A 144,179-nucleotide genomic window follows, 5' to 3' on the forward strand; every position below is an offset into this window, starting at 1 on the left:
TTGACAAATGGCTGCTGTCAAAATCTGCAACAAAGGCTGTTTATAGAAGTGCTACTGCCAAATGTACTGCCCTATGGAACAAGACTAGTCGATCAGCTTTGGCTTCTGAAACAGTTGATGAGTTGGTGTCAAAAAAGCTGCTTGTACCTTGTACAACACGAATGGAATTCCTTCTATGATGCCCTGGCTCGAATCTGTGAAATATCCATGGTAGACCTTAACACCATTTCCTCCAAATTAGGACTGACAGCGATAACAGAAAGGGAACACCAGTTTTTAAAGGAGTACTGTACTGCGATGAAGCCCCTTACAGTTGCCTTGGATATACTTCAGGGAGAAGACAACTGTTTTCATGGTACACTCCTACCAACGATTGAGACATTAATGCTGAAGACAGAAGCCCTTAAAAGTGACCTGCAAATACTGAGGGACCTTCCTGACACCATAGTCACAGTAAGAACTTGAATTTAATATTTTATTATTTATTAAGTGAACATTGCTGTAGTACTCATAATAATAAATACAACTGCTACTTATTATGATTATAATAATAATAAATAATAATAATAATATCACTGATTTGTGTTGATGCTTACATTTAATGTTATTATTCTTATCATTTCAGGCTATCAAAACCAGATTTGCTGATGTCCTGGGAAATGAAGAGGCTATACTTGCTGCCGTAACTCTTCCAAAATTCAAACTTCGCTGGCTGCGGTCACAGGAGTTAAAGGATAAGGCTAAGGCAAGTTTGCTGGCAGAGTGCCGAAGAATTGTCCTTGAAGAACCACAGCCAGGTACCAGCACATCTTCACATCACACAGATTCAGCCAAAGAGAACGATTTCTTTTCCTTTGAGGAGGATGAGGAGGAAACCTCCTCTTCAGCAGAAAACCAGGTGGCAGACTATATTAGATCTTCAGCACAAAACTTTAACTCTCTGTGTGGATTTTCTCTCATCAAGAAAATTTCACTACGTTACAATGCTGCTACTCCATCTAGTGCACCTGTTGAGAGACTGTTCAGCCTGGGCAAGCTTGTCTTCTCTCCGAAGAGGAACAGACTGTCAGACAAAAGATTCGAAAAGCTTCTCCTCCTACGTTACAACCACTGGTTTAGTTGTTAGATGAGAGGAGTATTTTAGTATAGATTAATGTATTGTTCATTTTCACTGAGAACGAACAACATGTTAATCTACATAGAGAGTTGGATAGTGTTCTGTTTATTGTGCAATAATATACAGGTACAGAGATTTGCACTACTTAATGGCCAGATCTTCCTTTGTTTCTTTTTACACAAGTTTACATTTGTTTGTCTTAGTTTTGCACTTGATTGCAAAGTGTGTGAATAACTGAATATTATTTATTTTCAATATTCAATTTGTATTACTTTACTGAATATTTAAGGGTTGGATAGTGCTTTGTTTATTGTGCAGTATTATACAGATACAGATAATTGCACTAATTAAAGGCCAGATTTTCCTTTGTTTCTTATTACACAAGTTTACAGTTGTGTGTCTTAGTTTTGCACTTGAATGCAAAGTGTGTGAACATTATTTATTTTCAATATTTAATTTTGTTACTGTACTGAATATTTAAGAGTTGGATAGTGTTCTGTTTATTGTACAGTAGGCCTAATATACAGTTACAGAGATATGCACTAATGGCCAGGTTTTCCTTTGTTTCTTTTTACCCAAGTTTACATTTGTGTTACATTTGTCTTAATTTTGCACTTGAATTTTATTTTCAATATTTATTTTTTATATGTTTTTATTTCTATGCATATCATATGGCAGTGTAATGACTGAGGCAAATCAGACACAATTTTTGGTTAGTTAACCAATAGTTTTAAGCTCACTCTGGAGTCTGTCCCCATCCCCGGGAAGTTTTCAGTTACAAGTTTATTGCACTGAGGAATGTGGTTGCCGCATGGAGAACAGAGTAGAGACACAGAAAATCTGCATCTTCCCTGCATTTTCCACACAGAACACAGACTCTATGGCATTAATGTATAGACAGACTGTGCTATAAATGAATCCTTCTCAGGAAATGGTATCCATTATTACTGATGTTGTATTGTACTCATTGTATTTACATGTTTGATGATTGTTAAATGTTATGACCTGCACGGTAACTTCAATCATGCCATGTTTAGTGTCTATACGTTCATAGCGGGAAGATTTAAATGCTTGTGTATGCGGTACATCCATACCTGTGCAACACATCAGTATTAAAAGAATATTTAATAGTTCTGATTCAAGAACTCAGCTTGTTAATCTTTCTGGGTTGTAAAAGCCCTGACAGGAGGGGTGTTGCCACCCAGAATTACAACATCTTCATTGGTCCGGTCAACAACTGAGAGGTGTGACTTTGATCAGAGGTTAAAAACCAGCGAACAGTGCCACTCCCGCTCTTTCTCCTTGCTCCCGAACGACCGAACGGACTGTCCTTGCGGCCGGCCTAGGCGAGGCCTGCAAGGCCTGTAGGCCTCGCCTACAAACGAGCCATGTGCTCCTCATCCAACATGGAAAAGACTGATAAAAACTCTGGACTGAATCCTCAAGACCTCTCCTCAGATGGCAGAGCCGATGCTCCTCAGCCTAAGGACATCTTGCAAGTATCGTACATTTTAACACTAAATAGCGATTTAGTATTAATTTGTAAGACTTACCTTTGCTATTGCTGAAGAAACTGATGATTCCTTTCCAGATTGTCTTTGACATTTCATGTAGCTCTAGTAACAGCATCTCTTCCGGTTTCCGGTGTGTGTGTGTGTGACCCTTTATGTATGTTATGTGTTTGTGAGTTGGTTAATAAAGATTGTGCACAATACACGTTTGGTTTTGACTCCGTCTGCTAATGAATTGCCTCTTAAGTGATAGATCCGGACTACGTGCTCTGAGTAGTACAGTACAATAAGAAATATTATTTTTCCATAACTTGGAAATTGACATTTCTTAGAATTAATAAACAATCAACACTGAGCGTTCACTGGACGAACAGGTTAACTGATTGTAATGTTAATTTTAATGTAGCTACGTCCAGTTAATCTGATTAACGGATTTGCATATTCATAATTAATCATAATTAATAATCATAATGAGTTATGAATAATTATTAATATTTCCCCTTTGAGTTAATTTTCGCTACAGCAGGCTGCAATCTACTGAGTTCAAATAAATACCAAATGTTCTAAAATACTGTATATAGTGTTTTTATTCTTCAATCAGTTAATATAAACATCTTTGATATTAAAGATGTTATAGAACGTAATAGCGTTATAGAACATAAAAAAATAACATCACAGTTACTTTGCTGAGTAACTAATTACTTTTACAATGTGGTAACTGAGTTACTAACTCAATTACTTTTTGGGAGAAGTAATTTGTAACTGTAACTAATTACTTTTTTAAAGTAAGATGACCAACACTGCGCTCAGGTACTGGGGAGCTAAACCATTTAGTGCTTTGTAAGTAATTAGCAAGATTTTTAAATCTATACGATGCAACTGTCCACTACAGCAGGGGTTCCCAACCACATTCCTGGAGGCCCCTCATCACTACATGGGACGGGAGGATGTTCAGCCCCATTCACCAAAAACAGCAGATTATCAGTGAATCTCAGCTGTCTGATGAAAGTTTGTAAAACTATCCGGTGTAGAACGATCACTTTAGAGACTAAATTAATCCACCGTTCTTCATATTATCGTTTTAGGAAATTTAAATAAGGAGACTGAGCTGTATTGTATATCATAACAACCATGTAATATGCATTTGTGTGACGAAGGCTTTACTAACTAAATGTGCAAAGGGCTGTATAATTAATGATAATGACACTCGAGACTGAGCGAGTGAACCGCTGTAGCATTAGGGAGGCGCCATGCTCGGTGCGAAACAGCTTAGTATTCATTTTACAAATGATTTGTTTAATTGACTCAGAGTCGACTCTTACTTTTGAGAGACAATAACTTTATATACGGTGCACTTTCAGATTTAAAACTTTGCAGGATGTTTTCATTCACTTAGAGCTATGTTACACACTACATGAAAGGTAATTTTCAAAAATCCATAATAGGGGCATATATAATTAATAATTATGTGTCTGATTTGTCTCAGTCGTTACATCTGTCAGCTCTCCTCCTGTCATCACCCTGAATTCCATCTCCATTGAAAGTCCTGAGGCCAAGAGCAAAACCAAAATTCCTCCAGAGTACAGCGCATTCCAGGATGTATTCAACAAGCAGTTGCCTACCCAATTACCACCTCATCGGCCATGGGACTGTGCCATCAACCTGCTGCCTGAGGCTACTCTGTCCACGCACTCTGTTACCCACTGTCCATCCCGTAGCAGAAGGCCATGGAGGAGAACATCCAAAAGGCACTACAACAGCAATTCATTCATCCATCTACAGCCCCTGCCGCTTTCAGCTTTTTCTTCATGGCCAAGAAGGACAGAGGCTTGTGGCCGTGCATAGATCACCCCTTCACTTCTTTGCCAGGTCTCGTCCTTTCCACAAGAACACACTATCTACCTACCTGTTTACTCACCTGAGTTACCTTACCTGAGATCACCGAAACCGGTCTTCTGTCTTCTGTCATCCGTCTTCTGTCTTCAGTCACCCTCCATCTTGATACCTTGTTCACCAGCCACCACTTCCCGATCTGCATCTGCAAAGGAAAGATATCTGTTTACAAGTCAGCTAAGGGTAACACTTTACAATAACAGTACATGAATAATCATGAACTAATACCTGAATTAATAGTTACTTCAACATGAACTCAAGATTAGTTAAGATATGAACTAATCATGAACTAATGAAGAGTGATACTTAACTACGACAGGAGTCATAAGGATTCATGCATGAAAACAGAAGCATTAACTACGTGTTAATATATGTTTGATAATTAATGCATTAATTAACATTTAGGGTAAACTAAATCAAACAGTCTCTATAAGAATGAATAATAAATATTTGGACTTTGAAATAAATTTAAACACTTTATTATTGTCAGAATTTAAACTACTGACATCAGCTTCATTATAAACATTACTGAAAGGCACAGGATTAGTTTGTCATTTTCACTGATCCTCCTTATCAAACATATAAAATATTAAATATACTAATAATTTATCTTAAAAGGTCTTAATATGTTTTGTGACATTCTTTCCTACCAAACTACTGTGACTTACAACAGTTCCTGAGGAATCGGTTCCCAAAAAAATAACCAAACAGGAAACATGAACTAAGGTCAGGGAGCGTTTGCTAGGATCAGATTCAGAAGTTCACTCTCCATCCAGACGCAGGCCGTGACCATACTGTACCTCCATTCTCTGACTTTTTGAAAAGTCACATATATAGTAGGTAGTAGGTTAGTAGGTTAATAATAATCATGAGCTGAATTTGGTAAGTAGTTAACAGTGAATTAATTATGATGTGCCCCCTCAAGTAAAGTCATGACATAATTATGCATTAACAAACCATTAGTTGATGTTAGAATATGGTTAGTTAATAATGAGTTAATTATGATTGTGTCCCCTCAAGTCGTCATGACATAATTATGCATTAACAAACCATTAGTTGATGTTAATATATGGTTAGTTAATAATGAGTTAATTATGATTGTGCCCCATCAAGTAAAGTCATGACACAATGCACTTACAAATCATTAACTAATATAAATAAACACTAAGAGTGCCATCCTTAATCCTTTACACCCCGGTACGAAAAAACTAAAATAAAAAGTAATTCTATTTTATTTTTATTTATATAATTAAACATATATGGACTTGGTAGCAATCCATAAACATACCTGTAAAGACACACATAAGTTACATTTAAAATCGCGCGCGTCCACAAGCTAATGCTAATCAAAGCATATACATTTAAACAACAAAAATGCAAATACAGTTAATAACTGCACATAACCTCCTGAAAATCCCAATAAAACATACATGTAAATATGTCTTTAATTATTAATTCGGTTTACCAAAGCAGTCAACATTTATTAGTTTAAAATGCCAACAACACAACAAACGCGCCAAGAGAACACCTAGCGTGTGCCACTAATGAGTGTACCACCAGAAACAAACCCTACATACTTTAGTTCTGGGAATAAACTATGACTATTTAGCTATGACTAAATATAAATTAACTATAAAATTCAGAAATTAAATTTATTAGTGGTAATTAGTCTATTTTCCACATTTGATTAGACAGATCTATGTAATTAATGGCTAAATAATCATGTATCATTCCAATTATTTGTCACAAAGCTGCAGATGGCAGATTATGATATTACAGTGTAAATTATGACAGTATTAAAATCACGTTTAATTCAAATTCAGAGTACGTCTTGTTTACTCTTATGGAGCCTGATTTATTTGGTTTACCCCAAATGTTTGTTACGTTTGGCTGTTGTAGAGATAAGGCGTTCACGGATATCCACAAAAGATAGGTATTTATTAGCAATGAAGGAGATCAACATAACCAAACACATAGCATAAACATAAGAAGGAGTGAAGGGAGTGAGTCCATTATAAAGGGTGTGCTGACGATCAGGAACAGGTGCAGGCAATCCGTGATGAAGAGGAGAAGACGAGGGAAGTGAGTGCAGGTGTGGAGAACAGGAGGATTATGGGAAATGGAGTCCGGGACACACGGGAACTGTGACAGTACCTCCCCCTCCCAGTAGGCGCGTCCTTGCGCCGTAGATGGGGGGGTGGGCGCCCTGGAGACCTCATGCAGGTGCAGGGAGAGGAGCGGACTGGGGTGGAGGTCTCCAGGGTGGATCCATGAGGCATGGCGGGTCGGGAGCGTCGGCAGGCCATGGCAGGTCAGGGGCCGTGGGCGGCCACGGAGGGTCAGAGGCCGTGGGCGGCCACGGAGGGTCAGAGGCCGTGGGCGGCCACGGAGGGTCAGAGGCCGTGGGCGGCCACGGAGGGTCAGAGGCCGTGGGCGGCCACGGAGGGTCAGAGGCCGTGGGCGGCCACGGAGGGTCAGAGGCCGTGGGCGGCCACGGAGGGTCAGAGGCCGTGGGCGGCCACGGAGGGTCAGAGGCCGTGGGCGGCCACAGCGGGTCAGGAGCTGAAGCAGGCCATGGTGGGTCAGGAGCTGCAGCAGGCCATGGTGGGTCAGGAGCTGCAGCAGGCCATGGTGGGTCAATGTCTGAGGGCGGCCATTGCGGGTCAATGTTCGAGGGCGACCATTGCGGGTCAGTGTCCGAGTGCGGCCATTGCGGGTTAATATCCGAGGGCGGCCATTGTGGGTCAATGTCCCCACCCACAGGTACTGGCCCCCCCAAAAAAATACTTGGGGAGTTTTAGGGTAGGTTCAACTGGAGTGGAAGCATGGGCTGGAGTGGGCTCGTGGGCGCCGGCAGTGGGCTCATGACAGGCTGGAGCAGTTGGTTCAGCGGCGGCTGGAGCGGCTGGCTCGGTGGCGGCTGGAGCGGCTGGAGCAGAGGGCTCGGCAGAGACTGGAGATACTGGCTCGGCGGTGGAGACTGGAGATACTGGCTCGGCGGCGGAGACTGGAGATACTGGCTCGGCGGCGGAGACTGGAGATACTGGCTCGGCGGCGGAGACTGGAGATACTGGCTCGGCAGCTGCTGGCTCTGTCCAAAAGTCTATTAACCAGACCGCATCCCTTGGCGGTTCGTGAGAGGCTGAAGCAGAGGGCTCGGCGGGGATTAGAGAAGCTTGCTCGGCGGTGGAGACTGGAGAGGGCTCCGTGGAGACTGGAGAGGGCTCTGAGGTCTTCCTCCTCCTCCGCCTTCTGGACCCAGCGGAGGTGTGTGGGTCCAGCGTGACACAGGAAAACAATTCACTGGAGGGGTATGCGGAGGAAGACGGAGGTTGACAAACTGGCCAGGCCACCCGTGTTTCTGGGGGGACTGGAGGAGATAAACACACATCCTGAACCTCATCAACCATGAAATTTGAGCCGTTTAAATACAAAATTAAATTAATAGTTTAGTTTAAGGAGAAATAATCGCCAGGTTCATCAAAGTGGATAGTGTTCTCGTCCAGTCCATCCAGAAACAGGGTGATCAAACGAGCATCTGACCAGTTAGTCAAAAAAGCAAGCTCTACCAACTCCTCCACATACCACTCCAGTGAACGTCCAACCTGGAACAGTCCAATGAGCCTGTTTGCCGCAGAGGTTGGCGTGAGAGGCTGTGGGGGAGCAGGAGCCACAGGAATGCGAGCCGTTGGGGATACAGGGACCAGGAAGATACCCATCTTGTTGTTGTGGATGTCCAGCGGTTTCGGCCTGTTCTTCTGTTACGTTTGGCTGTTGTAGAGATAAGGCGTTCACGGATAGCCACAAAAGATAGGTATTTATTAGCAACGAAGGAGATCAACATAACCAAACACATAGCATAAACATAAGAACAGACAAGGAGTGAAGGGAGTGAGTCCATTATAAAGGGTGTGCTGACGATCAGGAACAGGTGCAGGCAATCCGTGATGAAGAGGGAAGTGAGTGCAGGTGTGGAGAACAGGAGGATTATGGGAAATGGAGTCCGGGACACACGGGAACTGTGACAATGTTAATTAATGCATTAATTATCAAACATGTATTAACGCGTAGTTAAGGCTGCTGTTTTCATGCTTCGACTCCGGTCGAAGTTAAGGATCACTCTTCATTTGTTCATGATTAGTTAATATCTTAACTAATCATGACTTCATGTTGAGGTAACTATTAATTTAGGTATTAGTCCATGATTATTCATGTACTGTTATTGTAAAGTGTTACCCAGCTATGTCTTCATCTGATATTCCTTCTGCCATTGATTCACTTGTGCTGCATTCCCGTGCCTCTCCGCCCTCTGATACAATAAAGATCTGTTTAACCTTACTTACCTGTCTGTCCTTTTCTGTTGTGTGACATGGAGTGCCAGCATCATTTAAGTTTGGCCTTTTGTACCGCAGATCACATGCCTGAGTTGTCACAGTACAGAAAATGTATCTGCTGTGTTCTAGAGTCAAGCCTGAATTCAAATCTAGCGCAAGCGTTAGTTCAGGCAGGCCACATAGACATAGCTCAGCATTAGCTATCTATCAGCTGTTCAATCTCTCCAATCACAAAGATTCTCCTATCAAGGTACGTGTATATATACATGGCACTATTACGCACTTTCAGCTTAGCCAGCTCGCAAGCAAGTCAGTAGCTCGAAAGGCTCGTAAAGTATGCGATTACGTGTCATATTTTCAGTTTATCTCTTCTTGCATCTAATATCAATGGACAACACAGATATTATCGAAGATCCCCTGATTTCTCGAAGAAACTCCTGATCCGGATGAGCACGATCACTTCCTCCCAGATGCAGCTCCCAGTTAGCAGCAAAGACTCATGTCAGCATCAACGAATTTCCCAAAGAAAAAAATCCTATTCACTCTGTATAGTTTCAATATTCAAGCCCCTCCTGACCTCAGCCATGAACAACTTTTCCAGTTCTTCATCAAGTGTAACCAGGACCCGGATCTCCATTTACCTGACACAGTTCCTCCTCTTCCTTGTACCATGGGTTGTAAAGCCTCGGCAAAGAGAAAAAACATCTCTAGCGAAAATACTCCTTCGCCATTGAAGAAAGCCAAGCCACATCACTCTAACCAAAACCCTGTGCAACAGATGACCAAATTCTGTCAGCTCTGACTTCCATCCAAGGTGTGCTTTCTGACATGGATGAAAGATTCCAAGCATAGGAAGCTCAGTGTTGTTCTTCTACATCTCGTCCCGCTATCCAAGGAGACCCCAGCTGAGCACACAAATCCTGTCAGGTAATGACATTAATTGAATTAAAATTCTGCTATGCGTGGAAACCAATGATAGAAGGATTGTCGACTGTGGGGACATTGCTGTTGTTTTAAAAGACAATGATCCCAGGCTATCCAAGGACCTTAACTTTGCCCAAAGAAAGTGTACCCAGACAGGAGACAAGAATTAGACACTTACTTCGCTATTATCTCTGACCTTGTTAAGTCTTACCGAGGTACCTTATTCTACGAATATCATGTACATCCAATGTTTTAATCGTCAATTGCAAATTATTATTCAATTTGGTGCTTATTAGTAGACATTTCACTGGTCACAGAGCCCTGTCATGTTCCATTTGCAGCTCTTTTTCTCATCCAACAACACAATGCCCAAAGACTGCCTCGTTAAAAAATGACTCTAGCACTTCAGTCTCTGATCAGGTGAAGCCTGAAAGACAAACACCTTTATGTTAAAATTTTAACGAAAATGTCTATACACAACCTAATTGTAAGTTCTTTTATGTTTGCAGTTACTGCAGGAACAGCCACCCAAAATTTGCATGCCAACGTCGCACACACTTCATAAAAAATAAATAAAAACTTCCGTCAATGTCCACAAACATTCCAAAGCTCTCACAAAGCATCCAAATCATTGTTTACCTGTTAATGGGACTAATCTATGGTTTTTCAGCAGGTCTTTCCTGTCTTCCTGCATTCTCATTCAGCTGTCTCAATCTTCAATCCATGAAAAAAGAACCCCAGGTCGTTGATGAACTTCTGGCAAAAGAAGTTAATAAAGTATACATGATCGGGCCTTATGACAAGCCACCATTCAAAAATTTTCGCATAAACACCATATGAATTGCCACAAGAAAATATTCAGGAAAAAAGCGACTAATAATCAGCACCGCATTCCACCTACGGTGTTCAAAGCATTAACAACCTTATTCCCTCAGAACCATTCTCTCTTGCTTATTCAGCAGTTGACCACGCTATTAAACTCAATAAGTTAGCTGGCAGAGGTGCTTGGCTTAGCAAAACAGATATCACGGATGCATTCGAAATATTGCCTTTGCACTTGTCTCAGTGGCATCTCTTTGGAGTTAGTTGGCACAACAAAATCTATTTTTCAGTAAGACTCACCTTCAGTTGCAAGAGCAACCCAAGCATTTTCGACACCTTGTCTGAGGCGCTCTGCTGCATTTTACTCAGTAACTGTCAACTGCCTTTCATTCTGCATTTACTGGACAGTTTTTTGGTCATCGATTACCTCTAAACCATCCCGTTGCATCAACTCGGTAATAGAGACTTTTTCAAAAACCAGCATTCCCCTATCCAAGGAAAAAACAAAAGGGCCTAGTCAGGTTTTGGATTTCTTAGCAATCACACTAGACTCAATCCACATGCAAACATCTTTCCCCTCTGAGAAATTACAGCGCATCAGAGAATTTATTAATTTCTTCTCCAATTCAACCACCCTATCAAAGAGAGATATTCTGTCTGTGCTAGGTCATTTTAATTTTGCCATGAGAATCATTCCTCAAGGTCACTCTTTTATTTCTAGATTACTAGATCTATCAAAATCAGTAGATAAATTGAATGTCTTTGTTGCACTAGGCAAAGAATGCAGATCCGATTTAAGTTTCTGTTCAAAATTGTGCAGTTCTACAGCATTGCTAGAATTATATCCAGTTGTGATATCATGTCTTTCATGGGGAGACCAGTGTTCTAGAAAGAACATTCTGGTGTTTTGTTACTGTGAAGCAACCATTAATATCATTAGCAAAGGTCGCTCCTCAGTGCCTTTCATTAATCATTTCATTAAAAGTTTAAAATGAACCACAGTCATGGGCAATTTTACAATTAAAGAGACCCATCTCCCAGGGCTGGATAACAAAATAGCTGACACTTTGTCTCGATTTAATTTTCAGGAATTCAGACGCCTGTGTCCAGACTCAGCTTGGTCCTATTTTTCTGATTTCTGTGCTGCTCTTTTCATACCTATACTGTCCAGTTAATATTCCAGTAATCTGTGCTTTCATAGTGCACTGCTTCGAATCCACAAAGCTTTGGCTTTCTACTATCAAAACCATAGTATCAGGAATCTAATTTCATTTAAGGTACTTAAATCCATCATCTCAAAACCTGCTTCAAAATCCTTCCTTTTGTCCTTTTTCTGTCATGTGCATCAACTGGTCTAAAAGCTAAGATCAGGTCTATTCAGGTAAATTATTTTTTATTAACAAAGTTCGGGAGGAACACATTCAAATGATCTAACTAATCATCACATCACTCCAACCAGCAATCACCAATCAACATGTCTACCCAATCAGTATGAGTGGAGACCTATATATATATGTATATATATATATATATATATATATATATATACACATACATACATATGTTTCCTCCAAGGAGGCAAGGGAGGCAGTGCCTCCTCAAAAAAACTGGATGAGAAAATAATCGATATTACAAAAATAAAACAACGCTGTAACACAGTTCGTATATACGGGAAGAAGGAGGCGGGAACCGGCGAACATTCAACATAACTTTAATTCAAAATAAACAACATGAAAGTAATGCCGGCAGACATAATAAAACATAAAAAAAGTCCAGGCCAGGTCCTCTCTCGTCCTTCACTGTCGTTGCTCCTATTTTATGCTTCCGGAGCTCCTCCTTGAGAGACTCAAGGCTCACGGCTCTTCCTCACGGTGTCATGCGATGGTACTGGACGCTCGGTGGACGGCTCCATCCTCCTCCGCCCCCTGGCGGCCGGCGATGGCTCCTCCGACTGAGGGCAGCCAGCAGCGTGTCCACCGTTCCCTGCTCCTCCCCTTCATGGTGGACGGCAGCCACCCCTCCTCGTCCCAGGAGCACGGCAGTGAGCTCTCCGTCCCACCTCTTGATAGGCTCCAGCACCACTGCCTCGGGCAGCCACTCACGGACTTCACACTCCCGCGCTGCCCGAACTCTGCAGCACCGCGATCCCCGTCAGCAGGGAGGGCTCTCCGACAGCATGTCCCTCCTTCCTCACGGGTTTCGGCACCAATGTAACACAGTTCGTATATACGGGAAGAAGGAGGCGGGAACCGGCGAACATTCAACATAACTTTAATTCAAAATAAACAAAACGAAAGTAGCCACACAAACATAATAAAACATAAAATAAAGTCCAGGCCTGGTCCTCTCTCGTCCTTCACTGTCATCGCTCCTCCTTTTATGCTTTCAGAGCTCTTCTGTGAGACACTCGCGTCACCGGCCTCACGCCGTTCCCTCACGGCTCTCACCCGCCCCGCTCGTCACAAACGCACATGTTACAAAATTTGACATTAAAAAGTGTAAAAACTGGACACTTTGTAGTCAAAAAGCAAAAGACTTTGGACTGTGGAGTGGCTACAGAAATTGTTATCTACAGGTAACGCTAATATACACTAAATACACAGTCACGCAATGCTGTTGTTAACATTAACGATTTGAGAAATATAACAGTAATAATAATTTGCACGGTTTGGCATGATCCGAGCTAAGCGATCATTAGATTTAATCATCATTGGCAGTGCAATTTATTGTAGGCTTAATGCTTTTTTCCTGAGTTGGTCAGAACAAAAGTGTCAGACATGTTACTTGTTCAGATGATATTTTCCAATGAAAATTCTTATACTAGTCACACTTTCAAAACGTAGAATCTGTGATTCTGAAGTGCAGTATCCACACCGGTGCGGTGACTGACAGAAACATTAGATTCATCCGCGCTGACAAGCTGTGTCGAGGCACAACGCACGTACATATAACTGTTCCGCATATGACTGCAATTGCAGGTTTCAAACAAGAGATGTCGACAAAGAGGAAAAATCGCGGACTGCAGCTTTAACTAATAACATTAATTAATGAGCGTATGAAGCCCACATTTAATGTTACTGAAAAAAGTTCAGTGATCTGTCAGATCCTGTAGGTCAGTTAGGACAGTTTACTGCTGAACAACTAATTTTGTCAGTGTGAAATAACACAGAAATCGAAAATGAATAGTAAGTTATATATCTTCAATCTCCCCTCGAAGCTCCGACAGTCCTCAGAGAAGCTGTCAGTCACGACGGTCAATCATGATGACATGCTCCATTTCTATAGCATCAAATTGCTAGCTAAAATCAAACTTATCACAAAAACAAACAATTTAATATATATCAGAGTGATAACAACTACCTTAATTGACCAAAACCATCTTTCGGAAAATCTTATTTGAAGCATAATTTATTTTTTTGTTTTGACTCATTCCCATTCATTTGCATGAAGAGGGTGAGGTTTATGACCTCTACTGCATCCAGCCACCAGGGGGCGATCAAAGAGCCCGCAGCTTCACTTTTCAGGACGTATGGGGCAAACCCGGTTCAGGCCAAATACCAAGCTCGGAGCCCTTTCTTCGGACAGCATGCCAAATACGCATACTATTTACACTTATCTGTAAGTGTGAACTCATGAAACAGTATTTCTGACAGCTTTCAATGGGTTCCTCAGGTGCGGACCACGGACAATAAGATTTTTGATCCCCTCAACAATCTCACACTCCACATCTAATCGATGCATCTTAATCATTTTTCTATCCATCTAAAACACTCAAAATCCAATAGAGACAGTAAAGGCACTACCATCTACGTACCAATTCAGAATTTTGCTCCATTGCAGCCATGTCCCGTTTTCTGAGCCTTTGCAATAAAGTGCACCCTCTCCAGCCACTTTTTACCACAGGAAAAGAAGATGCCATGACAAAACCATAGTTCTCTTCTCGGCTGCACATCTTTTGCCACCTTTGTGGTTTAAACCCTGCCCTTTACACTGGTAACTCATTTCGCATCAGAGTAGTTTCGAAAGTTCCAACATCCATCCTTAAAGCTATGGGGCACTGGTCTTCATCAGCATGCAGCATTACATTAGACCTGAAATTAAAGATATTATTCTCGCCCAAAAAGCTATGAGATTATTTTTTTTTTTAAACAAACAAAAAAACACACTTTTGCTGTTGCAGAAAGTTACGAGGGGCTTGCTACTCTTTCCCTAATAAGGGAAGATCCCCCCTCCGCTGTTAAAGCATAGTTGCCACTAAACTATACCATTGCACTGCTCGAGAAGCTAGTTGTGAACTTAAGAGGGGCTTGCTGATCTTCCCAGCTGCACTAAAAAGGGATGATCACCCCTCTGCTGTTAAAGCAGTTGCGCTAAACTATACCTTACACCACTCGAGAAGCTGCTGAACTCTTACGATGGGCATGCTGATCTTCCCAGCTGCGATATAGAAGAGAAGATCACCCCTCCATTGTAGGGGCATGGTGCTCTTCTTTGCTGCTTGTAACAGATGAGCACCCCTTCACAGCTTGCATGGGCATGCTTGCCCCTAATCGCTGTTCATTTCAGAGGGACATGCTGCTCGTCCCGATATGTCCTACGCTTGCCTGTTTACTTTCCAGTATCAAAAGGACCCGAATAAGACCACTTGTTTCATAGAACCAGGCAAGTTTCCATCTCTGTCTCCCTCTCTCTACGAGTTAATACATTAAGAATTAAACTTGATATTTTATTTTATAAACCATTAAGATATTGAAAATTGAAATTGTATGGAGTTTAAAGAAATACTAAGCTGTCAAGCTGTTTTTTTTTTTTTTTTTTTTTTTTAGAACAGTTATTAATCCTCTCTCCCCCTCTACCTCCCTCCCCTTAAATATTACAAAAAATAATCATTATGATTGGGAGGTTCATATTAATGGTTTTATTTTATATTACTCTTTTGGGGTGTTATTACAGGCCCAGCTAATCTTTATTATTGTAAAGCTGAACACCATACGGAACCATACTGCCAAACCAAATTTTTTATATTAATAACAATAAATATGTTCTATTGCCAAAGTGGTCCTGACTGAAATGCTCCATGACAAGACCAAGTCCATGAAAATATGGTCACTCGATATACCGCATACTTTCATATTTGAGTACTACAACACTGCTATAATGCTTATTTCTCAGTAGATATTGAGTCAATAATATTGACAGTGTTAAGGATACTATGCTTTCATGAAAAACGAACTACAAACATCTGAGTAAACAGGATGTTACACAATTATTAGAATTCTGACTGACATGTTTCAGACATCGTCCCAAGCATCTCTAATATAATGTCAATATTAATATCAAATTGGTGGTACTAAGCTTACAGTTGGGAATTCATCTCAGTAAGTCTATTTTTCACCTTTTCCCAGCACGAGATATACTGATGGCAGCCAATTTTCAGTTAAAGTTCCTGTTCTCTTTATTTATGGAATCAGTTATGGAAATCAATTGAGTTTTGAAGGCCTCAATGTTATCAGTAAACTCATTCAATAGAGGAAGATCTCTATATCAATCTGCAGTGTATGTAAATTAACTTGTTTTATAGACTCACAGCTGCCCCTGGTAAATCTGTTTACTTGTGTCATATTTGCAAAATGGGGATCCTTTAGGATTTAATCGAAGTGCTGACAACTGAAAAAACTCTGACAAGAGTTTTGCATGTGAATGGCAGAACACAGCTGACCGTTTTTAACCCCACCACAACTAGCATATATCATACAACACCTCAACACTCATAATAGTTTGTGTCATAACAGTACTATTAGTTAAAGTCAACATGAAATCAAAATGTACTTTCTTAATACATATTCCTGGTCTTAAATGATTCAATGTTGCATACTATTCTAAAGAAAAAAATGACTTCATTGAAATTTTCATAAAAATGTTTGTTTTCATTTAACTTTAAGCTGACAGAAGAAGAAGAAGTGATGAAGAAAAAAAATTGTTTTCTTATCATAAGCACCTCTGTTTAAAAAAGTAAAAAACTTGTGTTATTATACTTGTAACTTGTGTTATATATACTTGTGTTAAAAAAGTGCTCTTGTAAATTTAATTTAAATGAGTTGCAAACAGGAATTCATGTTGACATTAATCGAGCAGATTAGTCATAATATTTTGGGGCTATATTACAGAAATTTCCTGTTTTAGTAATGTTCTATTTCAAATTGAAATTACCATGGTTACAGAACAGATAAGATAGTATTATGAGTTGTTTCTGTATTGAGTATGTTTCTGTAATACAGCCCCTGGTCCCTTGTTTCTTTAACTGACCTTTTACTGTAGTTTGTGTGGTCAGTAGTATAAAAACGGAAAATACAGTAGCCTTCAATGATTTCAAAGCATTGTCATTTTATGATGAGTGTGTGGGTAAGGGCTTTGAAATGGTTTGTAGACTGGCCACATGGAAGCACTAATGGTTGACCTCTTAACACCCACATCATGTCTGGGTATATATCGGTGAAGAATTCCACACAACCTCACCACAGGTCGGGCAGCCGATCCACGCGTCACTGATGGCGTTGAGAGCTACGTCTGTCTTAGACTGCCTACATGCTGTGGTGTGTCTTCTCCCACAACCTTACGAGGTGTGGTCTGTATTGCTCCAACTGTTGAAGTAATGAACCACCCAGTACGTCAGTAAAAAAAAAAAAAAGTTATTTTGTGAGCATAAAACAATGTCTGTCGAAAGCACAATGATAAGTGTTTTCTGGAAATGGTCTTCAGATACACTATGATATATAATACGAATTCAGAATGATTTTTTAATCATATAATTAATTCATAGAATAATTCTCTTGAGGAAGACATTGTGGATCTCAAAACAGTTTCAAATATTTTGAGACTGATAAAAAAAAAAAAATAAAAAAAAACAGTAAACAATTGACTTTGATTGAAAACATTTTAGGAAACAACTGAACATTTAATTATCTAAAAAAATGAACTTACATGTAAATTATCAGAGTAAAATTCAAAAGCCAAGTTCGGTTGAAGGCGTAACAAGGGATGTTCCAGTGAAGACATCATGGGTGTGCTATCTTTGGGTAGAATCTCTCAGGACACACTCTGAAACGATTACATTACCACACAAAATTTCAACATACTTTGTGGCTATGTCATAAAATCAGAACTGTTAAAGTACTTTACATGCAGCTGGTGTCCCTGTTGTCCCCTGTGACCTTAAACATGTCACATGTCACTCTTTAATCTCTGAGCTGACTATTGAGGGTGCAAAGACCACAGTGAAAAAGAATCCTGGCAACAGTGTCCTAAAAGAATAGGAAAGTGTATAATTGAAAAGTGTTTGTCAAAGTAAATTTACAACTGGTTTAGTTATTTTACTCAGTCAAGCCAAGTCTGAGCTGTTAAGGTTACGGTTAAAAAGATTTTACAGATTTCAAATTCAGAGGTATTTAGTTTAGTTTAAGTAGTTTAGGATAAAATAGAAAACTGCCTTCCCATGAATTATAAAAGAATGCTTCTTGAAGAATATGTGATAAAATGCTATAATGGGAAAAAAAAGCTATAATGGGAAATACAGAGGCAGAGGATAAACTCAAGTACAGGCTTCATTGGCAGGTGATTTCAAATCTTGATGCACACTAAGTCTGATGAGGCAAAAACACAAGGAAACAACCAGGAGAACAATAATTCAAAAAGGGTAGAAACAAGTCTTAGGGTAAATTTACACAACAACGATGTACTAAAAATGTAAACGTTTTGGAAAGTTTTGCGCACAGACAACAAAGTTGTCAAAATGTTCCCCGTTCAGTTGGATCCACAAAAATGACTAAAAACACTGTATTGTGCATGCCAGGCCAGTAGTTGGCGATGTCACTTTGTAAAGAAACACTTACATGATAGACTGAACACGTAATACACATGCGCATGACTTTCACAAATTGGGTAATTTCCAAAAGGAGGTTTTGGGAGATTTAGTAAGGTTTAGCTAACTTCTGGGTATAAATTTTCCTCAAAATATGGTTAGGTACACACACATTCAGTCTGTTATGCTAGTAACACTTTAGAATAAGGTTTTGTTGGCAATTAATATGTATTATATTAAGAATTAACAATGAACAATACTTTGTTAATGGATTAATAATAAAAATATAATACTAAATGATAAATAATAATATTCTACTTATACTAATGCATTAAGTTGTACAAATAAATTATTGTATTATGTGTGAACATTTGTTACGGGTGCTGCTGTATAGATGAGGCGAATACGGAAATCCACAATATAATAGGCTTTAATGAACAATCCAGGAAGAGAGACAGCATAACACACATTAAACAACAAGAACGGACAAGGAGTGCAGGGAGTGAGTCCAACTTAAAGGGAGTGCTGACGAGGACAACAGGTGCTGGGAATCTGGGGAGGTGGCGGGAAGACTGATGAGGGAAGTGCAGACAGGTGTGCAGAACAGGAGGATACTGGGAAACGAGTCCGGGAAGGCGTGGATGTAACGTTACCTCCAGGGGTGGGCACCCTGGAGACCTACAGGCAGGTGCGGGTCTAGGACCTCGGGCCTTCACAGCGGGTCAGGAGTCCTGGATGGCCACGGCAGGTCAGGAGCTGTGGGTGGCCGTGATGGGTCAGGGGCCATAGGTGGCCATGGCAGGTCTGGAGCTGAGGATGGCCATGGTGGGTCAGGAGCCGTGGGCGGCCATGGCAGGTTTGGAGCTGAGGACGGCCATGGCGGGTCTTGAGCCCCACCCACATGTTTGACGCCCACATGTTTCCCACCCACGGGTACATGCCCCCCACGTGGCTCGAAAGGCTCATGGAGAGGAGTGGGCTCGCCGGCTGAAGTGGGTTTGTGGGCTGCTGGAGCGGGTTCGGCGGCAGCTGGAGCGGGCTCGGCAATGCATGGAGCGGGCTTGACGAGGCACGGAGCGGGCTCGGCGAAAACTGGGGTGGGCTAGGCTAAGACTGGAGCGGGCTCGGCGAAGACTGGAGCGGGCTCTGGAAACAGGGTCCAGTCCATGCCCTCGAATTTGATTAAAAGCCGCACTGGAACTGGAGCGGGCTCGGGGAAACATGGAGCAGGCTCAGTGAGGACTGGAGCATGATCAGTCAAAAAGTCTATAAACCAGTCCTCCTCCCTTTGTGAGGGCTCAGACTGGGCGGCAGGCTTTACATGAAGCTCTGGCTGCTCGGCGGCAGAAAACTCAGGAAACTGGGGCTGCACAGAGGCAGAAAACTCAGGAGACTGGGGCTGCGTTACTGCCTTCTTTTTCCTCTTAGGCCATCTGGGCCCAGTGGAGGATTTTTCCTTGGCCATTGGGGGGTTTGGGTCCGGCAGGACACCAGGGGAATGCCGACTGGAGGGGCAGGCGGAGGAAAATGGAGATTGGCGAATTGGACAGGCCGCCTGTGTTTCTGGGGAGACTGGACGAGGATCGCACGATTTATCAAGAACCTCCTCAATAACAAACTCAGAACAATTTAGAAACAAAATCAGATTAATTGCATCGACCTGTTAGGGAAAAATAACAGGCAGGTTCTTTAAAATGGTTTGTGTCCTCATCCAGCCCCGCCAGAAAAACGGTGTTCAAACAGGCATCTGGCCAATTCGCCAAATAAGCAAGCTTGACAAATTCCTCCAAATACCTCTCCAGTGAACGACCATCCTGCCAGAACCCACAGAGGCGATCCGACGCTGCTGATGGCTTGGGAGGTACGAGAGATACAGGGAGCTCGGGAACAAGAAAAAAAGCCCATTTTCTTTGTGGAATTCCAGCGGTATTGGTCCGTTCTTCTGTTACGGGTGCTGCTGTATAGATGAGGCGAATACGGAAATCCACAATATAATAGGCTTTAATGAACAATCCAGAAAGAGAGACAGCATAACACACATTAAACAACAACAAGAACAGACAAGGAGTGCAGGGAGTGAGTCCAACTTAAATGGAGTGCTGACGAGGACAACAGGTGCTGGGAATCCGGGGAGATGGCGGGAAGACTGATGAGGGAAGTGCAGACAGGTGTGTGGAACAGGAGGATACTGGGAAACGGAGTCCGGGAAGGCGTGGATGTAACAACGTTAAAAAACAATCAATATTTATATATATATATATATATATATATATATATATATATATATATATATATATATATATATATATATCAAGATAACCATCAACGTAAACATAAACTATAACCGACAAAGGATTAATCTGAACAGGGAGTATATATGTATATATATCAGGAACTAAATAAGATACAGCTGATGATAATTAAATAACAGGAACAAACAGGGACATAACCAAAACTAAAAGAGCAGGAAACATGAACTAAAAGAAACAGAACAGAATATCAAAATAAAAGTCCATAACAATGACAAAAAATAGGCTATATATAGTGAATGAATATAGTATAGGCTATTTATAGATTAACATTAACCTAGATTAATAAATGCTGTAAAAAAGGTTGTCAATTGTTATTTCATTGGTACTTAATGCATTAATTAATGTGAAAGAATTGAACCTTATTGAACCTAAGTGTTACCAAAATGTTTGTTCACCTTTTTTAATGTTTAAATGAAGTGGGTGGGTTGGGTTGATGACGAAGTGATATTTGATGGCAATAGTTCATAAAAGTTTGAGTCAATTTGATTACTCCATAATTTTTTTGCACAAAATTGTCAAAGTTTTTAAATGGTGTTACAAACAACCCTGGCCATCTTTATTAATAAATAACTAAAGAGTACGAAAAAACCCAGGCATTACAAAGAGTAATTTTCATTCTGGTCGCATCTTTCCTGCGCATGTGATGAAAGTTGTTGTCAAGAAATGTTACTGACAGCCGTCGTAGTTTGATCCACGCCTTTCACCACATTTCCCGAATAATCTAAAAATATGCATTTATTTCATAGCCTACTTGCTTCATTAAATGTGTACTTTCCGCAGGTAGTAATGTTTCAGTAATGCCAGAGAAGCAGACAGAGGATGGACTGCAGTGCCATAAAGTGGGTGGGCACATTCTGACCTTATCCGTTAAACTATAAGTGTGGAAACGATCTTGTCCATGCGGACTTCTGCGAGACTTATGAGTGTGCTGAATATGCCTCCACCGACAGCAGTAAAATTACAGATGGTGAGTATGATGATAGTCTGCTTGCGACACTTAAGGAAACCTTTGATTATTTGGTGTTTTTTTTTTTCTCAATATATGATGCTGTATGAAACGATTATAAATGATGTTGAAAGCAATTTAAATCGCGTTGTGTACTGATGCTTTAACGTACAGTGATATTTTATGTTCAGTCGAGAAGCGCAGGTGAATGAACCAGCTAACCAGCTAATCACTGTTTTAGCGCGAAATCTACAAAAAAAAAAAAAACCTTTGCATTTGGTGAATCTTACCGGCTTGTTTGGACTAAAAACTTTTTTGAAATGCCCCAAAATGCTGTCTGGTTTGGCTACTCGCTTGGTTTTGAGACAGAGATGTTGCTTTATTTACGCAGAATAAACCTTGGCTTCATTATTATTAGAGTATTATTATAACAATATGTTATGGGATATACAGTATATACTGTAATAGCATAATATTATAATAGTGACATGATAGTGTTTTTTGGAACTTTTATTCATAAAGTGTTAGTGGAGACAGGAAACGATGGAGTGATGGTGAGTGAACATATGAAGTCTTGTGAGACATACACTGAAGTCTCACAGTTACCCTAACCCCTAAACCTAAACCCTACCCATATCCATAATGCTAACCCTAATCTTTATATGCACAAATATAAATCCCCTGATAGATTTGCTAAGCACCAGGTACACAATAAGTACACTGATCACGATGCTTTACATTTTAGTGTAGGTGCACCTGATACAAAGTTTGATCTGAATGGTTTCGGTGTCCTTCACTTTGTGCCTTTGTTTTGTTTTTGTACAGTTGTAGAGGTGTGCTTTGCATGTGTAGCTCTTTGTGGTTCTGAAACAGTATTTGCATTAATCCATGTTTTAGAGATAAATATCAAAATTATCAAACATCATTGGACTTTCCATGTGTCTTTTTTAGGAATACATTTTATGAGACCATGTGGAATAATTGAGGTACTAGAGTAATTGTGGTTGAGCTGGGCTTTAGTATGGAAACTGTGAAGTTGTTGTCAAGGAGAGGTTATCTGTTATCATGAAAGGTTAAAAGAGTCTGAACTTCCGTAAATGGTGTCTCTCTATTTGGCTTTTGCTATTACCTTGAGGAGATACACTGCCCGGCCAAAAAAAAGTCACTGTTTGGATTTTAATAGGCAAATACTTAAGAATCTATGAATGGATCATTATTACAGTGATTATTATGTTTCTAGCATGTTATATGTTTGGCAACGGTTCTTTTAACCCTTAAAGATGGAATGTGTAGCTTTTCATTTCTTAAACAACCATGTAGGAAGACACACCATGGCCATATTCCATGATGACAATGTCAAGATTCACCAGGGTTAAAATTGTGAAAGAATGGTTCAGAATTAAATATGTTATGAACACGTAAGAAAAGCTGAAGCTTTTATTCAAAGCTAGTAGTTCCAATCAACCTGAACCATTTTTAATGCTTGCTAGGCAGCACTATTGAAACACCTCTTGATTTCTCTTTTTTCCCCTCCTAAATTGTCTGAAATTAACTCACAGCTTGATATGCTCTATGCAGTTACACAGACTTGGGTAAAGTTGGTTTTATATTCGCACATTCGGACATCCGTATTCAATAGCCTTGTTAATCACACTACATTGGACATTCAGTGGACATTCACAAGTAAATATGCCATTAAAAAAATACTTGCCTATTTTGATCGACTGTGAAAAATGTTGTAAGTTGACAGTCATTGGTTGTCAATATCATGTAGCTGCTTAAAATTCACAAACATTAATTTATTGCACATTTATTGGAAAGTCTGAATTTATCAGAAGTCCGAATGTGCGAATATAAAACCAACTTTACCCAAGTGTTACACAGCTAGACCTGCTTCACGGCATACATCACATATTTTACTCGTAGCCTGAGTGGAGTTAGCCAACAGCTAACTATAAGACGAAACGATCTAATATGCAAGTCTCAAAACAATGCGGACATTATTTTATTCTATTATACAAATTAAACACTTTGCAAACAATGCTAAAAAACAATGCTAGCAAAAAAAACTAGACTAATACTATTGTCTCTTTTTGTCAATGTACTTTTCAATTCTGGAATAACAATAAATAAAACTATGTAATGATATTTGTAGAACATAGTGTAACAAGGGCTACTTTACGTGGTCGGTGGACATGGTTTCCAAACTAGGTTTCTGTATTCGCCGGTTCTGTCAGCTTAGTCAACGAATTCACTTGTGTTGTGCTGCCCACAGGGAAGCTTGTACAGCGACAGTATTTACGACACTGGTAACAGACAATTGCGCTTATCAACCACATGGGGGAACCATGAGCAAATGTGCCATGGTGTTGCTTTAAGCCTATTCCCAGACTAAAATGCTTGCTTGAGTAACTGAAAGCAACTTGCACTGTTGCACTCTTCAAATGTGTCCTTGCCATTGTTTTGTCTCAAGATGCACAACAGTAATTCTTTTTCTAAGGCACATTTATAAAAGCCAATTAAATGCCCTAAATTAACTAAGGCCTAATCCTGGCTTTATCTAAGCCCTGTCTGTGAAATCTGGCCCTAGTCTTTTGTTAATGATTCCATCCACTATGCTTGCACTGCAAAAACTTGCCTCTACCTTTTTGCAAACTCCAAAAACATACCTAAACATACAATTCACTACAGTTTCCAGATGAAATAAACACTAGTTGCAGTAAAACACCAACAACTTATATTCCTTTTCAAACTAATAATGATTACAGAAGCTGATTATTGATTACTAAAGACTTATTTTCCCCAGTTCATTTCACAATACTATGACCTAAAAAAAAATAATTATAGTGTATGATTTGAAAACTAAAAAATGTAAGTTTGCTTCACATAAACAGGTCCATGTGTATGGCAGTGTAGTAAATTTACAGTAGCTCACCTAGTAGGCCAACAGCAAGGGTATCCAAACCTGCTCCTAGTGGGCCACTGTCTTGCAGTGTTTAGCTCCAACTTACTTTAACAGGTCTGCCTGGAAGTTTCTGGTATTCAAGCTTCTAAGTTTCTAGGGTGTATGGCTCTACCATTAGAGAAAGCATCACAGCCAACTTGGCCCATGAATGCCTTGTTAACCAATCACATTACAGCCTTGATTCACTGTGTGCAGATACCATAGTAATGAATGAGTAGTACCATAAACCAAATCCTACCTGTTGCAAAATTGTCAGTGAGTTCTCTTTTAAAACTGTAAAAACAGATAAATCCAAAACCAATGTTTAATTGAAAACATGCAGAAGATTATTGAAGATGTTGATTCATTAAATGATAAACTGTTTTCCCACAGAAGCAGTTTATTCAGCATAGTGAAGCCTCTCCTCCAATGATATCCATTCAAAAAAAAAAAAAAAAAAGACCTCTGGATTCCTTCCCTGCATTCCACTGCATTATGCTTTTTTTTCTTTTTTCTTTTTATTTTTTGCTAACCTTGGAGGCTTGCCATAAAGAGGCTTTGGCCTAGTAAGACCTTGATTAGCAAGTTCAGATGTGTTTAATTGGGATTGGAGCTAAGCTCTCTGCAGAACAGTGGCCCTCCGGAGCAGGATTGGAAACCCCTAGCCTACAGCATTGCGCTTGTGATGCAGAGTGCAAATCCTATGAACCACGATTCATGACAACAAATTCAAAGGATCCAAGACTTGTAGAAACATGGCTAAAATGGCAAATGTGTTTTTATCCCATGTTTGTTTTTGTTAACTAAGTGTAAGCGGTACGCTAGGGATACACCGAAATGAAAATTTTGGGCCAAAACTGAAACTGAAAATTTTGGATACACCTGGCCGAAAACAAAAAATGTTTTTTTTTTTTTTTATTAATAATTTATTCATTTGTTATTTTAAATTAGCTTTTTTCTTTGTATAATTGTATTATTATTAGACTTTTTAATTTAATTCAATATTTTTACTGAATCTGAATTAGAAAATGCAAGCCAATAAAATAACCACACTTTTATTTAAAGTAACACAAAAATTGGACAGAAAATAGACCTGTATTAAAATAATGTGAATATCAATATATTTAATATCAATATATTATCTTCATTCAGTTCTCTGCGACAGAATCAGATTTAGCAGACTTATTTTCAAAGTATAGTTCTACAAAGCTATTATTATCTGAGCATGTGAGCAGATAGCAGGGAGTGGATCAGTGAATGAGAGGGTAGTGTCATTTTACTAGCGTTGCCCAGCAACCATGTGACAGTACAGTAGGGCTATTGCAAACAGAAACAAACAAGTCCAGAGAAATTTCATGTCGGCACATTATTTGAGCAGACTTTCCTTTTCCGGTGAGCATGAGTGGTACATGATTGGAGCGTTTGGGCCGTGAGCGACTAAGCAGAGAGCGCACGCGTGGAGCAGAACATTTTGAGCAGAGAGCGCAGCACACATGGAGCGGAGAGCTCACCCTTAAAAAAATTAACCATGGTTTTATCATAGTATGTTTTATCACTGTGTGTATGTGTTGACTCGGCGTTTAAGTTCGCCCAAAGCCACTGGAAAGCAAGCCTGCAGCCTTTGGCCAAAAAAGCATAACGGCTAATGCTAACGCTCCGCCTCTGGCGGTACGCAGGGAAGGAGACCAGAGGCCATTTTTTGAATGGATGTCAATGGGTGAGAGGCTTCACTATGCTGATTAAACAGCTTTTGTGGGGAAATAGCTAATCATTTAATTAATCGACAGCCTGTTCGCTAATCTGTTAATGTTTTACACTAAACAATACTTTCGTTGGGAACTATATGTAGATTTTAGCTTGATAAAAATGTATTTTTATAAGAGAAGGCAGACTAGGGAATGTTGCGAATGTTGCGACGCAGGGAAGGAGTTTTGAACGGCCAGCACTGATGTCACTGCCATTACACAATAGTCTGAGAGTTGTTGCACGTGATTAAGTTAGCCGTTACGCTTTCTCCAATGGTAATAGATACAGACCCTCTCATCTCCCTATAATATACAATCCCTGGTTCACCTCCGTGTTGCTTCCAAGCCGCTGACTGGACGGGGCAGAGTCACGTGACTAAACACGCGGTAGAATGTTTTTAAGGGGAAAGTATTAACAGGATTATAAAACTGGATAACTGACATTAGAAAATTACGTCGGTTAGAGCAGTGTTTCTTAACTGGTGAGACCGTTCTTAGTGGGTCGTGAAGTGCCTGAGAAAAACATGTTGTCCCGATTCAGTATCTGCAGTCAGATGATGTTGTCAGGCTATATGTCAGTATCATTATTCTAACGTTATTTTCGTAGCTTGTTACGAAATATAGCTTTTCTCGATTGCTAGCACATTATAACTGATTCATTTGACACAATTTCCCAAAACATTTATTCAATTCTAAAAACATTTTTTACTCAACTATAAACATTTCACTTGTTTTCACACACATTCCAATTTTATTAATGATTTCTACACAAAACTCTACACAAAATGCTCTATTTCACAGTGGTTTAACCATGTTCTCATTCAGACACAAACACATAGTATAATTAACTCAAGTGTCACTATGTAAACTCAAATAGCACACATTTATCCATCAGTAAACATTCAGTAGCAAAAATGTTGACACACCAACCAGAATCTCTGGATATCGGGATAATATAAACAGGAGCACAGGTGATTGTGCTTTAGAAATTGAATCCTAGAATCATCGACAGGGTTTTATACTACTTACACATTCAGAATAATTACAGTACACAGTAACAGTACTTTATATGAGAGAAATTTCACTATTGTGTCCAGTAAACTGTAGCACATGTACACCCTCAAATTTGTGAAATTTACAGTTTTTTTCAACTGCTTACACACAAAATCTTTACTTGTCACACAATTTCTGAAACCTGACACTCATACAACTTGAACCATACACCAAATCTGCAAAACCATACACTAATTCTCGGCCTTCAACTCAGTTTTCAATTTCATATAACACTTTTTGCAAAACACAACACACAATTCTCTGTGTAACACACAACAATCTAACAGGAAGTATCTTGATTTCCTTTTTCAAACACAACCATTGCTTCTGTCCAACTACACATGGTTGATGTATTTCTTTTCTTTCGTACTGTGTAATACTATATTCACAACCACAAATGCTTACAGTAAAAAAATAGTTTCGTTTCAGTCTTGCTTTCATATTTACTGTGAATTTTCCACATCTCTCTGCCAATTACTTTCAATCTTGTACAGAAATGTACACAGGAGCTCATGAAAGAAGAGCTTTAGGTTTTGAATAACTGTGTGTATATGATATATCCATATTGAATATTATGGCAAAGGTGTTTGCAACGTAAGACAAATGTTTGCTTTTGAGATGTATTTGTGATATTTTGAATGTAGTGCTTCATTTTGCAAGAGATGTGAGGGATTTTGCATTTTGTGTGTGCAATTCTTAGATTTGTGTGTAAAGTTTTGAAAAAAAGAGCCAAAGTTTTGAAAATGTGTGTAAGCAGTTGAAAAAAACTGTATTTGTAGATGGGGGTTTTTCTCACGTGCTGAATTTTTGAGAGACGACTACCTAAGGAAAGTAGAGAAAGTCTTTTGTTAGAAGACCAAGAAACTGCTATAGTATTGTATTGTAATGAAATTTGGCTGAAGGTACAGAGGATGGCAAATTTATTTATTTATTTATTTATGTATTACTGTAATTAACATTATACTGTACTGTGTTGCATACACATTTCATATTTAGTTCTTTGGTTTTTGAACTTCTTCTTGTAAGATCAACTACTTCATCTATTTTCATCTCCTGTAAGATCACTTTACAGTAGTGAAATCAAAATAATTTTTTCCTTAAGCAGCTCATTGTTGCATTTTACTCTTGTTTATCTGCACTTATCTTATCTGCACTCTTTCATTTATGTTGTACACTGTAATAGACACTGAGCTGCCAATTTATTCTTAAATACCAATAAGAGGTTTTTTGTTACAGTGTTATGAATTGATCTCACTAGTGGTCACTGGGCAGGGAAGTAATCTGTGTATTTGCAGGTTTTGTGTGTCATCTGAGGCCAAAGTTTGATTTTGACAGAAGTGAATATGTTTTTGACTGAAATATTTGATTTTGACGTGGAAGTTTGATGTTTGTACAAGTTGGTGTGTAGTTACGAGATTGTGTTTATAGTTGTGAGAAAATGGTGAATTGTTTTTTTAATTGTGTTTTAGCAATTGAGAAAAACTGTAAAAAGTCTCTCTCACTTCAGAAAACTAAACTTTCCTGTCCTGTTAGACATTATACTGTGCTCGTAGCGTGCACTCTTCAAATGCGGCAGCACGCGCTGTATGTCACTGCATATATAAAAATCACAAAAGAAACTACGAACATGCAATGTTACGTTGTCAATTAGTAAGTCACAAAATAAACATTGTGTGTCAGCTGGGAAGGATTTGCATGCATGTATGATGTTCATTCTATTCATCAGGAGCAGTTTCCATGTTTCATGTATTTTTTCATTTCTGTGGTGGATCATGCCAACTTTATTGTATTAACAAAAATTAGTTTGGGACTGCTATTAATAGCCTTACCTTACAGGCCTATTTATTCATTAGTCATATTCATACAATTTATGTGTATGTTAAGTAGAGTGGGACAGTACTTGTGTGTGTGTCAACAGTCACGACCCACTTTTTTTAGAAATATATATAATATCTATTTCTAAAACAAAATTTCGGTGCATCCCTACTTTTTTCAAATACAATAGAGTAGTGGTTCCCAAGCTTTTTAGAATGCCTTACCCCCTGAGGCATTTAGCATCCTTCTCTTCGACTACAGTCAGACCTTTTCCATTAATGGAAAATACTTAAAAAATTTTTATATTTAAATTGATTTTCCAGTGCATTTTTTACCTTTATAAATACCTTTATAAAATAAATAATGTTTTAAATAAAACATGTTCAACAGAGAAATATGCAATGATGATAAAAACAGTGATACTTTTAAATATTAAACTAAAACCACCAGTAGGTGGCGGTAAGTCACTTTCTCAATGAATGAGTCCATTCATTCACTCATTTATTTATTCATTCAGTCAGTCAGTCAGTCATTCAGTATGGGTCACTGAATCATTGATTCTCATGATTCGTCCAAAGCTGCAGACTCATTCATAAAACACCGCTGTGTGTTGCAGTTCTGCTGTGGCTTTCGTTGGAACTATTATTTTGTTGTAAAATAGAGCAAACAATACTGTTTAAAACGCACATAACTTAATATTACCCTTTTGTGTGTTGAACTGTTATATAAACTCAATGTCACATTTGCAGTTGTGCGGATATTTGGGAAAATTTGCATTCTTGCCCGTATAATATTCAACATTATAAACAAGAACTCACACGGAGTATGCTTTTATATCAAAGAGAGTTTGAGTCTTAATTGATCTCTATACACCACAGTCTGTGTCTATATTGGTTCTTCATGCTAGTACTGTAAGTGCTAAACCCCCACTTTTACAAAGGTACATTGTCGAGAACGGCCATAATATAGCACGATTTGCTAAGGCAGCATACTCTGTACACTACTTGTGTGGATTCAATAAGTTTTGACCTCAAAAGATGAGGTAATTTGATTGGATTTCATATTTGACCTTTTACAGTATTTTGCCTGTTAGAAATACATGCTCATTTTAATGTTATTTTAAGATGGGGTGGATTTAAACGAATGGTAAAACTCAGCATTTTGTTTGTGTCACCCCTCTGTCACCTTGCATACCTTAGTTTGGGAGCCACTGCAATAGAGAAATAAAGGTGTGTCCACACTTTTTTGTTCCGGACCAAAAAAAAAAAAAATAATAATAATACATTTGGTCCTGGTATGCTGTGTGTTGGGCTAAATGCATTCAATGGTATATTATGGAGCTGACAACTCATGAAAAGCTTATAAAATGTGTAAAGTCAAAACAGCGGAAAAATGAAAGATCTACTTTGAGGAGACCCTTACAAAAAATAAGTTTATTCAAGTGTGCTAGTATACTTCTGTTAAACCAAAAATAAGAAAGTATACGTTCAGTCTACTTTTTATGTACTTCTCAGAAATATACTTAAAATTTCACTTAAGAATAAACTTAAACTCACAGAAAAGACTATTTGGCCTATAATTGTGCTCAATCTTTTGATCGAGATATACTTAAAAGTATAATTGAGTATTCTAAGTAAACTTGGCTTGTTGTTGTGTTTACTCTTTTGATTGAGAAGCCTAATAAAATACTTTTTTTCACATAGTTTTACATACTGTCTTATAAAATTGCATTGTTTGAAACTATTGATTTATAAAGTAAATATGTTCCTAATTCTGAGTAGGGATGCACCGATCCGATATTCAGATCGGTATCGGCGCCGATACTGCCATTTTTGCCGGATCGGGTATCGGCCGGACGGGACCGATCCAAAATCCGATATTGTGCGTGTACTATTCTGTTGTTGTTAAGCTCTACAAAAGGCACAAACACATTAAAAAGCACCATAAAGTTTCTGTGCACTATATTCCAAGTGTTCTGAAGCCATTCCATAGTTTAATTTGAGGTACAGATGAATATTTTAGTTGTTAAATTAAAGTACACGTAAAGGCCTCCCTCCGCTGCGGCTGTCAGTCACTCTCCATTCAGCATTCAGACTGCGTGTCGCGTTCAGTTGCGACAGTCAACACAATGAAACTCTCTCCAAGATTAATCAATATTTCTATTATTATACTTAATCAAGATACCGGTAATACAATACGCATCAATATTTCTTCACTTTGTGCTTTGAACTTTTCACTGCAGAGCGCTGCCGCTGCGCGCTGATTCCATGGTGCTTCAAGCACACGGGATACGCATAAAAGCGCTTTGTGCCGCTCATGGGAGCCGTTCATATTATAATATTTTTGCGCAATGAAAGATTGTTTAATAGCATTTTTTTTTTTGTTCTGTCCTATCTATCATATGTTGCTGCATCATTTTAATTTTTATATTTTAATTATAAGACATTTAATAGCTTCTGATTTCGTCCACATTTTCATATGTATTCACAAACGTATAAGATAAACAAATATGCAATTATTTATATTATGAAAAGAAAGTATTATGAAAAGTTAAAGTCTGCGTCACTTTTCAGTTTTCATCTTACATCTCATCTCAACACTTTTTGAGGATCGTGAGTGAACGTGATCATCTCTTCTTCTTTACTACTTTACAGAAGGAAATAAACATGAATGAAAATCAAAAAATATGTTGAAAGTTGCAGTAGCTTACCGAAATCTGTATCACGTCAGTTCAATCAGTGTTGTAAACAATGTCACGTAGGAAAAGCCATTCATTGACCATAAACTTAGTCAGCAACAACAAAAATAAAAACTATTTAAAACAAAACGGATTAGAAACTTTATGTAAGCATAAGTATTATAATATAATATATAATAAAATGGACAAACTGGGGTGTGTGTAATCAAAGGCATCGTTTTCATTTTATTCTAGGGACTGAACTCGCGCTCTGCTGCCACACTGGAGCACGCTCACCACCTACTGGACAGGGGTGGGAATTACAGTTAAGTTACATCATCCTCAGTAATCTGTCAAAATGACGGACAGGCTGCAGATTTTTTCCGTCACTGCTAAAAAAAATTCCATCAATGACGGAAAATTCTCGGTTAACCCGACCTTTGAGATTATATATTATATACACGCCACACTACCGCCGGTGACACTCCACGACCGCGGTGGCGCGGTTGTCATGCCGACCGTCACAGCCCTAAGTGAGGCATACAGTTTATTAGGTAATTTAGCGCTTTTCTTATTACTTGAAGATCGGATCGGATCGGTATCGGCCGATACTGAATCCCAGGTATCGGGATCGGAAGTGAAAAAGGCGGATCGGTGCATCCCTAATTCTGAGTATCTGAATTTTTGTGTAGGCTAGTCCACTGGTAGCGTACATAGGAATTTACCTCAAATCTACTCTTACCCTGCCATTGACTGAATTTTCCAGCTATCCATTTTCTCTGTTATATGGTAGGGGATGCTATTATGCATCATTTGAAATAGTACACTACTACAACAACTCTTCCTCTTCTCTAAAGCAGTCCAACATGGCTTCACCCCCTTTGTTGTGTGTTTCCTTGGGCAGGTTTTATGTAAATGTTTTGGGGTTTGTGATGTCACCAACCCAGGAAGAAGCTTGTTGTAGTCTCTCCCAGCCGTTTGTTGTAGTCCTTAAAAAGCAATTTCTGTAAAAGCAAATATCCCCCTTTGCAACTTTGAGCATCGCAACTTTGCAGATGTTGTTTATGCTCAAACAACATTACACTCTAATTAAAGTTAAAAAAGTGAAATAATAAATCAAAGACCCCTTTAAATATGTCATTTTAGTGATGAAGAAGATGAGTTTTAAGGAATAAAATTATTGACTACTGGGGGACTTTAATAAAATGAACTTGAATTATAGCCCCTTTTTTGTAAGGGGACGCAGTTCTGAGGCCTGTGCCACACTGTGATGGGCAATATTGTGACTATGATGAGAAAAAACAGGTATGCTTGAGCATTCTGTCCTTTTTAGAATCACATCTTGTGACACCATGTCCTGTGTTTGGTTCGTTTACATGTCTTTGGTCCATGTTGAGTTCATATTTCATTCGAACCGCACCAGAGTTTGTTTGGAAGCGGACCGAGACCCATCTTTTCCAGCAGTCTCGGTCTGCTTGTTTGGTGCGCACCATGGTTCGGAAAGTAGCCTTGACACATATTCAAATGAACTGCCCTAACAGAGCAATTGCACCAGGGTTCATGTTAAGTGTGAACACTCCGTAAAGGTGCAGTAAGTGGTTTCTGAAAAAATGCTGTTGAAAGTGGATTGGACCGAGCACCACAACAAACTTGTAGCCAATCAGCAGTAGCGGCCTCTCGTGATGGGGGAGGTGAGCAAGAGATTTGAAGAAAGACTGTAGAAAGAGAGATGGCTGAGACATTACCAGGGATAAAATGTCAGAGAAATATCACTGGAAAAAGATGGGTTATTATGATCAGGCAAGAGCTTTAGGACCCACGTTAATATTAGAAAAGCTTTCCAGTGCTGGAGAGACCTAAGTGGACAGGCCTGAAAAGTGACGCCAGGGTTTTGTTGTTTCTGTTCCATACGTGAGTAACATTGGTTTTGAGTGTGTGCTGCTTATAACAACGAACTCTTGCTTGTATATACTCATGTAGGCCTACTGTATGTTCATTTTTGGTTCTTGTCGTTCATTCAAAATCTAAACTTTATTTTTCGCGAAGCTTTATTTTGCTTTGCTTCTGCTATGATAAAGAGACATCCACTCTTGCATTGCGTGTTCATGTTTTTTGGGGGCGGAACAGTGAAGGGAGGGGTGTGTTTGTTTGTGTTGATTTCAAATATCAACAGTATTCAAAAATCCTTTCAAGTAGATTCATACTGTCTTCTTTACGTTAAGTACTGTATTGTTTCTTTTAGATAGACAGGAACGTTTTTTGTTTACCTGCTTGACTAGTTTCGGCTACTTCCTGTAGCCTTCTTCAGAAGTGTCACGTGATGTTGCTCTGACGTGTCTTGTAGGCTGCTTATGTTGTTTTGCCAGACAGTAGGGAGAGCTTGCGCCCCCTACTGTCTGACGCCGTCTCCAGGACCACATCCCAGGTGTGGGATAAGGTGTAGGCTCCCTCGTCCCGGTTCATGGTCCTTGGTGCACGTTTCCTAATTTCAATGGCCTCCCTAATCCAGCGGTGATACTTGTTACTTTCAGCATGGATGACCCTGGCATTATCCCAATCCATGATATGATTTTCCCTCTTACAATGATCTGATATGGCTGATTTGAGATTGACCTGTTTTAACAAAAAACGTTCCTGTCTATCTAAAAGAAACAATACAGTAGTATTCAAAAATGATTCTCGGAAATCTCTTACTGCACCTTTAATCTTTTAGTGTAACTCATCGGGCATTTCTTTTAAAAATCATTATAATACTTGATTTCTTTCTTGCTTTTATATATTCATATATGTACAGTTCAGGATAAAGATTGTAATGGAGGAATTGTTTATGTTAATTAATATGTATTTCTTTGGTCTGTTAGTTGGTTAATTTGTGATATAACACATTCCAATACATTTTATAATAATGAATAGATGTCTGAACTATTCCTTCAGACATCACACAAAATTAAAAGAAAAACCTTTGTATTATGACTTTGGGAAATGTTGTTTAAGCAACAACTCAATATGTATACGACATATCGAGAGAGGGAAAGGAGTATCTTTTATTACAGCAGATAATAAAGGTATAAAAAAAAATAATGAAATTAGTGAATAGATGAAGTAACTCCAACCACTATGCTCCATACCACTGGATTTATGATGTGGATGTAAGGAGAGCCTTGTTTGATGTCAAGTGTCCAAGACAGTGTATGTATCATAGCCCACAGGGACTGGATAGATTGGGGAGATTGGGGAGGGACTGGATAGAGCTGGGGATATTTTCAGGAAGAGTTCACGAGTGATGGGTATGAATGAATTAAGAAAGTTTTGCAGTATCCCAGAAGACCACCTGCAGATTTTGAAACATCTCAATTCTAATTTCCCCAGCTAAAATTTAACAAGCCTGTTAATCAGGAATAGTTGGTGTGGTGATAACTGTTTAATTAAGCATTGTGTGGTGTAAACACACTTTCTTATCCACTTATAGCTATATAAGTGTGAATTTAATGATCTACCATCAGTGTTAGTCAGTCTTGTTAGCCATCTGGTATCACACTTGAATCCTTTTGGATCCAAATCTCAATTTCAGTGTCCTGTTTTAGGCTTCCACTCTTAGAACGAGATTTCTCTGAGAGCCTTATGTCTGCCTGAGATAAATGTAGCTTACCTTGAAATTAAGCATTTGAATTCAGCACTGACTCAAGGTCACTGGTTTCTTTGTGAGTTTCCTTTAGATCATTTGAACAGTGTAATTACAACTCTCAAAGACTCCACAGTAGTATGTAATTTGGGTTAGAGTACTGTACACATCTTCGTCAAATGGCAACCTTGCTTTGAACGCCAAAAGGCTAAAAGTTCACCCCATTTTCCACAGTTTGACTCTATATCTGCAGTATTCACCATGCTAAAAAATTAGTTTAAGGACTTAATGATTTCCTCACTGAGATCCTCCACCTGCTGTGTAAAACACAATTTATGGGTAGCTTGGAATCCTTTATCTCCCTCTTTCTCTTTCCCACTCTCTCACTCTCTCTCTTAATCTGTCACTTGTGAGTCTTGCTCATTTGACATGACCCAAAAGCAGTCACACCACGGCCTGTGCGATATCCAGACTATATTGTTTGCCATGGCAGCAGTGTGAAGGGGAAATCCCCAAAATTACTCAGAAAACACTTCACATACACACCAAAATGCAATCTCTAAACTGTATTTCCTATTTGTTTCCTATTTGTTTCCTTAGCTGTTCGCCATGTCTTTTGCATTGGCCTACCAAGAAATACCCAAGTACCAGCACCGAGACCCTGTGACCTCTAAGATGCTGCTTTGTGACCAGTGTCCACCTGGCACGACCGTGGAACGCCACTGCAGCAAGGAGGAAGCCACCATTTGTGTCCCCTGCCCAGAAAAACACTTTGCGGAACAGTGGCATTGGGGAGACAGCTGTCAACATTGTACATCTGTCTGCAAAGAAAGGCAGATTGTACGGAGGGAATGTAACAGCACTCATGACAGGCTCTGTGAGTGTATACCTGGGTATCACTTGGTGGTAGAATTTTGTGTCCGTCACACCCCTTGCTTACCTGGCTCTGGAGTCGCTGTACAGGGTAAGTTCACTCATTCTTTGTCAATAATGTGCTAGAACAATATTTATGAATTCAAGACCATCAATGTTCTAATCAGTGTGTCTAAACACATTATTTAGCAATTTCACAGACTTGCCTGGATGCAAGTTATGTATCAAGTTTCAAACATCTCATTCACCATATTGTGAATATTATGAAGAAGAAATGCTACACAATATAACTTGCAGGGACTCCAATATTTCTGGCCTCTTGAAAAGCTTCTTCAGCAAGGAGCCACTTTTATTTTAAATTGGATGGTGTGTCATTTCTTTTAAATGCCATTTTAAATATAATTATTGGGGAGCTTCGTTGGTTTAAAACTCCACATTCAGCCAGTCAGCTGACCCTGAATTAAACCCATAATGCACTCATGTTCCTTTTAATCCCGTATTCTTTGTGTCTAACTGGTTTCAAGGTTAAGGAAGCACATTCATTAGAAAGTATACATTAGCAGTCGGCCAGTACCTCACTTAAGCTTTCCTGGCAGCTGGTGGAACATTTGGCAGCGAGTCAGGGTGCTATTTAATCATGCTGTATGTTGTATCAGTGAGAAAGATGGTTGTTATCATATTGGCCACCCCACCCAGACTATAGCTTGAGTCTAATGGATGATCTGTTCATTCTCAGAATTTGTGTTCAATCCCAGATGTTTTAATTTTGTAATTTCTTTTTGTCTCTTTTTGATTGGGTACAACATTATCCCTCAGTGTTCCAAATCCCTCTGAATTCCTAGCCCACATGCATCACATTTAAAAAAAGTTTTACTGGTTAAAACCTTACTGTAAAAAATTATCATGATTTTTAATGGTAAAAGACTGTAAAAATGCTACGGTGAAAAACAGTTAATTGGTTTACAGAAAGTTTCCATACTATACAAGTTGAATAACTGTAATAGATCAAACAGTACATTTAATGTGATTTTACAGTAAAATACTGTTAAATTTACATTTTTTGGAAGTGAAAAATACACTGTAAAAATTTCAAGTAAAAAAACGGCAGCTGTGGTTGCCAGAACTTTACCGTAAAAAATACGGTAGCAATGTTTTAGGTTTTACGGAACAGCACTTAGTTTACTGTCTATTTTACAGTTCAAAACCATATAATTTAAAGGTTTATATTGTAATAATTACGGTTCATAATTGTTTACTTTACATACTTGGTTTCTGTAAACAATGATGATGGCAAGATTTTGGCTCTGATTTATCTCCAACTGCATTATGGGTGATGTTCCATTATTAGTGGGATTTTCATGAAAATATAATATGAATAAAGGAATTTTCTAATAAGTTTGTTGCAAATGCATTGAGGGGTATATATTAATATATTTTTGTTTTCAATATGTAATTTTCTATGAAAAGTTAACTAAAAAAATATTAGTTGGGCAGTTCTACTTTCACCATAAGATGGTGACAGAGGTCCTTGAATACTTGACTTGTTTTTTGGAACCTGTGTGGAGTCCTTTACGGCAAGTGTTAAACTTCAGTGCATAACTCAATTTGTGTTATGAACAACAATGCAATACCAAATTATGCAGCTTTATTACTTTTCTAACCGATCAAACATATTTGAATTTTTGTCTGGTGGATAAGACAGTAAAATCACATTCACAAGCCTTATCCAGAAGCCTGAATTGTGCAAACTTGGATTGTTTTGACTTGGCCCAGTAAGAAACTACCTGTAATGCCCTAGCAACAACACAAATTGCTAAAAGAAAAAATAACTCAGAACACCTTAGCCACTACACACCAACACTGCCAACCACTGAGCATTGTGGTGAGTTTTCCTTGTTCAAAAAACAAAACAAAATGGGGTCACTTAGTTGTGTACAAATATTCTAACTTGTGTGTAAAGAAAAGGTCATCATGCAACATTTTCACCAGATTTGCAATAGGTATGTACAAACATGAATTTGATCTTACTCTAGTTCTAATGTAGATGGATTCTAAATTAATAGGCACATGCCAGTTAGCAATTAGCATATTAGATGCCCAAACCGTGCTTACCACAGAACCTGTCCAGTACAGGCCAGTTCTTCAAGAAAAGCTATGGGTGCCATTCTCAAAACCAGTTGAAACATAATAAACACTTTTTTATTGGCCCTAAACTACATGTTTTTATGTAGAACCTATTACATTAAGCAATATCACACATTATTGCTACTCTGAAATAAGTTAAGTGTTATTGTAAGTTTGGCTTATTGTCACATTTATTAATTTCTAATAAAAAGTGTGAAATTAATGGACAGATTCTATGCATAGTTAAAGAATGAGACCCAGAAGTAAAAATACTAGTTCCTCAAAAAATAGCCTTATGCATATAATTAAACTAAACAAATAGTTATCCTAGTCATTTATAGATCTGACTCATTTTTTACCTAAACATGTGAGTAGCTGGTTTCTTTTAGTCATTTGTGACTTGTGAATGACATTTGTACAAGTGACAAATCCTAAACATCTCAAATTCTTGTCATAAAACTCTCACTTCCTATGTTTCATACACCAGACTACATGGGTGTTTAAGGTTAAATAAAATGAGATTCTTTTCACATATATCTTTTCACTGTGGATACATCCATCTGATTATACATTCTTAAAGAATGTGGGAGAAAATGTGTGAGTTTTAGCACTGAAAAAGCTTTAGTCATGTTTAAATATAGTAACATTCCCTAATTCTATAATATAATAAATATTCCCTTTCAATATAATATAATAATAAAGTAGCACAAAATGGAATTTAAACAGTGCACTATAATGTAATGGGCAGGATTATTTATGCTATTTATTCAGATCAATATGCCTACTTTGCATAGAAGTAGACCTAGTTTTTGCTATTCAAAGTATTCCCTATTCTAAAATTACATATTGCAATTGTGCATTCAGTGTGTATGTACATGTCTTCAGGCACACCCGAGAGGAACACAGTGTGTGAGAAGTGTCCCCAGGGTTATTTCTCCAGCACATCGTCATCCACTGAGCCGTGTATGCCCCACAAGGATTGCACTCAGCTGGGCCTGAAGACTGTCAGACTAGGCACAACTACCCAGGACACACTGTGTGAAACTGAGGATAAAGAGTTCACTTTTGACTGCTCCCATCAGCACACAGAATGTCACACTGGTAAGCTTCATTAAACTATTCCAGCCCTTGTTTTATCATTGAAAAAGTTGTTGTTTGATTTGAAAATAATTTGTGCAAATTTTGGTGAATAATGGACAAATTCTTTTTGAAGGACTAGCTGTGCTGATTCCTGGTACATCCCTAGGAATTGCCCTTGCTGGGCCCAGTGATTGTGTATTGCCATGGCCCCCTCTGCACTGCTTACTGATTTCCGTTGGACCAGGGGAAGGGGCATATAATCTCTGTCAGTCCATGGGGTTGGGGCTGACTGATATGTGTGTATGTGTGATGTTATATCAAAGTGCATTGATAGGGTTGCCATAGAAATGCATAATTTTGAGTCTGAGGATGCAAACAGTTCCGTATCTCATAATTATGGTAATAAGCTCATTGTTTTGGTTCAGGAGGAAGTGTGACAGTTGGCTGCTGTTTGTTTGCAGTGCTCAGTGACTCTAGCGATGTGTCTACAACTCTACATAGCCTGATAGAACACATGATGTCTGCGCAAGCAGTGTGCGCGGAAGTATGCAATCGCATAGCTTGACAGGCAGGGAGGACTTCCTATCATTGCATTCGAACCAAATTAAATGATTGGACAAACATTTTTTTTGCTCCACAGAAGATGCATATACAGTGGGTACGGAAAGTATTCAGACCCCCTTAAATTTTTAACTCTTTGTTATATTGCAGCCAGAAAAACACAGAAAAACACAGAATTGTTGGCATTTTTGCAGATTTATTAAAAAAGAAAAACTGAAATATCACATGGTCCTATGTATTCAGAGTATTTAAGTATATCTAAGTATTTAGTAGAAGCACCCTTTTGATCTAATACAGCCATGAGTCTTTTTGGGAAAGATGCAAGTTTTTCACACCTGGATTTTGGGATCCTCTGCCTTTCCTCCTTTCAGATCCTCTCCAGTTCTGTCAGGTTGGATGGTAAACGTTGGTGGACAGCCAGTTTGAGGTCTCTCCAGAGATGCTCAATTGGGTTTAAGTCAGGGCTCTGGCTGGGCCATTCAAGAACAGTCACAGAGTTGTTGTGAAGCCACTCCTTCGTTATTTTAGCTGTGTGCTTAGGGTCATAGTCTTGTTGGAAGGTAAACCTTCGGCCCAGTCTGAGGTCCTTAGCACTCTGGAGAAGGTTTTCGTCCAGGATATCCCTGTACTTGGCCGCATTCATCTTTCCCTCGACTGCAACCAGTCGTCCTGTTCCTGCAGCTGAAAAACACCCCCACAGCATGATGCTGCCACCACCATGCTTCACTGTTGGTACTGTATTGGACAGGTGATGAGCAGTGCCTGGTTTTCTCCACACATACCGCTTAGAATTAAGGCCAAAAAGTTCTATCTTGGTCTCATCAGACCAGAGAATCTTATTCTCACCATCTTGGCAAACTCCATGCGGGCTTTCATGTGTCTTGCACTGAGGAGAGGCTTTCGTCGGGCCACTCTGCCATAAAGCCCTGACTGGTGGAGGGCTGCAGTGATGGTTGACTTTCTACAACTTTCTCCCATCTCCCGACTGCATCTCTGGAGCTCAGCCACAGTGATCTTTGGGTTCTTCTTTGCCTCTCTCACCAAGGCTCTTCTCCCCCGATAGCTCAGTTTGGCCGGACGGCCAGCTCTAGGAAGGGTTTTGGTCGTCCCAAACGTCTTCCATTCAAGGATTATGGAGGCCACTGTGCTCTTAGGAACCTTAAGTGCAGCAAAAAAAAAATTTGTAACCTTGGCCAGATCTGTGCCTTGCCACAATTTTGTCTCTGAGCTCTTCAGGCAGTTCCTTTGACCTCATGATTCTCATTTGCTCTGACATGCACTGTGAGCTGTAAGGTCTTATATAGACAGGTGTGTGGAAATAAAGGTGTAGAACCATCTCAAGGATGATCAAAAGAAATGGACAGCACTTTGACCAGAGGTGGCTGTACTTCATGTACTCAAGCACTAAGGAGTGAGGAGGGGGAGCTAAGAGATAGGAATTAGGATAGTAATAACCTATAACTCATTATACCTCATTAAGGAAACAACAGTACTACTGTAATCCTATAAAAAAAAGAGGGAAGATGGTAGAATAACACAAAAAAAAGGGTAAAAACAGAAGGTCCTTTTAGCTCTAGGGAACCTAAAGGGAAGGTGAATACCCAAGTTGGTTTAATTAAATGCTTAGATTAATTAAAACCAACTTGGTTGAATAGAGATATTCAGGCTTAAACAAAAGAAAGTGTATGAAATAAAATGACACATAGAGGAGGAATAAAGTCGAAATAAAAAAAACGAAATTAGAATTTCCTTATAGATTTGGGAATCTAAAAGGAAAGGTAAATAGACAAAATTGATTTAATTAAATTTTCAAATTTAACTAAATTCTACTTGGCTGCATAGGGATAGTCAGGTGAACGAAGTATTAGAATGAAGTAGAAATAAAATAGAGGAATAGGGTTCAAAAATAAAAATAAAGAGTAAACTTGGAATTTCCTTGTAGCTCTAGGAGATAGGAAGCTAAACAAATTGATTTAATTAAATTTTAAATTTAATTTAAATTCAACTTGACTGAATAGAGATACTCAGACTTAACAAAGTGAGTGACACCACGCACACACACACACACACACACACAAATGGTTTAAACCAGAGATGGGTGCCTTTGAGGCGTGCCTTGTGAAGCTTCGGAACCGGGGTGAATCATTTGTCTTGCATCAGTGATTCGGAGCGTGTGTCGAACTGCTAAAGTCACGTGATTTCAGTAAATGAGGCTTCATGATGCATCATAGCTGTTTCAAAGTGATTTGAAATGTCAATGGTTCCCATGAAAAGTCCCATGAACCCATGTCTATACCTGACTTCTATATGAAATGTGTATAACACATTTAAATGACACATTTGACAAAAGGAAGAGACGTATTGTCATGTTTGTCTGGTATAGTCCAGTTTTCATTAACAAGCTCTACAGTTTACTGAAATATCATGTCTTAACAGAAACCTCGTGTTTAAGGATATTAGATGATTCATTGATCACTTTTAACCCTCTATAGTCTGAGGCTGATTTGGGGCCTGGAGAAGTTTTGACATGCCCTGACATTTGTGCTTTTTTCAGTTGTTCATAAACATATTAATGGAAAAAGTATCATTACACTGTATTCAGCACAAACTAGGCTACAATAATATGTGAGAAACATGTATGTACATGTTTGTATTTTTGAAGGAATAACGTTTATGCGTGGTTATAGAAAAAACAAAAAACTTAAGTCACTGAAATAAGGACAAAAAAATAATATTATATATGTGTTCACAATACTTCTGGGTATTGGAGATTGTAGACTAGAGTTTTTGCTTCAAAATTATGTAAAAATTATGCTGCCTACTCCTTCATATAAAACAATAGAGAGATTTAAATTTTTTGAAACATCTTTGGTCAAGAAACACAGTATGCGTGGAGGCGTGAATCATCACGAATAATGGGTGATTCTCACCTGAGAAGACAAAAGAATCGCATAAAGAGCTCTAATGACCTGCATAAATAATGAGCTCTTTCAGTCAGGTAGGCTGTGAAAAAACCCTCTTTGATTATGTCTCAAAGCTCATCATGGTGTAAATCAAACATACAGAAAAAACAGCAATACTGTGAAATATTATTACAATTTAAAATAATGGTATTCTTTTATATACTTTAAAATATAATGTATTTCTGTGATGCAAAGTGTCTGAACAAGTATGTTACCTCTATGGCATTTCATATAGGCTTTTAGCTTAAAAGCATGCACATTTGGAGAAATATTGATGGATTCTCATATGTTTGTCAATTTTCTATACAGAGGAGTAATATTTATTCAGGATTTATTGTCATCACTATGAGTGCTGGATACTGTGTTTTCAATTCATACTTGCAGCCGGAGGGCGGTCTGTGCACATTTAGTTCACAAATGCCTGCTAAAGAAGAATAGGCAATCCAGGAACTAACCGAGGCCAGAGATCGCTAACTATGGCTATTCAAAACACTTTTCAAGACAATAAATACACGATTGAGATGATGTATGCATGTATTGACTGAATTTGCGTCTGAATAGCACTCGTTCCGTGGGCGTGGCCACATTAGCGGATAATTAGCTGAATCACGGACTTCTGACATGGCTCTCCTTCATACAGATTACATAAACAGAGAATTTTTTTTTCGATTTGACTTACACAATTTAAAACCTGACATCAACGTTTTTTTAGTCATAAGTAATTTTTTTGTGATTAGTATTCACTAAGTTACAGTTCATTTTCTGAGAACTATCAGATTGGACTTCGTTCAGAGGGAGACGAGAGATCACACATCATGTTAGTTTTCTTTATTTTGCAAAAAGCACAACATTTTGTTTTTACTCTGAGTGTACACAAATAAAAGAAGATATTCCACAGATTAAAATGGTGTATAACTCTTAATTGTATGTGCAACATTGACGGAGTATTTTGAGTCTCTTTCACACTGGTTAGAAAAAAACCGCGGTGGTATCGCCGGCGATACCTCAGACCTCAGAGTGTTAACGACACGATCAGAATAAAGCAGAATTCTAACCATGCTGCAAGTCCGCATTGAGAACTCCAGTGTGGTCACGCATAACTCACAAATCACAACAGCACATCACTTCACAGACAGTGGTGGATTGCTAGTTAGCTAAGCTAGAATTTACACCACAAATTTGTTGCGTGTGTTTCATATGTGCGGTCCAGCGCATTAATATGAATAAAGTGACGTAACGAATAGTAAAAAGGCCTTAATCGGTGACTGAGGAGCATCGCCCTGAACACCATTACAAACGCTGTAGTGAGATTTCTTCGTCACACAGGTAAATTTATGCTGCTTAATCTGGAATTCCATCGTCAGAAAAGACTTATGCATTTAAAACTGAAAGTGAGGGTTTCTTCACCCAAGTTCAGGTTAGTTTATTCTAATAGCCTTTGTACATGATGCTCATCTGAGATTCCATCGTCAGAAAAAGACTTATGCATTTAAAGCTGAAAGTGGGGGTTTCTTAGCCCAAGTTCAGGTTAGTTTATTCTAATACCCTTTGTGCGCGCTGCTCATCTGAGATTCCATCGTCAGAAAAAGTCTTAAACTCGTTTAGCAACTGAAATTATGATTTCTTCGGTAATTTCAGGTTAGCTTCTTCGTACAATTTAAACATGCATTATAGCATTGAGGAACATTCTGCCGTTCAAGGGAATGCGCATTCAAGCCCCAGTTTTGCTGATTTTATTAGAAATTTGCATGTGCATGTCTAAGATGTTAATAAAGATTATGCAAAAATACATGATTGAGTACTGGTCCATCTGCAAACAATTGCTTAAAATGATGCCCTCATTCTCCACCAAACCTGTAGCGAATTAACTCAAAGGGGGAATATTAATAATTATTCATAACTCTCATTATGATTATTAATTATGATTAATTATGAATATGTAAATCCATTAATCAGATTAACTAGATGTAGCTACATTAAGATTAATATTACAATCCATTAACCTGTTCGTCCAGTGAACACTCAATGTTGATTGTTTATTAATTCTAAGAAATTTTAATTTCCAGGTTATGGAAAAATAACATTCTTATTGTACCGTACTACTCAGAGCACGTAGTCAGGATCTAAATCACTTAAGAGGCAATTTATTAGCAGACGGAGTCAGAACCAAACATGTATTGTGCACAATCTTTATTAACACTCTGAGGTCTGAAAACGCGCCGGCGCGTTTTGCAGGTTTTTTTTCACATTGCAGCAAAACAGACTTAAAATACTCTGTCATTTTTTGTCATAGAGACATAAGTAATATATCAATTGAAACTATAGAATATCTTCTTTTATTTGTATACACTCAGAGTAAAAACACAATGTTGTGCTTTTTGTAAAATAAAGAAAACTAACATGATGCGTGATTTCTCCTCTCCCTCTGAACGAAGTCCAATCTGATAGTTCTCAGAAAATGAACTGTAACTTAGTGAATACTAATCACAGAAAAGTTAAACTTATGTCTAAAAAAACGTTAAGATGTCAGGTTTTAAATCATGTAAGTCAAATCGAAAACAAACCTTCTGTGTTTATGTAATCTGTATGAAAAGAGAGCCATGTCAGAAGTCCGTGATTCAGCTCATTATCTGCTAATGCGGCCACGCCCACGGAGCCAGCGCTATTCAGACGCAAATTCAGAGGCAATACATGCATTCATCGTCTCAATCGTGTATTTATTGTCTTGAAAAGTGTTTATCTGGATGTAAAAGTCATGGTTAGGGAGCTCTAGAAGACATGCAGTTAGTTCCTGTTTTCTTTTCTTCTACAGATGAATTTTAGATGAGTTTTTGTTTCTTTAGCGCCCTCCGGCTGCAGTATGAATTGGAAACTCCATTCATGGAATAGCCTCTTCTTCTTTTAGATGAATTTGTGGACTAAAAATGCACAGAGAGCGCCCTCCGACTTCAAGGATGAATTGAAAACACCAGCGCTCATAGTAATGACAATGAATATTAAATAAATATAACTTCTCTGTATAGAAAATTGACATAAGCATATGAGAATCCAGTATTTCTCCAAATGTGCATGCTTTTAAACTAAAAGCCTATATTCATACTCTTTGCATCACAGAAATACATTATATTTTAAAGTATAATATAAAACCATTACTTTATATTGTAATAATATTTTTCTGTATGTTTCATATATCATGATGAGCTTGAGACATCACAGAAGGTTTTTTTCACAGCCTACCTGACTGAAATGCCTCATTAATATGCAAGTCATTTCAGCTCATTACTATCCAATTCTTTTGTCTTCTCAGGTGAGAATGGCCCATTTTTCAGTGGTGATTCACGCCTCCATGCATACTGTGTTTCTTGGCAAAAAGTGTCTTACAAAAACTAAATCAATATATTGTTTTATATGAAGGAGTAGGCAGCATAATTTTTACATAATTTTGAAGCAAAAACTCTAGTCTACAACCTTCAATACCCTAAAGTCTTGTGAACACAGATTTAATATACTTATTTTGGCCTTATTTCAGTGACTTAAGTTTTTTGTTTTTTCAGTAACCACGCATAAACATTATTCCTTCAAAAACACAAACATGTACATACATGTTCCTCACATATTATTGTAGCCTAGTTTGTGCTGAATACAGTGTAATGACACTTTTGTCATTTATATGTTTATGAACAACTGAAAAAAGCACAAATGTCAGGGCATGTCAAAACTTCTCCAGGCCCCAAATCAGCCTCAGACTCCAGAGGGTTAACTAACTCACAAACACACAACTAAACTAACAAACACATAACATACATGAAGGTCACACACATACGTAGGTAAGAATGAGCAATGATAGAGTTGAACTAGAAGTGGAACTATTGATAGAGCTATAGGAAAAAGTCATAGACAATCTGGAAAAGAATCATCAGTTTCCTCAGTAATGTAAGTTTTACAAATCAATACTAAATCGCTGTTTAGTGTTCAAATGTACGATACTTGCAGATGCCTTTAGGCTGAGGATTCAGTCCGAAGTTGTTGCCAGTTATCTTCTGCGTTGAATGAAATACTATGAAACAACTTATAGATGAGCACATGGCTGGGTTGGAGGCCGAGGCCTGCAGCAAGGAGGTCCGTTCAGTCGTCCACGAAGCAAGGAAAGAGAGGGAGTGGCATTTTTCGCTGGCTTTTAACCTCTGGTCAAAGTCACACCTCTTAGTTGTTGACTGGACCAATGAAGATGTTGTATTTCCGGGGGACAACACACCCCCTTGTCAGGGCTTTTATGACCGAGCAGATTAACTGGCTGAGATTTTGAAGAAGAACTATTAAAGATTCTTGTAATACTAATGTGTTGCACAGGTATGGACATACCGCATACACAAGCATTTAACTCCCTGAGGTCCGAAAACGTGCCGGCGCGTTTTGCAGGATTTTTTTCACATTGCAGCAAAACAGACTTAAAATACTCCGTCATTTCTTGTCATAGAGACATAAGTAATATATCAATTGAAACTATAGAATGTCTTCTTTTATTTGTGTACACTGAGAGTAAAAACACGTTGTGCTTTTTGTAAAATAAAACTAACATAATGCGTGATCTCTCCTCTCCCTCTGAACGAAGTCCAATCTGATAGTTCTCAGAAAATGAACTGTAACTTATGAATACTAATGACAAAAAAAAAGACACTTATGTCTAAAGAAATGTTGAGATGTCAGGTTTTAAATCATGTAAGTCAAATTGAAAACAAACATTCTGTGTTTAAGTAATCTGTATGAAAAGAGAGCCATGTCAGAAGTCTGTGATTCAGCTCATTACCTGCTAATGCGGCCACGCCCACGGAGCCAGCGCTATTCAGACGCAAATTCGGAGGCAATACATGCATTCATCGTCTCAATCGTGTATTTATTGTCTTGAAAAGTGTTTATTTGGATGTTAAAGCCATGGTTAGCGATCTCTAGAAGACATGCCGTTAGTTCCTAGTTCCTTTTCTTCTTTATATGAATTTGTGGCCTAAAGGTGTACAGAGCGCCCCCCGGCTGCAAGTATGAATTGAAAACACAGTATCCAGCACTCATAGTGATGACAATAAATATTACTTCTCAGTATAGAAAATTGACATAAATATATAAGAATCCATCAATATTTCTCCAAATGTGCATGCTTTTAAGCTAAAAGCCTATATGAAATGCCATAGAGGTAACATAATTGTTCAGACACTTTGCATCACAGAAATACATTATATTTTAAAGAATATAATAGAATACCATTATTTTAAATTGTAATAATATTTCACAGTATTGCTGTTTATGATGAGCTGAGACATTATTACAGAGGTTTTTTTTCACAGCCTACCTGACTGAAAGGCCTCATTAATATGCAAGTCATTTCAGGTCATTATTATGTGATTCGTTTGTCTTCTCAGGTGTAAATGGCCCATTATTCATGATGATTCACGCCTCCACGCATACTGTGTTTCTTGACAAAAAGTGTCTTACAAAAACTAAATCAATATATTGTATTATATGAAGGAGTAGGCAGCATAATTTTTACATAATTCTGAAGCAAAAACTCTAGTCTACAACCTCCAATACCCAGAAGTCTTGTGAACACAGATTTAATATACTTTTTTTGGCCTTATTTCAGTGACTTAAGTTTTTTGTTTTTTCAATAACCACGCATAAACGTTATTCCTTCAAAAACACAAACATGTACATACATGTTCCTCGCATATTATTGTAGCCTAGTTTGTGCTGAATACAGTGTAATGACACTTTTGTCATTTATATATTTATGAACAACTGAAAAAAGGACAAATATCAGCCTCAGACTCCAGAGGGTTAAATCTTCTCGATACGAACCCATAGACACTAAACATGGCATAATTGAAGTTACCTTAAATGTCATAAAACTTAAAAATCTTAAAACATGTAAATACAATGACTGCAATACAACAACAGTAATAATGGATACCATTTCCTGGGAATATGCATGTTCATTTATAGAACAGTCTTTCTATAAATTAATGCAGGAACGTCTGTGTTCTGTGGGGTAAATGCAGGTTTCCTTGTGTCTCTGCTTTTCCACGTGCCACACACACATTCTTAAGGGCAATATAACTAAGGCTGGTCTCCAGAGTGAGCTTTAACACTCTGAGGTCTGAGGGTATCGCCGGCGATACCACCGTGGTTTTTTTCTTATCAGTGTGAAAGAGACTCATAATACTCCGTCAATGTTGCACATACAATTAAGAGTTATACACCATTTTAATCTGTGGAATATCTTCTTTCATTTGTGTACACAACAAAATGTTGTGCTTTTTGTAAAATAAAGAAAACGAACATGATGCGTGATCTCTCGTCTCTCTCTGAACGAAGTCCAATCTGATAGTTCTTAGAAAATGAACTGTAACTTAGTGAATACTAATGACAAAAAAATTACACTTATGTCTAAAAAAACTTTAAGATGTCAGGTTTTAAAACATATAAGTCAAATCAAAAACAAACCTTCTGTGTTTATGTAATCTGTATGAAAAGAGAGCCATGTCAGAAGTCAGTGATTCAGCTCATTATCCGCTAATGCGGCCACGCCCACGGAGCCAGCGCTATTCAGACGCAAATTCAGTCAATACATGCATTCGTCATGTCAATCGTCTATTTATTGTCTTCAAAAGTGTTTTGAATAGCCATATTTAGCGATCTCTTGCCTCTGTTAGTTCCTTGATTGTCACATGATATGCCTCTTCTTTTACTGAGGCATTTGTGGACAAAAGGGGCAGAGCGCCCTCTGGCTCAAGAATGAATTAAAAACACAGCATCCAGCGCTCATAATGATGACAATAAATATAGAATAATAAATATTACTCCTCTGTATAGAAAATGTATATAAACATATGAGAATCCATCAATATTTCTCCAAATGTTTATGCTTTTAAGCATATTAAGAAATTATGGTCAATATAAGATTTTAAGAGTCAAAATGTGAAGCTTGAGTCTTAGATCTTTTTAATGATGTATAGTTTGTCAACTGCACATCAACATTTAGGCTCTATAATATAACAAATATAGTAGCCTATATGAAATGCCCTAGAGGTAGGAATGTTCAGACGCTTTGCATCACAGAAATACATTGTATTTTAAAGTATATTAAAATAGAAAACCATTATTTGGTTAGAGACTTGAGACTTCTTTTAAAAACATTATAATGGCAATGTGTTCAATCTTTTGACTGGTAGTGTAATTTAACATAGGCCTATACAAACTTTTCTTCATATCATGTGCAATAATACGTGCATGCATGAGATCACAAAAATCATGTTTTTTTTGTCCTGAGTGGGTTTTTTCACAGCCTACCTGACTGAAAGTCTTCATTAATATGCAAGTCATTTCAGGTCATTATTATTCAATTCTTTTGTCTTCTCAGGTGAGAATCACCCATTATACATGAGGATTCACGCCTCCATGCATACTATGTTTCTTGACCAAAAGTGTCTTAGAAAATTTAAATCTCTCTATTGTTTTATATGAAGGAGTAGGAAGGATAATTTTTACTTCATTCTGAAGCAAAAACTCTAGTCTACAACCTCCAATACCCAGAATCCTTGTGAACACAGTTTTAATATATATTTTTTGGCCTTATTTCAGTGACTTAAGTTTTTTGTTTTTTCAATAACCACGCATAAACGTTATTCCTTCAAAAACACAAACATGTGCATACATGTTCCTCACATATTATTGTAGCCTAGTTTGTGCTGAATACAGTGTAATGACACATTTGTCATTAATATGTTTATGAACAACTGAAAAAAGCACAAATATCAGGGCATGTCAAAACTTCTCCAGGGCCCCAAAACTCCTCAGACCCCTGAGGGTTAAACAAGTATTGGTTAACTATAACCAACAATTGTGTCTGATTTGTCTCAGTCATTACAATTATAAAATATACCTAAACTGAGTGCTCGCCTGTGTGTAATCAAACGCATCATTTTATTCTGGAGACTGAACTCGCGCTCTGCCACACTGGAGCACACTCACCACCAACTGGACAGGAGTGAGAATTACATTTACATGCTACATCAGCCTCAGTAATCTGTCAAAATGACGGACGGCCTTCATATTTTTCCGTATATATATATATATATATATATATATATATATATATATATATATATATAACCCTCTTTTGTGCAGCACTACTTCCTTCCGCTACGGATTCAAATCTCAAGTTGACAGTTGGACCAAGCCTCCGTTACTAATTCTAAAACGAGAGAGTAGGCTATTACCTGTGTCTGATATATTGCATAACATTCATTCTTCAAGTCAATGTCCATACTATTATATCCATTATAAAAATCCGTTTGAATGTCCGCTGAGGAAAACAATCTTGTTTGTCCTTTTTACAGCTATAGGAATTTTCCATAACACCACAGTGCAAAAACAACTTCCTCTGCAAAAGTTCCTTTCAATTTAAAAGTCTCTTGTGACTCACTGACTCATTCACCTGTAAAGTGTTGCCGCCATCTAAAGGCGTATTAATATAACTTTCACTCAATCCATATTATGCACTAATGGGCATTTATATAAAATAATAATTATTGAACAACAAATAAACACAATTGTACAGTGCAGTCAAACGTAAAGCACTGGTTATTTAAAAAAAAAACTATAGGTCGCCCTTTTCGCTTGTATGTAGGTTTTACAAATATTTAATGAATGAAAAGGATTTTAAAGAGCTTGTGACAAAACCTTGTAACTCCACTGGATCCTCAAACTGTCAGTCAAACCTCACCTCGTGATTGAAGTGCCGCACACAGTTTGGAGATCTCGTCTATGCAATGCAAAGGTAAATAAAGATCTGATGTTTGAAAAAAAAATTGTAAAGTGTTTTCTTTACTCAAAAAACACTGTCTATAAATTTTAATATTTTACGTATTTGAAGAGCGGAGAAGAGTCTTCGTCTGATATGTCCCGTCTAATGTTAGTTGTAGCCAATATGCTATGCTATGCTATGCTATGCTATATAAAGGATGTAAGGTAACATTAATTATCAAATTTAACATAGCACAATTCGACTTGCTCTGGAACAAGTAATAGATTAATAAGACCAAAGATTGCCCGTTTTATGTACTCAAATTGAATTATGTCTCATGTTTAACCACTATAAGAGCCAGCGACAAATCCCCGAATCACTGGCAGAGATGAAGCTGTTCTCGGCGTGTATATGACCAGTGAACGGCCGCTGATGGCCTGGAGCTTGCATCTCCGAAAACGTCAAAACAAATTGTAAAATAGGCGCTATTATGAAATATGAGTCACATATTTCAGGTCTAAACAACTACATTCTCGTCTAAAAAACTATTAAAACTACAGTTCGTGGTACAACAAGTAGTATTCTCAAAAATTACGGTGGATTTGATCGGCCGCCATGACAGTCACTTCAAGCGGAGTGATACAAATGGTGAAAAGGTAGGAGTGCTGTTATCACTGAAATATCGCACAGCTATCAGCCAGTCAGATTCGAGAACCAGATAGAATTCTTGAGGCGAGGTTGTCATGCCGACCGTAACAGCCCTAACTGTATCAAGTAACAATCAAAACTATGTCTTCAGATAGTTTACAAAATACAGCTGTGATGCAGCTCTCCGTGTACGCGCTTCGGATGAGTACACACAAATCTTCTCACAGCACGCGCAAGTTCTCTTTTGCGTCTTACGGTTGAATGTTTAAAGTGGCAAGGTTTAAAGGAGTTTAGTTTAAACACAGATAGTAACGTGAGATGTTCAGGTCTCACCTGCACTCGTGCGCTATCAGCACCCGGGTGATGACGGCGTGAATGACATACGGCTCATTCAATTGAACATTTGTTTATAGTGATTACGGTAGTTTGCTCCGCATCTGATTTTCTATAACCAAACCAGTTCCAAATTGTGGAGGTAGTGCCTTGCTTAACAACAAGCTGCTCCTCAGCCTCACGTCTGCCTTCCGTCATGCTTGTTTCACTCCGCACGTGAACAGTGAATCGGTCGCGCACGAAACTATGACAACAACTAGAGTTATCATAATTATCGCAAGGAGACAAATTTTTTATTGTGAAGAGAATTTTATCGCAAACGATAATATGGCCCATCCCTATTTCTAACATGTTAGGTACTTCATGGCATATTTAAATGGAGTTCTGGGAGTGAATTACACTATAAAGCATGCCGTTTCCTGTTGCCACCAGGTGGCGCTATGACTAACTGAATATTTGCATGTAGATGTCTTCAGGCCAGGACTCTTATCACACATGTGAAGTTTGGGGCAGACCGGACATTGTATGCTAGAGTTACAACCAGAGATGGGCACTCGAGTTAGAGACTCGGACTCGAGTCGCACTTGAGTCCCATTTTAACAGACTTCAGACTCGGACTCGACCTGAAATGACTTCAGACTTGACTCGACTCGGCACAAAAGACTCGGAATATTTTAAAAACGACTCAACTCTTTTACCCTTAACTACTGATATAATAAATAAAGAATTTGTGTTGTGTTTAAATGGTTTTATAATATCTGCGTCACATATATTTCCTTACGTGTCGTGGTAGATTGGACTCTTGCCATAGAATTTGATTACGTATGTCCATGCGCATAAACTCCGAAATGTCATAATAAGAGTCCCATGCAACATGACGGGAGCCACCGTGCCATATGTTCTTTCGTTTGGGTTTATTATCACGTCAGATCAGCTAGACACACAGAATGTGGGAAAACAATTTAAGACACCGGAACAACATCATCAAATTTTATGAGACATCGCATCCACAAAGGTTAGTCACATTAACTCACGCAGCTAGCTATTATACTGTGGTGTAGCTGCATGGCTCATTTGAATTGCCAGCCTGTTAAAATATGAACAAAAAAATCTAGACTTTAAACCTAGCACTACGTTTTATCAGTCTTCGTATTATTTGCAGCTTTTCTATTTCTTAATGTGTGTCCATAAGAGAGAGTGATAGAAAGAGATGTTAATCCATTTATTACTTAAAGCTCATATTTTAACATATCACAATCAGCATGTGTAGAGTTTTATATTGACATTCTTAAACATTCCGAAGTTTGATATTCGTCAATAACAACGAAGCTGTATAACAAACAGCTGTATAACAAACCGTGACTCACTGGCGCCATCTTGTGTCCGTTTAGTCACTGTATTGAAAATGACTACTCGTGTTGCCAGGACGACTGTTTTGTACATTGTAATGGATTATAAAGCAAAAAACTGGATGTACATTATGATGTTTTATAAACGTAGTTCAGGAGGAACAAGTCAAATAAGATACCCAATCATTTCATCATCTTAATCATTACGTCATCTCAACCAGCTGTCAACAATCTGTAATCAACGTATCTACCCAATCGGCATGAGTTCAGGCCTGTATATAATCACAGTCAAACTCACCCAAGGATCCTCAACAGTTTCCAGCATTTGGTCTCGCCCTAAGTTCCTAACATGTCTGAAGTCGCGTCCGATGAAGAATCTTTCATCCTCGAGGGATCTTTGCCACAATCCTCTGGCCTTAAGAACAATTTTTCTCCAATCCAACGGCATTATTTCGGAGGGGCGTCAGCCCAAACAAACGGGTCCCTGCATGCCAAAACGCCAAGGCCTGTCACCACGTCTGAATCATCCGCGATATCCTTCTGTGTATTTCCCTACTCTGGCCCATTCAATCATTACTGTCATAGAAAAATGACAATAAGGCAGCCGAGCACCAAGCTCGAGTCTCGGGCAATGCCGCCTCTTCCCGCGACGGAACGGGCCTTCTTCCAGCGCCAGGCCGCCGCAGCAGGTCTTCAGTAAACCCGGAGCCGCGCCGCAGCGCAGATCCAGTTCCCAGCCGGCTCACACTCTCCACTCCATCGGCTCAACCCCGCAAGAAGCACAGTTTAAATCCTTCTCGTCTTCTTTCCTGAATTTTCAGTCATTCCATCTGGATCAACGTTGATCGGGGGATTGTTTCTGTGACTTGCCGTTATAAATTACTGTGCCGCTTCCTTGCGGTTAAACACGCAAACAGTGGCTCATATATCACGTTCAGTTCGCACGCTGAATCACTATGAAACTCTGAACTTATTGTCATCGCTGTTCTGCGATTTATCAACAAAACGCTTGGAAACTTAAAGTAATAGTATGCATTTCTGTAACTTCAACCCACAGCTTCACTATTGAGACGAGGCACAGACTGGTAGGACAAATTCTTAAAATCGTTCTTTTGCTGATGCATTTAAATAAATTTTACCGTTCCTATTCATCTGTATGTTCATCTATATTTAGAACTAGCAGAAATCTGTAAGTAACGTAACGAACCATAGACAAATAACCAGTGAATAAACTGTTATGTTGTATGTTCCTATGCAGTTTGATAAAGCATGGAATTTGATTTGAGCAATTTGAGTACCAGGTCTGGATAAGTATTGGGAAATAGAACTAAAAAGTAAACAAATAAATTTAATTAAATAAAAAAGAAAAAAAAATCATTCAAGCAGCTTGTTCATGGTAAATTTAATGCTTGTTGAACACAATTGAATAAATCCAAGTTGCACATTTTTATTATGCAAAGCTCTCTTTTTACAAGCTAGTCTCTTTTGATCTTTACTAAATGAAGGTGCACGTGACTCAAACCAGCAACAGTTAAAAGAACAAACGATCATCTAAATCAGTCTGTAGCCTACTTTGCTGTTTGATGATTGTTCAACATCAATCAATTACAGTACAAACTGTAAACGACAGTATGGTATCAAACAATCGTGCCAGAGGTGAATATATGCAGGTTATAAAGCATTTTAGGCTTATTAATAAAAATTAATAATCGACTTCTCAGCCTTGCACAGTTTTGCTGAACTCAAACTGAATTTATGGGCTTTAACTTAAATACAGTTAATTTCTAGGCCTCACCACATAAGGAAAAATAGGATATTTTTTTATTTGTTTCCATCTTCATAGATGGTCCAAACTGTTCTAAACAGGAACTGCTATCTTTGCTCAGCTATCTTCATGATGCGCATAATCCCGCAGGTCGCTTTTTCATCTCCTCTCTCTTTCTTCTTCGATTCATGCACTAGAAGACAGGCGTCAGGCCGCAGTGAGCCTGGGCTGGGCCCCAGATTCCCCACTCTCCTCCTCCCTCCGCCTAGCCACACACCGCAGTTTCCCAGGTGCCACACCACATACAGCTCTCTTCGCCCTCTTGGCGAATGCCTTCCCTCCTAGCGTGAGGATGCCTCCGCTAGCAGAGCAAGCTCCGCTGTTTCAGCCATTTCATCCCACCGTCTCTTACCCTATCCATTGTCTGTGGCCTGTAGATGTTAGCGTGAGGATGCCTCCGCTAATAGCGCAGGCCCGGTCATCAGTCTCAAACTCTCTTTTTGTCTTTGGTCTACAGCTCAACCACGGACCTTAGCGTGAGGCTGCCTCCACTAGCGGCGCAGGCCCAGATGCCATATTTTACTCCCCAGTTTCCCTCTTTTCTACACTTCTTGTTCCTCCCCAGGCTCCAGGGACTGACCCAAGCGTGAGGTTGCCTCCGCTAGCGGCGCAGGCCCAGAGGCCTTATTGGACTCCCAGCTTCCCTCTTTTCTACACTTCTTGTTCCTCCCCAGGCTCCAGGGACTGACCCAAGCGTGAGGTTGCCTCCGCTAGCGGCGCAGGCCCAGAGGCCTTATTGGACTCCCAGCTTCCCTCTTTTCTACACTTCTTGTTCCTCCCCAGGCTCCAGGGACTGACCCAAGCGTGAGGTTGCCTCCGCTAGCGGCGCAGGCCCAGAGGCCTTATTGGACTCCCAGCTTCCCTCTTTTCTACACTTCTTGTTCCTCCCTAGGTTCCAGGGGCCAGCCCGAGCATGAGGCTGCCTCTGCAAGCGGCCTCGGTCCCAGCCATTCCTCCAGCCTGCCTTTCCTGATTTTCTCTTCTCAACATTACTTTATTTATATCATGTAAACAGCATTAAGAACCTCCAAGCTCCCAGCAGACCACTTTTCCCAGCAGACCACTTTTCCAGTAATTCGTTCCCCATAGGAGTAACAACCACAGCTGCTCAATAAGGCCTTTCCCAGCATCAGATTCAAACACTTGGTCACTGGTCATAAGAAGCTTTTAAGAACTACATCAAACTGTTTCCACATTAAAGAAGCCTAACAAACGCTTATCAGCTAGGTTTTCAGCTCCAGCTCATATTCTCACACATACCCACAAGCCATATCAAACTCAACTAATACCATCATTCCAATAAAATGGGAATGATCTCATTGCCAGTGCAGCGATGTCGCCTCGGCTCCCGCAGGAGCTCAATTCTTCTGGCACTTCTCTCCACTGCCACAGCAGTGATGTCCCCTTGGCTCCCGCTGATCATTTCTTCTGGCTAATTTCTCCACTGCCGCAGCAGTGATGTCACCTCGGCTCCCACAGGGGCTCAGTTTCTCTGGCTTTTTCTCTCCACTGCCGCAGCAGTGATGTCACTTCGGCTCCCACAGATCAGTTCTTCTAGCTAATTTCTCCACTGCCGCAGCAGTGATGTTGCCTCGGCTCCCGCAGATCAGTTCTTCTGGCTAATTTCTCCACTGCCGCAGTAGTGATGTCACCCCCGTTCCCGCAGGAGCCCAGCTCTGCCCAAACTCGCCCTCATCCAATGTTGCAAGAAATCTCCTGGTCTTCAAACTAACCCTCTAAACAGATGATTCAAACCACCCAGTCAAATCAGTCAAACTTCAATCTGACACCATGAGTATTGAGCTCCCATAAGAACCTCAGAAACAGTATACATTTTCTATTCTCGTTCAACTATGGCTGGGCTTATCCGTCCGATCGCTGCGAGTATTGAACTCCCGTTGGACTGCGCGAAAGCCCTCCCAGTTGAAAATAGCTAAACGTTTTGCGTTTATGCCATCAGGGGCTTACCCGTCCATTCGCAGCGAGTATTGAACTCCCGTCGGACATCGCTAGAGCGCTTACCAATCTAAAATAATTAAACGTTTACCTCACTGCCAGCAGGGGCTTACCCGTCCGATTGCAGTGAGTATTGAACTCCCGTCGGACGCCATGAGAGCCTCCCAATCCAAAATAACTAACGCTAACCTCACTGCCAGCGGGGGCTTACCCGTCCGATTGCTGCGAGTATTGAACTCCTGTCGGATGCCACAAGAGCCCTTACCAAACATTAACCCCTCTGCCAGCGGGGGGGCTTACCCGTCCGATCGCAGCGAGTATTGAACTCCCGTCGGATGCCATGAGAGCCTCCCAATCCAAAATAACTAACGCTAACCTCACTGCCAGCGGGGGCTTACCCGTCCGATTGCTGCGAGTATTGAACTCCTGTCGGATGCCACAAGAGCCCTTACCAAACATTAACCCCTCTGCCAGCGGGGGGGCTTACCCATCCGATCGCTGCGAGTATTGAACTCCCGTCGGATGCTGCAGACGCCCCCAGCCAAAACATCTAAACCTTATCTTAGTTTGCTGGTCGAAGAGGTTCATATTCATTGGTTCGCTGTGAGTATTGAACTCCCATCAGATAGAACCCTCCCGATCCGGCAGACAGCTTTCTCCTTGCAAACATCAGCCTTATTTCTATATTTTTGGGGGGTTACAGTTCCCGGCTGCTGTCCGTAGCCAACATTTTGCATTTTTGGGGGGGTACTCTGTGTTCGGGCCGATTACCGAGCTCGGAGCCCTCTCCCCTGACAGCACGCCAAATACGTTTACCAATTAATTTACCTGACTTATTTGTAAGTGTGAACTCGTGAAATGATGTTTTATAAACGTAGTTCAGGAGGAACAAGTCAAATAAGATACCCAATCATTTCATCATCTTAATCATTACGTCATCTCAACCAGCTGTCAACAATCTGTAATCAACGTATCTACCCAATCGGCATGAGTTCAGGCCTGTATATAATCACAGTCACAGTCACTCTGTGTTCGGGCCGATTACCGAGCTCGGAGCCCTCTCACCGGACAGCACGCCAAATACGTTTACCAATTAATTTACCTGACTTATTTGTAAGTGTGAACTCGTGAAATCCCTCACATCATAGGACCTTAGTTTCAAATAAAACTGATTATAGAAAGATCATATAATTTTTCTATATAAAACAACTAGGATAAACTAGGATTTGATTATGAGAATTTTTTTTTTTTTTTTTTTTTTTTTTTATGACTCGAGACTTGACTCGGACTTGTGACAAAAGACTCCAGACTTGACTCAGACTCCAGTGATAAAGACTTCAGACTTGACTCGGACTCCAGCTTAAAGACTCGTGAACATCTCTGGTTACAACAGCTTCCTATTTCATCGCAAAACATCAAGAAATTGGTCAAGCCGTCACAGACACACCCTTCAGTGAAAATACAAAATCTTTGCAATTTAACATGGCTAAGGCCTTAAGATTAGACTGAGGAGTTAATCACAGTGTAAAACGTTACCCGCAGGTGGTGCTATGAATGTAACTGAATATTGCCATGTAGATGTCTTCAGGCCAGGACTCTAACGCAACATGTGAAGTTTGAGGCAGATCAGACATTGAATACCATAGTTACAATAACTTACTGTTTTATGGTGAAACAACGAACTTTGTCAGGCCGCCACGGACACGCCCTTCAGCGAAAACGCAAGATCTTTACAATTTAACGTCGCCAAGGCTTATGGCAACATTAAGTCTTGGAGAGAAGACGATTCTAGATTCACGGCTGCACATGCAGGAGGACAAAAGTTTGAGCGCGCAGATGTGATATCTGAGCGAGAGCGCGCGCGCGTCCAGTTTTGTGCAAGGGAATCCGCCTGTGAGTGGAGAGATTGCTCGCGCATTTGATGCACTCTCTACATTTTTTAATATAATAACGCCATAGAACCCGCATTAAATGAAATATTAACGTGAGAAGAAAGTCGTGTCTGAATTTCACAATTTTCTATTGGTGACAAATGGAGAATATCTCGTTTTCTGTAGGTGCTCGACCATTTCCGTGTGTGGTGCTTGATCGCCTCTGTTCGTTGGAAATATTTAACATCAGGATGGATGATTACATGCTTTAAATCATCAATTTGAGCAGCTCTTGAGGTTCTTATCCAGTATGTGAGATGAAATCCTTGCTGGTGTAGTTGTGTTTACCGACTTTGATGAGGCCTGCTCTTTGCGCTGTCCACTCAGTTGTCATCAGCGGGAAAACCTCTCTCTATGATTGCGCTGGTTGGTTATTTTCACAGCTAGAATATGACAGCCTGCACAAATAGATTTTTAAATGCTCACAGTTTTTTATTATATTTCTTAATGTGGTATTGTAATTTCAGGGATGAAAAAAATTACAGACATAAATGAAATGCGGGACACTACTTAAGTCTTGCGGGACAAAGCTCCTAATTTCGGGACTGTCCCGCAAAATGCGGGACGGGTGGTCACCCTACTTTAGACTTATGTTTACATTTTAATTGTTTGAGTTGTCCACGGTTGTTGACATTTCTGTCTTAATAACTGAGGGGATTATGATCAGAGGAAGGTTAAGTTTAAAATAAAAATGTTTAAATGTAGTATATTTTTCTCCTTATTTTAAATGGGTCATAAAAAATATCAATAATTATCGATATCGACCGATATGAAACACTGATATCGTGATACAGTTTTCAACCATATCGTCCAGCCCTAGTGCTGACATAGGTGGAGCTTCTCACCGTGACCACATTACAAAGCATGCATTCAACTCCCTCTAGAGCCAAATGCTCTCCGTTCAAACACTAGATTTTTATCATTCTATAGAGTGAAACAAGCAACAGAGTCTGCTGCCATGAATGCATTGCTATGAGTGCCTTCAACTCCCTCAAGAGCCAAATGCACTCGTGCAAACGCTGACTACTGTCTCTAAGGTGAGAATCAAAGAACGAATCTTCTTATTTTTAATCTCCGTATCCGCTTACATATATTTATATATAATCTATTTTTAATCTCTATAATAAAAATGTATAATTCAGATTTTGATCTCCATATCCATTTACATATATTATATATATCTTCCAAGGGGGTTTTTCCCAGTGTTAGCACACTGGGTTTTTCTCCTAGGGGTTTTTTTCCACCCCTGGGAGTCAGCCGACATTGGCTTAATGTAGCACCATCTTGTATATGTTACGTATTACCACGCTTGCTTGTACAGCTTATTTATAACCACTTCTCTTTTTTTCTGTGCTTCTAACATGTAAAGCTGCTTTGAAACAATTACCAATTGTAAAAAGCGCTATATAAATAAATTTGACTTGACTTGACTTGACTACTAGTCCCTTTCAGTAGTAGTCTCTTGAATGCATCAAATGAGCACATACAGCTTGCTCGAGGAGCCAATGCGCTCCACCCATGGCATTTCTGTCTTACATGCACATACAAACAAATGGCTCCCGAAGACAAAGAAGAAGGGGATGACTTGTTTCTCAGGTGCCCATTTATACTAACGTCATAGGCTGTCGCCTGCCAGTGCAATTGTCGCGTTTCTCATAGCATTTTGTCAGACACAGTGTGAGTTCTCTTTTGAAAGAGAACAGTATTCCTGTGACTCAGGCAAGAGATCCAGCTCGTGTGCCCATCAGATGGATAAGACCAATACAAGGCCTCTTGCAGAATGGCATTTGAAACAATTAGCTCTTTTAGAAAAATCCTTGTCCTCTTCTCGTCAGAACACAGCAGAGGACAGGCAGGTGCGCTGTAGGCATCTACATCCACATGAATTACTAAGCATATAAGCAGCAGAATTTATGCAATTTTGTTTATGCAGCAGCAAGCGGTCTAAGCTATGGATATGAGAACAGGTTTAAGTGAAGTAAGAATTTCCGCTTTCACTATATTTAGCTGCATAACTTTCAATGATGCATTCATTTCCAAGGGAGATGTTTCCATTAGCTATACTAAATGTGCGTGGCTGATTTCAGCTGCACGCAGTGTCAGAGTCACTGAGTCAGCCAGCGCAGTTTCTCAAGAGCAGCTGCACAGGCTCTGATGACGACACAGCTGTTCCACAATTGCCCGGATTCACCGCATGACAACGATCATGTGTGTTTCATGTTTATTCTGAAAACTTCAGTTCCACTAATGCTCACAAATCTGTATTTTTATAACAGTTAAAGCTCTTTTCATGTAGTCGTGATGTTATACTGTGTCATGTTTATCAAAATAAAACTGATAAAAAACATAGACCCCACTACATTGGTATTTAAATAATATATGCTTATTTTGCTCATTTAAAGTATGATTACATTACATTACTTTAAATGAGTCCAGCCCTTAAGGTTACGATTATTGACACAATCCTCATCAGAAAGGCAAAGGGGGGGTGTTGCTGTAATTTATAGTAATATCTTCAGTATTACTCAAAAGTCTTTCAAATATAATTTCTTTGAAGTGATGGTGCTTTATGTAATGTTGTCAGGGTTCTGTTTAACTTTTCCATGTCACATGTTTCTTTGTTCTCAGTTTCCTGCCACTTGTTTGTCTCCTTGGTTACAGATTGATTAGTATCCTTAGTTCAGGTGTGTCTTGTTGATTAGTCTCGTTTGCTCCTCTGTATATATTCCCTGTGTTCTCCCTCAGTCTTTGTCAGTTCTTGTTTATGGTTATGGTTGGTTTTCCTTGTACTCCTGTTTATTTTCATTAAAAGTCTGTTTGTTGGATTCTGCGTCGTTGTGCACTTTGTCTACCAACATGTACCATTACAGAAGAACTGACCATTACAACACCATCCTGGCTGATGACCGCCTCTGGGGATCCGTCCATTGCTATCCTCCAGCAAATCCCCAAGTCCTCAGTGCAGTGATGAAGATGACCGCCATCCCAGAGCCTCGTCGCACGATGGCCACCACTCCAGAACTTCGTCGTAAGAGGGCCGCCATTCCTGAGCCTCGTCGCAAGATGGCCACCATCCCAGAGCCTCGTCGCGAGATGGCCGCCACTCAAGAGCCTCGTCACGAGATGGCCGCCACTCCAGAGCCTCGCGCAAGATGGCCGCCACTCCAGAGGCCTCGGTCAAGATATACTACATTTAGCCAAGGCTGCAAAACCACCACCCAGCCATAAATATGGTAGAACCATCAATTCTACCACTAACAATTCCTTTATATATAATCTTCCTGATCAGTTTCATTGCCTTAGCATAAGAGACAGCTTAGAAGACCTTGATTTTGCAACAGAAACTATTGACTCTGTCTTTTCCAGCACATTAGACTCCTTTGCGAAGATTAAGGGAAAAAAAACTAAATCCAAACTAATCCAACGCCATGGTACAATGAGCACACTCAGGCTCTTAAGAGAGCTGACCAGAAAAATGGAGCACAGCTGGAAGAAAACAAAACTAGCATTTCATGGAGAGAGAGAATGATTGAGTACAGAAAGGCCTTAAAAACTGCTAGATCTGCTTATTTCTCAAATCTTTTAGAAGAAAATAAACACATTTATTTATTTGATACAGTGGCAAAAATGTATGAGAAATAGAGTTTCAGCTTCTGATGTTTCCAAAAAGCACAGCAGTAATGACTTTATGAACTTCTTTACTTGCAAGATTGATAATATTAGAGTATTATCACCTCAGACAGTGCATTGTAGTGTCCCTGAGGAAAAATTCCATTCATTCGTTGCTTTAGGACATGAAGAATTGTCTAAACTTGTTAATCATCAAAATCAACAACATGTATGTTAGACCCTATACCAACTAAGCTATTGAAAGAGATGCTTCCAGAGGTCATAGATCCTCTTCTTAATATTGTTAATTCATCTTTATCACTAGGATACATGCCAGAAACTTTTAAGCGGTCTATTATTAAACTTCTTATTAAAAAACGACAATTTGATTCTAGAGAATTAGTCAATTACAGGCAGATCTTGAATCTACCTTTTCTGTCAAAAATACTAGAAAAGGCAGTATCATCACAACTACTTTCCTTCTTGGAAAGAAATTATATCTGTGAGGATTTCCAGTCAGGATTTAGACCGTACCATAGTACTGAGACTGCTCTCATTAGAGTTACAAATGATTTGCTCTTATCATCCGATCATGGTTGTATCTCTCTATTAGTGTTACTAGATTTCAGTGCTGCTTTTGACACTATCGACCACAATATCATAAGAATTAACCCAATTAATTAACAAAAAGTGTAATTAATTGACTTCATTAATTATTCGTCCACCGAAAAATTGAGGTTAAAGTATTTTACTAATTCTGGATAAAATATTATCCCGTGGCCAACGGTAATAATCAAGTCAAGTCACCTTTATTTAGCGCTTTTTACAATACAGATTGTGTCAAAGCAGCTTTACATTGATAACTGGTACATAATTTTTGCTGCACAGCAGCTCTTAAAGAATAGTGTCAATGCAGGCAGATCAAAGCACTGTTGAATAAATGTCAAGAATACTGTTGAATATCAAATGTCAAGTCAAATGTCAAGTGTCTCCAACTAAGCAAGCCAAAGGCGACAGCGGCAAGGAACCTAAACTCCAACAGGTGACATCAGGTGGCAAACAAGTGGCAAATAGGTGTTAAAATGGAGGAAAAAACCTTGGGAGAAACCAGGCTTAGTCAGGGGGCCAGTTCTCTTCTGGCGCACAGTGCTTTGTTACGAATCAGGTTGCTATCATAAGTCTGATAGGGTCACAACAATCAAAGTATTTATTTCAGTTCCATCCAGTTGAGGATCGTATTCATCACACCGGTATGGACGGTTTGTTGAGGAACTGTGGCACTGGCTGTCGTGTTGATGAGGCCTTCACAATGGATGATCTAGTCGACTCGATCTCTGCTGATACTTCAGGGCTGCGTTGTGGTCGTGTCAAGGCACAGGTCTTTGGTCTCAGCTGGATACGGCCCGGATCCGGTTGACTACGGTAAACCTCGGGATAAACAGAAAGACTAATATTAGCGTAGATGCCATTCTTTTTCTGATGTAACGAGTACATCTGGTGTTATAGGAAGTGTTCCCGGTTCCGGCTGACCTAATTTATGCAGCCTAATAATCCTTTAACGGATTTGAAAATATAAATTGATAATGTGTTATGTGTATGCCAGGTTAAAGAGATGTGTTTTTAGTCTAGATTTAAACTGACAGAGTGTGTCTGCATCCCGAACAATGCTAGGAAGATTGTTCCAGAGTTTGGGTGCCAAATAGGAGAAGGATCTACTGCCTGTGGTTGATTTTGATATTCTAGGTATTATCAGCTGGCCTGAATTCTGAGATCGCAATAAACGTGAAGGACTATAATGCATTAAGAGCTCGCTCAGGTACTGGGGAGCTAAACAATTTAGTGCTTTGTAAGTAATTAGCAATATTTTAAAATCTATACGATGTTTAACAGGAAGCCAATGCAGTGATGACAGAACTGGGCTAATATGGTCATACTTCCTAGTTCTAGTAAGAACTCTAGCTGCTGCATTTTGTATGAGCTGTAGTTTGTTTATCAAGCGGGAGGAACAACCACCCAGTAGAGCGTTACAGTAATCTAGCCTTGAGGTCATGAACGCATGAACTAACTGTTCTGCATTTTTCTTTGAGAGCATATGTCGTAGTTAAGATATATTTTTAAGATGGAAGAATGCGGTTTTGCAGATGCTAGTAACATGGCCTTCAAATGAAAGATTGGTATCAAAGAGCACACCCAGGTTCCTAACTGACGATGAAGACTTAACAGAGCAGCCATCAAGTGTTAGACAGTATTCTAGATTACTGCGTGAAGTAGTTTTCGGTCCAAAAATTAGAATCTCTGTTTTTTCTGAATTTAGTAGTAGGAAATTACTGGTCATCCAGTTTTTTATATCAGCTATACATTCTGTTAATTTAGCGAATTGGTAAGTTTCGTCAGGGCGTGAAGAAATATAGAGCTAAGTATCATCAGCGTAACAATGAAAACTAACGCCATGCTTCCTAATGATGTCTCCCAAGGGTAGCATATACAGAGTGAAAAGCAATGGTCCTAGTACTGAGCCTTGCGGTACTCCATATTTAACTTGTGATTGATATGACATCTCATCGTTTACTATTACAAACTGATAACGGTCAGATAAGTATGATTTGAACCATGCCAATGCAATTCCACTAATGCCAACATAGTTTTCGAGTCTATTTAGAAGAATATTGTGATCAATAGTGTCAAATGCAGCACTAAGATCCAGTAACACTAATAGAGAGATACAACCACGATCTGATGATAAGAGCAAATCATTAGTAACTCTAATGAGAGCAGTCTCAGTACTATGGTACGGTCTAAATCCTGACTGGAAATCCTCACAGATACTATTTCTTTCTAAAAAGGAACATAGTTGTGATGAAACTGCCTTTTCTAGTATTTTTGACAGAAAAGTGAGATTTGAAATCGGCCTGTAATTGACTAATTCTCTAGGATCAAGTTGTGTTTTTTTAATAAGAGGTTTAATAACAGCCAGCTTAAAAGTTTTTGGTACGTATCCTAGTGATAAAGATGAATTAACAATATTAAGAAGAGGATCTATGACCTCCGGAAGCATCTCTTTCAATAGCTTAGTCGGTATAGGGTCTAACATACATGTTGTTGATTTTGATGATTTAACAAGTTTAGACAATTCTTCCTCTCCTAAAGCAGTAAATAAATTGAATTTTTCCTCAGGGACACTACAATGCACTATCTGACACAATACTGTAGTAGACGGTTGCATGGTTATAATTTTTTCTCTAATATTATCAATCTTGCAAGTAAAGAAGTTCATAAAGTCATTACTGCTGTGCTCTTTGGAAACATCAGAAGTTGAAGCTTTATTTCTTGTTAATTTAGCCACTGTATCAAATAAATACCTAGGGTTGTGTTTATTTTCTTCTAAAAGTTTTGACAAATAGGCAGATCTAGCAGTTTTTAAGGCCTCTCTGTACTCAATCATTCTCTCTCTCCACGAAATGCGAAATACTTCTAGTTTTCTTTTCTTCCAGCTGCGCTCCATTTTTCTAGCTGCTGTTTTTAGGGCCTGAGTGTGCTCATTGTACCATGGTGTTGGATTAATTTCCTTAATCTTTTTTAAACGCAAAGGAGCAACTGAGTCTAATGTGCTGGAAAAGACAGAGGCAATAGTTTCCGGTACAACATCGAGGTCTTCTAAGCTGTCTGGTATGCTAAGGCGATGAAACTGATCAGGAAGATTATTTATAAAGCAATCTTTAGTGGTAGAAGTGATGGTTCTACCATATTTATGGTAGAACCATAAATATGGGAGGCATTTTAGCCTCTTTGACTAAATGTAGTATACACGAGACTAGATAATGATCTGAGATGTCATCACTCTGCTGCAGAATTTCAACGGCATCAATATCGATTCCATGTGACAAATTAGATCTAAAGTATGATTATGACAATGAGTGGGTCCTGACACGTGTTGTCTAACATCAATAGAGTTTAAAATGTCTGTAAATGCCAATCCCAATAAGTCTTTATTATCTACATGGATATTAAAATCACCAACAACAAGGACTTTATCTGCAGCTAGTACTAATTCTGAAAGAAAATTGGCAATTTCTTTGATAAAGTCTGTATGGTGTCCTGGTGGCCTGTATACAGTAGCCAGCACAAATGTCAACTTACATAATGTTACGTAAAGCACCATCACTTCGAAGGAATTATATTTGAAAGACTTCTGGCTGATACTGTAAATATTACTATAAATTACAGCAACACCTCCCCCTTTGCCTTTCTGATGAGGATTGTGTCGATAATCATAACCTTGAGGACTAGACTCATTTAAAGTAATGTAATCGTCCGGTTTTAGCCAGGTTTCTGTCAAACACAGCACATCTAGATTATTGTCTGTGATAATATCATTAACAATAATTGCTTTTGAAGAAAGTGATCTAATATTTAACAACCTAAGCTTTATCATTTGTTTATCATTATTATCTCTATTTTTTATTTGTTGAACATCAATTAAATTTTTACCATTAAATGGGTTTGGAAGTTTTTTGTTTTTACTAATTCGGGGTACAGACACAGTCTCTATGTGATAATATCTAGGTGTAAGAGTTTCTATGTGTTGGGATTTATCTGACTTCTGTAACGTGAGGCAGCTAGCAGATGGTCGGTTTAGCCAGTCTGTCTGCTTCCTGTCCTGGGCCCCAGTTTGTCATGTTTCAGCTCTAAGACTATGTGCCATATTACTAGAGAGAAGAGCAGCACCATCCCGGGACGGATGAATACCATCTCTTTTCAACAGGTCAGGTCTGCCCCAAAAACTTTTGCAATTGTCTATGAAACCTATATTATTCTGCGGACACCACTTAGACTTGCGAGTTCACACACCTCTTTAATGTTAATTTTAGTGATCTCTGACTGGCGAAGTCGAACATAATTTGTGCTGAAGTGAATAATAATTTTAGAGTATTTACGATTAGCATTAGCCAGCACTTTTAAATTTCCTTTGATGTCAGGTGCTCTGGCTCCCAGCAAACATGTGACTATGGTGGCTAGTGTCTCAATTTTCACGTTCTGTGTAATAAAATGGCCAATAACTAGGGCAATTTCAACAGGATTCTCAGTGGGTGCATCACTGAGTGGGGAGAACCTGTTTGATGTTCTTACTGGAACGGAAGAGTGGTGTTTTCTGCGGCTAGGCTGCCTCACCGTTACCCAATTGCCCTGCTGCACGGGCTCTACAGCCGGAACCGAACAATATACAGAGTTCACTAAGCTAGTCGCATCCAAAACAGTATCTGAAGCCCCTGCATTCTTACTATCCTCGATTAAAGTTTGGATGCGTGTCTCTAATTCTGAGATTCTCTCTGTCAGCCTGACTATTTCCCTACATTTATGACATGTAAATCCCTCGTCGCTGACAGAGAGAGCTATACTGAACATGTGACAAACTGAACACAAAACAACACTGGGAGAGGATGACATGACTCACCGTGTTTGTAGACTGATCCGATCCGAGTTACCACAGCTGTTTGATGAACGCGTTGAAAAAGGAGTGCGCGAGACTGATGACAAGTTAACAAGCTAGCGAGATGCAAACGCGTTGTAACAGCGATTTAGATTCAAAGATTACAAGCTAGCGACGTCAGATTAATGTGGTAGGCAATAATAATAATATAAGCAACAATGAATAAAAGTAAGAGATTCAATAAAAGTAAGAGAAAACAAAGCTATATGGAGACGCAAACCACAAACAGTGAGACAGCGAGGCATATAGGAGCAATCAAGCAGGAGCAATCGAGATTTTAATTATAATTACTGATATAAGCAAAGGTAGCACAATCTTTAGTTTAAGGCAGCAATTTGGTAACCACAGCACAAGACACTTGTTTTTTGAACTAATCTACTACACACAAACTAATCTAAAGAAAACATACGCACACACATACACACACACTCATTCAGTTACAGGGAAATGGTGAGATAGTCCTTGTCTGCGAAGTTCAACGAAGGTTCTTGCAGGGGTTTGAGTGAGTTCTTGAATAGGTTTATAGTGCAATCAGGACGATGGTCAGTCCACGACGACTCAGCAAAGGCCAAGACGAAGGAGCACAATCAAAAGCAAAAGCCAAAACACAACGCGTGGTATTGTATTTTGAACAGTCTGTTTTAGCCAATCAGGTCCTGTTTTGGGCGGGTCCTATGCCCAGTTCCCCTGTTCTTGTATGTTCTTGTATGTAATTAGCATAATGTCCTTACAGTCCTTTTGTTCTCAAACTTTAGGGATTTTGGTCAGAACTTTGAGAAGTTAACTTTTCTGGTTCAAAAGTCGTACATCTTACATAAATCAATTTTGCATCAAACTACTGCAAAGAATTCATCCATCACAACCATACCAAACAGTACACACTTTCTGTAATTGAGGTATAATCCTACAATATTCTTTTGAATAGACTTGAAAATTATGTTGCCATTAGTGGAATTGCATTGGCATGGTTCAAATCTTACTTATCTGAACGTTATCAGTTTGTAGTAGTTAATGATGAGATGTCATATCAATCACAAGTTCAATATGGAGTACCTCAAGGCTCACTACTAGGAAAGTTGCTTTTCACTCTGTACATGCTACCCTTGGGAGATATCATTAGGAGGCATGGCGTTAGTTTTCACTGTTATGCTGATGATACTCAGCTCTATATTTCTTCGAGCCCTGACGAAACTTACCAATTCACAAAACCAACGAAATGCATAGCTGATATAAAAAATTGGATGACCAGTAATTTCTTACTACTATATTCAGAAAAAAACATATTCTAATTTTTGCACTGAAAACTTCTCCTCGTAAAAACCATCAAGTGTAAGACAGAATACTGTCTTACACTTGATGGCTGCTCTGTTAAGTCTTCGTCGTCAGTTAGGAACCTGGGTGTGCTCTTTGATACCAGTCTTTCATTTGAAAGCCGTGTTTCTAGCATCTGTATAACCGCATTCTTCTGTCTTGAAAAATATATCTAAACTATGACATATGCTCTCAATGACAAATGCGGAACAGTTAGTTCATGCATTCATGACCTCAAGGCTAGAATACTGTAACGCTCTACTGGGTAGTTGTTCCGCTCACCTGTTAAACAAACTACAGCTGGTCCAAAACGCAGCAGCTAGAGTTCTTACTAGAACCAGGAAGTATGACCATATTAGCCTGGTTCTGTCAACACTGTAACGCTCTACTGGGTAGTTGTTCCGCTCACCTGTTAAACAAACTACAGCTGGTCCAAAACGCAGCAGCTAGAGTTCTTACTAGAACCAGGAAGTATGACCATATTAGCCTGGTTCTGTCAACACTGCATTGGCTCCCTATTAAACATCATATAGGTTTTAAATCCTACTACTTACCTACAAAGCACTAAAAAGTTTAGCTCCCCAGTACCTGAGCGAGCTCTTAATGCATTATAGTCTTTTTGTGAAAGACTATATTGACTGTATTGTGAAAAGCGCTATATAAATGAAGATTACTTGACTTGACTTTTGAACTTTATTCTTGTAAAAACAGATGCTGTAAGCAGTGCATAAAGTATTGAAACATCTGTGTGTTAGTAAAATATTGCATTTATTTCACTTCAACTGTGATAAAGTATGCAAACACAGCGTGAGCATCACTACGGGAAGCAGAAAGCTCCTCCCCGCATGCACGTGACTACTCTTGCCGATCAGTTGCATCCATACCACTCCTTATGCTTTTAAAATCACTCTCGCAGTAGTCAAGTCAACTTCATTTATATAGTGCTTTTCACAATACATATTGTTTCAAAGCAGTTTCACAGTGACAATAGGAAAATTAATTGACAGAGATAGTACTTTGATGTCATAAGCCGATCGGTCAGCGCAGAGCAGTCTAACATAAACAAGGGAAACACATGGCAAGGGAGCACATGGCAAACCAGGAAACATGAAACATGACAATGACTATTTAAAAAAATAAGACAAGTAACATGAACCATGAACAAAACCAAAACTATACGTGACAGATCCCCCCCTCTATGGGTGGCTCCCGATGCCCAACAAAACCAAAACTATACAAACAGTCCTGGGGCCTCATTTATAAAACTTTGCGTAGATTTCATCCTAAAAGTGTACATACGCGCAAAAGCTAGATTCTGCGTACGCACAAAAAAAATCAGATTTATAAAACAATGTGTACGCCAGATCCTGCGCACAAATCCCTTTATAAATCCCAGTCAGCGGAAGATTGTGCGTATGTGCATCTCCACCCTGTCTCCTCCCCAAAATCACCATATATGGTGCTTATGACACCTAGTTTTACTATGCATAACCTCATCTACATATCATTTCCATACATATTCCCATCCACGTGACACCATGGTTAACATTTGTGCCATACACATTACATTGCTAAAAATCATCCAATATTCTTATGTTTTAGAATAAATATATGAAAATATGCATAAAAACAAAATTGTATTAAATACTTAAGATAAAGTTTTTAGAATAGTGTTGATTCATTCGTTTCCACTGGCCAAAAAGTATTTTAATTGTTTTAAAAAATTTGAATCAAATTTATGCAGTTTTGCTGATAAGGTGAACATATCTTTTAGGAAGTTTATAGGCTATATTTTTTAGTGGAAACAGATACGCCTACTTATTTATTGCAGTGTAAATACAATTGTCTTTCTCGGCACTTCAGTGAAGTATTTTAAAAAGTAAATGTACAAATCTTACCGTTTTCCTCAAATTATATCCTTCATATACAGTGGTAATTGTTTGCAGATCCTTCCCACGACATCAACACTCTGTGCAGCTGCGGTTATACAGTAAGATATTATCATTGGACCTATTCAAACAGGACAACGGACCATTCGACCACCGAATCCAGCAGTGTCTTCCATAATATCGAAGTTAAGTGTGCATCACTGATCATCGTTCTCGTAAAGTATTTTTGTCATAACATCTGCAGTTTAGTTTAAAGAGGAATTATTGTGCTCCTAGCGCTCCTCGCTGTCATTAAAGCAGCGTATCACAGGAAAAGTGATCAAAAATAGCACATCTACTATCTGAATTCATATCACGTTTCATTAACTTCTCCGTAATGACTGCGTAATGTTATTTCAGTGCTTATCGCCATTAGTGAAAGTGTAATATTAATGTAAATGTGTATATCAAAATGAAAAAGTGAGTTTCCATGCGAGTTTAAATCATTCTTACATTTATTTAAACTGTTATTGTGAACATGCACTGTATTTATGATTATGACTCATAATGAAGATTTAAAGTGGTTTTCCTTCATCTGCCGTCAGTCCCTCAGCTCACCATCTGTGTCGCCAATTCCCTTTGTCTCCAGAATGTGCGTACGCACGGCTCAAAGTTTGCTTAAACGTGCGCACATTCTCCCGTCAAGTTTGTTTTTTATAGATCACAACCTTTGCGTGGGAACTGGCGTACACACCTTTCCAGCCCCGTTTTGTGCGTACGCACACTTTATAAATGAGACCCCAGGAGAGTGGTGGAGTGGAGGAGGTCTTGGGGGAGGGATGGTGGGCCAGGCCCTTGCAGGGGAACAGGACATGGACTAGGGCATAGCAGTGGCGGGCCTGGGCCGTGGAGCGTGGGCGCACCTGGCAAGCTAGGCCACCTGCAGGACAGCGCTGCCTTGGAGGTGCAGGTAGTTCAGGGGACCATGGCAGTGCAGGCAGTTCAGGGGACCATGGCGGTGCATGCAGGCTAGAGTCCCCTCTGGACGCTGGTCAGGGGCTGGAGTCTCCTCTGGACGCTGGTCAGGGACTGGAGTCCCCTCTGGAGAGGATGCATGAGTATCCCAAACACATATAACAGTAGTGACCATAATAACCATAATAATGGCCAGTGCTGCACACTCTGGAGACTCTGGTGTGGTGGCCATCTTAGCTGAGGGCTCAGGTGTGGCAGTCATCTTGGCTGAAGGGTTCGGGCATGGCAGCCATCTTAACTGAGGGTTCAGGCGTGACAGCTATCTTGGCTGAGGGCTCAGGCGTGACAGGCGTGACGTGAAGAGACTCAGACTTGGCAGACATGATTGAAGAGACTCAGACTTGGCAGGCATAACGTGAAGAGTCTCTAACTGAGCAGACATGACGTGAACAGTCTCTGGCTGGGCAGGCATGACGTGAACTGGCTCTGGCTGGGCAGGCATGACGTGAACAGGCTCTGGCTGGGTAGGCATGACGTGAACAGTCTCTGGCTTGGCAGATATGACGTGAATAGACTTTGGTGTGGTAGTTGTGGCGTGAACAACTCCAGACATGACAGTAGGGGCATGGAGGCACTCTGGTGTGGTAGCCATGACGTGATGAGACTTTGGCATGGCGTGATGAGACTTTGGCATGTGGGGCTCCTCCACCAAACCCACAGTATATGATGATCCACTCACCAGCAAGGCATGATCAATGTACTCCTCCAGTGACCAGTGGATTTTCCCTCCATGTAGCCTTGAGCAGATAGGTTCCTTTAAACCCACTCGAAAGATGTCCTTAAGTGCAACATCATTAAAGTTCATTTCGCAAGAAAGTTCACAGAATTCTGCAACATAGTCCTCTATGGGCCGATGGCCTTGACGTAGACGGAGCAGGGCAAATGCTGGGTTCATGGTTGGTAAGCATTCCATTGGAGGAAAGTCTTGATGAACCCAAGTGCAGTTTATTTAAATGAACAAGATCAAACATAAAGGCTTGGCTTATTTCTGTATTGAAACATGAGAATCTATGGGCTAAAAGAGTACAGAGTAGCTGAGATACTGAATGGTTCATTAACACCAGTATCTGTTTTTGTTTTGTTTCTGCAAAACTTTGTGTGTTTATCATGCTTCCATGTCCATAACCATTCCCACACCTCTCTTTCATCACCTTCCAGAAATTACACTATGCGAGGAAGCAATATTTCAGTTCCTTGCATCACCTCCTTTGGCCTCTGTCCCTGTGGAGCATCTTTCTGAGAGCCTTCCAGGACGCAAAGTGGACTGGAAGAGTGTTGAAAGGCTGAAGAAAAGCTGCAGTCCTCAGCAGCAGGCACTACATCTGCTCCGTCTCTGGAGAGAACAAAATAAGGACCAAGACAAACTCCTCAGCATCATCCAAGGTCATCATCTCAGTTTGGCTTATAAAGATTTAAGACACTTGGAGATAAAATAATAATAATAATAAAATAAAAAAAGATGGCAGAACTGATTTTAGTGAATTTAGAGCCTTGGTCACCAGCATTATTAGCATGAATACAAGTGAGAAAGTACAAGGAGAAAGTGAGAAAGTACAGGTCAAACAATTACTGTAAATGTAAATCTCCTAAAAAAACCTACTTAAACAAAAAAGATTCTACATTAAGATGTTACTTTATGTTGGATTGTTGTCTAGATGAAGAGCTTGTATTGCTCAAGTCACCTGCACCTGACTTGTTTTGACATTATTTGCATTTGGACATTTTTTAGTGGATTTTATATACAGATTAGGGCTGTCAAAATTGAGGCAATAAATGCAGCATCTGGTTTTTTTTCTGTCATAATTTGGCTAGTGCCACAAGACAAACAAGAACGCGCTGTCTGTAAATGTTGTGTCTGTGTGATACACACATGACTTGTGTGCACAGAAAGACGCATGCCAGAGTATCCTCGCAGGAGCAGTATTAAATGGGTTAAATAATGTCTTAAATAAACTTATAGAGAAAATGAGATGCACGTCATGTTCTGCAGCGGCAGGTCTTGAAGTCACAGCAGCCTTATAAACTAGATGCTGTGATGTCTGTCATTAATGTTACTCAAAGAACAAAGGTAACAGAGAAAATTGTAGCTTTATTAAGGATTAATCTATATTTAATTATAAATATATATATATGCAGTGAAGACTGTAAAGTGTTTGATAACTTTATTCAATTTCTGTATATTTCCTATGTTAGACAGGTAGGAAGGCCACAGGTAAATGTATTATAATATGTGAAGATCATTTAAGTTCATTTAAGTTCATATGTGAAGATTATTTAAGTTCATTTAACTTAAAATTGTTATTTTTTTAAAAGCCTAATAAATGTTGAAATTGATAGCTTTCTGTTAAATTGTAATGTTGAATGTCTATAATTAATGTTTAAAAAAAAAAAAATTGTGTCATAGAGACATAAGTACCAGTATTAGTATCAGTGATACTGGCCTTCATTCATAAAAAGATGCCATAAAATTTAAAATATAGTGTCTTTTAAGTTGTTTCTGCATTAATTTGTAGTGTAACTGTGAAATTATTACAATATAAAAATATTAAAAAATATTAAAAAACGCGATTAATTACAGAAAACAATGTGTGATTAATTAGTTATATTTTTTTAAACGATTGACTGCACTAATACAGATGTATGGAAAATAAGACAGGCCTAGTTTAATAAAATTATAGTTTGAAAAAAAAGACAATTTGGAAGAAAAATAATAATTTAAGTTCAAGAATTTAACAAAAAGGCTAGCTAAATTTATACTAGAGTGTGTAACTTGATGTAGTTTGTCCTTTTGCTATATTCATAGTTGAAATGTTGTATTACATAATTGTTCTAAAGCAAGGTGAACAATTTGTTCACATTTTGACATCATCTACCATCATAATATCAATTACATCCTCTCCTGTATTTTTTGAATTTCAGTGCAAGGTACTTTATGTTCATAGTACTAACATAATCCACCCACTTTCTCCTAGGTGTAAACCACTGTGAGAGGAAGGTATCTCGCTGTGCCAGTGTAAAAAACCTCACTCTGGAAGACCTGTTGCTCCTGATGGACAGTTTACCTGGTGAGAAAGTGAGTGACGAGGATGTACAGGCCCTGGTAAACACTTGTCCCTCACAACGTTACATCCTACAGCTCCTCCACCTGTGGAAGATTCAGAATGGAGGTCAGGACCTGGCCAAGGCTTTATCTCACAGTCTCCGCAAACTACGTTCAAAAGGCGCCCGCCGCCCCCTTCTAAAAATTCTAAAGAGGATCAGTCGGATTATTAGTGTGTCATCCATACATCGTATGTATGAAAAGATGATTGTCAACATGATCCAGGACAACACATGTTTCAAAACTAAACTGTACAATGACTAATTATACTATATCAAAGGACAATTAAAATTTAGTTATTTAAATGAAAAGTTGTACATAGTTATGGACAGTTGTGGGCTAAAAGGGGACAGGGCTGGGTAACTGATTTGTTGTTAAGATTATTTTTTTTAATTATTATTCTTGTGGCCTGTTATTCTTGTTTTTATATTGGACTGAAACTTTGAGTTTGATTCCAAAATGGAAATATAAGCCAACTGCTGGAGCAAAATCACCTTTGAAATGGGATGCTTTATTGAAGTTGTAAATAATGGAAATTGGTTATGAATGTATAATAAAACAGAGAGCAGTTATGTTTTATTTAACTGTAATTATGTATTGCCAGGTTTTGTTATGCTTGTAACATTTTAAAATTAAATATATATTTATCAATTTGTCAGAAAACTGAACTCTAAAAATTCAGTAGACAATTTGTTTTTAATTTATGGATAAATGTGACTATTTTGAGTCTATATTGATGTGTACCACCACATATTCTCATAATCACAGTGATCTGATTAAAAAAAGCTTTTAAGCTCCTAAATATTGGATATATGTGGCCATCAAAACCCTGTCTTTACTGTTTTGGTGTACCTTTACATGATCTACATGTAAAGAAAATAAGGGTAAAAGGGTAAATTTAATTTAGAACAATAGGAAATTAGCCTATTATTTAACTTTAAATTTCTCAACAGTTTTTGTTTATAATCAGTTGTAATAAGATTAGTCAGTCCAGACTAAATTGTTAAATATGTCTTTCAGGCTAAAATGGCCCCAATTGTAATATTTATAGCTTTAACAGAAGTGTCAGGTCTGCCAGCCAGGATGTAATAAAACACTTCTTTTTACTGAGTTTAATATTAAGTCCTCATGTTTTTAGAGGCTGTTGTGTTTAGATATTACAGGGCTGAATTATGGAGCAGGCAAGTGGGGCCAGTTACCCAGGCTTTCGACTGTCATCAGCCTGTCCTCTAATTACTATTTAGTCATCTATTTTTAACCTACCAAAACTTGTAAATTGCCTGTAATTTAATGTAGTATAAGACATCTATCACTATAGGATGTGGGGGCCTCCAGAGACAAGTGACCAGGGACCTTGCAAGACCATGTCCTGACCCTGAAAACTTGACAAGCTTGCAAACTCTTTAATACTATTTGTTCTGAATCCATAGTTAAGAAAGCTATTAATGTAATCTTAATTTTAGTTTAAGCTCTCAAACACCCTGGGATGTACTTATTGTTTGGTGTCCATTTCTCACTAATACATGATAATACATATCATGTCTTTTTTATTATCAATGTAAATCTGCTTATTGTTTTTTCTATTAAATTAAATTTTTGTATTAATCACTCTTTGTATTTGTATGTTGTTTGACTAAGTATTCACTCACGTTGCTTCTGCTCATATTGTATTCATTGAAAACATGCAGATATCATACAGAAAAATATCCAAATATGGTAGGAAGCAGTTAGAGTGACCACTAAACAAAGCAATCAAACAGGCATCTCTGTATAAACACCTGATCCATTTGTGGAGGACAATACTGAGAATAATATGACATACATGAGAATAAGAGCATGATGTAGAGTATAAAATGGTTTGTTTTTTGTTTTTAGATAGGAGATAAAGATAAAGATAGGAGGTACATTGTTAGGGGGAGTTCAGGAGTTCTCCTTTTAGATGACTGATGAGTTATGAATGAAAAATTTTCATGTCAGATATTTACAATGGTCTCAACATAGCAATTCTTTACCATGAAAATACCCAAAAGTTTGAACAGCTCTCTCCTCTTAGATCCTGTCTCCTGCCTTTGAATCCTATGAAGTTTGTCAAGTTGTATTTAACGTACCAGTGATTTAATGTGTGCTTGTAAAAATGTGTTAATATTCTGTTCTGAGTATCGTAATTCTTATATTTCCTTTTCAGTTAGTCATTCTTCCCTTTTCCTCAAATACCAATTTGAGGAACAGACTTCTTCCTTATGCACCAGTGGACTGATTCCAAATTTAGATGGAAGTTTGATACTGAACATTATAGTAGTGTGTAATTGCATGATGACTTTTTGAACCGAGTTTCAACAGCAGACCTATCAGGTATGTGTTGCAATATGGTTGCAACAGGGTAGAATAAAATGCAGGATTTAATTGCAGCAGTTCATTTATTTTTTCAAAACTCTAAACAGTAACAATCTCAGAATAAACACAGAAATGGAGCAACTAACTTAATCATGACGAGAACGGACAATGAACTGAACAAAACACAGGACTTAAATACACAAAGAAACGAATTTAATATTAGGTGCAAATTAATATCAAATAAATGAAACACCATAGAAACAAACTGAAACACATGCAGGAGACTGAAGTGAAACACGTATCAGACCCACCCAAAACCAGAAATTGACACAGTTACAGTATGTGCCATGTTTTTTTTTTTTTTTTTTTTAGGTTAACTGCTGTTCATCTTCTTTGAAGACTTTTTAGTAAACTTCTTACAAAAGTTCAGTCAGTTCATGAACGTTAATGTTTATATTGTGGCTGTCACTGAAGATTAGAGATTCAGAAAAGGTTTTTTTTTTTTTTTTTTTTTTTTTCTCATTCTCACATGGTAATCACATGTCATGACTGTCATTACTTCCAGTTTCACTGATATTTACCATTGAGAAGTCGATGACCTTTAAAATTATCAAAGAGTTGTGCATGTATTTACATCTACAGTACATCAGATAATAAAATAGACAGTGTAAAATGGAACATGTGAAACTTGATCATAGATTATGTTTGTAGGCAGTAAAGTAACATATGCTTTTTTCCTGTAATAGCTCTAGCAAAGAGGCAAAAAGTAGCTATCCATTTTCTTTTAATAACACTGCCAAAGATCCAATGATTTATAAAGTAAGGTAATATTTATATTTATTAATTAGGATAAGCTAGTATGTTACTGATAACTAAATGCTAGTTTAAATTTAATTTCATTGAGTAATATAAAATTGTTATATGGTTGTCTACATTCTCATAACATATTACTTAAGGGGTGGGGTGTCAGCAGTCTTGCCTCTGTGTGGGTGGGCATGGATACATTTACAGTGATGAAAGGGCTTGTTCTTCCTATCATGTCAGGACGAGGCAATAAAATGGGCCGTATTTATGTAAGTACAGTTGGGCAATACTGATGAAGATTAATATAATTTGTATTTATGTGCAAATTGTATTATAAATGTAATTTCACATTAGGTATTATTTATAGTAGCGAACATTTATAAAATATTTGATTGCATTTTAATTTACAGTATATACACTTACAGTGTACACTACATACAAAAGAAAGTACTGAGTAATACATGATAACTTGGACTTAATATATGTGGGGTTAGGTTTATATGTGGGGTTAGGTTTCATGTGGCTTTTCATTTTAACACCAATTGGTTGATTTTACAGAATAACAACAGATGTCTCTTTTGGTATGTTAACATATACAGTTTACAATCTACAAAATGACACTGTACTATTATGATATAGTTGCATCAACAAAATAATAACAATAATAAAACTAAACAACTAAAATTACACTGTGTTACACAGATACTGTACAGTAAAATATATATTTTTTTTTTTCTTCCATTTTAATGTTCTAGAAATACTGCAATGTTATACATCACTTGGCTCTAATGCTGATGCTACTATCACACATGGATGCATCGACTGTAGAAGTCCCTACTTACCAGCACGAAGACCCACTCACACGGCAGATACTCACATGTACACGCTGCCCCGCTGGAACCCACATGAGAGCGCACTGCACTGCAACTGAAGACACCGTCTGTTCATCCTGTCCAAAGGATCATTTCACACAGTTCTGGAACTACTTACCGAAATGCCTCTATTGCAGCACCTTCTGCGTAGAGAATCAATACATTAAGAAAGAATGCTCTCCTACTAACAACAGAGTTTGTCAATGTAAAGAAGGCTATTATTGGCAAGCCGATTTCTGCATCAAGCACACGGAGTGTCCATCTGGATACGGCGTCCAGCAGAATGGTATTTTACACATTTCTGGGGTGTTTTGTTTTTCTGTGCTTCTTGTTCATAAATAAAGTTTGTGGAACATTTTTTTAAATGTATCCATAGGTACCTTGCACAGTGATACAAAATGTGAGAGGTGTGCGCGAGGCACGTTTTCCGCAGTCACGTCCTCGACATCGCCGTGCGTAGAACACACCAATTGCACATCAGTTGATCTTAAAGTGATACTGAGAGGAACCGACAGCCATGACAACATATGCTCGACATGCAAGAATCTTCAGAATGACGGTAAATTCACTAAACGTTGGTCACGTCAAGTCACCTATTGTAAGATTATATAATAAAGCTTTTCAAAGCTTCAATAGAGCTTTAATATGCATGAAAATAATCAGTGATGCAGACTGCATCAAGACAAATTCAAATCCTTTTGCTAAAAAATACATTATGCCAACATTTGGTGCGGGAACATTGATGGACCATTGGTCCATTGTCATTGGTCCATCCATGGTCCATCATTGGTCCAACATTGGTCCATCCATGGTCATTCATGGACCAATGTTCTGATCCCAAACTATACATCTACATCTTAAAGCACCAATTCAGTCATTTTTCACTGATATTCCTACCTTCCCCTTTTTACATTTTATGTTTGAGCAAACTATTTAACTGTTTTAAAGTTTATTTATATAGTAAAGCAAAAAGTCAGAACATGAACATTAACTGTTTGTTTGTTTGTTTGTTTTTGTTTGTTTCACTGTTTTTGCTCATTTCCTGTCAAGGTGGTTTATCTATACTAAAACATTTCCTGCCAGACGTCTTCGCACATGAAAAACGCCGATCCAAACTTTACAGATTTGTGAGACATCATCTTGGCCAGAACCTGCAAGGAAAACATTCTCTGTATTCCAAAAAATCACTCTTACTTCATAGCTTTTCAGAGTGGATTAGAGGTGCTACTATAGACCAGCTGAGAAAATTACCAATGCAACTCAGAGAAAGTAGCATTCACAACACTGCAGACAAACTCTCAAAAATTTTCAAAGAGTTAGATGCTTCAAATTGTGATTGTAAAATTGCAACACACTGTAAATGAGCTTGTTGTGATTTTGTGGGGATTTCCTCCTAAAGGCCAGTAAACAAATATTTTGTTGATGTGCATTTTTTGCTAGTACATGTATAGCACTGCGCTGTTTTTTGTCTCTTGACATGACGAACAAGCATGAGATTATGTTTGGGGCTGAAAGAAGCATTCATTCTTTTTGAAAAATAAATGAACCACCAGTTTGAATGATTAAATGACCTTGCAGTACTCTTTCTCTCTGAGTTGTGCTCTTTCATCTTTAATGCACACAACAAATATTGTGCTTAATTTGCTGAATGAAAGAAAATGTTGTAGCAATATTAGCTCAAAGGGGAAATATTAATAATTATCCATAACTCATTATGATTATTAATTATGAATATTTGAATCAGTTAATCAGATTAACTTGATGTAGCTACATTAAAATTACAATCAATAAATCAGTTCATCTTGTGAACACTCAGTATTGATTATTGATTATTAATTAATTTTAAGAGAATGGTATTTTTCATGGCCACAGAAAAATAATACTTTCTTAGCATGTACAGTGCTGGTAATAAAATCTGATCATTTAAGAGGCAATCTATTGCAGACAGAAATCAGAACCAAACATGTATTGTGCACAAATTTTATTAACTAAATCATGAACACATAACTAAACTAACAAACACATAACATACACACAGGTCACACACAAACATAGGTAAAACTGAGCAATGATAGAGTTGAACCGGAAGTGGGACAGGAAATGGAGCTATGGGAAAAAGTCAAAAACAATCTGGAAATGACCATCAGTTCCCTTTCGAAAGGGAACTCTACTCTGCGTTACCACATATGGGGAACGTCACACGTGAACCGATGTCTGAAAGCCAAGAATCAAACCACTCCAATCCTATTGGCCGGCGACAGCCTATGACATCATCATAGCGTGACCCGGAAGTATATAAGGAGTGCCTAGAATATCAGTCAGTATCTTTTCGTCTTTCGGGACTGTTGTATCTTTGCCATTGTTTTCAAATCCAGTAAGGAATTTTTCTGAATATGTCTGACAAACGTTTTAGGAAGTGTGCTGAACCGTGTACGAGATTTCTGACACCGGAGGATACACACAACCTATGCGTTTTTGTCTGGGTGAGGAGCACGCACAGACAGTGCTCGAGGGTGCTGTCTGTGTTAAAGGTGCTACAGAGGATCTTTTAGTCGACTGAGAAACCAAAGACTGTTAGTGAGTTTTTGAAATGAGCGCATGAGTAAGAACAACCCCCCTCCTTCACAGCTCATTTCGAGGGAACGCCTCCCAAAACTTGTGCACAAGTATTGGAACACGAGTGTTTACCACCAGCATTCGCTGTGTCGTGTTAGTGGATGTCAGACTCACCGCAGGTAACTCATAATCTGCAGTTGTTACTCCTGTCTCCTGACAAAAACATTGCATGTGGCGCCTCTGGAGTGTGGAAAGTTACTGGTGCGCACAGCCACGCACGTATCTCACAAGGAAAGACATGGCAGTGATTGACAAGTTAGAGGGCCAATCCGCGCACGTCTCTCACAAGGAACGTAATGGCAGTGATTGACAAGCCAGAGGGCCAATCGTTTACGCGATTGGCTGATGTTTTTAAGGCCCTACCTCGTGCACAGATGATGTATATTAATATTATTCCTTTCAGTGCACCTAATAAATAGTCTTTTATTAGTTAGTAAAGACAGTTTCAAGTAATATTGCAAAAATATATAAAACAAAACATCCTCTGTAGCACCTTTAATTGTGAGCGTCTTCTCATGAAGACGCTCCATTCTCATCTGGCCCTCTTCTCGAGGGAAGAGGCGTAAACATCTGTGCTCAGTGGTTCTGGCCCCACTCGTGCTGAGGCAGAGCGGCAGCTGAGATCATGGGGCTCGCAGGCGGAACTCGCCGCGGAGTTTGAGAGAGATGTTGGTATGATGATGACGTCCTGTCTTTGACGTCATCGGATTCGGGAGCGAGTGCTCTTATGGCGGCCAGCCCCAGAGAGCAGGAGATGGCGGTGGAGGAAGAAGCAGCTGAGCTGAGTTACTGGAGGTTATGGAACACGCTTCTGTAGTAGTTAATGAAGAGATGTCATATCGATCACAAGTTCAATATGGAGTACCACAAGGCTCAGTACTAGGACCGTTGCTTTTCACTCTGTACATGCTGCCCTTAGGAGAGATAATTAGGAAGCATGGTGTTAGTTTTCACTGCTACGCTGACGATACTCAGCTCTATATTTCCTCGCGCCCTGACGAAACCTACAAATTCACAAAACTAACAGAATGCATAGCTGACATTAAAAACTGGATGACAAGAAATTTCTTATTATTAAATTCAGAAAAAACTGATATCCTAATCTTTGGACCAAAAACTTCCTCACGAAAAAACCTTGAATACTCTCTAACACTTGACGGGTGCTCCATTAAATCTCCGTCCTCAGTTAGGAACCTGGGTGTGCTCTTTGATACCAATCTTTCATTTGAAAGTCATGTTTCTAGTATCTGTAAAACCGCCTTCTTCCATCTAAAAAATATATCTAAATTACGACATATGCTCTCAATGACAAATGTGGAACAGTTGGTTCATGCATTCATGACCTCAAGACTAGATTACTGTAACGCTCTACTGGGTGGTTGTTCTGCTCGGCTTTTAAACAGATGTAGGGCATCGCTCGACAGAACTTACCAATGACTTTATCAATGAACAACATGATTGAACAAAGCTTCATTTGGTCCAAAAGATCCATTTCCTGAAAGGAAACGCCTAGCCTTAACAGAAGAGATGACGTGACTTCTTGTAACAAAGGACTCTGTCTAAAGGACTTCTTAGCTCATCAGCAATAAACTAATCAGAACCCATCACGTGGATCTGATCACATTAAATCTATTGATTCTCTCACAAAACCCTCTTGTATTATCGGACGGAACAGGAAAACACCCATCAACGGATTTAAAGACGAATCTGTCCTATCAATACCTCCCTTGTGTGAGCAATCCATCCTGACCCGGTCACTCGTGACTCCGGTCAAAGTTTAAACTATGCTTAAGGACTCAATCTTGAATCTCAAAAGGGACAATTGTCGATTACTTAAAGTATTAACTATATCCAGAATAACATTTGCTATGATGTGATTACTAACACGTTGGAGTCAATGCCGTATATGTTTGTATTCCCGTATGTCTCTTCTTTCTCTGGTAATCATTGTTTTAATTAGGTCAGTCTAATAATATGTGTGTAAGAAGTGTGTCATGTTTGAGTTCTAAATGCAGAATTTATAATTCTCTGTAATTCTGTGTGAATGAAACATTGAAATTCAGTATCAGGAAAATATTAAGAAACTTTATAAAGTTGTTAATAAAACAGGAGAATGTTCTGCAGATATCACGCGATGTGATCAATAGACAATAGACGAGGCGTGTCTAATCTCCGTAGCAACGTCTCATTGGAGGATCGCTCCTTTAAAACTATGCTGTCCAAACAAGCTAGTGCTGGAAGTCAGAAAAAGCCAGAAGTCGGTCAGAAATCGCTCGAAATCGGTCAGAAGCCGGACTGAAGCACAGTCGTTGAAGCCCGGTAGCCGCAGCACCGCTACTTTGACCACGGCGGAAAAGTCGCATGGGTCATTGATAACTGATTGACCGGGGCTGATTTTCCATCGAACACCCGACTTCAACCACGAGCTGCGCCGCTGATCATTCGACAGCCGTCACATCCAGACTCCAAAACACTTCGTGAAATATCTGACCAAAGTCTCCCAAGAAGAGAGCCGCTCAAGCCAGACGCTCAGAACAGTTGCACCAGCCAGCAGCATCCTTCAAAGCTTCCGCGCAACCCACAGGGCTTTCCCGAGAAAACGTCACCTGAAAGACAGCCAATCCAGAACGGGATTCCGCTGTACACGAGTCACGGAACAACCCGATTACCTCAGCTGTCACAGCAAACGCAGGTACAAGCAAACTTCTCTCTCTCTTGCTGGAAACTGGTGAAACTCCTTTAAACCTAAAGAATCAAGCCAAAGCTCTGCTTTTGTGATTTTCCTCAGGTTATGAGTTAAGTTAGCACTGAACTTGGGACTTTTCATAACTCATCAACTCCGCGAATGTGTGTGCATGTATGTATGTGTGTGTGTGTGTGTGTTTAGCCTTAGTTTCCTGTAATCATTAGAAGTAGTCAATAAATCTTGTTTTGATTTTCACATATACGAGTTTCTTGTGCTGTGTGTCAAATTACTGCCTTAAACGTAAAAGATCAAGTTACCTCTTGCTTATAATATAATAATTACAATAATAACAATAATCATAATAAAATATTGTTACTGTTGGCCGCAGAATAATATTTTATCCAGAATTGGTAAAATACTCTAACCTCAATTTTCGCTGGACGAATAATTGATGAAGTGTTAAATATTAATTCTGAGTCATTTACAGTGAATCATTTACAGTTGATTCAATTCTTATTCCCTGTAACAATTAAATTGAGCCAATAAATAGGCTAAGTCCTTACATAATGGTGGAGAATGCGGGCAGTTTAATCTAATTTGTACACAAAACAAGTAACTTGTGTGATTGTATCTTTTCTTGATCCGGAAGATAGATTAGAAACAGAAACGAGGCTTTTGATTGTCATAACAATGATTGCACATAAGGCGCTGTGGATGAATTAAATCTGAACTCGAGTTGTTTGTCTGTACGTTTTGTTGTTGTTGTTGTTGTTAAAACTGCAGTAAATGAATCTAAGATTGTCTGCCAAGACAAAAGGAAAGTCGCCTGAGAGCGCACCAGCACAGAGTAAGCGTGTTCCTTGCTTTTGTTCTTTAAGGCCTTAGCTATAGTGGATAATATTGCGTGTTCCAATGTTATTTCAACTAAGCTAAAATCCCTGCATGGTCACATTAGAGAGTAGCTACCTAATGTGCCGCCTATATCCGCTCATTCGTGAGATGAGATATTAATACTCTAAACACTATACGTGTCTGAGTTTGATTTGAATGGGATTATTTTGAAAATTCTTGATCAAGTATTGTTGCAGTAAATCCTGCATGTTGTTGCGTGTCCAGAAACTGACACGAACGATTCAGATCGCCGAGATCTCAGTAATGTTACTATTATTAATTGCAGAAAAATCTGTGGATTAATGTGCCTCACTCTAACGTGTGGGGGTTGTTCAGCTCGGAAACATGAGAAGCTGAATGGTTCATTGTCATTGAGAACTGCACCGTCAGTTCAATGATTAATGTGATTTTGTATGTTCGTTATCTGTGTGCAAAGAGTATAGAACAAGCGTACTCTTTTGTTGTGCGTCACGGTCACCACAACAGTGACAGCTGTAACCCGGAAGCCCTAAGAAACCTTTCCCGGGGTAACCTTTAAGTGCGCATGCGCAGTCTGCCAGCGCCATATTCAACTGTGTGTAAACAAAGCTTAGCACAAGCTGAGCTAGCTAAATCTAGCACGGTTGCATTACAGTCTATGTAAAGCTAGTAGCATTGCTAAAGGGCTAGTGGCTAGCATAGCATTTTGTGGTCTGAATGCAATGTTGCAATGTTGGAATGACTTTCTTACTGAACTTTAATTCACTCTAGTGCTTTCACCTCCCTCTCTGTCTAACTTACACATCTTATCTTTTCTCATCTCCTCCCATTTGAGAGAACGTGACAAATGTTAAATTTAATAAACCTGGTTTTTAATATCATTTGTTTGAGAGTTCTCTCTCCTAAATTTACTCTTGTCAGTTAAACACTGTTTTGTTTTAGTAGCAATCGTCCTAATTACTTTTAATGACATTTTATGTTATTTGTAATTGCTCTTATTGATTTTAATGACATCTGGGAATATTAATTTTTGATTGGAAACTTTAATTCGATTTCAATTTTAATTGAAAATCAAGTTCGACTTCCGGTGACGTCATACAACTGATGGCAGCTTGAAAGATTAGTTCTCCGACAAAGTGATAGAATTTAGCCCCAAAACAGGAGAAATAAACTCGAATTACCATTATCGTTAACATGGAAGAGGGGGCTCAAATACATACTAGGCGAAAACAAAAGAAACAGTTGCAATCCGAAAGATTAGAGAGAGAAGAAGCACGCGGCCAAACTGCCGAGTCGCCATTGAATGTCTGCCCGGATGATACTGTACTGGAGCGGGAAGGCACCGGCGAATTCGAAGAGACCGTCAGCCTGGCTATGATCCTTCAAGAGTTGCGTGATTTTAGGAGAGACAGTTCAGATCAGCTGAAGGAAATTAAAGAGGACATCCAAAAAACTAATAGCAGATTAGAAGAAGCCGAGGAACGAATCGTGGGTTTGGAGGAGAGATCGCAAAACAGCGAAAGCGTAATGGCGGAATTTCTGAAACTCCAGTCGCAGTTAAATGAGAGGATAACAGACCAAGAAGGCCGTTCACGACGGAACAACATCAGGATCTACGGAGTCGCGGAAGGGGCTGAGGGCAGCTCGCCATCTATGACCGCTTTTGTCGAGGATATGCTGAGAGAGAAACTTGAACTAGAAGCATCTCTATCCCTTCAAATTGAGAGAGCACATCGCGCGCTCGCTCCACGGCCGCCAGAAAACGCACCGCCGAGATCAATCGTGGTAAACTTTCTCAGTTACAGAATGAAGGAGGAAATTTTGAGAACTGCGTGGAGGAAGAAAGGTTTTGTTTGGGGTGACAAGAGAGTGAACATCGATCACGATTATGCCCCTGACGTTATTAGAAAGCGCAAGGAATATACTGAAGCAAAGAAGCTACTGAAGGAGAAGAATATCAAGTTTCAAACCCCCTTCCCGGCCAAACTGCGTGTGTTTTTTCCAGATGCAATCCGGGTATACAATACTGCGGAAGAAGCAACGAAGGATTTAGCTGACAGGGGATTTCCCATCACTGTCATTCAGCCCCCTGGGACACTGATGGAGCGAATTCAAAGTTTCACCTGGCGCACGGCTGGTCAGAAAGCGGAACGAGGCCGCACCAGAGACAAGCCAAACTATAAAGAAAAGCTCCAGTCTTTTAGACGGTAACTTACCCAGAACATTGATCCTATTGAGTTGTTTTGATTAGCAATGGATCTGTCAAGTAGATACAGATGTAGATTTTTATTATTTTTATTTTTATTTAAAGTGTGAAATCAGGAAAATTGGCTAACCCATTTTAATAGTTTCTCATGCTAGTGTTTTCACCTATAGAAGTTGTGTAATAATGAATGTCGGAGTATAGCTGTCGAACTGACACATGAGCGCAAGCTGTATTGCCAATGTGATCAGTACAGGGGGCCCTTCCCTATTGGACTTTGAAGGTCGTCCCTCAGGGCCGTTCTCTTTCGGCTCACTCGAGGTCAGGAAAGAGACCTCTTTATTGGAAGTCTTTCAAGTTTTTGTTTTGTTAATGGTTCTTCAATTTTTCAATTATGTTATGAGTGTTCAACTGCTGTTCACTGCAGTAAGGGGGATGTTTGCTCATTTTCTGAATCATAAGAGTGGGTGCAGGCTAAGTTGTGCATTAATGGGAAAAGATGTTAAATAATATTAAGGTGATATCTTTTAATGTGAATGGGGTGCTCAATCCAATTAAAAGAAGCAAAATTTTTTCAAAACTTAAAAAAGATAAAGCCCAGATTGCTTTCTTACAAGAGACACATCTTTCACAGGTAGAACACAATAAATTGAATAGGTCCGGCTTTAAACATGTTTTTTCATCATCTTATAAATCTGGTCATAAGAGAGGAGTGGCAATACTAATATCAAAACAAATAAACTATGAACATATATCTACCATCACAGACAAAGAGGGTAGATATGTTATGATAACAGGAAATGTAGAGGGCTCCTTGGTTACTCTTCTCAATGTATATGCTCCTCCAGGGTCAGATTGGTCTTTTTATAAACATGTATTTGATTTAATGGTTACTAATTCACAAGGTATTACAATTTGTGGAGGAGACTTTAATGTTAGGTTGAATCCTAGATTGGATTCTTCTGGGAATGGTTCAATTCAATCCAAGCCTATAAGTAAGAAAATTAATATTGTTATGAAAGAGCTAGGGGTCCTGGATGTGTGGAGAGATCTTAATCCCTCTAGTCGTATTTATACCCATTTTTCTTCGCCTCATACAGTTTATTCTAGAATTGACTATTTCTTTATTTTTAGTAAAGACAGAAACAGGGTTAAGTGCTGTGAGATAGGAACAATAGATCTCTCTGATCATAGTCCTGTTTATTTGATTTTCAACTTGAATAGCAAAGCAAAGACTACGCTTTGGAGATTAAACTCTAGTATTTTAAATAAACTTAAAGAACAGATGAAGACTGAAATTAACATGTACTTGGAAAATAATGACAATGGGGAGGTTTCGCCACCTATACTCTGGGATGCATGCAAAGCTGTGATGAGGGGGAAAATTATTGCGACCACTTCGTTACTCAAAAAGATTAGGCAGGAGAGACTTAATAAATTACAGCAACATCTAGAGGAGCTACAGAGACAACACATGAGGAATTTGGACTCCAAGGTCAAAAAAGAGATTAAAAAGACACAGGAAGAAATTAATGATTTGTACATGCAAGAAATACAGAAAAAGTTTATATTTACTAAGCAGAAATATTATGAAGTGGGTGGCAAATCTACTAAACTCTTGGCCTATAGATTATGTAAACAACAGGCGGATAACTCGATTTTCAAGATTCGCAATCCTATTACCAAAAAAATTGAATATGGCTCGGATGAAATTCTTAAAAATTTTGAGATATTTTATAAAAATCTATACTCCCAGAAACAAACAGATGCAGATTCTCAGGGGACCAAAATTCTTGATTCTTTGAATTTACCTACAGTCTCTGAAGAAAATAATAAGAGACTGTTATCTGAAATAACTCTTGAGGAGCTGAATATTGCTATTACGAAGTTGAAAGTAAACAAGTCTCCAGGCCCCGACGGTTTCATTTCTGAGTGGTATAAATCCCTTAGAGAATCATTGACTCCTATGTTACTTGACACATTCAATTACATATTAAAAGGTGGGGGGGTCCCCCCTCTTGGAGGGAGGCAATAATTTCGGTTATACCGAAGGAAGGTACACTCAAAAAAATGATTCTAGCTGCTTGTTCAGTTTATTTAAATAAAATAAGCTGAACCAACACAAATCTTTAGTTTTTTACTTAATTGGCATTTTCACTCAATTGTATTATGTTAAATGAAATTAAATTTGCAAAATGTTAGGTCAACCTAAACCATTTGTGTTGGGATGACATGAATCATTTATGTTGCATTGATTGAACCTGGGCAGTGGATTTCTAGTTCCCAGCATGCTTTGCGTAGGGAAAGATTGGGACAGTAAATGTTGAACTTAAGTGCTGTTTAATGTGTTTTTTAGTAAAGGGAAATACCTTTTAAAGTTTGATGTTCAGTTATATTTGACATTTAAAAGAGTTTATGTTATGTCGATTTTTTGAGGTTACCATTATGCTGAAGTGTAGACCTTGTGGTTAGGCTCTAGGTGGCTACGTAAAATAAATTTATATTGTTCTTAACGAGCTTTAACTGTGTTAAAGCCATTGATGAGAAGTTCTTTATCTGATCATTACTTGCATCTATAAATGTTACTTAGCATATGAAAAAGTGTTATTTTAGTTTAGTTTTTATAGAAATATAAATAAATTAGTTTGAGGGCCAGCACATAATTTACACAGTCTACATATGGTCATCAGCTTTCCCCCTCTCAATGGTCATGAAACATGTATGTCTGTGTACAACAGCTACTCAAAACCTAAGCACAAGCGCACATCTTCACCACGATGGTAACAAAAAAAAAAAAAAAAAAAAAAGCACTGGTTGGATCAACAAGAATGAATTATGTTCAGGAAACATTCACAGAATACGTCAAATGAAACTGGTGTGATCTCATTCAATTACGATGAATTTCACTCATCAGTACAATTAACCTAGCTTAAGTTCAAATAAATCAGTTCAACTGTGTGGAAATAGGTGTCATAATTGAATTAAGTTAGACCAACAAGTTATTTTTTTGAGTGTAGAGACAAAACTGAGTGTGGAAATTTCAGACCTATCAGCGTTTTAAATGTTGATTACAAATTATTTACATCCATTCTGGCTAGAAGGTTAGATACAATTATTCCGGAACTGATCCATTTAGATCAGGCTGGGTTTGTTAGGCAAAGACAAACTCAAGACAATATTAGGCGTTCTCTACATATTATGAGTCATATAACCAAGCACAATATTGAAGCTTTGTTAGTAGGATTGGATGCTGAAAAGGCATTCGATTCTGTTCGGTGGAAGTATCTTTTTATGGTTATGAATCGATTTGGGTTTCACAAATCTATTATTAAAGTTTTTCAAACATTATATGATAAACCATTAGCGAGAATTAAGGTGAATGGTGATCTTTCTAACCAGTTTACTCTAGAACGAGGAACACGTCAGGGCTGCCCAATTAGCCCTATTCTATTTGCCCTATTTATAGAGCCCCTTAACCAGTGGATTAGGCAAAATGACAAAATTATAGGTATAGAAATAGGGACAGGAGTACATAAGGTAGCAGCCTTTGCAGATGATATTTTAGTTTACTTAAAGCAACCAACCCAGTCTTTTCCAGAATTGATGTCACTTCTTGAGACATATGGATTATTTTCAGGTTATAAGGTGAATATACAGAAAACCCAGGTTCTCACGTTTAATTATAAGCCACCTGGATCTATTATGAGGAATTTTTGTCTCAATTGGGAATCGCTTTCAATTAAATATCTGGGAGTAATCTTATCAAAAGATTTATCACAATTGTTTCAAGTTAATGTTGCTCCTCTAATTGCAAAAATTAAAGGTGATATATCAAGATGGAATCTTATCCCCTTTCTAAGTATGAGCTCAAGGGTCGAATCAGTCAAGATGAACATTCTACCAAGACTGTTATATTTATTTCAGTCTCTGCCAGTGATTATACCAGTGCAGCATTTCGTAGAATGGGATAAATTATTTTCAAGATTTATCTGGAAAGGGAGGAAACCCAGAATTAGATTTAAAACACTTCAGCTATCAAAGGGAAAGGGGGGAATGGCACTGCCTTGTTTTCGAGATTATTATTATGCTGCCCAAATTAAACCTTTGGTGTGTTTATGTAATCCAGTATATCAATCTAGATGGAAGGAAATAGAAAGTGTTATATCTCACGATGTCCCAGTTCAGGCAGCATTGGGAGATGTTGGACTGATAAATATATTATTAACTATAGATAACCCTTGGTTAAATGTATCCCTAAGCATTTGGAAGAAACTAGTGCAATCATGTAATTTGAGAGATTCTATGATATTGCTCCGCTGGTGTGCCTATGACACTGAGTTTGTTCCCAACAAAACGGATAGTAGGTTTAGAAGTTGGACAACTAAAGGCTTGACTGCCTATTGGACATTTATGAATAAAGGGAAACTTCAGAGCTTTCATATGCTTAAAGGAAATTATGGGCTAGAGAACCAAGACTTTTATAGGTATCTCCAATTCAATTGCGGCACTATGCAGAGCATGCTATAGGAGATGTATCAAGGAAAGTAGAACATAGGTTATTAAAAGTTTTTCTTCTAGCCTATCAATTAGATGTCTGTAAAAATGTGATCTCAAAGTTGTATAGTGGGCTACAAGAAGCTAAGATGGTAGACACATTATACATAAAGGAGAGATGGGAGCGGGAAGGCAACCTGAGTCTTTCAGTGGAGGAGTGGGAAAGAATATGCGTGTCACAATGGAAAACTACATATTCTCTGTTCTTGGAGAGAGTTTGCGTGGAAGGGTGTTGCTAGGTTTTTTTCCACTCCTGCTCAGATCAAGCATCAGTCGTATAGATCCAATTGTTGGCGAAAGTGTGGGGTAGACAAGGCAAACCATTTCCACATTTTCTGGGGCTGTACTTCTATTAAACAGTATTGGTATGAGATACACAAATGTCTAGAAATTACTCTTAAGATTCACATTCCATTCAGTTTTGAAGTGATGTACCTGGGATTGATTCCCAGTGATTTTCCAAACAAATACCTGTTCAGAATCCTAACCATAGCAAGTAAGAAAGCAATTACAAGAAAGTGGCTACAACCAACTTTGCCTACTCTAGATGACTGGGTGGACATAGTACATGATATTTTTACCATGGAGAAGCTAACCTATGCTTTAAGACTTAAGTCCCAGTTTTTTTCAGTACTATGGAAAGATTGGATTGAGTATATATCCCCTATACGATCAGATTTTGTTTTATAGCAGAATAATTAAAAAAAATTATTTAGGAAAAAAGAAAGTCATCATACTCCCTTTTTTTTTTTTTTTTTTTTTTTTTTTTCTTCTTTCTCTCTCCCCAGTGGCTATGGTTTTTGAAACAGATTAACCCATTCATTTATAAAAAAAAATAGATAAACATTTAAGTATACAAGCTTTATATGTGAAATGTTCTTTGGCTATGGATTGTCATTGTTTGTTTCTATACCCATCAGCTTCAGCTGTGTCTTTGGTTTCCTTTGTTCAATCCCTGTGTTTGTATTGTTAACAAAGACTGTTTGTTTTTGGAAAAAAAAAAAAAAATTAAAAAAAAAAAGAAAATCAAGTTCATAATCAATTTCAGTTTAGCTTTCATATGGTATGGATATTTGTGGATTAATTTAATGGTAGTTGCTTACAAACATCTGGCAATTTTAATCATTACCTAATCATTATTGCTTTGAAATTTTAATTTCATTAGTCATTAATTAGGATTTGGGCTTCCCTAATTCAGATGATACTTGATTGATTAATTTGATTATAATTGCTCTCAATTTTTAATGCTGAACCCATTACAATTTTAATTCACAACTTCCAAATTTGAATTCAAAATTTCATTTAAAATAAAGTTTAGTCTCAGATTTTCACTCCCTCAGTCTTTGATTTAATTCATTTATTTAAAGAAAAATTTTGGGGTCTCCCTCAATACTTGGGTCAGTTGACTTCTCCTGCTAGCGCAGTAAGCCAACCCCCTAGGTATAGCGACTCCCTAGCGCCACCACTCTGTCAACCCTGTAATTTTTCCAAATTTTGGGAGCAAAACTTCACTCTCTTTCTTCTTCTCTCTCTCTCTCTCTCTCTCTCTCTCTCTCTCTCTCTCTCTCTCTCTCTCTCTCAGCTGTCCACTTCTGGTTTGACTACTGCTGCTGGTTTTTGGATTTGTACCTGTGAAAGTCATAAAAGCAGAGTGTTTGAGAAATATTTAACAAATATTTGGGAAATGGAACACTTCTTTTAAAATAGTATGACACTCACTTTACCTTCCCTCCTCATCCTGTTATCCTACCCAGCCCAGGCTCGAGTAGGTCGACAAGGAGACTGGTAGGCGTCCATAAACCCCAAGCACGCGTCTAGAAGCGCTTTGAGTGGTGCATAGTTGCCAATCCTACTAGCTGAGAAACCAATACTGTCATTGTTATTGTTTTTCTTTCGCCCCGAAGGGAATTTTAATAACAATCACAGTCCTGGTACTTTGAAATCCTTTTCAAAACCCCTGTCTAGAACCATCCTTCTAAAATAAAATTTTTACAAAACTCATTCTGCAAATAGTGTTAAAGACGAAAACTTCATTTTATAGGGAAACTGGAAGCACCCCATTATTATTCTGCTCTTTGCTAAATGCTATCCTGTTTGTTTCATGCTCTTCTTTTCTTCTGCTGTTCTCTAGCTGTGCTATCTGTGTGTGCTTACTGATTTTTTCGCAGAGACTCCGAGTTAGAAGCACATCCACGAGAGGACCACAGTCGAGAACCAGTCTTACCTGCACATTTACACACTCATTACTCATTCCCATTAACTCACAGTTGACATTGCACACTTACACCTTTGATTTGCCCTGCTTTGTTTTGTTTTGTTGTGTTTTGTTTTGTTCTTTTCTTCAAGGTCTGTGTCAGTTTCAGGTTTAGATGTCCCTCGCGGTGCCAAACATGTCTCGCACAACAGACCCTGCTGGACACTGGAAGGATCTGGAGACCTGGCTAAGTGTTGTAACAGACAGCCTCCTACCTAAGGCCGCTGAAACACTAAAGCATCAGACACAGGACCAGCTGGATGACAACATAGCAAGCCTCATGAAACAGGACCCAAGCCAGAGCTACAGTCACAAAGAACTAGCCAAGATCACCGGCTCCTTAAGCCACACACTCATCGCCACCCTCAAACTGAGTGACAGGCAAGCCGCCCATCGCCAGCAGGAGCTGACACGCGCACAACGACGCATCGAACAGCTGGAGCTGGAGGCTCAGGAACGACGAGAAGGGCCTGATGAAGTGGAACAAGGCGCAAAAGAGGAGATCAACAGGCTGAAAGAGACCCTAGCAGCTACTACGCAAGAAATGGAACGAGGCAGAGCAGACTACGCTGACCTCTCCGACAAGCTACAGTACGCAGAACAGCTACTGGAAAAAGCAAAGGCTGACTTCAGAGACAAGAACAGCCGAATTAAAGCTCTCGAAACTCACCTGAATGAGTCAAGAAATGAGGTCAGCCGCCTAAAACAACAGCTTGACTACATCAAAGAAGAGTCTGACAGTATTAAAGAGGAACTCAAGCATGCATATGAATTGCGCTGTGAGCCGTCAAGAACACGTCGGACACCGACTTCACCTTTGCCAAGCAGGACCGGCTCCCCTGTTCCTGGACTGGCACATGATCAGAAGGGGGCAGTGCCAAAACAGTCACCTGCTCCCTCCGAAGAATCCTACCTCCCCACTAGGCTAAAAGAACATGCTCCAGCCAGCCACAGATCATCTCATGGCTTGGACCTCAGAGACCTTGACAAGCTTGCTAGAAACATTGGCAAATTCACTCCAAATGTGCCAGGTAGTCCAAATGTTCAGAGTTATCTGCAAGATATTGACTTCCATCTGGAAATGAGACCCAATGTCACTGACAAAGATAGACTTTATTTGCTCAGAGCCACATCCAGCTCTGAAGTGCGCAGCTTCCTGGACCGGCAGCCTGCCCACACAAAGACTGATTACCACCTGCTCCGAGAAGCTCTCATCAGAGAGTTTGCCGACCCTGAGTCAGAACGAGGACTAGTGGCTGCCCTGGAAACAAAACAAGGTCGTCACGAAACTCCTCAAGTCTTCTATAGCCGACTCAGGCTAGCATACTTCGGGTCTCGCAACGAACAGAGCATGGAGGAGGAAGTGAACTTCAAAACTCTCTTCTTGAGAAACCTCCATCCTGGGGTGAGCCACCATCTTGGCGTCCTTGCCTGTCCACGCACAATGAGTGCTCAACAGTTAAGAGACTTGGCGCACAAAGCCTACTGTAAACAGAAGATGGCCTTAGAAAAGGGCACCAAAACCACCACAGTTCTTGACTTCAACACCCAGAGTCAAGGGCTGGCCCTAGAGGGCACCCAGCGTCAAGACCTTGCCAAGCCGACACCCAAAGGGTGGAATGCATCCTCGTCCAACAGAGAGTGGGACTCCCACACTGGTACTCGACCTAAACAGAGAGACAACCGCTGGGATGGACCACGTGGACGACAACGCTCACCTGGACGTCACTGGGAAAATTCATGGAACCAATCAAGACCTCATGAAAGTCATTGGGAGAAAACCTGGAATCAGCCAAGCTCATTTGGAAACCCCAGAGGAAAAGGCTCATGGGAATCCAAGGGAAAACGACAAACACACCCTGGAGCAACCAGCCCAAGGAATCGACAAAAAAACTCACAAAGATTCCAAGCTGACAGAGCTCAAAATGAATCCATACCAGAACAAAAGACTTCATCTTGTTTCGACTCTCAAGAGCTGATGAAAATGATGATGAAAGAGTTCTTCCAACGAAAGGAGGATGACCGGAAGTGGGAAGAGAAAGCGAAACCAGATTCATCCTGACTAGCGGCCGGACGAGATGGCAGCAACCACCTGACTCAACATACCCCAGAGAACAGCACCTCATCTCTCTCTCAGAGAACCACAAGCACCATAACCTCAAACGGACAAGAAGTCCCACCTGAACATCCTGCAAAACAGTTAGAAACTGATCCAACACCTGATGGGTCAGATCACAGCAGTGTCCAACAAACACCTGCTGTTGAAATCACTCCAGTTCCTGAAAGTGCTGTCTTGGTCGTCTGCCACTCCTCCGAAGAAAATGAAATAAATGCTGACATCCTACCTCTATCATCCCAAACTCCAGTCCCCCAACTCCTGGGTGATCTCATTGAGAAAGGTATCGCAAGAAAGTTTTACCTCTCCATTATCATCGAACAACACATCAAGGTCGAAGCCCTCCTCGACACTGGAGCTGACATCACCCTAATGTCAACAGAACTCCTTGAAGAAGTCCAAAACAGAACAAAGAGGTCTAACGGAACCTTCAAACTTCAAAGGTGTGAGCTGAACCTCCAAGCATATTCCCACACAGGCCTACAACTAAAACATGTGGCCCCAATTCACCTAACAGTGGGACCAATGAACCTTGTTCACCCAGTATACGTCTCACCACTCAACACATATCCTCTCCTCATTGGGAAAGACCTGCTTAACCGCTTTGAACCCTTAATAGACTTCAAACACCTGAAGATGTGGACACAAGTCCGTGAGCCTCTGCCCCTCCAGTCAGTAAACTCCAACGAATTGCAGTGTCAAGTCACAGACACCACCCCCCATCCACTGACTGACGATGCAAGTTCAAAGTCAAGAGCAAGTTCCACTCCAAGCAACAGGAACCAAGACCCATTCCTCTGCTCACTGCAAGCGTCAGACTCAGGTTCCCTCCGAATCATGACTGCCATAAATGTCCAAGACATATCAGTGCCTGATGCAGCATTAGCCCTGTGGGCTGAAAACTCTGCTATCAGCCTGAAGCTCTTCAGAACATTGAAGCAGACAAATCAGAGCATACCACACGTCTCGAAGCATAGCCGCTTCCCTCTCAATCCATGGTCAACAACCATGGCTACCTCCAAGATTGTCTGTGCTGCAGACATACGATGGAGCGACAGACTCTTGAGTCACTACTTCCTGGTTGTCCCCAACCTGCCTCATGACATCTACATAGGAGCAGACATCATGGTCCGTCTCAACGCCTGCGTTGACACCGTGAATGACGTCATATGGGCTCCCTTGTCACACCAATTGACATCTTCAGTCAACCTCAAGAATCTTCGATCTGGTCAAACAATACCAGACGCATGTGCCATGATCAACGAGCAAGAAGCCACAGTCCCCGCTTACAGCAAGAGTGTCAGTGTCCGCCTCAACATGCGACCTGGCCAGACCCTTAACAGTAAGCTAGGCTTCTTCCAACCTTCCAGGACCTGCCTAAAACTAGGACTGACCTTGGAAGCCACACCTCTCATAGAAGTGTCATCTCGTGCGGTGTATGTGTTGTTCAACAACTGTACGGCCAAAGACATCAATGTGCCAAAAGCCAGTCACCTGGGATGGCTCATCAACCAGGCGTTCCATGACTTTGAACTGACAGTTCCTGTCATCGGCCACATACCAGTTGAACTAATGTCAGATGAATGCCACAACACCGTAACTTGCACAAAGCCCCATGAGATCATCACCATCACTTCTATTCTGCCGGTGCCTAAAGAAAGTGTCTGCCGATCAGAACTTACAGATGACACTCACCTCGCTGTCTACGCTGTGTCAACACAGACTGCAACAGAGTCACCTGTACAACTGACTGTCAAGGCCCACAGTCCCTCAAATGACTCAGAGGAACCCTATGCTGGGTTCAATGCACAAGTCCAACAAATCCTAAGCGAGGCGGATGCCCTCCACAGTGAAATGGATCGCCAAGGACTCAAAGAAGTTCTGTGCAAATACAAGGACTCCTTCGCAAAGGACTCCCTGGACTGTGGCCTGACTGATATCCACATGGTGCGCATCCCAACTCACCCAAATGCGCCACCGACATTTGTGCGGCAGTACAAGATTCCGATAGCATCATACAAATCAGTGCAAGGTATCATTGACTCCATGCTACAAAAGGGGGTCATCCGACCCTGCAACAGCACCTACCCCGACCCAGGAAAAGAATTCTATCTGGAAGCTGGATTCTCCAATCATTGCCTCAGTGCAGGTCTGTACCAGCTCCACGACAAAGACGAACGGGTGGTCGCTTATGCCAGCAAAACCTTGCTTCCCCCAGAATGCAAATACTCAGACTGCGAAAAAGCCTTGCTTTGCACTGTATGGGCCATTCAGCGTTTCTCCAACTACATTGGAGCTCAGAAGGTTATCATTGAAACGTGTCACCAACCAGTGACCTTCCTCAACAGCCAACGAATCAGGGATGGCATGGTAACCAACGCCCGCATAGCTACATGGTTAATGACGCTCCAAGGACGAGACGTCGAGGCAAGATATGCCCAAAACCACAAATCCTCACTGGAAAACGGGCTAGCAGCCTGTCAGAGCTGTTCAACAGACACGCTGAATACCTCAGCAGAAGCCAAAGAACCGGCACCACCGCAACTGACAAACTATAGGTACTTCGAGGAGAATGTGTGTGAAGGCATGCCAACAGCATATGTCGATGGTTGTTCCTACAATCAACAGGGCAACTTGAAAGCGGGAGCAGGCGTGGTCTGGCTCAACAATGACCCTTACCCACCACAACAGTTCAAGTTAGGCCCTCACTCATCGCAATATGCAGAGATAGCAGCCGTCCTCATCACCCTACAACTGGTCGCCTCCCACAACATCAAAGAACTCCTGATATGTACTGACTCGAACTATGCCCGTCTAAGTTTCACATGCCATCTAGCTGGATGGAAACAGAATGGATTCAAGACAGCTAACAACAAGCCTGTCAAACATCAGGAACTTTTCCAAGCATGCAATGCCATTGTCACCACACATGACATGATCATCTACTGGAAAAAGGTCCGTGGTCATTCACGCCAACCAGGGCAAGACAAAGATCTCAATGACCAAACCGATGCCCTTGCCAAAGCAGGTGCATCACATGGAGAGCCTTGGAAATTCCCTTCCCTCCCACCCAACCCTTCAGTTGCAGCCATAACCCGCCACCAGCACGCCGCTGGTGCGCAAACCCCCACCTCCTCCCATGTTGAACTCTCACCTCAGTTCACTGCTGATGATCTCCTCACCCTCCAAGCATCGGATCCCATGCTGCAAACCATTGCCGCTCACATTTCCGACCCATTAACTCATCCCATTTCCACCTCCGACCTATCCAAGTCCTCTGATCTCCGCCATCTTCACTCAATCAAGCACATGCTGCATCTCAAAAACGGCGTTCTCACATATGTCCCTGAGCCCCTAACTGCGCCAAAGCTTGTAGTTCCTCAGAGCCAAAGGGGGATAATGCTGACACACGCCCACGATGCACCATGCGCTGGACACCATGGCGCCAAGGCCACCTATGAAACGCTCAAACAAGTAGCATATTGGCCTGGCATGCAGCAAGATGTGACGGAATACGTAAAAGGATGCCTGGTGTGTTGCCAGTTCCAACCGGCAAACCCAAACCACAGAGCACCACTACAACGGAAAGGAATGACCTTCCCATGGTCAGACCTCCAAATAGATTGGGTAGGACCCCTGCCACGGTCAACACGGGGTAACTAATACTTCCTCACCGTGGTTTGCGAATTCACAAAGTGGGTAGAGTGTCTCCCAGCTACCAACGATACAGCAGAAACAACAGCCTGCCTGTTAATGAACCACATCTTCTCAAGATTTGGACTGCCTCTCAGAGTCAACTCTGACCGAGGAACCCATTTCACCGCTGAGGTTATGCAGGATGTATGGAAACTCCTGGGCATACAGGCCAAGCTTCACATAAGCCATCATCCAATTTCCTCAGGGCAGGTCGAACGGGCCAACAAGACAGTGGCAAGCATGTTGAAGAAGTATGTGTCCGCCAACCAAAAGGATTGGGATATCAAGCTCCCTCTGGTACTGATGGCCATCAGGGCCACCCCTCACAGGTCTACCGGAGTAGCCCCATTCGAAATGATGACAGGGCGACAAATGACACTACCGCTACACCTGCTGTACCAACCTGGTGACATGAACCTTGTCACCGCCTACACCACTCACCAGTATCTGGAAGAGTTGCATCAGCACCTGAGAGCGACTTTCGCCTTCGCACAACAAAACCTCCAAAGAAGTGCGGAAGGTCGTAAAGCCTACTACGACAAAAGGGCCTCTTACCAAGAACTCGATGTCGGAGACAAAGTGTGGTACTACAGCTTTGCCCAGCCAAGGCAGAAAGCTCCCCATCGCCTGTCAAAGAAATTCCTACCTCACTGGACAGGACCACATGAGATTGTGGACAAGCTCTCACCTGTCGCCTACCGAATCAAAATCAGACGAGGCCGCAACGAGCATGTCCTTCGATGGGTCCATCGAAACCAGATAAAGAGGCACCAAGGTTCCAACCGACAGGAAAAGGGGGAGGTTCAAACCCACTGACACAGGCCGACAATCCCCTACTCTATACCCCACTAATGACTCTGTCATTCTAGGGAAAGTTTTTTTTTTCTATTTTTATTTTACACAACACTTACACACGCTCCTCCACAGCACTGCTAGTGACAACCTCTAGTAGAAAGGAGTTGCCTCACACATGTGACACTCACTTTGCTCTCGTAAACTCAGTGTCCTTGTGTCTCTTTGTGTTTTCTTGTCTCTCTCCTCATGCTTTCTTTTTCCTCTTTCACTATCATTAGTCTTCCTCCTCAGTTTGCCCATTATCGATTCGAATAATATTTACCGGCTCAAAGACGTTGTGAATGTTTGATTTTGGCAAGGGAACACCTATGTCAAAATACACACTCCTGAGGTTGTGGCGTACCACGACAACAACAAACAGTTGTACCTGGCCCCAAACCTAAAAATGTGCACGCCAACTAAAGACATTCATTACCTTTGCCCAAGTAAACCATTCGTCCGCGACAATACCAAGGGCATCTGCGGCCTAGAATCAATTAGACCCGACACTAGCTGCCCCGCTGAAGCTACACCATGGTCTCAAGTCGAGGCAACGCAAGCCGAAATCATAGGAAACCGATGGTTAGTCAACACCCTGCACGTGCCGCTACCCTTACCTATGATCAACACGATACTGCCACGCGCATCATTCTGCCTAACCAAACCCTCTGGATCAGTGTCCCTAAGGGCTCGATCCTCCACATAGACGATCTTGCATTGTATCACCTTGGCGACGATGAGTACCAGGCGGAACTTGAAATCTCACCGTTCTTCAAACAGCATTCCTTCGTCCTCGATCCGGAATTGGAAGAAAGGATCAGGGAGGAAGGAACACAACTTATTGATCTGACTCCTGTTGATACAGCCTTAGAAGCTATAGCTCGCCTTCCGCCCGCTGGCGTGTCATTCATTCGGTCTTGGTCTGCTGCTGACACAGCACTTTGCATCTCTACTGTTGTAGGATATATTGTGACCTTGACACTGGCCTTCATCCTGCACAAGCGAATGAACGCCGTGCAAGAATCTTTCGATAGATGCACGTCAGGCGTCCCGCGCATTTTCCGACGTGATAGAACTGACCAAGAACCTGAACGCGAGAACTCAACCAACCTGATTGAAATTATGCCTCTACCTCCTCGTCGAACCACTGACAATTAGATTAGTCGAATCCACCAATTACAACTGATCTTAAACAGTACGACCCTACGTTAGCTGAAGTGTTCCGAACCCGTTTATTCCAAGATACCCAAGTCCTTCCCCAGAATTCAGTCAGTGATGGAGATGTTGTTTGTGTCTTGTGTGTGTCTGTTCTCTCTCTGCCTCTTGTTCCAGTGCCTGCCGACGTTCGCACCAGGAACCTCGCCAAGCAAAAGGGGGACTGTAGGGCATCGCTCGACAGAACTTACCAATGACTTTATCAATGAACAACATGATTGAACAAAGCTTCATTTGGTCCAAAAGATCCATTTCCTGACAGGAAACGCCTAGCCTTAACAGAAGTGATGACGTGACCTCTTGTAATAAAGGACTCTGTCTAAAGGACTTCTTAGCTCATCAGCAATAAACTAATCAGAACCCATCACGTGGATCTGATCACATTAAATCTATTGATTCTCTCACAAAACCCTCTTGTATTATCGGACGGAACAGGAAAACACCCATCAACGGATTTAAAGACGAATCTGTCCTATCAATACCTCCCTTGTGTGAGCAATCCATCCTGACCCGGTCACTCGTGACTCCGGTCAAAGTTTAAACTATGCTTAAGGACTCAATCTTGAATCTCAAAAGGGACAATTGTCGATTACTTAAAGTATTAACTATATCCAGAATAACATTTGCTATGATGTGATTACTAACACGTTGGAGTCAATGCCGTATATGTTTGTATTCCCGTATGCCTCTTCTTTCTCTGGTAATCATTGTTTTAATTAGGTCAGTCTAATAATATGTGTGTAAGAAGTGTGTCATGTTTGAGTTCTAAATGCAGAATTTATAATTCTCTGTAATTCTGTGTGAATGAAACATTGAAATTCAGTATCAGGAAAATATTAAGAAACTTTATAAAGTTGTTAATAAAACAGGAGAATGTTCTGCAGATATCACGCGATGTGATCAATAGACAATAGACGAGGCGTGTCTAATCTCCGTAGCAACGTCTCATTGGAGGATCACTCCTTTAAAACTATGCTGTCCAAACAAGCTAGTGCTGGAAGTCAGAAAAAGCCAGAAGTCAGTCAGAAATCGCTCGAAATCGGTCAGAAGCCGGACTGAAGCACAGTCGTTGAAGCCCGGTAGCCGCAGCACCGCTACTTTGACCACGGCGGAAAAGTCGCATGGGTCACTGATAACTGATTGACCGGGGCTGATTTTCCATCGAACACCCGACTTCAACCACGAGCTGCGCCGCTGATCATTCGACAGCCGTCACATCCAGACTCCAAAACACTTCGTGAAATATCTGACCAAAGTCTCCCAAGAAGAGAGCCGCTCAAGCCAGACGCTCAGAACAGTTGCACCAGCCAGCAGCATCCTTCAAAGCTTCCGCGCAACCCACAGGGCTTTCCCGAGAAGACGTCACCTGAAAGACAGCCAATCCAGAACGGGATTCCGCTGTACACGAGTCACGGAACAACCCAATTACCTCAGCTGTCACAGCAAACGCAGGTACAAGCAAACTTCTCTCTCTCTTGCTGGAAACTGGTGAAACTCCTTTAAACCTAAAGAATCAACCCAAAGCTCTGCTTTTGTGATTTTCCTCAGGTTATGAGTTAAGTTAGCACTGAACTTGGGACTTTTCATAACTCATCAACTCCGCGAATGTGTGTGCATGTATGTATGTGTGTGTGTGTGTGTGTTTAGCCTTAGTTTCCTGTAATCATTAGAAGTAGTCAATAAATCTTGTTTTGATTTTCACGAGTTTCTTGTGCTGTGTGTCAAATTACTGCCTTAAACGTAAAAGATCAAGTTACCTCTTGCTTATAATATAATAATTACAATAATAACAATAATCATAATAAAATATTGTTACTGTTGGCCGCAGAATAATATTTTATCCAGAATTGGTAAAATACTCTAACCTCAATTTTCGCTGGACGAATAATTGATGAAGTGTTAAATATTAATTCTGAGTCATTTACAGTGAATCATTTACAGTTGATTCAATTCTTATTCCCTGTAACAATTAAATTGAGCTAATAAATAGGCTAAGTCCTTACACAGACTACAGTTGGTCCAAAATGCGGCAGCTAGAGTTCTTACTAGAACCAGAAAGTATGACCATATTAGCCCAGTTCTGTCAACATTACATTGGCTCCCTATTAAACATCGTATAGATTTTAAAATCTTGCTACTTACTTATAAAGCTCTAAATGGTTTAGCTCCCCAATATCTAAGCGAGCTCTTGGTGCATTATAGTCCTTCACGTCTATTGCGATCTCAGAATTCAGGCCAGTTGATAATACCCAGAATATCAAAATCAACTGAAGGCGGCAGATCCTTTTCCTATTTAGCACCTAAACTCTGGAACAATCTTCCTAGCATTGTTCGGGAAGCAGACACACTCTGTCAGTTTAAATCTAGACTAAAAACACATCTCTTTGCTCTTGCATACACATAACACATTATCAATACATTAACATTTTTTCAAATCCGTTAAAGGATTGTTACGCTGCAATAATTAGGTCGGCCGGAACCGAGGATAATTCTTATAACACTAGATATACCTGTACATCAGAATAAGAATGGCATCTACGCTAATATCAGTCTCTCTGCTTATCCTGAGGTTTGCCGGGTGCTGGATCCAGGCCGTATCCAGATCAGATGGAGAACCTGTGTCTGGACCTGACTACAACGTAGCCCAGGAGACAATGGGCCTACAGATCCAGTTCTGGCTGCATCTATAATTCAGATTTTTAAATCTCTGTATCCGCTTACATATATTTATATATAATCTATTTTTAATCTCTATAATAAAAATGTATATTTCAGATTTTGATCTCCATATCCATTTACATATATTATATATATCTTCCAAGGGGTTTTTTCCCTCCTAGGACTTTTTTCCCAGTGTTAGCACGCTGGGTTTTTCTCCTAGGGGGTTTTTTCCACCCCTGGGAGTCAGCCGACATTGGCTTAATGTAGCACCATCTTGTATATGTTACATATTACCACGCTTGCTTGTACAGCTTATTTTTAACCACTTCTCTTTTTTCTGTGCTTCTAATATGTAAAGCTGCTTTGAAACAATTACCAATTGTAAAAAGCGCTATATAAATAAATTTGACTTGACTTGACTTGACTTCAGTTATTTTTTAGGACGGCCTTAATCGGCCGCCTGGCATTGTTGGCTTGTTGAGCTTCGCTTTATTTCCTCTTATCTGTGAAGATTTAGAGTGAAGCCCAGGCTTTGCTAGGTATGTGGCCCTGTTGGCCACAGCTTAGCGGCCCAGGCTAGAGCTAGGTTAGGTATTTATTGTTAATCACCCTCTGTAATTACTATCCCTTGTTAGGTTGTATAGTTCCTAGTTCTGGCCTCCTCCTGAGGGAGTTGTTAGGCCGTATGCCCATTTCCCCTTATTTATGTAGGTGCAATGACTGAGGTTAACAGCTAAGGTAGCAGGCTGTTATTAGCCTCCCTGGTGCTGTTTCTCAGGTGGTAAGCCATTATCTTTGCGTAGATAAGTTTATGCAGTGTATGCTAGGTCCCACTCTCTAGAACTTTATTCATGCTATGAAATTGTCTTTCCCCTGAGCCACTTGAATTGACATTCAAGTTTGAGTTACGGTGCTAGCTTTTTAGCTTCTGTCCTCTAGGGTTCAGTACAGATCTATAATTCTGTTTGGTGAGAGCATTTATCTTCTTTAGGATGGCATGCATTTACAAAGCATTCTTTCTGCTTTGGGTTCTAGTTTTTGCCCTACATGTATGTGAGCTTTAGTCTAGTGCTGCCACAGGTTAGCACCTGTTCTCATAATAGTAGGCTTGTGTTAGCCTCTATTTAAGAGCGTGGTGACTATTGTACTCCCCGGTTAGGGTTTGTGTGTTTCACTGAGTGTATCACCTGTTGGATTGCACACTCAGGTTGAGTGTAGAGAGCCTCACTTTCAGTTTTGTTTCTGTTAGCTCCCACTAGTTGATCATTGCCACAACAGCTATATTGCATATAACCGTAGGAGTTGTAGGCTCTAATGGATTTAGCCTCCTTCTAGTTTGCAGCTTGTGTTTACAAGTGTTGTTAGTATATGGTCATGAGTTTTGCTCACATAGTTTAGCACTGCCACAGGTTTATGCTCGTGTCTGTTTGAGGTAGTAGGCCTTGTAGGCCTCCCTTAGACCATGATAGCATTTCATTGTACCTCCTGTAATTGTGTAAATTATGGTACATTGCCTGTTGGAATGTGCAGACTTAGCTCAGGTTGTGTAAAGCTAGTTACCCACAACTGTCTGCTGGGTTAAAACTGGTCCCCTTTTTGAACTTGGTCCCTTTCATATAAGCACTAGCGGGCGCCACGTGTGGCTGGAGTTGTAGGCCCCGTTTAGGCCTCCTTTCAGATTACATGTTGGCACAGTTCTGTGTTGGTTTTGTATGACCCATCACAATGGGTGTGGTCATGATTGCCACTAGCTGATGCCACGTGTTTACAAGTTGTAGGCCTTCTAGGCCTCCTCTGTAGCATGTTGGAGTTCGGTTGTGTACTCCTCTCACTTTGAGAGTAAAAAGTGTTTTTACTGAGTACGTTTCTGAGTGGCTGACCTCTCAGGGTGAGTTTTTGTGATTAACCTTACTGCGGTTCGGTTTTCTGAATTTGCTTCCTTGAGCAAGGTTTATGTTTATCCTTTAGCTCTAGTTGAGCTAAGTAGCTACCTTGTAAATAGGGTGGTTCTGTTTGCTCCTAGAACTTTAGTGGCCACTAGACTAACACTGCGTGTTTACAAGTAGTAGGCCCTCGGGGTATGTAATAGTGTACTCCTCTCGCTGAGAGAGTTAGAGGTGTTTTACTGAGTACACTGCTGGTCGGCCAGGGCCCCAGGTGACTTATTAACCCTCTGGAGTCTGAGGTTGATTTGGGGCCTGGAGAAGTTTTGACATGCCCTGACATTTGTGCTTTTTTCATTTGTTCATGAACACATTAATGACACAAGTGTCATTACACTGTATTCAACACAAACTAGGCTACCATAATATGTGAGGAACATGTATGTACATGTTTGTGTTTTTGAAGGAATAACGTTTATGCGTGGTTATTGAAAAAACAAAAAACTTAAGTCACTGAAATAAGGCCAAAAAAAGTATATTAAATCTGTGTTCATAAGACCTCTGGGTATTGGAGGTTGTAGACTAGAGTTTTTGCTTCAGAATTATGTAAAAATTATGCTGCCTACATATAAAACAATATATTGATTTAGTTTTTGTAAGTCACTTTTTGTCAAGAAACACAGTATGCATGGAGGCGTGAATCTGCATGAATGATGGGCCATTTACACCTGAGAAGACAAAAGAATCACATAATAATGACCTGAAATGACTTGCATATTAATGAGGCCTTTCAGTCAGGTAGGATGTGAAAAAACCCTCTGTAATAATGTCTCAGCTCATCATAAACAGCAATACTGTGAAATATTATTACAATTTAAAATAATGGTATTCTATTATATTCTTTAAAATATAATGTATTTCTGTGATGCAAAGTGTCTGAACAATTATGTTACCTCTATGGCATTTCATATAGGCTTTTAGCTTAAAAGAACGCACATTTGGAGAAATATTGATGGATTCTTATATGTTTATGTCAAATTTCTATACAGAGGAGTAATATTTATTCAATATTTATTCTATATATCATCACTATGAGTGCTGGATACTGTGTTTTCAATTCATACTTGCAGCCGGAGGGCGCTCTGTGCACCTTTAGGCCACAAATTCATATAAAGAAGAAGAAGAACCAGAAACTAACTGCATGTCTTCTAAAGCTCGCTAACCATGGCTTTAACATCCAGATAAACACTTTTCAAGATAATAAATACACGATTGAGATGATGTTTGCATGTATTGCTTCTGAATTTGCCTCTGAATAGCGCTTGTTCTGTGGGCGTGGCCGCATTAGCAGATAATGAGCTGAATCACTGACTTCTGACATGGTTCTATTTTCATACAGATTACATAAACACAAAATGTTTGTTTTCGATTTGACTTGCACGATTTAAAACCTGACATTTCAACATTTCTTTAGACATAAGTTTAATTTTTTTGTCATTAGTATTCACTAAGTTACAGTTCGTTTTCTGAGAACTATCAGATTGGACTGGTTCAGAGGGAGACGAGAGATCACGCATCATGTTAGTTTTCTTTATTTTACAAAAAGCACAACATTTTGTTTTTGCTCTGAGTGTACACAAATGAAAGAAGATATTCAACAGATTAAAATGGTGTATAACTCTTCATTGTATGTGCAACATTGACAGAGTATTTTGAGTCTCTTTCACACTGGTAAGAAAAAAAACGCGGTGGTATCGCCAGCGATACCTCAGACCTCAGAGTGTTAACCACCCTGTAGTTCGGTTGTTTGTCCTTTCTAAAGTTTGTAACACTGCCACGAGCTGACGCCACATGTCTGACTGAAGTTGTAGGCCCAGGTTTTGGGCCTCCTTTAGTTCATGATGGTGTATGTTGTACTCCTCTTGCTTTAAAGAGTAAAAAGGTTCTTTTACATAGTACACTGCTCGTTGGATTGCGTTAGGTGGAATGTTATGTGGGCACTTTACAGTCTTATCTGCTGTTACTGAAGTCATGTGGTTTATTCTTGCTTCCAGCAAGATAGATGTTCAAAGTGTGCGGCCTTGTCAGGCTGCCCTTGGACTTCCCACTGTTGTGACTAAGTATATTAGCATAATATGTAGTTTCTACTCCACATAGAACTTTTGTCATGTTGTAGGCCCCTCTCTGGCTTCCATGATTATGTGCCTACAGTATGGTCTATCTGTTAGGTTGAGCTTTGTACTCCCTTGCTAGGACTGTTTTTGTAATAGTGCTTAGCTCCCTAAGCTGATCATTGGTTGAAGGCTTCCATAAGGCCTCCCCTTGAGGATCAACCCCCAGGCTGGTTTGTGTTCCCCTGTATCAGGGTTTCTAGCACACAGCCTCCTCAGTGCAAATATCAGGCGCTGAGTAGATCCTAGGGTTGAGCAGAGTATACTCCCCTCAATAAGAGGGTTCATAGCATTTAGCTGAGTTCTGCTCTCCAGAATTCCTGTCTCTGCGCATGGGTTTGAGTTGCCTACTGCCTTTTTGCAGTCGCTCTTACTTGCTGTCTTCTCTAAGAATGCATCTGTTGAGACTCTGTATTCAGATAGGGTTGGCCAAGACTGAGTTTGTGCTATGTCAGATTAGGTCAGCCTCCCTGGTGGCATTGGGGTGACTATGTCCCCCTTCTAGTGACTGGCCGAAGTTCCCTTCGGTTCCTTGGCCACATTCCCTTAAAAGGACCTTCTTTCTGCGGAAATTTTGGTCCCAGAAGCCTTTGAGCGGCCTCGGTAGGCTTTCTACGGAAGGCCTCTGTGAGGTTCAGCTTGGGCTGTTGGCCGTAGAGAATGCTGTCACTGACAGACTTTGCGTGACCTGAGAGTGAGTTGCTATCTGGCATTTCTCTCGAAACTGCTGGACGTTTGTCTAGCCATCTTGGTATGCACTCTCCTCAAGCATGGCGGTGTGGGTATATCGTTCCCCATATGCGGTAACGCAGAGTTCCCTTTCGAAAGGGAGTTCGAAAGCATGGCGGCGTGGGTATATTGTTCCCCATATGCGGTAACGCAGTGTTCCCTTTCGAAAGGGAACGTCTCAGGTTACGTATGTAACCATGGTTCCTTGAGAACAGGGAACAAGACACTGCGTTGCTTTGCCATGCTTCGGGGCTGCCTGCTGAACAGTCCCTCAAGACGATAAGATACTGACTGATTCTCTAGGTGCTCCTTATATACTTCCGGGTCGCACTATGATGATGTCAACACTTTATAAGAACGTTCAGTTATAAGTCACTTATAAATTATTAGTTAGTGATGAACTAATCATTTACAAAACATGATTATATGTTCATAAATCATTAATAAGTGATATGTTTACATTTTATGAATGTTTTATTAATTCAGTTATACAAAATTCCCCAATGAGCTTTTGTGTTTCTAGCAGGGAATCTGCATATGAAACTGGTTGAGTTGTTTTGAAAAAACTATTGAAGATTCTTGTCATCCTAATATGTTGCATAGGTATCAACATCTCATATATACAAGCATTTAAATCTCCATGATTCGAACCCATAGACACTAAACATGGCATAATTGAAGTTACATTAAATGTATCATAAAACATGCAAATACAATACTGAATACAATACAAGAGACCATACACAAACAGTAAAAATGGATACCATGTTCTGGAGATATGCATTCATTTATAGAACAGTCTGTCTATCCATTAATGCAGGAAGGCCTGTTTTCAGGCTTTGAATGTCTTCCCTATGGCCTGACTCACAGTGACTAAACTATGCATTGGCCTGCATAGTTTCAGCTTGTAAAACCATGGCGACCAGTTTTATTACCTTAGGGGTTGGTCAGACACCATAACTTGCATTCAATGAGGGTGTTAAGAATATTTGTTAAATAAAACAAATATTTGGGTCTGATTTATCTCAGTCGTAATATAATCCCCCGTTTCGATCATTGTCCCTCCTATGGGCAACAGAGAGCGACGATGAAGGTACAGAAAGATCAAGCTGAGTGTACTGTCTTCCATAGCTTCTCCCAGGGCTTGGCTGGTACCTGGGCTGTTGCTATGGTGACAGTTCGGTGCTGGTCTGTGAGGCTTTGATCACATGTCTCCTCCTTTCAGGACTCTGAACTGTTATGTGAGGTTGTTTACCTTCTGTTTTCAAACCCATGAGCTACAGCTAAGGAGATGATACTCTTGATCAGCCTGGTGTGGCTGTAACTTTGGCTTGGGTCATGTGTCGTTGGTCCTCTCCTCTCATTGTCCAGTTGCATTTGGCTCTGGTGCTGTTGGTTGTCAGCAGCCATGATGGCTGTCAGTCCTTTGGGTCTCCCGTCTGGGAGGTTAAGCAGAGCATCTGCAACATTTTTGACACACTTGTGGCGAGAGAAAGGGTGAGGGACTGTAGCATATGCACACTTATCAGGACAGTCAATAAAATCTGGAATCTTCAGAATGCTTTTAGCATGCTGGACTGTGTTGTAAATCTCACATCGGCACCGGCCGGTCCAGAAAAACAGACACTTTGACACTTTTGTTACTCTGTCAGAAATTAAACAGAGAATCCCACTTCCTAGCTCTGGAGACTTCAAAGGATCACCCCCTCCCTTGGTGGGCCCAGAGAGGCCAGCCAAATTCCAACACACACCACAAAGACACATACACACACACTAAGGACACACACAGACACACAAACATGCATTGAAGACTGTATGTGTAAAATATAATTATGCCTAAATGTAACGGCTGTTGTATGTCAAATTGCATATAGTTATTCCCACTGTATAAGCTTAGCTTGGTTTGTAGTTGTGCTAGTGTAATTTCTAATGATACTATTGTCTGTAAGCCATAACTTCTTTTATATGCCTTTCTGATCTGTCGAGTTTGGTCTCGTTTTAAAGCTCTTGCTACCTCTTATTCACTGAAATATGTCACATAGCTGACAAATGCATATTTCTATTTGTTTAATGGTACTGTGAAGAAAGTACTATCCGATCTGATACCCATAAATTATGCAAATTCAGCCAGGAGACAAGACAAAGGAAAAGTTTCCCCCGCCAACTTTGCACCTATGTCATTGGCTATTCCAACCAAGGAGGTGTGGTTTTCCATAAAAGCACCAACACACAACACACAGCTCTTCAAGAATAGTGTCAATGCAGGCAGATCAAAGCACTGTTGAATAAATGTCAAGAATACTGTTAAATGTCAAGTGTCCCCAACTAAGCAAGCCAAAGGCGACAGTGGCAAGGAACCCAAACTCCAACAGGTGACATCAGGTGGCAAACAAGTGGCAAATAGGTGTTTAAATGGAGAAAAAAAACCTTGGGCGAAACCAGGCTTAGTCGGGGGGCCAGTTCTCCTCTGGCGAACAGTGCTTTGTTACGAATCAGGTTGCTATCATAAATCTGATAGGATCGCAACATTCAAAGTATTTATTTCAGTTCCATCCAGTTGAGGATCGTATTCATCACGCCGGTATGGATGGTTTGTTGAGGAACTGTGCTACTGGCTGTCGTGTCGATGAGGCCTTAACAGTGGATGATCTAGTCGACTCGATCTCTGCTGATACTTCAGGGCTGCGTTGTGGTCGTGTCCAATTGAGGATCGTATTCATCACGCCGGTATGGTCGGTTTGTTGAGGAACTGTGGCACTGGCTGTCGTGTTGATGATGTCTTCACAATGGATGATCTAGTCAACTCGATCTCTGCTGATACTTCAGGGCTGCGTTGTGGTCATGTCAAGGCGCAGGTCCTTGGTCCCAGCTGGATACGGCCCGGATCCGGTTGACTACGGTAAACCTCGGGATAAACAGAAAGACTAATATTAGCGTAGATGCCATTCTTTTTCTGATGTAACGAGTACATCTGGTGTTATAGGAAGTGTTCCCGGTTCCGGCTGACCTAATTTATGCAGCCTAATAATCCTTTAACGGATTTGAAAATATAAATTGATAATATGTTATGTGTATGCCAGGTTAAAGAGATGTGTTTTTAGACTAGATTTAAACTGACAGAGTGTGTCTGCATCCCGAACAATGCTAGGAAGATTGTTCCAGAGTTTGGGTGCCAAAAAGGAGAAGGATCTACCGCCTGTGGTTGATTTTGATATTCTAGGTATTATCAGCTGGCCTGAATTCTGTGATCGCAATAAACGTGAAGGACTATAATGCATTAAGAGCTCGCTCAGGTACTGGGGAGCTAAACAATTTAGTGCTTTGTAAGTAATTAGCAAGATTTTAAAATCTATACGATGTTTAACAGGAAGCCAATGCAGTGATGACAGAACTGGGCTAATATGGTCATACTTCCTAGTTCTAGTAAGAACTCTAGCTGCTGCATTTTGTATGAGCTGTAGTTTATTTATCAAGCTGGAGGAACAACCACCCAGTAGAGCGTTACAGTAATCTAGCCTTGAGGTCATAAACGCATGAACTAACTGTTCTGCATTTTTCATTGAGAGCATATGTCGTAGTTTAGATATATTTTTAAGATGGAAGAATGCGGTTTTGCAGATGCTAGTAACATGGCCTTCAAATGAAAGATTGGTATCAAAGAGCACACCCAGGTTCCTAACTGACGGCGAAGACTTAACAGAGCAGCCATCAAGTGTTAGAAAGTATTCTAGGTTACTGCGTGAAGTAGTTTTTGGTCCAAAAATTTGAATCTCTGTTTTTCTGAATTTAGTAGTAGGAAATTACTGGTCATCCAGTTTTTTATATCAGCTATACATTCTGTTAATTTAGCGAATTGGTAAGTTTCGTCAGGGCGTGAAGAAATATAGAGCTGAGTATCATCAGCGTAACAATGAAAACTAACGCCATGCTTCCTAATGATATCTCCCAAGGGTAGCATGTACAGAGTGAAAAGCAACGGTCCTAGTACTGAGCCTTGCGGTACTCCATATTTAACTTGTGATTGATATGACATCTCATCGTTTACTACTACAAACTGATAACAGTCAGATAAGTATGATTTGAACCATGCCAATGCAATTCCACTAATGCCAACATAGTTTTCGAGTCTATTTAGAAGAATATTGTGATCAATAGTGTCAAATGCAGCACTAAGATCCAGTAACACTAATAGAGAGATACAACCACGATCTGATGATAAGAGCAAATCATTAGTAACTCTAATGAGAGCAGTCTCAGTACTATGGTACGGTCTAAATCCTGACTGGAAATCCTCACAGATACTATTTCTTTCTAAAAAGGAACATAGTTGTGATGAAACCAACCCTGTATCACATGAAATACGTTCTGAGGAAACTATTTTGCAAATCGCAATTACGTTACATGCCAACATATAAGCAGTGCTATTACGTTGGTCCTTAACCTAATATAAGCAGTGCTATTACGTTGGTCCTTAACCTAATAAAGCCAATTTATTGCAGTGCTATTACGTTTGTCCTGAACATAATACATCCAAAGCAGGTTTCTTTTCACACGTAGCAGCTAATGCTGTTCATTTTGTTTTAATTATTTACTCCCTTTTTTCTGATCGGGCTACAAAATATTATTTATGCCAGGGGGAGTCAAATGGCGGCACCCAGATAATTTTTATCTGGCCCTCCAACTGGTTTTTGATGTTTAAAACCGCTCGCAATCTGATATCAAAGTCCCCGCAAAGGTTTAGCGTTTTCAGCGGTGAGTTTAACGTTGTTGCAAAGATTTTTCTGATCTCGCCAGAATAATGTGAAACTGCTACGTTTTGGTTGCTATGAACAATATTTTATTTTCTGCATCAAAATAAGGTTTGATTACATTTTAAGCAAAAAATATATATTATTTATTTTCATAATATTCATTCAGTGAATGTACATAATCACTCGCTTGCGCGTTGTTGCAAAGATTTATCTGATCTCGCCAGAATAATGTGAAACTGCTACGTTTTGGTTGCTATGAACAATATTTTGAGTTAGTTTCTGCATAAAAATAAGGTTTGATTACATTTTTAGCGAGAAATATATATTCTATTTTCATAATATTCACTCAGTGAATGTCAACCCGTTCTCACTCCTGACCGTTCTCACGCTGAAGAAGTCTCATTCAGAACACATCGCGATATTTGGCATCAGTTCGCGTGTGCTGGATGTTGGTAAGTAGTCGTAAATACGCTGTTCTAATGTTTGATATAATGTCTTTTCTGTTTGCAGATATTAATCAGATTAACGTTAGCTCCCTCATGTTCAGTCACTGCATTATATCTGTCACCTCCGCTAAGGTTTTGCTTTTCATTGTTTTCTATATTAAATACTAAACTAGGGTGATTAAACACTGTCACGTGACGTGCAATATATTGCACAATATATATAACATATTCATATCAGGTTCAAAGTAGTACAAGTGTAGTTTCAAAATGGTATTTGTTGTAGAAGCACGGTAAAAAACAACACTTACCATGGTTTTTACCACAGTATTGGTAGTTTTAATGTGATTTTTGTTGTAAATACAGAGTAACCACAACACTTATCATGCTTTTAATGCCTAATAATGTTAAATCCAAAAACTGTAAGGTCAATAAGAACTTCTTTCCTATATATATTTATATATAAACCTATATATTATAAATAATGATATTTTCTTTTCTCTTGTTTTAGCTGAAAAGACAAAAAGGGCCTTTTGGAAATGGATGAAGGAGACAGAAAGCTGCAAAGGCAAATAATTGCAATGGTATGTATGTGTTGCTTTTAACCCTTTATCAAACATTTTATCAAGCATTTGTTAAATAGTCTCACAGTAAATTAAAATTAAAGTCAAATCCTGTACATATTTATCACCTTATTTGTAAATCAGTTGTGCCCCTTCTTGGACAGTTGGACGTCCCACACATAAAAGTTTATATTAATTCCATTGAATTCTTTAAAATGATTACAGATTGGGCCCAAAATGTTCCAATGATACATGATGTCTCTCCGCACCTCATAACTACCTCTGTTTGCAAGAGTGGAAATTATCATTTGACTTGTCACATGACATCAGATATTCAATTATTTTGTCATAATCAAAATAATTGAATATCTGATGTCTATTCAATATCTAATCAGTTACACTGCTGATAATGTCCTGCTTGCATGTGAAACATGTTATTTTTTTATTTATTCTTTTAAATATAAATATAGCTTGCTATTAAAGATATGTTTAATCATGGAAATGCCCACATATCAGTGAACTTATTACATAAATGCATTTAACATTTAATTATGCAACACTCTTTACAGAAGGAAATCCTACAGTTATGTGTAAATTGACAACTTGAATGTGATGTAATAAATTTACCTTCCTTTCTGTCTTGCAGGATTACTTGCAGATTACTTAGTCCTTCTTTTTAGGATCTCTACAACATCAAACTCAACAGCTCTTTTAAGAGCCGACCCTCACAAGAGCTACTAGTGAGTCGCTGCAAACCTGCCGTGATCAGCCCTTTCCAGGTAAAGTTTCTAGATATTTAAATCAGTATTTACTCATCAAATGCTCTCCTGGATGGTATGGTAAATTAACTGATTTATAACTGTCTCAATTTGTATGTTTTAAGAACAAGAGTAATTGCACACAGAGTAAGTAGAGACTTTCTTGTTTTTCTGTGCAGAGAAGGAAGACCAGTCCTTATATCAAAGCAAGCTCATCGAAGTCCTTTGTTTAGGGTGAGGAAGGAACATGACCATCTCATGCCCAAAGAAGACAGAAGTCCATTGGTATGTCTTGTGTTGAGGCAATGCTGTAATATGTAGTACAGAATTTAATGTTGTTCTCTCAAAGGACTATTAAGTTCTTAAAAAGTTCTTAAAAACTGTTCCTTCTGGGTTTTTTTTTGTTTGTTTGTTTGTTTGTTTTTTTAGATAAAAGCAGACAGGGAAGCTTTGGAAGATAATGAGTTAATATAATATAGTATAATAGGAATTAAATAGTAAATGTTCTTTAAATTATGTGTAATACCTAGTTTTTTTGGCTTGAAATAAGGCCTTATACTGCACAGACCTAAAACATTGTATTTGTGTTTTAAAACAGATAGCAAGTGAAGTCACTAACAGAAGATCCTAGAGGAAAAACGACTGATGTGCGGCTACGGAGGAACACAAGAGGCAGAAATATGCATGGCCATGGCTTCTTCATGAGTACGGTAAGTCCTGTGCCTATTCTTAATTCTTGCCTTAAAGTTTTTATTGCAGTATTTTAACAATTTTACATTGTACAGGTTATCACTTGGTTTTTGACCAAATTATGCTCTTGAAACAAGAAACAGAAGAGTATGTTGTCCTGAAAGAAATCAAGGCTCAAAAGAGAGCATGCCTTTCTAAAAGATCTTTTAAAACAGGTTGCTGTTAATATGGGTAAAACAGTTTTTGTTCAGTACTTAGCTTACAGTCTGTGCTGCATTTTTATTATAATATATATATTGTGTACTGCTGTTTTGTAAAGTTAAATCAGGAACAGGCAACTCTAGCCCTTTTGCTGTCTCCTTTTTGAGGTGGAGAGTTTACCTCCAACCATAATTGAGCACACCTGAAAATTTTAACCAAAGTCTTCAGGTGTACTTATAGACAGTTATAGGCAGTTGGGTTTGAGGTTGGAGCTAAATCTGCAGGACCGTGGACGCTGAGGGCCAGAGTAGCCCACCACTGTTTAAATCATGCAGAACATAAGCTGACCTGGCTGTCCATTAAACTACTTAACTTGAATTGTCTGTGTTTTTTTGTTTTACTTTTAGACCAGGACTGAAGAACGCCTGACAATGGGATGTTAAGACTTCTTCCTCTGGTTGAGAAAAAGCTACAGCACATCAGTGATCACATCTTCTGGTCATCAGTTGTACTGTAGAGTACAACTGAACAAACTGTTTAGAAGAAGAAGAACATGAACATGATAGAGACATGTACAGGGAAGAGCAAGAACCCAGTTCAGCTGTGATAATGAATCTTTATTTTAAACTCAATATCAAATCTGTTTTCTGGATCGTAGTTGACTGGATGGGATTCTGTGGCGCTCATTTGTGCAATAGGAGTAAAATCTGTGAATGGATTATTATGACGTTAACGTATTTTTGAAGACACGTTTTTATTTATCTTGAATCTCATTTGTCTTTATGCAAATTTCAACCTTATGCTGTATCCTCCAATAAAGTGTTGTGTAATAAATTATGGTGAACGTGGTGTTTGGTAGAGTAAATACAATTTAACTAAGCTGAGTTTATTTCATAATTTAAAAAAATGACATATAATTTCCATGATTGTTTTACTTATTAATACATAAAGATATATTACATAAATATTTTCGATCTAATTCATGATATTTGGGACAGCAATGCACCAAAAGTTGCATATACTTTCATGTTGTGACAAGGATGGCAGTTTCCAGATAAATAAAGGGAAGGAATGTGAATAAAGAGAGGCTGCAGTGGGTTATACTGATACAAACACTTCAAGCAGAGCTGAAGAAGATCGATGTTGATCATTCTGGTACATCTACTACTGCATTCAAAATGACAGCTGGACATTACTGATGTCAGGCATGTGAGGAGCAAGAAGAGGGGGTGATAATGACATTTTGGCACAGTTTCTTATTTTACTGAATAGTGCATTATCCTTGTGTAACAGTAATAGTGAAGTGTAAATATAAATAGTTTTTAGTTTACTGCCAACACTGGCAGCTGGATAATGGCAAGTTGTTGTGGGTTCATCCATTATATTTATTGGTGTTCATACAAAAAAAAAGCAAAGAAATAATCAACTACTATTCAATTAATCAATTATTATTATTATTATTATTGTATTACAACATTTTGTTATAATATTTCCATATTTCATCAGATGGTCTCACAATACCCATCAAAAACCTATACAAGCATGATGTTAGAATGGAAAATGAGGAAATGATAAAATACTGCAATATTTAAATGTGATTCAACAAAGTTTGTTATCCATGATGAGGAGTACACACCTGTGTAGATTTTAATGCCCTTCCACCCCCAAGGGGCCAGTACCGGCCCCTGGAAGAGCAAAAAAAATGCACATTTCAAATGGCTGTAACTCAAAGTCCGGTTAGCGTATCAAAGAGAAAATCAACAGGACAACTGCTTATGCTATGATTACTAAATAATGTTGGGCACAGTTTTCAGACATACATGGAAAGCTGGCATAAAGGTTTTTTAATAGTGATTACAGTAAAATATTAAATTTCAGCCTGTCCCTCATATATGTAATAAATGTTTGCACAATAAACATATTTAGATATCGAGTTGTCCATTAAAGATCTTATTATTTTAACATTTATCATTTCTTTACTAAACGTTTTAAACTACTTTACCCATATGTCTCTGTCATTCTATCAATGAACGGGAAACATGGCGCTGTAGTTCATTGAGAAGCTAGGGTTAGGGTTGGGATCTCGGTAAAGGAGTAATTTCTCACAACATGGAAACACTTTATAGTTAACTTAATGTATGAGTAACGTAATATTCACACTAAAACAAACTTTGTAAGATAAAGCGCCGTTTTATATGGGTTGAAAGGTAGTCCAATCACAGCGAGTTCTGCGATAGAGTCACAGCCAATCACAACACAGCTGAACAGATGCGTCACACTTACTTGTCCATTTATGGTAAATGACGACAGATCTCCTTCGGTTCCGGCTGACGAGAAAGATTCCTTAAATATATAATTAATCTAATTAAATATAATAAAAATCACATTTTACAACGAAAGACTCCTTTGTGTTTTAAACTGATGCATAAATATATTTGAAAGAGATATAATTGCATCTACTAAAGTGCTTCTAACATTTACAGTAGATATGTAGTATATTAAAGGTATACATTTAATCACTTATTTATACCATTCTTCACCATTTGAACTCTTGGAATTAAAATAAATATAAATAAAAGCATAATGAATGTACTCGATTTTGTAATCATATTCCAATATTTAGTGTCAAAGACAAATGTAGTCCCCAAACTACTGCACAACAGTATAAAAATCAGTTAATTGTGAGAAAAAAATATATCCAGTTACAGAGGCAATCTATTATAGTGAAATATAACTACACAAATCGATATGATGAAGTATTATTTTTACAAACCAAGAGATGAGATAAAATTCCATGTGAAAATATGTTTCTTTAAAGAATAGGGGGAAAAAATAACATTTTACATTCTCAACTTTAATACAATACAATATTGTGTTTATTGTTCACTTTTACTGTAACTAAATGAAAGGCAAATTCAAATAGTTAATGCATTTTATAAATGTTAAATATTTTCAGCAATAAAATGCTTCTATAAAATACATTCATGGGTATGTTACATTTACATTATCCAGGTACTGATATAATGATACCATAGATGTAGTTAAGGTGGACATTTACTATAGTGACACAGTAATAAAAGGTTTAATGACACAAAATGCAAGACATTTTCAAGTCCATCTAAATGAAGAGGTAACAAACTCACAGAATAATGTCCAGAATGTCAATGTGTCATTTCTGTAATACTCTATATCAGCACCAAACAGAATTAAATAAATATTGATTGTTCTCAGAGGGTTTTCCTGAACACTCTCACTAACTTCAATTGTTCGGACAAACACCTGCTATACACACATGCAGAAATACATATTTGACTATAGTCGCAGCATTACTAGAACTTTTACCAAAACTCCGGATGAGCACTGGTGCTTCTTTGATAAAGGCAAGAATATGGAAAAAGATAAATTACTATTTTCAATATTGGTTCTGCACGTTTCAAGGAGATCATAAGGAGGAGTCCACGTGAAGACTTTTAAAAACTGTGACAGAGTGAAGGGTGCACCTCCCCGGACACACCCTAAGCATGACCAAACAACAACACCCAAAGACAGATATGAAGTGGACACCACCAGGAGAATGCAGGGGAAGACATGGAAACGAAGGCCTGAAGAATGTCGGTGTCCCATGGGAAGATGTGGAGAATGTGGTCACAGATTGGATACGTTGGAGGACACTTGTTACCCAATGTGCCCAGCACAGCACTTGATGATGATGTTGTGAGTTCATACATAACCGTAGGATTTCCTTCTGTAAAGAGTGTTGCACAATTAAATGTTAAATGCATTTATGTAATAAGTTCACTGATGTGTGGCCATTTCCATGATTAAAAGTATAGCAAGCTATATTCATATTTTAAAAAATAAAAAATAAAAATAAATAAATAACATGTTTCACATGCAAGCAGGACATTATCAGCAGTGTAAATGATCATGACAAAATAATTGAATATCTGATGTCATGTGACAAGTCAAATGATAATTTCCACTCTTGCAAACAGAGGTAGTTATGAGGTGCGGAGAGACATCATGTATCATTGGAACATTTTGGGCCCAATCTGTAATCATTTTAAAGAATTCAATGGAATTAATATAAACTTTTATGTGTGGGACGTCCAACTGTCCAAGAAGGGGCACAACTGATTTACAAATAAGGTGATAAATATGTACAGGATTTGACTTTAATTTTAATTTACTGTGAGACTATTTAACAAATGCTTGATAAAATGTTTGATAAAGGGTTAAAAGCAACACATACATACCATTGCAATTATTTGCCTTTGCAGCTTTCTGTCTCCTTCATCCATTTCCAAAAGGCCCTTTTTGTCTTTTCAGCTAAAACAAGAGAAAAGAAAATAGAATAAGAAGTTCTTATTGACCTTACAGTTTTTGGATTTAACATTATTAGGCATTAAAAGCATGATAAGTGTTGTGGTTACTCTGTATTTACAACAAAAATCACATTAAAACTACCAATACTGTGGTAAAAACCATGGTAAGTGTTGTTTTTTACCGTGCTTCTACAACAAATACCATTTTGAAACTACACTTGTACTACTTTGAACCTGATATGAATATGTTATATATATTGTGCAATATATTGCACGTCACGTGACAGTGTTTAATCACCCTAGTTTAGTATTTAATATAGAAAACAATGAAAAGCAAAACCTTAGCGGAGGTGACAGATATAATGCAGTGACTGAACATGAGGGAGCTAACGTTAATCTGATTAATATCTGCAAACAGAAAAGACATTATATCAAACATTAGAACAGCGTATTTACGACTACTTACCAACATCCAGCACACGCGAACTGATGCCAAATATCGCGATGTGTTCTGAATGAGACTTCTTCAGCGTGAGAACGGTCAGGAGTGAGAACGGGTTGACATTCACTGAGTGAATATTATGAAAATAGAATATATATTTCTCGCTAAAAATGTAATCAAACCTTATTTTTATGCAGAAACTAACTCAAAATATTGTTCATAGCAACCAAAACGTAGCAGTTTCACATTATTCTGGCGAGATCAGATAAATCTTTGCAACAACGCGCAAGCGAGTGATTATGTACATTCACTGAATGAATATTATGAAAATAAATAATATATATTTTTTGCTTAAAATGTAATCAAACCTTATTTTGATGCAGAAAATAAAATATTGTTCATAGCAACCAAAACGTAGCAGTTTCACATTATTCTGGCGAGATCAGAAAAATCTTTGCAACAACGTTAAACTCACCGCTGAAAACGCTAAACCTTTGCGGGGACTTTGATATCAGATTGCGAGCGGTTTTAAACATCAAAAACCAGTTGGAGGGCCAGATAAAAATTATCTGGGTGCCGCCATTTGACTCCCCCTGGCATAAATAATATTTTGTAGCCCGATCAGAAAAAAGGGAGTAAATAATTAAAACAAAATGAACAGCATTAGCTGCTACGTGTGAAAAGAAACCTGCTTTGGATGTATTATGTTCAGGACAAACGTAATAGCACTGCAATAAATTGGCTTTATTAGGTTAAGGACCAACGTAATAGCACTGCTTATATGTTGGCATGTAACGTAATTGCGATTTGCAAAATAGTTTCCTCAGAACGTATTTCATGTGATACAGGGTTGGATGAAACTGCCTTTTCTAGTATTTTTGATAGAAAAGTGAGATTTGAAATCGGCCTGTAATTGACTAATTCTCTAGGATCAAGTTGTGTTTTTTTTAATAAGAGGTTTAATAACAGCCATCTTAAAAGTTTTTGGTACGTATCCTAGTGATAAAGATGAATTAACAATATTAAGAAGAGGATCTATGACCTCCGGAAGCATCTCTTTCAATAGCTTAGTCGGTATAGGGTCTAACATACATGTTGTTGATGTTGATGATTTAACAAGTTTAGACAATTCTTCCTCTCCTAAAGCAGAAAATGAATTGAATTTTTCTTCAGGGACACTACAATGCACTGTCTGACACAATACTGTAGTAGACGGTTGCATGGTTATAATTTTCTCTCTAATATTATCAATCTTGCAAGTAAAGAAGTTCATAAAGTCATTACTGCTATGCTCTTTGGAAATAGCAGAAGTTGAAGCTTTATTTCTTGTTAATTTAGCCACTGTATCAAATAAATACCTAGGGTTGTGTTTATTTTCTTCTAAAAGTTTTGAAAAATAGGCAGATCTAGCAGTTTCTAAGGCCTTTCTGTACTCAATCGTTTTCTCTCTCCACGAAATGCAAAATACTTCTAGTTTTCTTTTCTTCCAGATGCGCTCCATTTTTCTAGCTGCTGTTTTTAGGGCCCGAGTGTGCTCATTGTACCATGGCGTTGTATTAATTTCCTTAATCTTTTTTAAACGCAAAGGAGCAACTGAGTCTAATGTGCTGGAAAAGACAGAGGCAATAGTTTCTGTTGCAACATTGAGGTCTTCTAAGCTGTCTGGTATGCTAAGGTGATGAAACTGATTAGGAAGATTATTTATAAAGCGATCTTTAATGGTAGAAGTGATGGTTCTACCATATTTATGGCAGGGAGGCAGTTTAGCCTCTTTGACTAAATGTAGTATACACAAGACTAGATAATAATCTGAGATGTCGTCAGTCTGCTGCAGAATTTCAACGGCAACAATATCGATTCCATGTGACAATATTAGATCTAAAGTATGATTACGACAATGAGTGGGTCCTGAGACATGTTGTCTAACACCAATAGAGTTTAGAATGTCTGTAAATGCCAATCCCAATGAGTCTTTTTTATTATCTACATTAAACACATTGTATCCATGCTCGATTGTTCTTTTGCTCATTCAACAAAAACCAGGTCACTTTAACGTTTCGATCCTATCCTTGCTTAACGTTTGGATGCTAGAAAAGGAAGTCTTTCTCATGGCCAGAGAACAACCTTCCTTTTGATAATATTCTGTGTGGAGCTAACGGTTTGCTGGACAAACTGATAGTTTCTCTAAATAATTATTAAACCAGAACTAATCATATTGATTATAATTCGTTGTAATTAATTCACAACATATGTTTAATTCCCCCTTGGGTCGGTATATGCATCATAATTAATTATAAAAGCTTTATGATTTATTATATTCATATATCTAACTCATAAATTGATTAATAACTGTACAAATTCGCTACAGGACTAATGCATGACGCTAAAGAGTTCATAGGTAGTAAACAAGCTAGGAATATAACATCCAGCTTTTTGTTTCAGGTATAGCTTGCTATATGCTCACAATCTTAGCTATGGATGCTAGAATGCTAAGATTTGTGGTTTTTAGAATGTTTCTGAAAGGTGTAAGCCAAGATTTAATAAATGACATAAGATGGTTCTTATGGTCAATTATTTCTCAGAATCTCCTGATGGCTCGCAACAGTCTAGATCCCTTACAAAGTGAAGAAGAAGAGGAAAAGGAAAAAGAACAGCTTTCCTATTCAGATTGGGTTTATAGCCCGTGCAAAGAACGATAGTTTTGCCCTAATAATCACTGAGAATACTTGAGTAGCAGGGTCATAGGACTTAGTGCACTTGTTGGGCATAAACAGATAAACATAAAAAGTGTCTCTGGTTCCTATCGGGCTCTCTGGGCAACAAATACCTCATTAGAAAATAGGGGTAAATGTAAATAAATTAAATAGGTGAAAGAATAAACAAGTGGGTAGCTGACTACAGGAATTATTCTCTAGCTAAGCAGTCAAGTCAAGTCAAGTCAAATTTATTTATATAGCGCTTTTACAATTGGTAATTGTTTCAAAGCAGCTTTACATATTAGAAGCACAGAAAAAAGGGAAGTGGTTAAAAATAAGCTTTACAAACAAGCGTGGTAATATGTAACATATACAAGATGGTGCTACATTAAGCCAATGTCGGCTGACTCCCAGGGGTGGAAAAAACCCCCTAGGAGAAAAACCCAGCGTGCTAACACTGGGAAAAAAGTCCTAGGAGGGAAAAAAACCCTTGGAAGATATATATAATATATGTAAATGGATATGGAGATCAAAATCTGAATTATACATTTTTATTATAGAGATTAAAAATAGATTATATATAAATATATGTAAGCGGATACGGGGATTAAAAATCTGAATTATAGATGCAGCCAGAACTGGATCTGTAGGCCCATTGTCTCCTGGGCTACGTTGTAGTCAGGTCCAGACACAGGTTCTCCATCTGATCTGGATACGGCCTGGATCCAGCACCCGGCAAACCTCAGGATAAGCAGAGAGACAGATATTAGCGTAGATGCCATTCTTATTCTGATGTACAGGTATATCTAGTGTTATAGGAAATGTTCTCGGTTCTGGCCGACTTAATTATTGCAGCGTAACAATCCTTTAACGGATTTGAAAAATGTTAATGTATTGATAATGTGTTATGTGTATGCAAGAGCAAAGAGATGTGTTTTTAGTCTAGATTTAAACTGACAGAGTGTGTCTGCTTCCCGAACAATGCTAGGAAGATTGTTCCAGAGTTTAGGTGCTAAATAGGAAAAGGATCTGCCACCTTCAGTTGATTTTGATATTCTGAGTATTATCAACTGGCCTGAATTCTGAGATCGCAATAAACGTGAAGGACTATAATGCATTAAGAGCTCACTTAGGTACTGGGGAGCTAAACCATTTAGAGCTTTATAAGTAAGTAGCACGATTTTAAAATCTATACGATGTTTAATAGGGAGCCAATGTAATGTTGACAGAACTGGGCTAATATGGTCATACTTTCTGGTTCTAGTAAGAACTCTAGCTGCCGCATTTGGACCAAATTAAGTTTTAATTTAATTAAAGTAACTGCACATTTAGATGAATAGGGTTCAGGGAGGAATACACCTAAAATGGTGAAGGTGAAACTAGCTGAGAAGAATTCAAAGTAAGAGAAAGAGAAAGTGAGAAATCATAAACCCAGATTGGGACTAAGGGAAAATGGTTCAGCTCACTTTGCACAGCATACACTGCTGTAGTTAAAAGGCTTCAACTAAATGACGTTAACCGCTACTGTGGAAGTTATTAGTTAGTTAAAGTTATTAGTTAGCCTCAGCTGAAGGGCCGCTAGGTTGTGTTAGCTTAGCTCCCTAGCATGGTTTGTTTACAAGCATGCAGAATTCTCGTCTTGTCAATGAATACTGATGTTTCTATTGGCAACTGAAACATAGTATTGATCACCAGGTAGCTATGCTTGTAGATGCAGCTAAAGTTTTAGATGAATGAGTCACTCTGACTACAATTTCTAAGGCCGTTGCTCTGTAGAAAGGAAACCCTCATCCAAATCTACATTCATATAACACTGTACTGAGGTTTTTCATCAGAAACAGGTTAAGCAAAACTGCAATTGGTATTTCTTCAACCAAAGCAGAATAATCAATTCTGGTACAGTTTACATACAGCTGAGCTGAGAGTCCTTCATCAAAACAGACTTATGCTTTAATACTGTGTAACAGAGTTCGTAATGCAAGGAAGGAAGACGACAAGGGTCGGCTGTGGCTACTGGCTGCTTTATTAATACAATTAAACAAAAAGGTGTGCAGACAGGCACAAAAACAGTCATAAATAATATCGTGATTCACTCCAGCAGTTTCAGCAGGTCTCCAGGAGTGCAGCAGCCAGTAGTCCTTCTCTCTCTCGCTCGCTCCTGTTTCTCCTGGCGTTAAATCCTCTCTCCACGCCAATTACTGTAACGAGAGACAGGTGTTTGTTATTTGTGCTTAACCCGCTCATCCACCGCGCGTCTCCTGACGCTCTCCCCCGCTGCAGCGTTCGCTGAACCACGCCCCCCTTGTCACATACCCCCACCGCCCGACTCAGGCCGGGGAGCCGTCCGGCCTGCAGCCCCCCCCATCCCCCCCCCCATTTCTGAAGAGGAAATCGGCCACAGCCATCTGAACACCCGGCCTGTGGACCACCTTGAATTTAAAAGGCTGTAAAGCTAGATACCAACGGGTGATCCGTGCGTTGGTATCCTTCATGCGGTGGAGCCACTGCAGAGGGGCGTGGTCCGAACAGAGGGTGAATTCCCGTCCCAGGAGATAATAGCGGAGAGTGAGGACAGCCCACCTGATGGCCAAACACTCCTTCTCCACGGTGCTGTACTTAGTCTCTCTCTTGGAGAGCTTGCGACTAATGTACAGCACCGGCCGTTCCTCACCCTCTATCTCCTGGGACAGGACAGCACCCAGCCCCCGGTCCGACGCGTCAGTCTGCAACAAGAAAGGGAGAGAGAAATCAGGAGAGTGAAGCAACGGCCCGCCACACAGAGCAGCCTTTACTTGGGTAAACGCCTGCTGGCACAGCTCCGTCCACTGGACCGTATCTGGTGCCTCCTTTTTAGTAAGACCAGTCAAGGGGCTGGTGAGGTCCGAATAATTAGGCACAAACCTTCTATAATATCCCGCCAGCCCCAAGAACTGTCTCACCTCCTTTTTGGTCTTAGGGCGCGGACAGGTCGCAACTGCTGCAGTCTTATCAATTTGGGGACGCACCTGTCCATGCCCCAAGTGGAAGCCCAGATACTTTACCTCCACGCGCCCAATCGCACACTTCTTCGGGTTGGCCGTGAGCCCAGCTCCTCTCAGCGACCTCAGGACTGCCCTCAGATGCTGCATATGCCGCTGCCAATCGTTACTAAATATAATAATATCATCCAGATAGGCAGCCGCATATGCAGCATGGGGCCGTAACACCCTGTCCATCAGCCGCTGAAAGGTAGCCGGTGCCTCGAACAGCCCGAATGGAAGTGTAACAAATTGGTGTAATCCAAACGGCGTCGTGAAAGCTGTTTTTTCTCGGGATAATGGAGATAAGGGGATCTGCCAATAACCCTTTGTCAAGTCCAATGTCGAATAAAAATGAGCCGTACCAAGCCGGTCAAGCAATTCGTCAACCCGAGGCATTGGATATGCGTCGAATTTCGACACAGCATTCACCTTGCGAAAATCCACACAGAACCGCACCGAGCCGTCCGTCTTAGGAACCAAGACTATCGGGCTCGCCCAGTTACTGTTGGATTCTTCTATTACCCCCATTTCAAGCATCGCACCTAATTCTTCCTGAACTACTTTTTTCTTGTGTTCAGGTAATCTATACGGCCGGCTGCGAATGACCACGCCCGGCTCTGTCTCGATATGGTGCTGAATGAGGTTTGTACGGCCAGGTAGGGGAGAAAACACGTCGGCAAAATCCGCCTGTAATTTGGTTAAATCAATGAGCTGGGAGGGCGAGAGGTGATCTCCCCCTGGGGCCAGAGATTGTTTTTTTATATTCGCTTCTGGTCCAAGATCATCCTCTCCGCTAATCACCGTCGCCAGCATCACTGGTTCTCCCTCATTCCATTTTTTCAGGAGATTGAGGTGATAAATCTGACGTGCTCCTCTCCTATCTGAGCGTATTACCTCATAATCGAGCTCTCCAACTTGCCGTGTGACCTCAAACGGTCCTTGCCACTTTGCAAGTAATTTTGAACTTGAGGTTGGGAGTAATACAAGCACTTTATCTCCCGGTGCAAATTTACGCAGATTGGTTCCCCTGTTATACAGCCGGCTCTGTTTGTCCTGAGCCTGTAACAAATTCTCCATAGAGAGCCGCCCCAAAGTGTGGAGTTTTGTTCTCAGGTCCATCACAAACTGAATTTCGTTTTTAGACTGAGAAGGTCCGTCCTCCCAAGTCTCTCTTATGACGTCCAGCATGCCCCTGGGCTGGCGACCATAGAGCAACTCGAAGGGGGAGAAGGTCCGTCCTCCCAAGTCTCTCTTATGACGTCCAGCACGCCCCTGGGCTGGCGACCATAGAGCAACTCGAAGGGGGAAAACCCCGTGGAGGCTTGCGGGACCTCTCGCACAGCGAACAACAGGGGTTCCAACCATCTATCCCAATTTTTGGCGTCTTCCTGAACGAATTTACGAATCATTGTCTTAAGCGTGCGATTAAAACGTTCGACCAGCCCGTCCGTTTGTGGGTGAAAGACGCTGGTCCGAATCGATTTAATGCCCAATAATTCGTAACGTTCGCGTAACGTCCGTGACATAAACGCCATGCCCTGATCAGTGAGGATTTCCTTAGGAATCCCCACTCGGGAGATTAAAGAAAACAGTGCATCAGCAACACTCTTAGCGGAAATGTTGCGGAGAGCCACTGCTTCTGGATATCGTGTTGCATAATCCACAATGACTAATGCAAAACGATGTCCTCGTGCTGATCGCTCTAATGGCCCGATGAGGTCCATGCCAATTCTCTCGAAGGGGACCTGCATTAATGGGAGGGGGCGCAAAGGCGCTTTTGGGGTGGCCGGTGGGTTTACCAACTGACATTCACGACAAGCCGCGCACCACCTGCGCACATTCTCGTGAATGCCCGGCCAAAAAAAACGGGTCATGAGGCGATTTAGTGTCGTTACCTGTCCTAAATGACCAGCCATTGGATTAGAATGAGCCGCCTGAAAAAGCATTTCCCGGCGGCTCGTAGGAACTAATAACTGTGTTGTATCTTCTTTTGTCTGAGCGTCTTGGGTCACTCGATACAACCTATCTTTAATTATTGCAAAATATGGATAGGTAAGAGGCTGTCCAGGATGGAGAGGCTGACCATCGATGGTCCTGACCTGTTCAAATGCGCGTTTTAGCGTCTCATCCTGAGACTGCTCCAGGGGAAAATCATCGCGCTCCGAGAGAATAATTCTCTCGATTTCGCTCTGTTCCCCTGAAGCAGTACCCAGTGGTCCCGGATCAGTCTCTCCCGCCTGCACACTCGCACTCCCTTCCAGTGCATTTTTTCCCCAAGAGGCATCCGTACATAAAACCCCCAATAATTCTGTAAACGCTGGCCAATTCGTTCCCAAAATTAACGGATGCCGGAGGTGCGGATTAACTGCCACCTCAACACTATGATTTTGACCCTGAAATTGAATAATAACTGGCACAATAGGATACTCCACCACATCCCCGTGTACACACCGCACCCTAACCATGCGGCTCGTATCCAATGCCCCGGATTGTATCAGACTTTGATGGATCGAGGTTTGGTTACATCCTGAATCCACCAACGCCTGATAGGTACCCCCCTTAGTACTCACAGGTATTTGGTACCACCCAGCCTGACCGGGGGCAGCCTGCGGGACATCCGGGACCCGGATCATTGTCCCCACCTCCATCAATGGGCATCTGGACGAGACCTGGGTAGAGGGACAGGGCGAGAGACAGAATGAGATGGAAGAGCGGGAGAGAGAGAAGCAGATGGAAGAGGTTCGCCGACCCCTGGGCACGCCACCATATGGTCCTCCGCAAGATGAATAGCCGACTCCAGCAACGTGGGGCGGTGGCACTGGGCAGCCGAGTGATAAACTGCTCCAGTACCACTCGGTCGATGATCATCTCCACGTCGCTTCCGTCGGCCAGCAACCATTTGCGGCAGGAGTCCCGAAGCTGTTGGGCCATCACGAAGGGCCGGCCGGACTCCGCCAGCTCCAAGGACCGGAACCGCTGGCGGTGTTGTTCAGGGCTCCGGCCGACCCGCTGGATGATGGCCCTCTTCAGATCTTCAAACACCAGGAGGTTCTGCACCAGAAGCTGCTGTGCCGCGGCCTGGGACTCCCCGGAGAGCAGCGGGACCAGGCGCATCGGCCACTGATCCTTTGGCCATCCACAGACCTCGGCCGTCCTCTCGAAGAGGTCGAGGAACGCCTCCGGGTCGTCCTCAGGCCCCATTTTGTGAAGTGGAATGCTGGCGGGCACAGCTCGTTGTTCCAGGGCTTCCGGCCGAACTTCCCGGTCCATCCAGCTCCGGAACCTCTCGCGGTCTTCCTGCTGGACCTGGAGGACGGTTTGGAACCGCCTCTCCTGATCTTGACATAAGTCCAGCAGGGCCTGATGTTGTTCTCGCTGCATGACCGCGAGGGACGTGATGAGCTCCGCAAATGGTGCAGCGGAGGGCGTTTGCATGGCGGCGGCGTCCGTCTTCCTTCCCGGGTTTCGGCACCAGTGTAACAGAGTTCGTAATGCAAGGAAGGAAGACGACAAGGGTCGGCTGTGGCTACTGGCTGCTTTATTAATACAATTAAACAAAAAGGTGTGCAGACAGGCACAAAAACAGTCATAAATAATATCGTGATTCACTCCAGCAGTTTCAGCAGGTCTCCAGGAGTGCAGCAGCCAGTAGTCCTTCTCTCTCTCGCTCGCTCCTGTTTCTCCTGGCGTTAAATCCTCTCTCCACGGCAATTACTGTAACGAGAGACAGGTGTTTGTTATTTGTGCTTAACCCGCTCATCCACCGCGCGTCTCCTGACGCTCTCCCCCGCTGCAGCGTTCGCTGAACCACGCCCCCCTTGCCACATACTGAAATTAGGTTTTCTTTGCTAAAATCAGATTAACTTTATACTGATACCATTTGACACGTTAAGATGTAAGACTCTTTCTGTTATAGCAGAGATGTCAATTCAAGCTATAGTTTTATCTGCATCTAACAAGCCAGCAACCAGCGATCTACATGCGAATCAAACGTTGTGTCAAATGTCATGTAGGAATTATCAAAGGCACACTTTTAGGTGGACGGTGGTTTAAGCGAATGGCGCTAGGCCATGCTAGCTTAACCAGCTCAATCTGGTGTCACGGTGATGTATGCACTATCTGGAGTTAGGCCCAATCCCAATTCTACCCTTTACCCCTTCCCTTTCCTCTACCCCTTCGTTTTGCGCATTCACGTGAAGGGGTAGGGGTGTCTCGATTCTCTTTTGGCTGGAGTGGTAGGGGTAAGGGGAAGGGCCAGATAGCCCTTCAAACGAAGATTTTTCGGGACCACACTTCAAACGAAGGGGTATTAGAAATTTCCCTGCATACACCGACTACCATGCTGCTAGAATGCGTGTAGTGATCATGGTAGTGATATTTCCACACAGGATCGATCACTTGTGTGTTACCTGGCTGCCAGTTTCTCCGTAGCTTGCTAAAAGCACTATTTGAATGATGTAAACACAACTGAATAACACAGTTAAAAGAAATATCTGTCATCCTTCATAGCGCAGTCACTGTTTACATATTGTATTGTCTGTAAACTCTTTCTTTACCAAGGCAAAAACTGACTCGTTAGTATTTCATTGCAAAGAGCTCTGTTATCGCAGCAACACAGTAGAAAATGTAAACGTATCCATACCGGCTGGCTTGGCACGGAATGAAATTTGGCCCGATGGAAGAGCGGCTCCACCAGTCTTGTACATTCTGTATCATTCTGTATCATCTTTTCTGCGAACACACATTTTCACCTACTTTTTAGTGGACTTCAATGGACTCCAAATGGTTGAAGGTCAAAATTAGTTTCAATGTAGCTTCAAAGAGCTCTACATGTTCCCAGACAATAAATAAGGGTCTTATCTAGAGAAACCATCGCTCATTTTCTAAAAAAAAAAAATAATAATAATAAAATTTTATACATTTTAACCATAAATGCTCATCTTGAACTAGCTCTCTTCTTCTTTTTCTCTATTTGAATTCCAGCAGTGTAGACACTGCTAAGTGTATTACTGATCTCCACAGGTCAAAGTTTGAACTAAATTGTCATATACAATATTCTAGTGCAAGTATACAACAATTTAGTTCAAACTTTGACCTGTGGAGGGCAGTGATGGCAGGGCTAAGTCCTAGGCAAACTGACACAATTGTGGGCACACGAGAGAGAGAGAGAGAGAGAGAGAGAGAGAGATGGCACAGGCAAATGCAAGTTCATACAGAACGGCTATGTGGGCCAGGTAACAAGTGAATAGCTGATGTGGGGGAAGCTAGTATAAGCTAGTATACTTACTAAGGGGTTTGAGGGCAGATCTTTGTTGACGGTTGTAAGCTGCACCTGCTGATGACTGGGCTGGTACATGTCGTCAAACTATTACTCAGAATACTGATTTTTTTTTTTCCACAGGTTGTCACCATGAGGGTAACGAATAAAACACACACAAAAAAAACAATAAGATGAAATCAGAAAGGGGAAAGGAAGAAAGAGGGTTAACTAGACTAGGTTTTACTAGCCCCTATTTTCGCTAGACGATATGGCTAAGCAGGTGTCACTTGTTCGAGTAATTGCTGCTGTGAGCTCAAGACTTAGGTTAGACTATTTCTAGGCTAACAGAGAAACACCAAGCACCTCAAGGTCAAAAGAAAAAGAAACAATGGAAAGTGTTTCTAGTCCTGTCTGGGGCCAACAGTGCATTGGACGGTGGCCATACTTCATGTACTCAGCTTGGCACTAAGGAGTAAGGAGGGGTAGCTAAGAGATAGGAATTAGGATATTAATAACCTATCCTTTTTATAACTCATTACGGAAACAACAGTTTCTAGAACTACTGTAATCCTATAAAGAGAGCGAAGATGGCAATGGTAAAATAACTAAAAAATAGGGTGGTCCTTTTAGATCTAGGGAACTGAAAGGGGAGGTAAATACACAAATTGATTTAATTAAATTTCAGATTTAATTAAACCCAGCTTGGCTGAATAGAGATATTCAGGCTTAAACAAAAGAAAGTGAATGAAATAAAATAAAATAAATAAAAAATAAAGAAAGAAATAAAAATAGAGGAGGAATGAAGTCGAAATAAAAAAATGAAATTAGAATTGCCTTATAGATCTAGGAATCTAAAAGGAAAGGTAAATAAACAAAATTGATTTAATTAAATTTTCAAATCTAATTAAATTCAACTTGGGTGCAATAGGGATCGTCAGGTTAACAAAGTATGTGAATGAAATGAAATAGAGGAATAAAGTTAAAAATAAAAGTAAACTTAGAATTTCCTTATAGCTCTAGGAAACTAAAGGAAAGGCAAAAAAACAAATTGATTTAATTAAATTTCAAATTTAATTAAATTCAACTTGGCTGAATAGGGATATTCAGGCTAAACAAAGTGAGTGAAAGAGATAAACTAAAATAAAATAGAATAGGAATAAAGTTGAAATAATAAAAACAGCCACACACACAAATGATTTAAACCAGTGATGGTTGCCATTGAGGCATGCCTTGTGAAGCTGGAGATCTGTGTGTGTGTATATATATATATATATATATATATATATATATATATATATATATATACACACACACATGTTTTGTTTCTTGAAAACATGACAGATTTGACAAAAGCTTGAGTTGACAGTAGAGTAGCTTGAGAGAAGACAAAGACACAAAAAAATTTAATACACAAAAAATATCTGTAAAAATTTTAACAACCTCGTTTTTAAAGGTTGAAATTTAAATATTACTGAGTTAGAACTCCATTCTTATTTGAATGAAAAAGTACTCTAATTAGATCACCACAGGTAAAACCATACATGGTACCTCACTACATGGCTGCAAGTTTATGACAAAAAATAGTCTGTAATATCTGACAATACTCAGCTCTATATTTTCTCGCGCCCTGACGAAATCTACAAATTCACAAAACTAACAGAATGCATAGCTGACATTAAAAACTGGATGACAAGAAATGTCTTATTATTAAATTCAGAAAAAACTGATATCCTAATCTTTGGACCAAAAACTTCCTCACGAAAAAACCTTGAATACTCTCTAACACTTGACGGGTGCTCCATTAAATCTTCGTCCTCAGTTAGGAACCTGGGTGTGCTCTTTGATACCAATCTTTCATTTGAAAGTCATGTTTCTAGTATCTGTAAAACCGCCTTCTTCCATCTAAAAAATATATCTAAATTACGACATATGCTCTCAATGACAAATGCGGAACAGTTGGTTCATGCATTCATGACCTCAAGACTAGATTACTGTAACGCTCTACTGGGTGGTTGTTCTGCTCGGCTTTTAAACAGACTACAGTTGGTCCAAAATGTGGCAGCTAGAGTTCTTACTAGAACCAGAAAGTATGACCATATTAGCCCAGTTCTGTCAACATTACATTGGCTCCCTATTAAACATCGTATAGATTTTAATATCTTGCTACTTACTTATAAAGCTCTAAATGGTTTAGCTCCCCAATATCTAAGCGAGCTCTTGGTGCATTATAGTCCTTCACGTCTATTGCGATCTCAGAATTCAGGCCAGTTGATAATACCCAGAATATCAAAATCAACTGAAGGCGGCAGATCCTTTTCCTATTTAGCACCTAAACTCTGGAACAATCTTCCTAGCATTGTTCGGGAAGCAGACACACTCTGTCAGTTTAAATCTAGACTAAAAACACATCTCTTTGCTCTTGCACAGCGCATAACACATTATCAATACATTAAAATTTTTTCAAATCCGTTAAAGGATTGTTACGCTGCAATAATTAGGTCGGCCGGAACCGAGAACATTTCCTATAATACTAGATATACCTGCCCTAGTGAAAAAAAAGTATACTTTATTGTATTTTAAATATATTCCCTTTTTCTATAGTACACTGCAAATATACTAACAAAAAATTTACTATTATTAAATATATAAAAAGTATATTAGTATCATATTTTCACAATGCAACTTTTAACACACTTTAAAATAATTGTACTTTAGTATATTTTCTAAAAAATATATTTTAGAAAAATATACTTGAAGTGTAAGTTCAGTTTATTTTTTAAAAGTGTATTTATTTGCACTTTATAAAAATATATTTGAGGTATATTTTAACAGTGTGCTGGAAATGATCATTGTAACAATGCACTGAAAGTATATTTAAAAAATACATTATTTAATATCCTGAAGTTGTAGTGTATCTAATGTTAAATTTGAGTGTATTTTTAAGTTTATTTCTTCATCCTTGGAATTCATTATATTACTTGTGCTATTTATTTCAGTATGAATGCATTACAAGCCCATTTAGTATATGCAGTGTAGCCTATACAATTTCCAAATATGTGTAAATGTTTATTAAGTTTACACTGGCAGAATCATTTTACAATCGTACACACAAATTTATATTAAATAACACACCAGCAGCACAAGTAATGCGAAAAAATATGTCGAGTGGTTAAACTTATCGGAATTCAAATGTCTCTTCAACTTGGTCTCTGACCAATCAGATTTTGTTGCTCACTGCCTTCAGCCAATCAGAGCTGCTGACGTCACGGTCGTCGTCTGAATCCCCTCGCTCAGTCACTCAGGTTAAGTATAATGTCGCAATGTATAATTTATTTAATAAAACACTGAAAGCGCAATACATCGCTCAATCTTGGGGATTCTGACTGTTCAATCAAGTGACATCGCAGACTGACCGTGATGGCGACGACAACCGGCTAATCTAATGGCCTACGCGATCCTGAAAGAACCGGAGAAAAGTGCTGCTATTGGGAGGTGAGTTGTAGTCTACCAGTTAACAAACTTTATTTTATTTTCTTTAACAAACGGAGAGCGATATTTCGGGTTGATATCTCCTTTTTGAGTTTTTGTGTGGTGGTTTATGGCACATGTTTGTATGCAGCACCAAAACATTCATATGATTGGTCAAATCGGCCCGTATTCTGTACGATATTAATTCATAAAGTGTTTTATGCTTGATTATGTACCGAAAACAGTATCGACATGCCATTCTGATACAGTTCCCTGCTGCTAATCCTTATTTACTGTTCAAAAATAGTATTAGTTCAATGTAGGATTTAGACAGACTATTGTAAACGTGAATAAAGAGTTGAACATGCTGTCTTATATCTTTGGTATATTCTGTCAACAGATGCTGTTCTTCACGAGTCTCTGCGGTCATCATTGTGCCATCAGACACAATGAGAAGCTCATCAGAAAATGGAATATAATGTGTAATTTGTATTTGTGTATAGAGGGTCACCATGGTCCAATATTTTTTTTTTCTTTAATGAAAAACATGGTAAGTTTTGCTGAATCTAAGTTTAAATAAAAACTATTGGATTTGTCAATGAAATATGTCTCTTCATTAGTGATGTTGTTACATTTTATTTATTTTAATGGCCTTGAAAACAAATGCATTCAACTTTGGGAAAATGTGTTAAACTGTATTTAAATAGTAGCACAACTGTATTGTGTGAGATTATGTAATTCAAAGTACAGTAGTCAACATTTGAAGTGGATCAAAAAAGTTAGGACAACTTTGATTAAAGGTTTTGATCCACTTCAAATGTTGACTATATTATACAAAGTATAAGTAAAAACAAAGTGTATTGTTATTGACTGCAAAGTGTGTAATGTTTAATATTTGGAATAAGCCAAAGGTACTGAGCATACAGTATATACTATTACCTGTAAAATACAGTTTTTCTCAGTCGCTTTGGTGCATTTCTCACATCACTATTTACATTTGCACAACAGTTAGTTCAACCTCCACAACATTTAGTCATTTGTGCACATCATAGTAGCAGTTTCTCATTCCTTCGAACAAATTGCAAATGCTTTTGGACATTCATCAATTGCTTTCATACAACTCTCTGCTGTTTTATAACATTATCATTTGCTTATGTCATGTCAGTCAAAATTAACTATACTTGTGAATGCTGAATAGTCATTCCATATAAAACTAATAGTCCTCATTTCATTGCTTGAGTCATTACATACAAAAATGTTGAACTAGTTGTCAAAAGCAAAAAGCAAAAGCAGTTTGTCAAGCAAATTTTACACATTTTTTAAAATCTTTTTTGTTTTGTTTTTTCTGAAAATGTCTCCTAAATTGAACAATTTCTCTCAAGTGAATCTCAACTTTCACTGTTGAGAAGGGGTGTGTGAAGCATTAGTTGCAACCAATGATAAGCCACTTCTCTACGATCACTGTCAGAGCTGAATCCCATAAACCCCCATTTTACAAGCATATACGAACCAAGCAGGACATAGTGTGTACCATTTCTACAATACTGTGACACAGAAGTGGAAGGTCAGCCTCATGGAAGAGGGGTAAGGGTGCGGGGAAGAAGGGGAAGGGGACAAAACGGGAAGAGGAAGAAGAGGCCAATAGGCAGATCCCTGATGAAATCAGGGCTACAATTGTGGATCATGTTGTCAATCACGGCCTCACAATGGCTGAGGCTGGTCGAAGGGTGCAGCCAAATGTTGGGAGAACCACTGTAAATTCAATTATTCAAACATTTTGTCAGGAGAACAGGTGTGTATAAATGGACAGTAATTCAGCACTAAACAATCTGCACTGCTCTACTGTCATTGTGTCATACATGAAGCTTACAGTGGGACAAGAACTTGTCATTGTACATTTTACATTTAGACATACAGCTTTACTGCATCACACATTTAGTGTATTGTAGTGTACAGTAGTGTTACAGTAAAGATTTGCCATATGTACTGCAATATTGTTTACAGTTGTGCACAGCTCTACCCAAAGGGAGTTTATGTTTGTTGCAAATAAGGGTGTAATTTTTCTTTTGCACAATGCTGTGAACAAATTAGAATTGCAAAGAGCATATGCAGTAAAAATGTGAAACATACATATTTAAAACATTCAAACATACATATACAGTAATGTGTAACTTTACTGTATTTTTCAAATGGCTGTGCAAATAGTATATAGTGCTGTCTTGAGCATTTTCAGGTAGTGTCACCAAGATCTGATTTTTTTGCATTGGAAAACATTGACCGAGTAAACTGTCATAATGAAAACATGACAAAGCCATTTGACTATCTTGTTCATAAACAATGGTGTCAGGACTTTTCATCTTGATGACACTGACACTTTCATTGACACAAATACTTGCTTTTGAGGAATGACCTATCCATTTTGAGCAAGTGACACGCTTTTGCAGGTTATCAACTAGGTTTTGCAGTTTGTACTAATTGTTTTGAGAACTGCATTAACTGTTGTGCAAATGTGAATAGTGATGTGAGAAATGCACCAAAGCGACTGAGAAAAACTGTAATATATTCAGTGTATATTGCTTGTGTTTTCTGAAGACACTCGTAATTATTTTGTAATGTTCTTAAATCACAAATAAAGTGTACTTAAAACACAAAGTGTACTCATAACAGAAATAAAGTATACTTATAACACAAATAAAAGTATACTTATAACAGAAATAAAGTATACTTATAATACAACGTATATTATAACAAAAAATATACTTATAACACAAATTAAGTACACTTTAATATCACTAATCAAGCATGTAATTAGTCCCTACACAGACATATACTTAAAGTGTACTAAGTATACTTGAAGTTGTTCCAATTTAGCACACATAAGTATACTAAATATACTTAAAGTTGTATTTCAATACTACTTAATTTCAACTTAAATATACTTAGTACAAAATTAGTTGTTTCAAAATAGCACACTTTAAATGAATCATTAACACACTTGAAATATACTAATAATTAGTCTTGCTGCAAGTATACTTAGTATACTTTTTTTCACTAGGGATCCCTTTAAATAAGTAGGTGTATTTAGTTTTGCTTAATAGTGTAGACGGGGACAGCAAATGGGTAGTACAGTTTGAAATGTAAATTGTATGTTTATCTAACACAGGAAAAAATACAGGATAAACATCTGTTCACACTATCTGAAAAAAATGCAGCATAAATATTTCTGATTCTGCAGCAGATGTGACAGAGAGAAATAGTCACTACAAATGCCATTGCTCATTCTAGAAGTTCCACCAGAGTGTGGCTCTAAGAATCATGAGCTTGAATTATCTTCTAGTGGCTCAGGGTACCACATTTCACTTATCTTTTGCCATGCTAAACAAGTGCAGAAACCATTAGAGGGAGTTCAAGCAGCTAGCTTACCACAAATGAAAGCAAGAATGTCTCTGAGTATTTTAAGTGGAAGTCACATGGACAGCTGGAAGATATTATGAGGCTTTGGTCACTAAGAAAGGCCAAAAATTGTCCTTTGGTGACACATAAGTCCTGTTCCTCTTCCATTTTTTGTATGTTTGCCTGTCTCCATTTTTTTTAACATTTTCAAACATTTTAAAACCACCAGGGGAACTCCATGTTCAGTTTTCACTGTTCCTTTATTGTGTGCTCTTTCTTGGCCTGAGGCCTATACTAAAACTGAAACTAAGAAGAAGTTAAAGCCATATTTTCACAGCAGGACTTTCCCCTCAAAACATGTTACATGTGGACCAGCCTTCTGCTGAGGTTTTTTCAGGGGTATTGATGTCACTTGGTTTTTCAGACTTTCTGATTGCAGACATTTTGACTAAATATGATTCATTACAATATTACAGTAACCATTTCACAGACATTTGCAGTTAGACATTACAGTTTTTCTCCATTGGTTTGGCTCATTTCTTGAAACAGAAATTACATTCTCAAAACTCTAAGATCATATGGCAAAACAGTCTTACAGTTCAGCACAACACTATAGCTCACTTGCAAAAGCTCATATCTCTCCCAAAACTGTTCACTCATGCTTCAAAACTAAATTCCTTTCCCATATAAAGAGTCAGTGTCACGGAAATGGCAAAGATCCTTCTCAGTTGCTTTGGCTCATTTCTTGAAACAGACCGGACATTCTCAACACTCTTGGTGCTTTTGTCAAAGTAACGTGGATGGTTCGGCACAACACCATGGTTCACCTGCAAAAGCTCATACCTCTCCTAAAACAGTTCACTCATGTGTCAAAACTAAATTTCCTTCTCATTTAAACAGTCAGTGCCCCCAAAATGCTTTGTCCCTTTGGCATTGTGTAAGCACTGCAAGTCAAAATGTTTAGATGTTTTGTCACTATGACAGAGGACCATTGAAATATCCCTCATGTCCACCTTTCAGTCTTAGTCCAGTCCTTCATTGACCAATGGTTACTGTACTGTTTTTTTGTTTGTTTGTTTGTTTGTTTGTTTTTTTGTTTTTGTCTAGCTAACAGAATACAATTGTGTATAAAACTGAAAAAAAGAAATAGGATTTTAGGGTAAGAGTAGCCTCCAAGGTTTGACATCACACATTGCACTCGTCTCATACTGCCAAGGAAATTGTAACCATTATCATTCACACACATAAAGTAACTTCCATACATCAGAGTAAAAAGAAAATGTATACAGCATAATATACTGTAATATAAACACACAAACAAAAAATAATGAAAATTATATGCAGCCTACAGTGCTGTAAATAAAGCTGGAGTTTCACAACTAACAGTTCTTCACTGGTTCCTCATTTCCTTCCAATGCCATTATTCTCTACAATAGCGTAAAAAAAGAAAACATCAAATCAGTCATACAGAAGAGTCATACACTACAGTTACAGACAATTACATAGGAATGTTCTATGTTCTCCACAAGTTCCATATACTACTGACCACTACTCCAGTGGTTCCAAATCTGGGGTACATGTACCCCTATGCAGAGGTACTACAGGGGGTATGTAACGTGGTTAGTAGACGTGGGAAGAAGGAGGCGGGAACCGGCGAACGTTCAACAAAAGTTTAATTCAAAATAAACAAAGAACAAAACTAAAGTAATGCCGGCAGACCCTCGCGGACGTCTGCCGGCCACACAAACATAATAAAACATAAAATAAAGTCCAGGCCTGGTCCTCTCTCGTCCTTCACTGATGTCGCTCCTCCTTTTATGCCTCCGGAGCTCCTCCGTGAGAGACTCGAGGCCGGCACGCCTCGCAGATGACGCTCATTATCACTCGCGTCACCGGCCTCGCGCCGTTCCCTCACGGCTCCTGCCCGCCCTGCTCGTCACATACCCCCAACGCCCCTCGCAGGCCGGGGGGTACTCCCACGACTGCGCTTACTCCCCCCGGGGCCTGTCTCGGCGGCCGCAGCACCTGGGGGTAAGGACAGACGAGACGAGAGAAAGGAGACGGAAGCAAGGGGAGCGACAGGACGAGAGAGGGGAGAGAGGAAAAAGAAAGAAAAAAAATAATTCTTGGTCCGGTTCCCAGACACACTGCCGCCCGGTCCTCAGCCAGCCGGGAGGCTCTTCCTCGCGGTGCCATGCAGTGGCATTGGACGCTCGGTGGACGGCCCGATCCTCGACCGCCTCCTGGCGGCCGGCGATGGCTCCTCCGACTGAGGGCAGCCGGCAGCGAGTCCCCCGTCCCCTGCTCCTCCCCTTCATGGCGGACGGCAGCAGGCTCCGGCCCACGGCAGACGGCGGCGACTCCTCCGCTCCCTCCAGGTCCTGGACGGCAGCCACCCCACCTCGTCCCAGGAGCACGGCATCCGGGTCTCCGTCCCACCTTTCACAAGGCTCCAGCACCACCGCCTCGGGCAGCCTCTCGCGGTCTACACACATTCCCGCGCTGCCCGAACTCCGCAGCACCGCGATCCCCCTCAGCAGCGAGGGCCCTTCGACAGCATGTCCCTCCTTCCTCCCGGGTTTCGGCACCAATGTAACGTGGTTAGTAGACGTGGGAAGAAGGAGGCGGGAACCGGCGAACGTTCAACAAAAGTTTAATTCAAAATAAACAAAGAACAAAACTAAAGTAATGCCGGCAGACCCTCGCGGACGTCTGCCGGCCACACAAACATAATAAAACATAAAATAAAGTCCAGGCCTGGTCCTCTCTCGTCCTTCACTGATGTCGCTCCTCCTTTTATGCCTCCGGAGCTCCTCCGTGAGAGACTCGAGGCCGGCACGCCTCGCAGATGACGCTCATTATCACTCGCGTCACCGGCCTCGCGCCGTTCCCTCACGGCTCTCGCCCGCCCTGCTCGTCACAGGGTATTTGACAGAAAGGGGAGGGGGGAAATCATCAATGACTAGACTTACTGAAATGTTACAGTAAAACCCACAGTATTAGATAGATTTACATGGGAGGCACTAATTGCAGCTCTTTCTAACTCTTTTTCTTTTTGTATGTTATATTCTTCAAAATAAGGATTATAATGATAATTGCATCATACAGTAAGCTGCAGTTTTTAGGCAAAATGTTGAAGTCAAATTAATCAAATACTTTCATACCTGGATTACCTGGATACACAAATCAGGTAAAGTGGGTACTGAAGCCAAACAAGTTTGGGAACCACTGCTTACAGTTTTTCTCA

The 144,179-nt window shown here is 39.6% G+C and overlaps 3 protein-coding genes and 2 long non-coding RNA genes across 8 annotated transcripts; 4 read left to right on the forward strand and 1 right to left on the reverse strand.

Annotated features, from left to right (window-relative positions):
• The first annotated feature begins 21,393 nt into the window (after nt 1-21,393).
• Nucleotides 21,394-78,200, forward strand: LOC125264897 (tumor necrosis factor receptor superfamily member 11B-like). The gene is made up of 5 exons (XM_048184694.1): nt 21,394-21,738; nt 36,174-36,537; nt 39,456-39,671; nt 74,483-74,707; nt 76,297-78,200. The coding sequence occupies exons 1-5, from the start codon at nt 21,670-21,672 to the stop codon at nt 76,686-76,688; spliced, it is 1,266 nt and encodes a 421-aa protein (XP_048040651.1). The 5' UTR covers nt 21,394-21,669; the 3' UTR covers nt 76,689-78,200.
• A 1,474-nt stretch (nt 78,201-79,674) lies between these two features.
• LOC125264898 (tumor necrosis factor receptor superfamily member 11B-like) lies at nt 79,675-82,014 on the forward strand. Of its 2 annotated transcripts, XM_048184696.1 has the most exons (5): nt 79,748-79,831; nt 80,121-80,143; nt 80,318-80,720; nt 80,811-80,993; nt 81,485-82,014. In XM_048184696.1, exons 2-5 carry the CDS (start codon nt 80,132-80,134, stop codon nt 81,796-81,798), a joined length of 912 nt encoding a protein of 303 aa, XP_048040653.1. In that variant the 5' UTR covers nt 79,748-79,831; nt 80,121-80,131; the 3' UTR covers nt 81,799-82,014. The 2 variants fall into 2 exon arrangements, with proteins under 2 accessions (XP_048040652.1, XP_048040653.1); XM_048184695.1 differs by lacking the exon at nt 80,121-80,143 and having other exon boundaries at nt 79,675-79,831.
• Nucleotides 82,015-93,554: 11,540 nt separating this feature from the next.
• On the forward strand, nt 93,555-97,680 carry LOC125264900. The gene has a single exon (XM_048184697.1). It carries the CDS (start codon nt 95,733-95,735, stop codon nt 97,677-97,679), a length of 1,947 nt encoding a protein of 648 aa, XP_048040654.1. The 5' UTR covers nt 93,555-95,732; the 3' UTR covers nt 97,680.
• Nucleotides 97,681-115,890: 18,210 nt separating this feature from the next.
• LOC125264901 lies at nt 115,891-119,162 on the forward strand. 3 transcript variants are annotated; one of them, XR_007184157.1, is made up of 6 exons: nt 115,891-116,125; nt 116,628-116,700; nt 117,326-117,458; nt 117,617-117,722; nt 118,036-118,147; nt 118,736-119,162. It is a non-coding gene; the product is annotated as an uncharacterized LOC125264901 (long non-coding RNA). The 3 variants fall into 3 exon arrangements; XR_007184156.1 differs by having other exon boundaries at nt 115,891-116,700; XR_007184158.1 differs by having other exon boundaries at nt 115,891-116,700; nt 118,040-118,147.
• Nucleotides 119,163-121,246: 2,084 nt separating this feature from the next.
• On the reverse strand, nt 121,247-123,350 carry LOC125264902. Its single transcript, XR_007184160.1, has 3 exons — nt 123,120-123,350; nt 122,585-122,657; nt 121,247-122,073 (listed from the first exon to the last, which is right to left on the reverse strand). It is a non-coding gene; the product is annotated as an uncharacterized LOC125264902 (long non-coding RNA).
• Between the last annotated feature and the right edge of the window lie 20,829 nt (nt 123,351-144,179).

This window comes from Megalobrama amblycephala, linkage group LG3, assembly GCF_018812025.1.
Source record: "Megalobrama amblycephala isolate DHTTF-2021 linkage group LG3, ASM1881202v1, whole genome shotgun sequence".
Lineage (NCBI taxonomy): Eukaryota > Metazoa > Chordata > Actinopteri > Cypriniformes > Xenocyprididae > Megalobrama > Megalobrama amblycephala.

Excerpts from the sequence above, each read along its gene's own strand:
- LOC125264897 (XM_048184694.1), top strand. The coding sequence starts at position 21,670 with ATGCGGACTTCTGCGAGACTTATGAGTGTGCTGAATATGCCTCCACCG. Across the intron at positions 36,538-39,455 it reads CTCTGGAGTCGCTGTACAGG|GCACACCCGAGAGGAACACA; the intron begins GTAAGTTCACTC and ends ACATGTCTTCAG. Across the intron at positions 39,672-74,482 it reads GCACACAGAATGTCACACTG|AAATTACACTATGCGAGGAA; the intron begins GTAAGCTTCATT and ends ATCACCTTCCAG.
- LOC125264900 (XM_048184697.1), top strand. The coding sequence starts at position 95,733 with ATGTCCCTCGCGGTGCCAAACATGTCTCGCACAACAGACCCTGCTGGA.
- LOC125264898 (XM_048184695.1), top strand. The coding sequence starts at position 79,754 with ATGGATACATTTACAGTGATGAAAGGGCTTGTTCTTCCTATCATGTCA. Across the intron at positions 79,832-80,317 it reads ATAAAATGGGCCGTATTTAT|AAATACTGCAATGTTATACA; the intron begins GTAAGTACAGTT and ends TTAATGTTCTAG. Across the intron at positions 80,721-80,810 it reads ATACGGCGTCCAGCAGAATG|GTACCTTGCACAGTGATACA; the intron begins GTATTTTACACA and ends ATGTATCCATAG.